This window comes from Callospermophilus lateralis, chromosome 6 (genome assembly GCF_048772815.1).
Source record: "Callospermophilus lateralis isolate mCalLat2 chromosome 6, mCalLat2.hap1, whole genome shotgun sequence".
In the NCBI taxonomy this organism is placed as follows: Eukaryota; Metazoa; Chordata; class Mammalia; order Rodentia; family Sciuridae; genus Callospermophilus; species Callospermophilus lateralis.
Window position 1 is genome coordinate 131,146,880 of NC_135310.1, and position 144,179 is coordinate 131,291,058.

The following is a 144,179-nucleotide window of genomic DNA, read 5'->3' on the forward strand; positions in this document are numbered from 1 at the left end:
ATTCTTAGTTTTAAAATATTATTGGATTTGTAGACTGAATGCTTGTTTTTGGCTAAAATTTGTATTTCAAAGACTTGTTTCCCAGGTTGTTTGTTGATTTGTGGAGATGAAGCCTTTGGACTTTAAATTTAATGAGGCCAGGAGAGTTTTTTCTCCATGATGACATTAGTGTGATTATAAGAAGATAAAGAGAATGACATTATCAGGATGGCAGGATAGAATGTTCTATCTTTCATACCCCAGTAAAAATACTGATTTTGGCAAGAATTCCCTGGAGGGAGGCCTAGAGTCTCACTGAGGTTTCAGCATCCTTTTGGAGTAAATAAGCTGAGAGCAGACACAGTGAAGAGAGTAAAAAAGTCGTTTTATTTTATCTGCATCTCCCTTCCTCCAAGGTGTCACAGCTCATGCCAAGAGAGGCTAGAAGACAGGCTAGACGAGAGGCTACAAGAGAGGCTACCTTGACTTGAGTTTTTCTTTCTTCCTTTTAAAAAACATGGTATAAAGTTAAAAAAAAAAAAAAAAGCTAGTGCCTGATTTCCCTAGCCCTAAGGATTCTGCCCAGGGTCTTATTTCTGCTTTGTGCTACCAGATCATATGAGGAACTGACCTGGATGAATCAGTCTATGGACAGTAGGATCAGGAAGGGGAGGAAGCACACAACTGGCCTGTTTTCAACAGCCTGCTGTCTGATTCTTAAACTCCAATGACAGATCCACCCACAAAACCAACAGGAAAATTCACCAGCACCATGAACCCCTCTCTAGACAGTGCTCAATGCATCTCTGATCAATTCAACTAATTTCCAAAGAATCAGCATTTGGTTTCATTTGGTTTCATCAATCATTTTTTACCATTTATCTGCTTTTGGAGTGCTGGGCCAACCTCTATAAATTAAAGCTGATAATGCTCTTACTAATCTATTTCTTTTTTACAGTTTTATTGATCACTGAACAGGTATTCATTGTAATCACCAATGCCATGTTACTGTAGAGCAATCTCACTTGTACCTTAAATTACCATTACAAAAAACAAAGGGGGAGATAGAACCCCCCAAAATTGTTTGAATCATACTCTCTTTGTTTTAGATTTCTTAAATTGTGATGTTGAATTTCATACTGCTATTGGGCCAACTACCACTGCAATGGGCCTGTCAGGCCATAGAATAAACAAGATCCAGGGATAATGTGACATAGAAGCCATGTCTGTGTCACTCAAAGGTGAAGTTTATCCTATCTGGGTATCTGAGCGTGCCGCACATTCATCACCATCAAGGAGGATCTGAAGCTTGAACCAGAGGCATTGATCCTGATCTCCACTAGGAACAAAAAGTTGAGATGATGAAGTGGAAGGTGAAGAAAACTCTGTAGACCCAGAATGCAAAACCACAAATGTGGGGACAACTGAAGAACTTGACACATCATGTTGAGCAGATAGTCAGACAGTCAGGAGGTTGTTTGACTGTCTCCAGCCATCATACTTGTGTTTATGCTGGCTTTATTTCATGGGGACTCTTATTAGACTTATTTCCCTGACCCACCTGCAGTACAGCCAAATGTGTGGACTGGAGAATTTATTCCAGTATTTAATAATGATTCACAAATGATGTTGAGATGTTGAGATGATTCTCAAATGATGTTGAGCTTGAACTGGAGGCATTGTTCAAAAACAACAACAAAAAAAAAAAAAAAAAAAAAAACAGGAAAACATGAACCAGTTAAGCCTGAAGATTCAAATTCCTATTTATGAAATAGATAAAGACAGCTTTCTTTCTCTAAGACTTTTAATTTTATTTTTTGTCCATTTTTTCCTTTTTAGTTATACAAGACATTAGAGCACTAGAGTGTATTTTGACATATTAATACAAACATGGTATACATCTTATTCTAATTAGGACCCCAGTTTTGTTGTTGTATATGAAATGGCAATTCACAGTGGTGAATTCATATGTGTATATAGGAAAGCTAAGTCAGATTCATTCCACTGTCTTTTCTATTCTTGTCCTTTCTCCTTTCCCTTTATTCTCCTTTGACTGATCTACTGAACTTCTATTCTTCCTCTCCCTCCTTGTTGTGTGTTAGCATCCACATTTAAGTGAGAACATTCACCCTTCAGCTTTGGGGGATTGGTTTATGTCACTTCTTTTCTAACCCAGTTCTAGTAGGTGCTGTTTTGTTCCCAGCTGAGTTGTCTGTTATTTGGCAACATTTTGTGAATATTCAACTTTGAAAACCTTTGCCTCTTACCCAACTGCTAGTGACCTGTATTTGCTCGTCTATTATTTCACTACATTTATATGTCACCAAAGGGCTTCACTAAAACTCACAGCCATAGAACAGTGTTTTATTGTCTCTTCAGTTTGTCATAATATTTTCTCTTTATCAATAGAATAGTGGCAGTTGCATCAGCTTAGTGATTATCGCTCACACCTTCTGTTCTAAAGACAAGATATAAAGTATTACTTTACTTTCTAGCTTCAGAGGTCTTTGTCCATAAATGGTTGACTCCATTGTTCTGGATCTGGGGTGAGGCAGAATATCATGGTGGAAGTGTGTAGAGGAGGAAAGAAGATCAAGATATAACAACAAGGAAGTAAAGAGAGCTCTATTAAATAATTTTTAAAGAGAATTAGAAGGTGATAAAATTCTAGAATGCAGAGAATGACAAGAGCATAAATATGAACAAAGAGAACAACCTCAGAAAACTGATGTAAACTTTTATAGAAGGATTCCAGACTGTTAAATACTGGTGAGGCCTGAGTGAAAGAAAAAAAATTTGCTTAAATAAGAAATTCAGGTTTAAAAATTCTTTAGATTCATATTTTTAATTTTTAGTCTTTTTGTCAAAAATCTTTTGGTGCAAAACTTATTTGTGCTATATTATCAGCTTGTGCCATTGTGATTTGTTTAGTAATTGAATATATTTTGGAGATAAATTCATCAAGACACCAACAATAAACACAAATCTATTCTTCCTATTCTATTCTTCTATTAGAGTGTAATTTCATTACAGCAAGTTTTTGAATGTTGATTCTCAATGTTTATTTGAAGCATCTAGATGAGTGATTGACACATAGTAGGGATTCTATAATATTTACTGATAAATCAATGAAATATTACTAAATGAAACATGAGTAAAAGATATATTAATGTATCTGAATGACAGAAGGGGATTATTGTTCAAGTCAATGAGGAACTTTAATATCATCAATATTAGGTTAGGTAAATAGTCAATACTGTGTGAGGCTACTGTGGGGAAAATAAAACCAAAGACAAGAGCCTTTTGTTTTCTTAAACATATTAGGAGGTGACTGTCTCTTCCATCTCTATGTAGGACTAAGATTTTTATATCTTAGTATAGTAGAATCACAAAATAACATTTTGAGATAAATGTAGATAAAAAATCAGATCTTGACATCAAAAATAATTTTCTTGACTTTCTCCTGTTAATCTAGGAAAATTTCTATGAAATTTTGGAGCCAAATTGAGCTTTCTAGGTGTCTTTCAGTCTCAAGTCAATTTTGCACAACAGATGTCACTTTTATGATTTCATTTTATTGGGATAAATATTTGAGAGGGAAGAATACCCACAAGGGAATTGCTATAGTGTCTCTTGGCAAGAAATTTCCACTGAGGTTCATTATCTGTTTGGAGAACAAAGTTTCACAGATTTATAAGCAGAGTGAGTCTCCTTCTTAACTATTATTTTATGTTTTAATTTATTTTTGTTATGTTTTAGGGAGTATTGGAGATTGAATCCAGAGCCACATACATGTTAGGCACTCAATAGCTGAGCTATATCCCCAAGCCCTCATAGAATTATTTTAGGGTAAAATAGGTTTGTGCATCTAAAAATATTTGGGATCATTCAAATAAGTATTGACTTATGATGTAAAATAAGGCTACTGAATATAGAGAAGATATTTAATTCTATCCCCAATTAATATTAAATTCTGATGAAAATAGCATTTTTTTTTCATAGAAGAAGGACACCAGTACAGAAGATCATTTGATTGAAAGTAAATGTTTTATGTGAGAGGAAATAATCTACTCAGCTGTTTTGATTTAATCTTTGCATAACTCCATGCATATTTTGACCTTTTAAATGCAAAGTTGCATGTGAGAAAGCATGGAAATAAGTTGACACATTTTAATACCAAAACCCAACGTTATAATTTAAAACACCGAGGCATGTTTTTAAAAATAGCATAGTAATACTATTTGCATTAGTGGGCATTACACTAATTAAAATAAGTGTGGGTTGGTTTAAAAATCTTGAAAGCATTAACATCAGATTCAAGTTAGGTGATCTGAGTAATAAAGGAAATGGAAGGGAAGAAAATTGTACATTGTTGATATTTAGAATGTACAATGAGTGAACTCTAATGTTAACTATGAACTTTAGTTAATAATATATTACTATTGGTTTATCAGTTTTAACAAATGTATCACATCAATGCAAGCAGTTAATAATGAGAGAAACTATGTACAGGAAAAGAGGGGCCTGTGGGAGCTCTCTATATTTACCACTCAATTTTTGAAGACTATAACTTCTAAGAAGAAGCCTATTAATTTTAAAAAGAAGAAAATTATAGACAGTATAAAAAATTTACCCATACACTGTCTATAATAAATACTTCAGATTAAAACAAAACATTGAAGCTAGAGCAAAATAAGGGAAAACAGGATAGGAGGGGTTGGAAAATAGATGGGAGATCAATGGAAGATAGGAAGGGGATTGAGGAGGAAGGAGGAAGGAAAGTCAAAGGGAGAACTAGTACAATGAAATTGACAAAATTATTCTATGTACTATGTGAGTATATCACAGTGAACCATAACAGTATGTATATCTATGAAGCAACAATTAAAAATATATATATGAATAGAAGAGAGACTAGTAGAGCAGAGGAAGGAGAACAGGGGGATTGAAGAGAGGAGAGAAAGCGGAAGTACTATGGAGAAATGGAACAAATTATATTCCATGCATTATAATTGTGAGAAAATGAAACCTACTCTTATGTATAACTACAATACACTAATAAAAATTTTAAAAACCTACTTTCTGATTGAAAGAATAAAAAATGAAAAATTGCTAAGAGCCATACCAAGTAGTAATGATGCATGGCACTTTTGGTTGAAAGGTGACACCAGCAAGCCATTGAGATGATATGATTATGTTAAGATCTGCATTCAAATGGATATTAGACCCTTGCTGTCCACCTCGGCCTGCTACAGGACTCCTGGAGAGTTCCCATTGGTTGGGGAAGTGCAGTAGGAGGAAATTCTGGAGGAGGGATTTCCTGATGGTGTGTGTGTCTGGGAGAACGCCGCGTGTGTGGGTCGGCATATTTCCCAGGAGCATACAGGGCATTGGCGGAAGTTTCAAAAATAAATTTTGTTCCTGTTTGAGTGGCTCGTGATTTTGTGCCCAGCCAGACTGCGGCAATTGGTGGCCCGTGCGGGGGATGCCTGAAACTTGGAGGTAAGCAAAATTGCTCGCCCGTGAGGGAAGGCGAGAGAATGGGTGACCATTTCAGAAAACAATGTGTTCTTGTTTTGATTTATTTTGTTTTTGTTTCAAGCTGCCTATCTCTAGAACTTTCTCAGGTAAACTGGGAAAAATGGTTGACTCAAGGTTTGAAGTTGTTCGGCCCTGAGAAAGAGAAAATTGATACAACAATTTTTTGTTCCATTTTTGTTTCATTCTGTTTTGGTTTTGTTTTATGTTATCTTATTGGGTTGTGTTACCTTTATAGTAGATTAGAAATTAGTAAAAAATAAACTGAAAGACTGTTAAGTAAATTGTCAGAGATCCAAACTATGGTAGAAAACATGTTAGGTCAAGCAAAAGAGAAGGTCTCTCGAGCTAGTCAGATAGAGAAAAATTTAAAGGAAGAAAGCTTAGAGGAAAAACAACCATCGGGGGGGGGGGGAGCTACAATAGGAGGCTGCTACTAACTCTGTTCTATCACCATAGGGTGTAATTCAACCAACAGCTCCATCTATAGAGACAGCTGAGTGGCCCTCAACTCCCCTAGTTGATAGACAGAATCCTGAGGCAGGACCTCAAAGATTAGCATGCCCTGTACTTGGGCAGGCAGGAGGGCAATGAATTCACTGTGCTTTAGATTTCAAAACAGTGAAGCAATCAAAGAAGGCTATAACAACCTATGGTCCACAAGCACCCTTCATTGTAACCATTGTCAAATCCACTACCAACCTGGACATGACGCCAGCAGATTGGGCTAACGTGTCGATCTGTGCTAAATGGAGGACAATATTTGTTATGGAAGGTTGCCAATGAGGAATTTTGCATGGAGACAGCTAGGCGAAATGCAGCAACCGGTTACCCTCAAAGAAATCTAGATATGTTGTTAGGAAAAGGACCTTATGAGGGTCAATGGCAACAAAAGAATATGATCCTGGCGTATATCCATAAATTGCTGTAGATGCGGTTAGGGCATGGAAAACATTACAGGGGCATGGAGATTTACAAGGACAATTATTAAAGGTAATACAAGGAATTAATGAACCTTATGCTGAATTTGTAGATAGGCTTATTCAAACATCTGCCAGAATTTTGGGGGATACAAACAAGCAATGCCATTTATAAAACAACGGGCTTATGACCAAGCAAACTGTTGCTGCAGAGAGGTCATTAGACCATGGAGACATGAAGATTTAAACACATATACTAAATTATGTAGAGACATTAATGAACAAGGGCAAGTCTTGGAAGCTGTAGTATATCAGGCTTTAGATGCCAGGCCAAAAACATGCTACAATTGTGAACAGACAGGACATTTTAAAAGGAGTTGCCCCATAGGAGGAGGGTTTAACAAAGCTAGGTATGAAAGGAATAGAATACCGGGTATTTGGCCATGATGCCATAGAGGGAGACATTTGGCTAATGAATGCCGTTCTCAAACCACCATAGAGGGTACTCCGTTATCAAAAAATGGACAAGGACCAAGTGTTTACCAATGATATCATGGAGACAGGCATCAGGATCCATTGCCAAAAAACGGACTGGGGGGCCCAATGCTCTGGAGTCCACAACCACAAATATACAGGGCAATGGAGGAAACCAGCAACACAATCAGGGTAGTGACCAGGACACATTATCCATTAAATCCCTCATTAGACAAACCAGAGGGAGCACAGGGTTGGACATCTGCACCTCCACCAGAGCAGTACTAACTCCAGAGATGGGAGTTCAAATCATTTCCACAGGAGTAAAAGGACCTCTTCCCCAAGGAACAGTAGGCTTATTATTGGGATGCAGTTCTTCTACACTAAAAGGACTTATGATAAGTCCTTGTGTAATTGATACTGATTATGAAGGTGAATTAAAAATTATAGCTAGTTCTCCAAGAGGTATATCAGTAATTTCACCAGGAGATAGAATATCACCGTTATTAATAATACCCAGCCTGCATGATAAATTTTCCAGTCATACTGTAGAAAGAGGTTCCAGGGGATTAGGCTCCACAGGTGTGGATTGAACTATGCTTTCTTTAAATTTAGATTCTCACCCAATGCTAAAACTAAATATTAAAGGACATGAATTTAATGGGCTACTGGACACAGGAGCTGACCTTAGCATCATATCTCCTCAAGAATAGCCAAAACATTGGCCATTACAACAAGCCATTCAAACACTTCGAGGCCTAGGAGTGGCAACTAATCCCCATAGAAGTGCAATGGTATTAGATTGGAAGGATCCTGAAGGATGTGAAGGAACTATACAGCCATATGTATTGGATCATCTTCCTTTAAATTTATGGGGATGAGATGTCCTAGATCAATTAGGTTTGTCATTATCAAATAACATCAATCCTAACGCACCCACTACTAGAGCTAGACAAGGCTTTAGGAAAGAAAAAAGATTAAGAGAAAAAGAACAAAGTATAACAGCACCAATTCAAATAGATCAAGGAATAAATAGACATGGATTGGGTTTTCAGAAAGTGCCACTGAGACAATAAAAATTACTTGTAAATCAGAAAGACCAGTATGTGTTCCTCACTGGCCCCTGACTAAAGAAAAGATACAAGCAGCCCATGGCCTGGTCAAACAACAATTAGCAGAAGGACATATACAACCTTCTGTATCTTCCCATAATACTCCCATTTTTGTCATCAAAAAGAAATCTGGTAAATGGAGATTATTGCAAGATTTAGGAGCCATTAATAATGAGATGGTTATTATAGGACCTGCTCAATCGGGGATTCCTCAATTGTCTGCTTTGTTAAAAGCCTGGTATGTTTTAGTTATAGATATTATTTTTTTTTCAATTCCAATTCATCCTGAGGATAGTCTACATTTTGCATTTACTATCCCTGCACTGAATCATGAAGGTCCTGATCAGAGATATGAATGGAAAGTACTCCCTCAAGGGATGGATAACAGCCCAACTATGTGTCAAATTTATGTCAACAAAGTAATCCAGCCACTTAGGAATCAAAATCCTGAACTACAAATATTTCACTATATGAATGATATATTATTGGCACATAAAGATAAAAACAGATTGCTAGAATGTTATGCCACACTTACAAATTTATCAAAAAATTATAATCTAGAGAAAGCAGTAGATAAAGTACAATTAAATCTTCCAATTATTTAGGAGTTGTATTATCCTCAACCATGGTTCATCCACCAAAAATTCAAATACGAATAGATCAACTCAAATCACTTAACGACTTTCAAAAGTTACTGGGAGACATGAATTGGATAAGGCCTTATCTAGGCATACCAACAGGTGAGTTGATACCTTTATTTGATATCCTAAAAGGTCCATCAGATCCAAATTCACCCCACATGTTAATGCCTGAAGCAAGAAAGGCATTAAAAATCATTGAAACATATATGGAAAATATGCATTTGGGTAGAATTGATACACATGTGCCTTTATTATTTATTGTACTACCAACAAAAAATATTCCTACAGGAGTACTTTGGCAAGAAGGTCCATTATTGTGGATACATTTCTTATTCTCTTAACACTATTCTTACTAGGTATCCTGAGGCTGTAGGAAAATTAATTCACAAAGGAATAAGAGCAGCAAAGGGAGTGTTTGGGATAAATTTTATCCCAATAAAATTTTATCCCAATAAAATTTATTACTCCATATACTATGGATCAAATTGATGAGTTAGCTAATAAGTTAAATACTTAGGCAATAATCATGTGTAAATGTAATGTTTCATTTGGTAATCACTTACCATCTAATCCTTTGTTCTCTTTTTGGTCTTTGCATCCTGTAGTTTTTTCAAAAATGAAAAAAAAAACCCTATCATGAATGCTCCAAATATATTCACTGATGGGTCAAATAATGGTACAACAGCAGTAGTTACTCCTGATCAAACTTTTACATTTTTAGTACCCAAACAATCAGCTCAAAAGGTAGAGCTTAATGCAGTATAACAAGATTTTGTGATGTTTAAAGATTCTGTATTTAATTTATTTTCTGATAGTCAGTATGTAGTTAATGCTATAGTATCCCTTGAAGATGCTGGTAGGATTTCCCCTTCCTCTACTGTTTTCATTTTGCTTTCCACTATACAAAGTCTAATCTGGGATGAAAAAATCCATTCTTTATAGGACATATCAGGGCACATACAGGATTGCCTGGAGCCCTTAGTTTGGGCAATGATTTAGCAGATAAATCTACACATGACATACATATTTTCTCCACAATAGAAGAAGCTATAAATTTTCATAAAAGGTTCTATGTCAATGCTAATACTTTACAAAAGTGCTTTAAAATAACTAAGAAACAAGCCAGACAATTAATAAAACAATGTCAAAATTGTGTGATCTTTTTACCACAAGTTAATGTTGGAGTCAATCCTAGAGGATTGATACCTAACCACATTTGGCAGATGGACGTCACACACTTGCCAGAATTTGGAAAATTAAAATATTTGCATGTTACAGTTGATACTTCTTCTGGATATTTGATGGGCTCCCTTCATGCCAGATAAAAAACTAAAGTTGTTATAGCTCATTGCTTACAAAATTTTGCCACTGTGGGCTTCCAAAACAGTTAAAAACAGATAATGCCCCTGGTTATACTTCTACCTCTTTTAAACAATTTTGCTCATCATTTGGCATTACTCATATAACAGGAATCCCATACAATCCTCAGGGACAGGGCATAGTTGAAAAAGCTCATCAAACTATTAAAATGTACTTATTAAAGCAAAAGAGGGAATTGGAAAGAGGTATATATCTCCCAAAGATAAACTTAAAATAACGCTTTTTACTCTAAACTTTTTAAATTTAGATTCATCAGGGCTTAGTGCTGTGGAAAGGCATATGTGTCAAAAAAATGTACATAAGCCTAAGGTACTTCAGAATGATATTCTAACAGGACAATGGAAAGGTCCTGACCCAGTGATTGTCTGGAGTCGGGGGTCTGTCTGTGTGTTTCCACAGAGAGAACAGCAGCCAATTTGGATTCCAGAGAGACTAACCATAGCAATTTCTACAGAACAAAAAGAAGATGATTTGACTCAAATCCATAACAGCTGATATCCAGAGCTCCAGCTTGGCTATTCTTACATCTGGGACAGTGATTAACCAGGATGCTTTTTTCAATATCTATTTTATTATTGCCTTTTCCCACATCATAAATTTCTATTTTATTTTTTGAGCTCATACAGACCTAGGTTAATGTTTTTCTGATCAGTTTTATTTTTTGACTGTGGAGTTTTTAAACATTGCAATGGAGATTTCACCTGTGTAAAGCTACAAGGCCTTTACTATTGTCTTATGTGTTGTATGTTTGTGTGCACACTTCTGTTTTGTGTTGTATGTCTGTATGTGCATATGTCCATATATCATATATGAGGAATGCTCATGAAAAAATATATCCGCATTTTTTTTTTTTACTATTCACATGATTTTAATGGTTTAATTTAAATTGGATAAACAGCTGTTGAGGATTGTTTAAATATGTGAACAAATAGAAGGTTAATAGATCTGTTTGTTTAATTTCACATTTCCTTTTCATTATATTTAATAATTGTGTTCAGGATAATGTAAATTGTTCAGAAAATTGTTTTCTTAGTACCTGTTGGAATGTTACATAATTTTGTTAGCATCATTGTCAGAATTCCTATCTTCATCCCAGTGCTGGTGAAGACAAAGATGAAACCAAACTACAGCTTCTTCGATAGTTATCACAACAAACTGTATAAACTGATGCATCAATGAATAATAACTCAACAAGTAATGCTCAATCAAGGAGTCGATTTACTTTGGGAGGAAATGGACATATTGATAGATTCCCTGCTTTGAACTACTTGCAGAACTTGCCTGGACTATGTATCACTGGTATGCATTGTGAACTATCTATTGGTACAGTGAATTGTGGTAGTGCTGGCGTATCTTTGCTGATGGTGTCACCGGTGATACAACTTTTCCAAAGGAGCCATCATTTGGATTGGTGTCGTGGCATTTCTGTATCCTCCTCCCTTCTGCTAGTGATGGTCTAAAATTTGAGGGCCAACAGAGGTGAGGCAAAGAACCTAACCCCCCCGCACACTGGCACCAAAGCCAAATTTGGGGGCCAACAGAGGTAAGGCTATGAACCTCATCCCCCCACACTGATGCATAGGCCTATCCACAAGTATAGCTATATGCTGGACCGGTAGTCAGTGACGGGTATGATCCAATTGCAGTGGTACCAACCTAAGACAGGAGGCAGATGCCTAGAGGTTAGCTCATCCGATGACCGGTAAGAACCATATGTTGAATTAGACAACCTAACAGGCACGGTCCCTAAGCCACATTGCTTGTTGCTTAATTAAACAGAAGGGGGTAGATACTAAGAGCCATAGCCAAGTAGTAATGAAGCATGGCATTTTTGGTTGAAAGGTGACGCCAGCAAGCCATTGAGATGATATGATTATGTTAAGATCTGCATTCAAATGGATATTAGACCCCTGCTATCCACCTCGGCCTGCTATGGGACTCCTGGAGAGTTCCCATTGCTTGGGGAAGTGTGGTAGGAGGGAATTCTAGAGGAGGGATTTCCTGTTGGTGTGTGTGTCCGGGAGAATCCCGCGTGTGTGGGTCGGCATATTTCCTGGAAGCATACAGGGCATTGGTGGGAGTTTCAAAAATAAAGTTTGTTCCTGTTTGAGTGGCTCATAATTTTGTGCCCAGCCAGACTGCGGCAAAAAATAATTAATCCACTCAAACTCTAACCAAGTGAGAGTGCTAATAAATATATTGATATCAGATAATATTAGAAAAAAGATAATAATTGCTACTATAAACAAAAAGGAACTAATAAGAATAAATTTGATAAATCCATCTAGAAAACATGACAACTATAAATATGTGTAAACTTAGGAATGGTTCTCCAAAATGAAACAAAAAATAAGAGAACCGATTAGATCATATGTAATTCAATAATAATGGTTTGACTTTAATAATGCACCTTCACAATAGACAGAATAATTAGAGCATCAGCAAGGAAATTAAAAAAAAATATGAACAGCAAAATAAACAAGATAGATCTAACAGACATTTAGGAAATGAAAACAGAAAAAAAAATCAATAAAAAAATCAGAAAATTATATTAGATAAAGAAGTATTTAAAACAAGCAAACAAACAAACTTCCCTTATTGATGTACATTTCACTGAAATGAAAAATGTGTGTGTAAATGGAACTATAATAATATATTCAAGATGGTTCCATGCTGCAGTCTGGCTGGGCACAATTCAGGAGCCACTTGTCAAAAAAAACAAACTTTATTTTTAGAACACTCATACCACACCGCACAGCTCTTCAGGAAAAACCTTCAGAGCCCAACTGCCACCACTGGCTTCCCACAAGCCTCTCCACCTCCCCACTCCTTCTGCTCTTGAGGCCAATTGGCTGGGACGCATGGGCGGAACCAAATAAAGTCCCCCAATGAGCAGCTCTGTGATCTGAAAGGGTGAGGAAACAGCCTAATGAGCATCACCGCAGAGGAGCCAATCAGCTGGCAGCTTGAAGATTCCTGGCAGCTGGAAATTTGCTGGCAGCTGGAAGTTTGCTGGGACCCCTTTGGCTGTGGCTCTCAACATCTCCCCCTTTCTGTTTAAACAACAAGCATGTGTCTTAGGGACTGTGCCTGCCTTAGGTTGTCCAATAGTACATATGGTCCTTACCTGTCATCGGATGAGCTGACCTCAAGGTGTCAGCCTCCTGTCTTAGGTTGGTACCATTGCAATTGGATCTTACCCGTCATTGATTACTGGTCCAGCATACAACCACACCTGTGGATAGGTCTTTGTACTAGTGTGTGGGGGGGTGAGGTTCTTTGCCTCACCTCTGTTGGCCCCCAAATTTTAGCTGAACGACCATGACAAGCAGAAGGGAGGAAGATACACCAAGCCAATTGACGGCTCCTTTTGGAAAAATTGTAGCACTGATGACACCATCAGCAAAAATACCCCAACACTACCACAAGTCTCTGCACCAACAGATAGTTCAAAATGCATACAAGTGAGTTTACAATGCATATAAGTGATACATAGTCCAGGCAAGTTCTGCAAGCAGTTCAGTGATGGCTCCTTTTGGAAAAACTGTAGCACCAATGACACCATCAGCAAAAATACCCCAATACTACCACAAGTTACTGCACCAACAGATAGTTCACAATGCACACAAGTGAGTTCACAATGCATACAAGTGATACATAGTCCAGGAAAGTTCTGCAAGCAGTTCAGTGATGGCTATTGCAGAAGCTGTAGATTGGTTTTATCTTTCTCTTCACAGGCACTGGGATGAAGATAGGAATTCTGGCAATAATGGTTAAAGAAAAAATTATGTAACATTCCAGAAGGCACTAAAAGAAAACAATTTTCTTAACAATTTACATTATCTTGAACAGAATTATTAAATATAATAAAAAGGAAAGGTGAAAGTAAACAAACAGATCTGTTAAACTCTTTTTTTGTTCACATATTAAAACAATCCTCAACAGATGTTTACCCAATTTAAATTAAACCATTTAAATCACATGAATTAAAAAAAAATATTTGGATCCATTTTTTCTTGAGTGCTCATCATATATGATATATGAATATACATACATACAAACATACAACATAAAACACAAGTGTGCACACATAATATAATGCATAAAACACATAACATAATAGTAAAGGCCTTATAACTTTTTACAGGTGAAATCCCCCTTGCAATGTTTAAAAAACTATAGTCAAAAAATAGAAATAATCAGCAAAACATTAACCTAGGTCTGTATGAGCTCAAAAAACAAAATAGAACTTCATGATGTGGGAAAGGGTAATAATAAAATTGATATTGAAAAAAGCATCCTGGTTCTGTCGCAGATGTAAGGATAGCCAAACTGGAGTTTTGGATATCAGCTGTTATGGATTTGAGCCAAATCATCTTCTTTTTGGTCTGTAGAAATCACTTTAGTTAATCTCTCTGGAATCCAAATCGGCTGCTGTTCTCCCTTTGGAAACAGACAATTACTGGATCAGGACCTTTCCATTGTCCTGTTAGAACATCCTTCCAAAGTACCTTGGGTTTATGTACATTTTTTGGACACATATGCCTTTCCGCAGCACTAAGTCCTGATGAATCCAAATTTTAAAAGTTTAGAGTAAAAAGGGTTATTTTAAGTTTATCTTAGGGGAATATATACCCCTTCCCAATTCCCTCTTTTTGCTTTAATAAGTACATTTTAATAGTTTGATGAGCTCTTTCAACTATGCCTTCTCCCTGTGGATTGTATGGGATTCCTGTTATATGAGTAATGCCAAATGATGAGCAAAATTTTTTAAAAGAGGTAGAAGTATAACCAGGGGCATTATCTGTTTTTAACTGTTTTGGAATGCCCACAGTGGCAAAATTTTGTAAGCAATGAGCTATAATATCTTTAGTTTTTCTCCGGCATGAAGGGAACCCATCAAAAATCCAGAAGAAGTATCAACTGTAACATGCAAATATTTTAATTTTCCAAATTCTGGCAAGTGTGTGACGTCCATCTGCCAAATGTGGTTAGGTATCAGTCCTCTAGAATTTACTCTAAGATTAACTTGTGGTAAAAAGATCACACAATTTTGACATTGTTTTATTATTTGTCTGGCTTGTTCCTTAGTTATTTTAAAGCACTTTTGTAAAGTATTAGCATTGACATGAAACTTTTTATGAAAATCTGTAGCTTCTTCCAGTGTAGAGAAAATATGTATGTCATGTGTAGTTTTATCTGCTAAATCATTGCCCAAACTAAGGGCTCCAGGCAATCCTGTATGTGCCCTGATATGTCCTATAAAGAACGGACTTTTTCTGTCCCAGATTAGACTTTGTATAGTGGAAAGCAAAGAGAAAATAGTAGAGGAAGGAGAAATTCTACCAGCATCTTCCAGGGATACTATAGCATTAACTATATGCTGACTATTGGAAAATAAATTAAATAACAGAATCTTTAAACGTCACAAAAGCTTGTAATATTGCATTAAGCTCTACCTTTTGAGCTGATTGTTTGGGTAATAAAAATGTAAAAGCTTGATCAGGTGTAACTATTGCTGCTGTAGCATTATTTGACCCAACAGTGAATATATTTGGAGCATTCATGATAGGTGTTTTTCTTGTCAGTTTTGGAAAAATTACAGGATGCAATGACCAAAAAGACAATAAAGGATTAGATGGTAAGTGGTTATCAAATGAAACATTAGATTTACACATGATTATTGCCCAAGTATTTAACTCATTAGCTAACTCATCAATTTGATCCATAGTACATGGAGTAATAATTTTATTGGGAGAAATTTCAAACACTCCCTTTGCTGCTTTTATTCCTTTGAGTATTAATTGTCCTACAGCCTCAGGATACCTAGTAAGAATAGTGTTAGGAGAATAAGATAAATGTATCCATAATAATGGACCTTCTTGCCAAAATACTCCTGTAGGAATATTTTTGTTGGTAGTACAATAAATAATAAAGGCAAACTTATATCAATTCTATCCAAATGCATATTTTCCATATATGTTTCAATGATTTTTAATGCCTTTCTTGCTTCAGGCATTAACATGCGGAGTGAGTTTAGATCTGATGGACCTTTTAGAATATTAAATAAAGATCCCAACTCTCCTGTTGGTATACCTACATAAGGCCTTATTCAATTCATGTCTCCCAGTAACTTTTGAAAGTCGTTAAGTGATTTGAGTTGATCTATTCGTATTTGAATTTTTGGTGGACGGACCATGGTTGAGGTTAATAGAACTCCTAAATAATTAATTGGAAAATTTAATTGTATTTTATCTATTGCTATTTCTAGATTATAATTTTTTCATAAATTTGTAAGTGTGGCATAACATTCTACCAATGTGTTTTTATCTTTATGTGCTAATAATACATCATCCATATAGTGAAATATTTGTAGTTCAGGATTTTGAGTTCTAAGTGGCTGTATTACTTTGTTAACATAAATTTGACACATAGTTGGGCTGTTATCCATCCCTTGAGGGAGTACTTTCCATTAATATCTCTGATAGGGACCTTCATGATTCAGTGCAGGGATAGTAAATGCAAAACGTGGACTATCCTCAGGATGAATTGGAATTGAAAAAAAAAACAATATTTAATATCTATAACTAAAACATACCAGGCTTTTGACAAAGCAGACAATTGAGGAATCCCTGATTGAGCAGGTCCCATAATAACCATCTCATTACTAATGGCTCTTAAATCTTGCAATAATCTCCATTTACCAGATTTCTTTTTGATGACAAAAATGGGAGTATTATGGGAAGATACAGAAGGTTGTATATGTCCTTCTGCTAATTGTTGTTTGACCAGGCCATGGGCTGCTTGTATCTTTTCTTTAGTCAGGGGCCAGTGAGGAACACATACTGGTCTTTCTGATTTACAAGTAATTTTTATTGTCTCAGTGACCCCTTCTGAAAACCCAATCCATGTCTACTTATTCCTTGATCTATTTGAATTGGTACTGCTATACCTTGTTTTTGTTCTTCTAATTTTTCTTTCCTAAAACCTTGTCTAGCCCTAATAGTGGGTGCATTCTGATTGATGTTATTTGTTAATGTTAGTCCTATTTGATCTAGGACATCTCGTCCCCATAAATTTACGGGAAGATGATCCAATACATATGGCTGTATAGTTCCTTCACATCCTTCAGGATCCTTCCAAACTAATACCATTGCACTTCTATGGTGATTAGTCGCCACTCCTAGGCCTTAAATTGTTTGACTGGCTTGTTGTAATGGCCAATGTTTTGGCCATTCTTGAGGACATATGATGCTAAGGTCTGCACCTGTATCCGGTAGCCCATTAAATTTGTGTCCTTGAATATTTAGTTTTAGCATGGGTCGAGAATCCAAGTTTTTAGAAAGCATAGCCCAATCTACACCTGTGACACCTAATCCCTTTGAAACTCTTTCTACTGTACGACTGGAAAATTTATCATGTAGGCTGGGTTTTATTATTAACTGTGATATTCTATCTCCAGGTGAAATTACTGATATACCCTTTGGAGAACTGGCTATAATTTTATTTCACCTTCATAATCAAGATCAATTACCCCAGGACTTAGAGTAGAAGAACTGCGTCCCAATAATAAGCCTACTGTTCCTTTGGGTAGAGTTCCTTTTACTCCTGTGAGAATGATTTGAACTCCCATCTCTGGAGTTAGTACTGCTCTGGAGGAGGCACATATGTCCAAACATGTGCTCCCTCTGGTTTGTTTGATGAGAGATCTAATGGACAATGTGTCCTGGGCACTACCCTGATGGGGTTCCTGGGTTCCTCCAGTGCTCCATATATTTGTGGTCTTGGGCCCCGGAGCATTGGGCCCCCCTGTCCATTTTTTGGCAATGGAGCCCGATGCATTTCTCCATAATTTCGTGGTTAAACACCTGGTCCTTGTTCGTTTTTTGATAATGGAGTACCCTCTATTGTGGTTTGAGAATGGCATTCATGAGCCCAATGTCTCCCTCTAAGGCATCATGGGAACATACCTGGTATTCTACTCCTTTGATACCTAGTTTTGTTAAACCCTCCTCCTATGGAGCAATTCCTTTTAAAATGTCCTGTTTGTTCACAGTTGTAGCATGTTCTTGGCCTGCCATCTAAAACCTGTTATACTGCAGCTGCCACGACTTGCCCTTGTTCATTAATGTCTCTACATAATTTAATATATGTGTTTAAATCTTCATGTTTCCATGGTCTAATGACTTCTCTGCACCAATGATTCGCTTGCTCATAAGCCAGTTGTTTTATTAATGGCATTGCTTGCTCTGTATTCCCCAAAACTCTGGTAGCAGTTTGAATAAGCTGTTTGAATAAAACTATCAACAAATTTTGTGTAAGGTTCATTATCTCCTTGTATTACCTTAGATAATTGACCTTGTAAACCTCCATGTCCTTGTAAAGTCTTCCATGTCCCAACTGCATCTACAGCAATTTGTGCATATACGCCAGGATCGTATGCAATTTGTTGCTGCTGATCCTCATAAGGTCCCTTTTCTAACAACATGTCTATATTTCTCTGAGGATAACCAGCTGCTGCATTTTGCCTAGCTGTCTCCTTGCAAAATTCCTCATTGGCAACCTTCCATAACAGGCATTGTCCTCCATTTAGCACAGCTTTACACATATTAGCCCTATCTGCTGGCGTCATGTTCAAGTTATTAATGGATTCAACCATGCTTACAGTGAAGTGTGCTTGAGCACCATAGTTTGTTACAGCCTCTTTTAGCTGCTTAACTGTTTTGAAATTTAAAGCATGTGGAATTTGCTGCCCTCCTGCCTCAAATACAGGGCATGATAATAATTGAGATCCTGTCTCAGGATCCCAACTATCAACTGTGGGGGTTAGGGGCCTCCCAGCATATGGAGGTGGTGTTGTTGTTTGGACACTTACGCCCTCTGGTGATAGAAAGGTGTTAGTAGCAGTCTCCTGTTGTAACTTTTCCCCTGATGACATTTTCTGCTCTAAACTTTCTTTTTCTGTCTGACTAGCTTGAGACACCTTCTCTTTTACTTGAATATTTCTACTATAATTATAATACAACCCAAAAAGATAACGCCAAACAAAACTGAAACAGAATGAAACAAAATTGGAACAACAGAAAATTATTATACCCTTTCTATCCTCCTGAAATGTCCATCCGTCCTTTCTCCCTATCTGTTCCTCAGATGTGAGCGGTTTTTCTTCCATCTTACACATCTCCAGGGACAGGCAACTTAAAGGAAAAGTGAAGCAAAACAAAATAAGAATCCCCCAATGAGCAGCTCTGTGGCCTGAAAGGGTCGGGAAACAGCCCAAAGAACATCACAACAGAGGAGCCTGCCACAGTCTGGCTGGGCACAAAATAACCAAGCCAATCCAAAACCTTGTAGATTCAAACAGCAACTCTTTATTCCCGAACTCTCACTGACACTGTACCCACACTTCCCAGGAGCACTCTCCCTCTACCAGAGTCCGCATGCCAATTCTCTCAGAACTCCACTGAGAACTCAATGGGAACTCCAAAGGAACAGGAGCCTGAGGGAGCAGGATATGCCCTAATCCCAGCAGGATCTGCCCTAATTCTGGAGCCGCTCTATTCCCAGCAGGATCCACCCCTAAATCCGGAGCCACCCTAATCCCTGAGAAGGATCACCTTTCAACCCAAAATGCCATGTGTCATTCCTATTTGGCTATGGCATTCAGCAATTCATAATTGTTATCCAATGTATTTGAATTTATTTTGGAAATATTGCACTTGTGACAATGTATGGTATTTAAAATCTTACTACCTACATATCTAATATTATGTAGTGTGTATGTGCATGTGTGTGCATGGGTATGTGTAGAGAGGGAATATAATTTAATTTTTCTTATAAAATATTAAATACATAGAATTGTTTCATTATTACTGCATTCCTTTTTCAAGGAAAATATATTTTATTTCTTCTCTATCCAATTTATTTTTATGTTCCTTCATTGTTATGACTAAAAAAGTGAATCTTATGAGATATCCTTGGTGAAATATTCAAGAAATTATAATTCAAATTCCTCGGGATTATTTATTCAAACAAGCTCATTTCCAATTGTATACTATCTTAAACTGGTGTATGTTGAAAACTGAATTAGTTTATTTTGAAATATCTAGCAAGAGAAGAAAATTGCTACCAAACTTAGTTCAGTAGGAAATTAATTGTTCATGAGAAGCATTTCCATAAAGAGTTCTGTCCCAAGGCACTTTTTTCCCTAACTCACCTGAGAGAAGGATACAAGGCTAGCCTGTGGCTAACAATGCCCAGGAGGGCCCAGGAATAGCATATATATATATATATATACCCTCCCACAATGCATGGTTGATTATTTTCTACTGATGCCTTCTTAACCTAGGTTATTTTCTCTGGATACAGTATCTTAGGTGAAAATATATCTTCTGAACCTAATTGTTATGTATTCTACAGTTTCTCCATCTTTTCCTGAAAGCTTAAAAAACATTAAAGTGTACTCTTTGAAGATTCTTTTTTTTTTTTTTTGAGAAGGATAGTTATCAAAATAAGGTGAGTAAAAAGATACTTGTATTTTAAAGGCCATGCATTTTAGGGATGTTTGGACTGTGTGTAGGTAGGCCATAGTGCCTAGTATACACACTAGAGGCAGAGTAAATTTTATTTCAGAGAGCCTTTTTAAAGTTTGGAAACACCTACTTCAGTGTCTCTGGGACCAACAAAAATTTTCTTTGTAAGTAATCTCTGCCTTAGTCTCTCTCTTAGATCAAACTTAAATCTCAATAAATAGATATTAAATGAATGAAGTATGAAGTCTTTAATCAGTTGTGTGAAATTTCTACATATATTGTCAGAATTTGATGGACTGTCTGTACATTTTATCCAAATGCCCCTGGTCTCAGATAACATGGTTTTAATTTTTTCTACTATCTATAGAGTTAAAAGTTAAATGCTGTGTGTTACATGAAGATGAATTGTGGATAAGATATGCTAGAAAAATCAATAAAAAATAGAAAAAAAAAAGATTTGCTAGAATGAAAATGTGAATAGAGATACAAAGACACAAACAGCCTGGCAACTTATTAATGTCATTTTAAACATTCATGGAGATACAGAGCCCTGGGTAATGAAATAAGGATAGAAAAATCACTGGAAGTAGAAGATCCAAGAGTCAAGGCATTTAATAGGTAAAAGTAGTGAAATATCATGAGAATAACATGAAAAACAAGAGAAATGTACACATAAAATTATAAAGTTTCAATATACTGTAAGAGTCAACAACATTGATCTCTAGGGAATTACCCAGAGAAATAAAAGGGCTCTTGGGTGATCACTGCTTACAAAGAAAATCACACTTAACAAAGTGAATAATATGGAAAAATGTTTTATACTACAAACTTAACAGTTGCCAAAAACATACTAGAGTAAATATTATTATTAGAATTTGATGAAATTAATTGTGAAATAAGTCACAGAGGATCAAACCTAAAATTACTCTTTTAAAAAAATTGATGGTGGGATCCATGGTATAAAATTATGAAATGTGAATATAATTGTTTTAAATAAGTAGATATTAGGCATCTCATACAGTTATTCATTGTGAGTAGAGTAGAATTTTTAGAATATTTATTTTGCAATCAAATCAATTAATACCATGCTCTTACATTATATCTCATCTACAACATAGAATTTCCCTTGAAAAAGAATTTAGAGCAAGATATGGTCCTAAATTTGCTGTGCTTATTTAAACCTTGAATAAATTCCAGATCAAAACATGCATGGAGGCACTCATTCAGATGACATCCTTAGTAAGGATTCTTTCTTTGGAATTTTGGTCCAATATTTTACTACCTCATTTAGACATTTATAACTTTTTGATCTTTAGATTAGCTCTAGTTATAAGTAGACCATGAAAATAAATAATTAACAATATCACAGAATATGGACATAAAATGCCCTAGGTCAATAGCGCTTGGGGAGTTATTAAATAACCTAATGTGTGGAAAAAGCTTATTGTTGTGTTTGGCTCACAGGGCTCATTAAGAGTTTGTTGAAATTTTAATTAATACATAAATTTTAAAATTATTACTGTAATTATTATTACATACATATAGATCACATATACTCAAAGGGTAATGTTAATATCTTAGCTTTGAGTGACTTTGTGTGGCACCCCTACAGGTGGCCTTGAAATTCAATGACATAGAGGACGTAAAAACTGTGCTTTGTAATTCTAAGAATATAATCTGGTACCATGAAACTACTAATGGGCTAGAATAATAACTCAGAAATTTGTCAATGGGATGTAATCTTAATCTCATATCTGGATATTCCTTATCCTACAATATATTATAGTTTTCATAAATATAAATACTTCACTAGTCAAAAAATGTTTACTTTTTCTTTCTAAAAAATAGTATTTCATTCAAGTTACAGATTTTGTTCTTTCAATGTGCCTTTTAGCAGAAAAATAAAGAAATACTTCATGAAAATTTGAATGTTTCTGAGTCTAAGTTGAAAAGTCTCCTGACAGAAGTTACTCAGAGTTGAAAACTGTACTTATGCATGTAAAATGTAGTTATATATGGCAAATGGATCACTGAAAACTATTCAAATTCTTATGTTAAACAAGGAAACAGGCTTACTTAATAAAGAAAAATTCCTACAAAACATAAATTAAGTAAAATTAAACATGAAATATTAAATGGCTAAATCCTAAACTAAATAGCTATGCAAAAAAACACATAAATGTGAAAACAAATTCCAAAGCATAAAGAAACATCTGTCATTATAGTTTAGCTTTTCAAATTTAAGAAGTAAGTGGATCACTGTTAACTGCACTAAAAAGAGAACATCAATGTTAAAAGTGTTTATAGTTTTGTCTCAATTTCAAACACCTAAGATAGATTTGTTTAAATCCAAAGTCTTCAAACACCCCACAGAGAAGACATGATTAATCAACTAGCTAGATGCAACTGGGATAAGACAATACTTTCTGTTCTTGTTGCTGTAGATCACACCCAGGGCCAAGCACATGCTAGGCAAGTGCTCTATCATTGAGCTACATCTCTAGCCCTGGACTACTGTATCATTTTTTTTTGGGGGGGGGTGAGGGAGAAGTACCAGGGATTGAATTTAGGGGCACTCAACCACTGAGTCACATCCCCAGCCCTACTTTGTATTTTATTTAGAGACAGTGTCTTTGTTTTGCTGAGGCTGGCTTTGAACTTGCAAACCTACTGCGTCAGCATCTGAGCTGCTGGGATTACAGGACTATGGCCCCGTGCCTGGCTTTACTATTATATCTTGATGATACTTGTACCTCCAGGAGTCTCTTCCTCATTTTTCTACTATTGCTACTGAATACTCTTATGATTATTTTCACTTCTGTAATGTCTTGCAGCAGTGATCCTTAAAATAACCAATCCAATCACTTGGTCTCAAGCATCATTTACTTTAAATATATATATATATATATATATATATATATATATATATATATATATATATATATAGTTGTCAATGGATCTTTATTTATATGTGGGGCTGAGAATTGAACCCTGTACCTCTCACATGCTAGGCAAGCACTCTACCACTGAGCCATAACCTCAGCCCCAGCATGATTTACTTTGTCAAATACCTGAAGATAGGAAGCAATGAACTTCTCATTAAGAAGCTATCTAGATGATTTTTAAGGCAGTATAAGTTTGAGAACCATTATTTCAGAGTTTCCAAAACTCAGTCACTCACCAGAAAAAAAAGGAGATAACTATTGTCAGTTATATAATACAGGAGAAGAAATTGTTCACAGTAACTACCAATAATTTTTGGTGTCGTAAAGGAAAATTAGATAACCTGGCATCAAGTTTTTTATTTCAAGTTACTGTATTCTGTCTTTTATGAGTACACAACCAATTGATCATCATGTCTGATCATTCCTCATCATGCTAACTTCCTTGGCACCTTCCCCACTCTAGGTGAAACACACTGAAGACAATGGCACTAATTAATCAAAGCCACCCTGAAGAGTTCATTCTACTAGGCTTTGCTGACCGTCCTTGGCTAGAGCTTCCTATATTCATTATTCTTCTGATAACATACCCCATGGCCATGATGGGAAACATTGCCATCATTCTGGTGTCCAAGTTAGACAACCGTCTCCACAGTCCCATGTATTTCTTCCTCACCAACCTCTCCTTTTTGGACATGTGTTACACCACAAGCATTGTGCCTCAGATGCTGTTTAACCTGGGAAGCCCTAAGAAGACCATCAGCTATATGGGGTGTGCAGTTCAGCTCTATTTCTTCCACATAATGGGGGGCACAGAATGTCTTCTCTTAGCTATCATGTCTTTTGATCGTTATGTGGCCATCTGCAGGCCTCTGCACTACACACTTATCATGAATCAGCGCATCTGTATCTTGTTAGTGTCCATTGTATGGCTGGGTGGAATCACTTATGCTGTCTCAGAGGCCACTGTAACACTACAATTGCCACTGTGTGGTGTCAATAAACTGGATCACTTGGTGTGTGAGATTCCAGTTCTGATAAAGACTGCTTGTGGTGAAAAGGAAGTTAATGAGCTCACACTTTCTGTAGTATGTATTTTTTTATTAGCTATTCCTCTGTGTCTAATTCTTGCCTCATATGCTAGTATTGGACTTGCTGTACTGAAGATGAAGTCTTCTGAAGGAAAGAAAAAAGCCTTTGGGACATGTTCTTCTCATCTCATTGTAGTTTTCTTATTTTACGGCCCAGGCATTAGTATGTACCTCCAGCCCCCTTCTTCCATCACAAGGGACCAGCCCAAGTTCATGGCCCTCTTCTATGGAGTGGTGACTCCTACAGCCAACCCCTTCATCTATACCCTGAGAAATAAGGATGTAAAGGGGGCATTAGGCAACTTGGTGAGGAGTATTTTGAGTTCCAAATAAAAATTTGAAATTATTTAGCAATTAGAGTTAGAATTATAAAGTTTTCTCTTATAATTCTTTCAAGACATGAAATCTCATGATATATATTCTTATAACCCGTCTTATTTCTTATGTTCCATGTAATAAAGTAGACAAGGATTACACTTGGCTCATCAGTATGGGAACTATTTCTGAAAAGAATTCTTTTTGGGTTGGTATATACTGAGATATTAACCTTCTTAAGTAGTAAAAATATTAATAATAGAAATTCTAATTACATTAGTTCAAGGAAATTACCATGAAAATCTTAGCAATCATTCATCAATGGGCTTCCTATCAGTGTCACTTGAGAAATATTATGTCATTGCTGCAGGTTGCTCCAGGTCTGAGTGTGCAGCCTGGCTGCACTGAATTTGGTGCAAAACACTCTATACTGTCAAAGATTCATGATTTAAAAAATTATATTAACTTCCATTCATGTAGATGTTTTTGTGTCTTAAAAAGTGTATTGTAATTTTTGTATAGGAAATATGTTTGCATGATTTTGTATTGTTAAATAATGTATCATTAAATAGTGAAATGAGTAAAATAAATGAAGAAAAAATGTGGATAAATCTCTCACCATTCTTTAGAAATATCATAAGTTAGAGTCTTTTGAATCAGAAAAAGAACAAAGAAAGTGATATAAGTAATAAAGTTTAACCTGGAAATACGTCTATGCATAAATTGGAAGAGCAAGAACTGTCTTCTAATGGTGTGAAAGAGTCACTATGAGAAAGTAATAAACTGTATTCTGCATTGGAAACCAAGTTTGTTACTTCAAAAAACAATATGAGTGTCTTTTTATTAATGTATATTTGGGGGCTTAAGGATGTTCAAAGCCTATGTAACTAAAAGTTGAAAATACTAAAACAGTAGTGCTCACACCAGAAATTTAAAATTTTATCATAAAACCAGTAATAAATTATGAGAATAATCAATTACTTGTACAATTATGTAGTATTGAATTCAAATATTAAGAATTCAACAATATCTGTAGTGAAGAATTAAACCCTCATGTGAAAATTAAGAGATTATTTGGGACTTTCTTCCAGGTGTTTTGATATGAGTAAGATCATGGTAAAAAAATTGAAAAATAAATCTCGTATTATTCCATACAGGAATAGATTGCATCCCAAAAACACTCTGAAAAATAACAGTATGTAGTGTTTATGCAGTTCTTAAAGCTAATTATCTTTGACATATTTTTTAAACTTCTAAGAAACCTTAAAAACTCACAGGTTTCTGAATAATTGCCAGAAAATATTATTTTATACACACACACACACACACAAACACACACACACACACAATTTAACAATATGATAGTTTTAACAAACAACATTTATTGGGTAAAGTATTCTTTGTCTAACTTATTATGTATTGAGGAATTTAGTTAATTTTTGGTCTGGAGCAAAACCCTGCAATATCTGTGCCCCAAACACAGCCACAGGGACTAGTTACAGTTTTTTCTGAGTGATTTCTTCAATTGTCTTCCTTCCTGGGATAGTTAATGTGTATATGAACTTTTAGACCGATAGAGACTATTCATTTCAGAAGCATGAGTGGCATCCAGACTCTGTGATAAATTAAGTCTACTAAAAACTGTATACACAATCTCAAGATAAAAGATATTGAGAAAGAGATGGGAAAGCATGCAGACATGTTTTATTTGTATTAAATGGTTTCATATTTCTATGGTTCACATGTTCTGCATATTCTAGCATAATAATCATGGTAGCTAACTTTTGAGAAATCAGTTGAAGGAAAGACACTTGCTATATTTGAAGCTGAAAATGTGCCCTAGCCTCTATGTAGAGCATTTGCAATCCTGATATTGTCTTCTTAATAAAGATTACCTAAAATTTTTCTCATTTTATCAAGCAAGAGTTTCCTGCAGAACAAATGGAAAACAGCCTAACAATTTAACCTTTGTTGTAAATACGCTAAGATTCATTTTTGAAAATCTTTATGGGAGAATTCAAGGTGGTTTGCTCCATACTATAGTGGTCTTCATGTCTGTGTAGCATAAGACCAGCAAGTCAAGAAGTATATCCTGCTCTGTTGAGGATATTTAATTACAGCTATTTAAAAATGCCTAATGTTTCCTTTTAGTTCACAGAGTGAATTAATCTCTAGGTTATCTCTTTGTGAAGGGAAAAAAAAACAACTAGTAACTATTATCAAAGTCTAAAGTGAGCAGATATCTTACTCCATGAACTCTTTCCTTGTGGAATCCACTTACAGTTACAATGCAGCACTAGGCCAGCACCCCAAAGTTGTTGTCACCTGCAATCCTCAAATCGTTCCAGTAGCACCAGTATTATCATTCCACCCCTTCAGAATGATAAACAGAAGGATTTGGTAGGAGCTTCTATAAGATATGGGACTTAATAGAGAAATTTTCTTTTTGTATATTCCAGAAAGTATAAATAAACACAGTGATCTTTATGTGTAATCATTCTGCTTTACAGGGGTTTGAAAAGACAAGCTGCAGAAGAATGCAAATAATGCAATTTTCTTCAAGTTTAAATACCTTCAAACTGTTATTTTATGTTATGTAGATATATATTAGTAATAAATACAATGTAGAGATATTAAAGAGAAAACAAAATTCACTATAATGATTACTGTAGTGAAAAGGAAATGTTATTGGGAAAAAGTAAACACGAGTTTTGTTGCATGATAATATTTCACTTTATTTACTAAGCTAAGCAGTGAGTGGGTTTATGTTAGTTAATATGTTAATTATTTAACAATAACATTATTGATATTATTAATTAAAAATAAATGTTAATATTAAGTATTTAATGATAGTTTTAAAAATGATGGCAAAATCAATCCACAGAATGTCCACTTCTGAGCAGAATAAACTTAAGCAAAATTTGAACTTTTTCCACTTGGGTTAATTTTTCATAGAGAACTCTCCATGTGTTATATGTGTGACTTGAGTGAGAGGTGATTAATCTTAAAAGTAGATACCAGAGGAGAGTGAATTTGTGGTACCTTGATTTACCTGTGTCTAATAATTGGTTGAAACATAATTCCCCAATTATTTACATGGTTTCTCATTTCCTGTTCAGACCTGGTCTTAGGTATGACATTTATATTTAATAATAGAATGTTGGGTTACATGGTTTTGGTGGAACTGATAACTCATTTCATTGCAGGCAGCTCAGATTTTTACTTAATGGCCAATGGTCAACCTTCTAGTCTGACTCTGGCCAATAACAACCTAGAAGTGCCTTTTAATTAGTGAATAGGTGTCAGTGTGAGCTGTGATTTTGCCATTAGAGATTGCCACAGGCTTTGAATAAAATTCTCCTTTTCCACAAATACTTCATGTGCCTTGGATCTTTTAAGGCACATGACCATGTTATTTGTTAATGAAATAAGGGTATTTCTAGGAGTAAAAAGAAATATGTTGAAAATAATAACCAAAATAAGATGCCCTATTCATATTAGAATCTTTTTCAACTTCTTCTTCCAAAACTGCTTCTCATCATAAAAAACTCCCTAACAATACTCCTACCTTTTCTTCATTTTCTTTACTTAAGACACCATTATTGTCTTTGACTCATCTCATTTACAGAGGACCAAGTTTAATAAAATTTCTTTGACCTCCTGATGAGTCTCTCATATGTTTTCTATCTTTTACATTTTTAGCAATCTTATCTTAGACAAGGGCCTCATTTAATTTCCAGTGTTTTCATAAACTAAACTACTTTTTATTATTCCAAATATAATAATAAGTTAAATGTCTCATATAATTTCAGAAATTAAAATCCTTTAAGTTCTCATTAACAAAGGAAATATACATTCTTATTTATCATTGCCTCTTACATTTTAAAACTTAGAATTGGTTCACTTTAGTTCTGCATAGCATTAGAACTTATTCTAAAATAATTATAAAAATATGGAATATAATTTGCTCTAATTCAATCCCCAGTACTTCACTTTCATTCCGTTCCTCCTTCCCACTACACTATTCCCTTCCCTTTACTCTAATTACTTAGAGGTGTTTTTTTAGTTTGTTTGTTTGTTTGGTTGGTTTTTTGTTTGTTTGTTTGTTTGTTTGTTTGTTTGTTTCAGTGTCTTGTGAATATACATGATGGTGAGATTCCAAATATATAAATAACTTAAAAAATTAACACCAAAATAATACAAGTAACCCAATTAATAAGTGGGCAAAAGAACTAAATAGACACTTCTCAAAAGAAGAAATACAAATGGCCACAAATATGTGGGAAAATGTTCAACATCTCTAGCAATCAGGGAAATGAAAATCAAAACTATATTGAGATTTCATCTCACTCCAGTAGAAATGGCAATTATCAAGAATATATATAGTTAGTATTGGCAAGGATGCGGAAGAAAAGATTCACTCATGCATTGTTGGTGGGACTGCAAATTCATGAAACTGTTCTAGAAAACAGTATGGAGACTCTGATAAGAACTAGGGATGGTATCAACACATGTTCCACTCTTTGGTGTATATTTAAAAGGTCTAAAATCAACATTCTATAGGAGTACAGCCACATCAATATTTACAGCAGCATAATTTGCAATAACCAATAGCCAAGCTATGGAACCAATTTAAGTACCTGTCAACAGAGGAATGGATAAAAAAAAATGTATCTCTCTCTCTCTCTCTCTCTCTCTCTCTCTCTCCACACACACACACACACACACACACACACACACACACACACATATATATATATATATATATATATATATATATGGAATATTACTCAATAATAAAGAAGAACAAAGATGGCATTCGCTGCTAAATATATGGTGCTGGAAGTTATCATGCTAAATGAAATAAACTAGACTCAGATGCAAAGTTCTAATGTTTTCTCTGATATGCAGAAGCTAATCAAAAATAAGGATGGAGAGAGAGAGGGGGGGGGCAGGCAGACAGGAAAACAGATGGATTTGTTTCCACCATCCCTATTAGAGTACTGTTCATTTCTTGCTTGTTGGTATTATTCTATGCAGATCTGAGGACGTCTATAGCACACAGCCTCTCTGGGTTTTGAAAGATCCTTTGTGTTCTTGGTTTGCTGAGTGTTAATAATAAAAAAGTTTTGCAATTTTGTCCAAAGCTTTTAATGCCTCTCTTGGGAGGATCTTATGACTTTCTTCCTTTATTCTGTTAACATAATGAGTTGCAATGACTGATTTTTAGACATTAAACTGTACTTCCTCATATAGAAAAGTACTCAACTTGATTTTGTTTCAGAACCTTTTGTTGCTCAATGTGATTTGTTAATGTTTGTTAAAAATGATTGAGTCTCAAATTATGTGTGTTTGTAAGAAGTATTTGTCTTTCTTTTGATGTCTCTAAATACTCTATGTGCCTATATGATGCTAGTTTCACTAAATGATTTAGGAAGTGCTCCCCTTCCCTATTTTCAGATAGTTTGTTTAGGTGTGGTACCATTTCTTCTTAAATGTATGAAAGAATTTACCAACATTGACATATGTATATGTAGTTCTCTTTATGGGAAATTTAAAAATAAATGTTTAATTATTTTCATTGGCATACAGAAATTTGGATTTTCTATTTCTTTTTAAGTCTATTTTAGGTATTGATATCTTCCAAGGAACTCATTAATTTCACCTGTTTTCCAATTTGTTCATAATATTCATAATATACCTTTATCAATTAGAACACTGCTATGATACAAACTGACCCCTACTTTGTTTGTATTTATCTCCTCTTTATTTATCAAACCAGGGAAATGTTTTTCAGTTTTAAGATATTTCCAATGAATGAAGTTATTTTTTTCATATACTGTTTTTAATTATTGTGTTTTGTGTTTCACATATTTTTGCTCATGTGTTTTTTGTCTATTTTTTCTCCTAACTTTGAGTTCAATTTGATCTTTATTTGTAGACTTATATGGTGAAAACTTAAATCAGTTCTTTATTTTACCACAAATATTTAAATTGTATACATTACAAATGTATACATTTGTCACTAAGTACTAATTCAGCTTCACCTCACACATTTTGACCTTTTTAGATTTTCATTTTGTTTTTTTAATAATCAATGTTTTACAATTTGCTTTGTGATTCCCTCATTGATTAAAGAGTACAGTAGGCATAAGAGTGGCTAAAAAAATGTGGAAATTATAGGGTTCTAGTGGAGATGATATCATTATGTAGATCTAAAAATATTTGATTGTTATAATCAGATCACTGCTATCTCCTCTATAAAGCTCATACAAGTTTTAAAAATATGGTTTCAGACCAGAGTTGATGCAAAAATCTAGAATCTACAATAAAGGCAAGTGTTTCACAAATGTAGGTAATTCTAGTCTCCTCAATTGGAGTCCCTATGGATCAATGAGTGATGTAGAATCAGTGGAGATGGGTATGTGGGAAAACCAACTTAGTAAAACTTCAGTTTCTTGTAATGGAAAAGCACCTTATTAACTGTCCCATTAAGGGAATCATTTATCTGTCACATCCTAAAAATGTCTTTATCATACTAAGTCTGATAACTTATATAGAAGAGAGTAAAAAACTTACCTTGATTAGGGCAAAATGTTTTGTTTTTGGATAGATATACGTACCCTTAATTGTATCTGTAACTGATATCTGTATCTGTAAACATTTACATTTAGTTCTTTTACTTTCTATTTCTGTTCCATTTTTATTTCTGTCTATCTCCATTAGCTATCCATCATTAATATTGTGATAGCATAGTAGAAACTCATGACAGAGAAATATAAATATTGAACATTTTTTTTCCTCCAGCAGGTGATTATGTAGAAGAAGTTCAAGTCACTACTTCTAGTGAATGTGTAAGAGATAGGATGAGACTAAAGGTTACAGGAATAATAAGGTTGATGAATACAAAGGCCTTACTGGGTTTAGTACCCAAATAGTTCAGCATCATTTATATCTAGAGTACCAAAATGGTAGCATTGCTAAATATATGGGTAAATGATGCCAGCTAGGGCAGTTCTCTACAGAGTACAACACATTTGTCATATATTGTGGGGACAAGTGCACGGAGTACTGCATACATGGCATATGTTAACAGCAAACCACTCCCCTGTGCTAGGCATGTGAGCGGCAAACCACTTACATTGTAGGCACAACCCTGGGCTTGAGGCCACGTGTTGCTGTCCCTATACTTGCTCTGTGGCCCACTCCTCGATTGCTCACTGCAAGTACAGTTGACCAGAAATTGTATTTGGTGGCTACCTGTAATCTGCTTAGGTAATGCCTGAGTATATATACATGGTAACTGCACAATAAAATTAGACCTGCTTCCTCCTTGGTCTCCAAGTGTCTCTGTAGCCATACTCTTCTCTACCCTGTTCTGTGGACCTCCTTGCTGGAGGAGAGAGAGTCCATACAATATATCTTGATATCTAGGAGGATACACGTTACCCTTTCCAATGCCATGAAAGTGTTGATGGTAAACATAGCTGAGTACCAGATAAAATCATACAATACTGAAGAGAGGGAGCCTGTGGTGAATCACATATCTAATAATGAAATCAATCACTCCATATGAAACATTGGCAGAGAAACCAGAAATCTAAGCTGGAAGCAAGTAAAATGTGAGTAAAATCACAAAAGTATTCATTTCTAGCAAAGGATATTCATAGAATTTGCCAGAATGAAGCTTTTTAAAGCTATTTTCCTGTTCTTTTACATTCCCTATAATCTTTCTTTAACTTTGGAAAGAAGATTTGTGTCTGTGAAGAGGACAAAATTAAAGACTCCAAATGGGGATAACCATGAGGATAGCAAAACTTCAACTTGAAGTTTCATCTTATGTTGTTAAATGATTGTGACATATGAGAAATTGGACTTGCCTTCCTTTCATTTTGTCAGTTATATAAAATATGCTTTCAAAATCTGAATATCTTCTAGGAAAATGAAAATCAATATTTTATATATATTCTTTTTATAATTGGAAAATTGGAATTTTTATTTTTTCATAAATATGAAACCCAAATGATACATCCTTATGGGTCATTAACATTCTGTATTTTATATGTAGAGAAAAGAATCAAGATCATGTTAATGTTCATTTTAAATAAATAATTTGATACCCTGATCTACTGGAACTAGTCCCAATGTGAACCAATAGGCAATACCTAGGCATAAGATGGAAATTTTTGATATAACCTTTCAGTTCACTCTGTTATTTTTAGCATTATATCTGACATTTATATTTACAAGATGAGAATGAACAGCTTGTAGCATTTTACTCATGTACCCTGTCCTATCAAAACCTCAGTAGTAACATTGTAGTTTACATCATTAGGTTGTGTTTTTACCCTTAGAATGTAAAATTTTTCTGAAAGCTTATGAGAATAAAAATAATGGGAAATGAAATCATATCAAGCAAAACTGTACAGCAATTTCTAGAAGTCAACACCTGTCATGACCTGCACAGTGGTTAATTCAGAAACCAGACAAGGGGTGATGGGGGATTATAAAAGACAAGCAGACTCACAAAACTGGGTAACTGATGCCAAGTGGGTAGCTCATCCCTGGTGAGCATTTCACTCTAGTAGAGGTATAATGACCAACAGCCAGCACGGTATGTTTATTATATAGGTTTTAACATCAAACAGATTTTGTGTGAGAAAATTTCTTCAAAGCACATAGAACCAAGGTTGGAGCCTAATGGCCTAATTATAATTATCAGCTTGCACCCATAATTTTATAACCCTGGGCAGCTGGTATCTGAACTTCAGGTCAAGAACTGAGAGTTCCATGGCTGGAAGGGAACCTCCTTTTGAACAGGGCATCACGAGAACAACTGGTCAATCTCAACCGGTGCCTTTGCCCCAAGAGTTCCCAGAAGAGGCATCACTTCTATCACCGGACAGTTCAAGGACCATAATTCAAATCACTGCTCTGATGAACACCAATTGAGCCTCCATCATTATACTTTGTATTTGTATATTCTCTGCTCTAATTCACATTCATCTCAAGCACTCATTTTACTAGAAGTCTGAAGGAATCAATTGATGTCATTTATTCAAATTGTATTTCTCCGATGTGCCTAATTTCTTACATTTTGTGACCTTAAATTTAAATAGTTTGTATTGGCTTCATATCTTTGAGGCTATGAACTGTGACAATTGCCAAAAGTCAGATTTGTTCAAAGTAACATATGCGGCCTTTGTCCCAGGGGCTTAAGCACTTAGACCTTTTTGCAAACCCAGGGACACCAATTGCCAGGTTTTGCTCTCCACTAAAACACTTAGGGATCATTCCAGGGGAGCTGGTCTGACTGGGCCACGTGAAATAACCACACAAGAGTCAGAAATACCTTTTTCTTTGGGGGTGCTGTGACAGCTCCTCTGACCTTAAGTTGGGGGGGGGGAGAGAGAGAGAGAGAGAGAGAGAGAGAGAGAGAGAGAGAGAGAGACCACAATTGCTGAATGCTGACACCTTTTATTGAGGAGAAGCTATTCAAATGAGGCAAGGAGTCAGGTTTCTGGGGGTAGAGTCTAGCTTCATGAGGTCTGCTGTCAGCAGGTTGACTGACATCTAGGTAGTCCATGTCCAAGGGTGCAGTAAGAGAAGGGGACACACAAAAGCTGTTTCCATGAAACATTCTATCCCAAACAGGGCAAAGGGTAATATTTCAAAGGAACAATTGAGCATAGCTCCACCCACGGGGATGTAGGAAAGCACATGCCTAAGCAGGAAAGCACCATCCCTGGAACCCAAGAAGGTTGGGGCAGTCTGGCATGGCTGATGCCACATGCCTCAATCACCCAGCCTGGGACTGACTCAGTCATGTGCAAGGTTGGTCTCCCACACACATATTTGCTTTTCTTTCTGTTTTTTGTTTTGTTGTTGTTGTTTTTTTGTTTTTGCATTTTTTATTTGTGCTGTTATAGTTAAAGCAACATCCTGGGGTTTCATAAATTGTCTTCCAATCCACTCATGTATAATCGAATCAAGCCTTTATGGAAGCACATTAATGGTGACTGACAAGAACATAAAGCTGTTTCCCTGATCAGCCCAGAACAATTGTAAGGGTTCCCCCTTTTAAGCCTGAAAACCACAAAGGGACATTTGGGTGTTTAGCCAATGCAAGCAAGCCAAGTTACAGAAGCAGGGGAGTGCAGTCAGGTGACCAGAAGTTTGCCAATCACAATTAGACCACTCACCCCAATTACAGAAACAGAACCCCATTACCCTAGTTACAGAAACAATGTCCCATTAGGTATTTCCATGTTCCTAAGGGTTTCTATGGCAAAAGGAAAAAAACAACTTGCCCCAATCATGATCTTTAGATTTGGCGTGGCTATTTTGCAAAGTTGAGTCATTAAATAAAATGGAGTCACTTTGGCTTGAGTACCACAGTTCATTTTAGATATACAGGACAGTAGAGTGTATTTTGACATATTACATGTACATAAAGTATAACTTATTCTAAATAGGATCCCATTCTTGTGGTTATACATGATGTGGAGTTTCACTGTTCATTCTTTTCCTATTCATATCCTTTTAATTTCTTCCCTTTGTGTAATTTCTCTGGCTAGTTTTTAGAATTAGGTTGAATAAAAGTGGAGAATGCTTCAATTTTTCTCCATTTACGATGATGTTGGCCTTTGGGTTTTTACAATGTTGAGTTATATTTCTACTATCCCTAGATTTTCTAGTGTTTTGAATATGAATGTATGCTGAATTATTTCAAATGCTTTTTCTGCATCTGTTAAGACAATCATGTAATTGTTGTCTTTAAGTCCACTGATGTGATGAATCATTTTTATTGATTTCTGTATGATGAACATACTTTCATTCTATCTTATATCTCAAGTGTATTGGCAAGGAAAAATGCAAACTGCAGCAATAATTAAAGCATGTTTTATAAAGATGTTTTGTCAACACTAAATAACTATATTGCACATAAAATTTTAACCTTTGCTGTCCTCCAATAGATTTACAAAGGTTAAAAAATTGTTTCTCAAGTCTAATGAGCACAGTATGAAGTATTTTAGAACTTGGTGCAATCTGCTATGACTCAGGTGGTTATATTTTATTTAGTTTTTAGTAACTGAGTGAATTTTACTAGCACTGACAGTTTCTAATACCACTATCATGGTAATAACAACTTATATACATTGAATGATTTTACCTTAGTTACTATGAAGAATGTTTACGTATTTCCATACCGTGTTTGAAAACATTTTATTTTATTTCATTTTGATTGGTATATATTAACTGTACATATTAATGGTGTTCAGTATGATATTTACACATATGCTTATATACATTCAGTGTACATTGATCAAATGTATCTTTCGATTACCTGTGCTGCTCTCCCTTCTCAACCTCTTCTAATTACTATTCTACATTTTGGAAAGGATCACATCTTCTTATTATATGTGGAACCTCAAAAATGTTGATGTATTTAGTTTTCACAACAACCCAGATAATTGAACTCAAAGACCATTTTATCTATTACTTCTACTCAACAGGAAAGAGGATACCAGAGCATCTTAAAATTACTTATTTATTTATCTAACAATGTTTGATATAAAACATCTGCTTCATAAGCTTGAGTTCCCTAGTGAAGATAACATAGAGCAGAACTATGCCCAGTCTGCCATGAACAGGAAACAAAAGTAAACAACTGAGCTTTGGTGATTTGCAATCCACTGAGAAGTGGGAGATTGTTTGTTACCACAAAATAACCTGATCTCTCTATCCTCACTATTGTAACCATCATGAGTACCTTTAGCTCCTCTTCACATTATTTTCATCATTTTTGAAGTGAAAATGATCTAAGCAAATGAGATAATTTAGATAAAACAGCAAAATATCTAGGATATAATGAGTTTAATAAATGTTGACTTGTTTTGTAAGATATTATTATTATTGCCAGGAACTAGACTAAATTCTGTAGATTAGTAAGAGCCTATCTCATGTAGTTTAGACTTTGATGGGAATCTCAGACATGTAAACAAATGCTTATAACAAGGGCAAGAATGACATAAGAAGATGAACAGGTGCTTCCACATCAGGAGATTTGAGCTGGTTATCCAGAAAGGATTTCTGAGGGGATGACATGTGAGCTGAGAACTAATGCATAAGGTTTTTCCAGGAAAACAGAAAGTATAAAGGCATCCCAGGTAGAAGAGCCTAAGTGTAAAAGAAAATACATTACCCCTTTGGGGAATTTCAAGTACTTCATAATCCCAAAAACTAGATCATGAGGGTCTAAGAATGTAAGCGTCAATGTTTCATCTTTATTCCATAAGTGATGGAGTCCTATTGAAGTGTTTTAAGTGGACACTATTTCATATGTGAGATCAAGAAGAAAGAAGGTTTGCCATATAAATACCCTCAGAACATTTTACCCATTTGTACACTGATAAAGTTTAAAATAATATGCCTCTTTATTTGAACAAAATGTATGCATACTACTTAATCCTAAAATGGATTGTCTAGTCTGACTTGGTGAACCTCCTTTTACCACATTTGTTGCTTAATTTTTTATGTCTTGCATAGGATTTCATTGAATTACCATTTGAAAATAAGTATGAATTCTGCAACACTATGATAGAAATGTATTTTATGGAAGAAATTAAAATAGCATTCACTAATTTTATAATGAGTGGTTGGAACTGTCTAATGACCTAAAGGTAGACATTCCTTAATGTTCAGAAGTATTTTTCTTAAATGTTAAGAACTAATAATACATTTTGATAAAGGTCAATGACTAACTTTGATAAATTTGAATGAAATAAATAAAACGTTAAGTCAATAAAAAAATTACTTATTTATAAATGTTATCTTATTGTAATGTGACATGACCTCTTTACCAAGATTTTCTTTGGTACAAATGCAATATGTTAGCTGACAATGTAATGATTTTTAAATGTTCATTAATGTATACATTTATGAAATCCTTTCTTATGAAAACAAAACAATTATAGGATGTAGTCTATTGATTATTGAGCCATGCAGTTTTTTATATTTTGACAACATATTCAGAAATGTAATGAATAATATATCTTAAGTATTACTTAGTTTTGTTTTAAAAAATGTTTTCTGAGTTTTGGTAGTAAACTTGTAATATTATGAATGGTCTTAAAAGAATATTTTCAACATATTTTCATGCTAAACTAGGCCAACCTTGGATTTTAGACATATCAGATACAGTAAAAAACTGCAGTTATTAAGGTAAAGATATACAGTTTGTATTATAAATTTTCATTATTTCATGACTTTTTCTATTCACAAATTAGTTTATTTGACAAATTATCCCTCAAATTTTTGTACTAAGCAGGATGAAGAGTTGGGTAAAAAAAAGTCAGGTAACTCAATACTACCTATCCTTTCAGTTATCACAGCTTGAAGCATATTTTCTCAGTGATGGTAAGACTATAGATTCATTAACATTTTAATACAATAGACTGATATCATGATGATGGCATTCCTGTAAAATTTTTCTAACCAGGATAACGTCCTTAAAGGCATTAATTGATATATTGGGATTTACCCTCTCAATGGCCCAATCAAGGAAATCAAGTAACTCTTTTGTTTTTAACAAGGCCCAGAAGACTCTGAGATAAGGGTCAATCCCCTGATATATTGATTACTCTAATGATTTTCTCTTTGTAGCTACAAATAATTTTAGTTGAATCAGGTCTCTTTCTTTTGGAGCAATGATAACCACAGTTGCTTTAATTTTGCTTCACAAACATGATATACTAGATTATAATTGAAATCAGGCATTTATGTTAGTGATTTTAGGGAGACCAACACCAAGGATCAGGTCATCTTCACATAAAGAGAGAGAAATAGGGAAGGTGGCATACAGGGAATGTGGACAGACACCAGAAGGACAGAAGTAAAAGGAGTCGTTTGAATACTTCTTAAGTACTAGGGAAGAGAATGAAGGGAGTAATATGATCAGAATCAATAGATGTTGGCAGTGTTAAAGGTATGAAAAAAGTGACCTGTTTTCCTCTGAAATGCTGGAAATGCTAACTTCCAATCCTAAAATAGAAAATTTATCCCCAGCATATAAAAGCAACCTTGGAGAAAGTCTATTTCTTTCCCCTTCAATAAGAAAATTAAATCATAAAGTTACACTTTTAATTTCCTTGTATCTTTTCCCCCATATTTTCCCCATATTTGTAAAAATATTATATATAGTACACACAACAGATAAAGATATCTCACAACTGCTACTTTGTTTTTATTAAATCTACTAAGTCATAGAAGCAACTGTGAAATGAATAAGAAAACTGAATCTTTACAAGACAAAGTAATAGTAATTTGTGGTTAATAATTCTCATGATGTAGTGTTTACTAGTATAAATGAGATTCAAAAAAGCTCTTGGAAGGTTATCATTATGTCTCATGTGGCAGTGACTTATTGAAAAGGAATCTTCATTATTTACTATTTGATTATTGCTATTTTTCTATTTAGCTATGGTTTTTAAGAAAGCTGTTTTAAAATGTGTTCACTGATCATCCTAAATGACTTCTGAGTTGGAGATAGTTAACCATTGTAAAACCTGGTTAATGATCATTTATATTACCAGTACCATTAAGAGTTACAAGGTTAGACTTAGTCTCAAAGTGTGGAGTCAGACAAAATGATCTTAATTTTCCTACTGAAATATAACCAAACTGCTACTCCTAAAATCTTTCACAAGGGTTTCATTTATAGAACACAAGCAGCAGAGAGATTCCCAAAAGAGAAAACCACAGGTGGATCTACTGTGACATCTTTATTTTCCTCATATAAGTTAGTATGTAGCATATGAAAGAAATGTATTGGTCACAAAAGGAGGAGAGGAAAAAGATATAAAAATGTTATAGGACACGAAAATTCAGAAGAGGGTATGTAAATTGTGGGTTAGGTATTGCCACAATAAATACAAAGAAAGTGGTAAACTTTTTGATAAAGGGTTGAAAAAGTATCATCCAAGAATCATAACTGTATAGTTATTAGTTGAAAAAAAATTTAATTTTGACTAAGTGTAACTATCAAATGACCAAATTCTTCAAATGGTTTCATTAAGAATTCATAGATCTTATCTAGACTAGAAACTTAGAAGTAAAAATATGCAGAAATCAGAACTTATGTTTAGAATTTAAATACTGTATCAGTTATCATCCTGATAAAGATGATAAGAAAAAGACATCATGTAGCTTCCTCAGGCTCCATGAGTCCAATTTCTCAGCCCTGCAATGCTCACACCTCAAACTTCAAGTGCTCTAACTACTCTCAACATGTTCCTCTCCCTGTCCTCCTCTGAAAAGTCTTCCTTTTTCTTTGCAGAGTCACTGAAGTTTGATTTTCTTGCTTTAAAAATTTCCCTTTTCATTCCATCATTGTTTCCTTATCTCATTCTTCCTCCCTTTCCCTCATTCCCCTTTCTTTCCAAATTTAAATGTATACATCCTTTAGGAATTATTTTTATTTTTTTATTGGTAGTTCAAAACATTACAGATCTCTTGACATATCATATTTCATACATTAGATTCAAGAATTATTGTAGTGCTCTTTTCTTGAATTTTGTAGCTTTTTATATCATTAATATCCATGAAGTTATGGGGATGTTTTTGTATGTCTTTCTGTTACTGTCACTGTTTTATTTTACAGTAGAAAAAAACATTCAGTTCAAATAAATCAGTTAATAAGCACATCTAATTTAATACAAATATCTTTCACCCTGCATAAACAACTTGAAATCACTGGTAAATTTGATATTCTTCCTCCTGTATTTTCATCTATATGAATGATTATTGGGATTGCAATTATTAAGGTTTCTGTCATCACATTAATGGAAATAACCCAAAAGTTCAGGGAAAAAAGTCACTCATATGATAACAAAAATGGATCTTTGTGGAAATTTTCTACCTTAGATACATTAAGCATTTCTTCAATTACCATTTTTTACCAAGTACTACTCACCCTTGAATTAATAAAAATGTGACATTTAGCCAGGCATAGTGGTGCACACCTGTAATCCCCACTATAATCTCAGTGACTCAGGATTCTGATGCAAGAAGATCATAAATTCAATAGCTTCAACTATTTAGTAAGGCCCTGAGGAAGTCAATGCGACCCTGTCTCTTAATATAGTACAAAAAAAAAAAAAAGGCTGGGGATGTGGTTCAGTGGTTAGTGGTTAGTGTCCCTGAATTCAATCCCTGGTCAAAAAACTGAAACAAAAAAAAAAACAAATAAAAAAATACCCTTTTCCCTTTATCCAGGTTGAGTATTAGTGATATTTTTCCCTGAAGAGCTTTGCTCTGAAATGTATCTATCTACCTCCTATGCTTTCTTTCTTTCTTCCTCTCTCCCTCTCTCCTTCCTTCCCTCCTTCCCTATCAATATCTTTCTGCTATCCATCCCTTTAAGGTGGATTTGAGTGTAGGTTGCAGATGCTGTGTTTCTTTCCCACTGGCTCTTTATTTTCTAAGAAAAAAAAATGACAGTATTTTGTATAATCCCTATACAATTACAAAAAGCAAACAACAAACACAGTAAGAATGGTATGATAATCTAATCGATATTGTATATACGGATTTCTCCTATTGCCTTGGAGAAATTAAATTTTGTTAACAACCAGTTATTTTCCAAGCACACATTGGATCACACATTGAGATATCATGCCTCATTGACCTCTTTTCACCTCAACAAGTTTCCTAGTCCTTGTTGACATCATTAAAGAGTATAAGCACCTTTATTTCTCAATTTACTTCATGTAATTTTTTTAATGAGCCTTTTGGGCATGGATATCATTGAAGCAACATCATGTGTGTTCAATATTTCTTTTGTTGTTCAGTCATTTACTGCAATAAATTTACTTAAGCTCAAATTGTCTTAAGATATGTCAGGATCTTATAATAGACTTCTGATTATTTTTCTCATATTTATATGATTTTTGGAGCATTTTCTTATCTTTTTGAGTTTATATGATTTTTGTTCCTAAGATAACCAAAAATGGTGGAAAAATTCAATGGTACTTCACAAAACTAACTTCATTCTACTGGGTTTTTTTAAGTGGCCTCCTCACCTGGAAGCATCTCTCTTTGTGGTTATATGGTTATTCTACTTGATAACACTGATAGGCAACCTCTTGTCATCATCATATCATACATTGACTCCCATCTTCACACTCCCGTGTACTTCTTCCTCTCAAACTTCTCCTTTCTGGATCTCTGCTGCACTACCAGCTCCATATCCCAATTGCTGGTCAATCTCTGGGGCCCACAGAAGACCATTTCTTATGCCAATTTTATGATTCAATTCTACTTTTACTTAGTAGTAGCAAGCACTGAGTGTGTCTTGTTGGTGGTGATGTCATATGACTGTAATGTAGCTGTGTGCTTGCATTACATTGTCCTCATGCACCCTCAATTTTGCCAATTGTTAGCTGTGGCTTGCTGGGTAAGTGGTTTTGTAAACTCAGCATTCAATTCCCTCTTTGCCTTGTAGTTACCATTGTGTGGAAATCATCAACTAGATCACTTCTTCTATGAAATTCCAGCATTCCTGAAATTATCATGTGTTGATACTCATGCCAATGAGCCAACCCTCATAGTCACAACATCTATTTTTGTTCTTGTACCTCTTATCCTTATTCTGACATCTTATGGTGACAGTGCTTGGACTGCACTGAAGATGCATGTTTTGGAGGAGACAGTACCAATTAATGACTGAATCTTAGTATTCTAAATGATTCTTAGGTAAAAAAAAAACATATCTGAAAGATTACTTTAATAAGGTACCAATAAATAATTTTGATTTTGAGTCTGTATGCATAATTAGTTTTGTTAATATGTACCTTTTGTATATTTTGTTTGTAAATTAATAAATAGGAAGATGTTAATTATTTTCTGCATCATATATTACATTTCATTTGCATAAGGATAATTTTTGAAATGAACATTTACTATTAAAAGGATTATATTTTAAAATTCATCATTTGCAGTAATTTGGTAATATATTTATTTGATAGAAGTATCAGAAAAGAATAATTAAATTTTTAAATAACTGACACTACATTTTTGTGTAGTGTATACCTTTGTACTTTCACATCTATCTCACTTGAAACAAAGATTTTTGACCCTGGGCTCCATGTAAGACAGAATAAGAGATATTAACTTCTAATTCTCAGAATGGGAGACTTTATCTGTAAGTAAGGTCTTCACTTCATTTATTTATTGATCCAATCATTTATTTATATTAGAATGTACTTAGGGATATTTGTGTTATAATTTGGGTTATAATTAAATGTGTGCTACTGATTTTGTTGCTCAAATTGTCCCAGCTTTGTCCTCTGGAGCTATTTCAGGTTGGCTGCTATGTCCCTAGGACATATCTTCATTTTGTTATTGTTGTTGTTGTTATTCTTTGTTAATTTTCGGTATCTTCTTAATTTCTGGTACTGCTTCTCTAGGCTTATTTTATATATTCTTTTCCCAGGCTCAGCATCAGGCATTTCTCCAAGGATCCTTTGTTGTTTAAACTGTATAATGATGTTTTGAACTGATAGCTGTGGAGGCAGAAGGGGAAGTTGGCAGAAGCAAGGGGTCCCTATCTCCTTAAACCACAGTAAGGAAGCAGCAAACAAAAGCAGAATTGAGAAGCAGGTGACAAAATATATGCTTTATGACTTCACATTACGTAGTCTGAGACCCAGAAAAACTGGAAGATAGGTTACCAGAGTAAAAAACAAAACTCAGTGCCCTAAGGGAAAACCCGTGGATGAGGTGGAAGAGGCATCAGAGAAAGAAAGTGAGCATGGTTGTGGACATTTTTTCCGCTCATCAAATTAAAAAATGTTAAAAAAAAACAGACAAAATATAAAACACAAATGTTTCTTACAATAGCACAGACTGCTGAAAACCAAATCATGAAAAGAAAGCTGAGAAGGGAGGCCCCTGCAACCATCTTGTGGAGTCTGCAGCCCATCAGTCACCCTCTTAAATCAGCATAGTAACTTCCCATGCAGGACAGTTGCAAATTAAACCAGAGTTAAGCCCCCTTTCCATGGCCCCTCTTAAGAATCTGCCAAGAAATAAATTCAAGAAGGACCATTACTAACACACATCTTGGAAACTCTCCACCCTCATTGCTAACAAGGAGAACATAGCAGGCCGGAGGGCCAAGCGAGGTATAGGTCTAACCCTGTGCAGCCTCTACAACCCAGGCAAGGGTGAAAACCTCTGTGCAGGCTTATTTGACCCAGAGGCTACAATGAAACAGCTTTAGTTCCAAAGGAAATTTGATTTACCAGACTCTGACCTCTCACACTGTGGAAAGCACCATGGGAAGCCTAGGGTGGCAGCACCATATGAGAGGGAAGCTGCCTGAATCCAGTGACAAGTAGACCTAGCAGGAAATTGCCAGAAGCTAAGAAGCAAAAAGGGCTGGATACCAGCCTAGGTGTACCACAGCCTGAACTACAATAGCAACCTATAAGTGACAGGGCATGTTTCCATACTTGCAGAACCTTGTGCCAGACTTTTTAAGCAGGCAGAATCAATGCCCATTATTCATAACCTGGAGCAGTGGAAACTAAAGTCCAGGTGAATTGCCAGAAATCCTTCAGTACAGCACTTCAGAGAGTGCAGACACCAAGAGGAAAACTACTGCATCACAGAACAACTTCAGAAAACCCACAACCAGTGTGCTGGCTTATACAGACAGCTACCAGAAACTTCACTACCACAAAAGGAATCTTAGCACAGGGAAATAGGTACACCAGTGACCCATAGCAAACACAGGAGCATATCAGAGCCTGTATCCTGAACTTCTGCCACATTATAATCAGCCAGTTCACAATACAGTACCCTCCAAGACTATAAACAACTCTGATGTCAATTTTAAAAATATAAATAATTTCTCAGCTTGACTAATAATTGTTAATCCAATAACAGCATTAATTGAAATCTATCTTCCTATCTTTATTTTCATGGCTCTAGTTTATACCAGCTTTTCTTAAACCCAACTCATTCTTTTGCACTGCCTGCTATTATTTCAAACAACACCAATTCATCTTTTCTGCCTTTCCACCTTGGTGTACTTTACCTGTTTATAGCTTTCTTTCTTTCCCTTGTTCCTCTCCCCAATTTGTACAAACTTTCTTCCTCCCTTCTTTTAGCACTCCTTAAGATTATAGTAAGTTTACGAAATTTAACCACTAATTTTGAAGTATTTCAGAACTTTATTATGTTTATACCTGAATTTGAGGAACTGAAAAAAAATTGCAATGAATTTTTATCCTTTCAAGGTTGAATAGCATGAGACTTGGCACAGAAGTTGTTGAAACCTTTTACCTCCTTTGGGACCGCAGCCATTATTGGATGTTGGCTAAAGTGCCCTCATGGGTTCTTCCAGAGCATTTCCGTATATGTGAACTGGCTGGACTGGCATGTGCAGACCTTTTTGACCTTAGCCCAGGCTAATGGTTTAATCTGAAATCTGCCTAGGCCCCTTAGTGATAGTGAGGTAACTGCCCCTTATTGGTTCTTGCTACTGTCTCTTCTTACCCTCTCTTATCACTATATAACTTTGTCCCTGACACAATAAAGTTGAGATTGCTGCACCTCTATGGTTGATTCAACTCCCCATTTGGTGTGATTCTTGGCCAGGCTGGGTGGCAGGCCAGGTCGCTACACTCATCATCTCGCTCAGCCCTGGAGACACGAGGTGGTCTAGTGTGCTTCACCACCTCTGTCGGAGGGCAGTTACGACAAGAAGTGATTATAGTTAATAGGGCTCAGCTGTATCTCTTAAAGTGGAGGTGATATTGGAATCAGTAGAGGTCACAGGTTGAATTAAGATATCATCATCTAGATATCTATGAAAATGGCATGGTATTGGCCTAAAAACAGATATGAATATCAATGGAAAAGAATAAAAGACACAAAGACAAACCCACATAAATACAGGTATCACATACTAAAGTCAACATAAAGTGACTTTTATGTTTTATGGTCTTCAACAAATGGTTCTGGGAAAACTGGAAGTCCATATGTAGGAGAATAAAATTGGACCCTTATCTCATCCTGTACAAAACTCACACTAGAAGTGGATAAAGGACCAAGGCATTGGACCAAAAACTCTGTGTGTGCCTACTACAAGAAAATGTAGGCTTAACTGTCCATCATGTCAGCTGAGGAACCAACTTCCTCAACAAGACTCTTAAAGCACAAAAACAAAAAATCAAGAACAAATGAATGGGATGGTATCAAACTATGAGCTCAGGAATTTTCTCCCTCAATCAGATTCTTAACATGTAAAAAGTAAAATTAAAAATAAATAAATAAATAAATAAATAAAGCCAGAAGTGCAATCTATAAATGGGCAAAGGAACTGAACAGGCAATTCACACAAGAAGAAATACAACTGGTCAACAAATATATGAAAAATGTTCAACGCCATTGCAATTAAAGAAATGCAAATTAAAACTACATTGAGATTCCATCTCACTCTATTCAGAATGGCAATTATAAAGAATACAAATAACAATAAATGTTAGTGAGAATGTAGGGGAAAGGGTACACTCATACATTGCTGGTAGGACTGCAAATTAGTGCAACCACTCTGGAAAGAAGTATGGAGATTCCTCAAAAAACTAGGAATGGAACCACCATTTGACCCAGCAGCCCAGTCGTTGGTATGCATCCAAAATATCTAAAATGAGCATATTACATTGACACAGTCATATCAGTGTTTATAACAGCTCAATTCACAAAGTCTAAGCTAAGGAGATAAACTAGGTGTCCCTCAACAGACAAATGGATATAGAAAATGTGGTATATATACACAATGAAGTATTAGTAATAAATAACTATGACTATAGCTATAAATAACTATGACTTTGTGGTATTTGCTGGTAAATAATGCTGGATGAATAAGCCAGTCCCCAAAAATCTAAGGTTGAATGTTTTCTTCAGTATGCATAACTAATGCCAAATAAACAGCCAGGGATTTTTTAAAAAGAATAGAAGTAAGACCGCAGGATTAAACAAAGAGAAATGAAGGGAAGGAGAAGGAATTGGATAGGGGAAGTCAGTGAAATGAATCTGACCTATCTTTCCTATATACATACATGAATGTACCACAGTGAATCGCACCATCATGGGCATTCACAAGACATTACTTTTTTAAGAAGTGTAAGTAAATAGCAGAAAGATTAATAAAATAAGGGGAAAGTAAGAGGGGGTAGAATGTGGGGACAGGAAAGAGAAATACTATGCACACAATTACTTGTCTGTAGTCTTAAATTTTCTGATTAAAACAACACTTTTTAAAATTATTTAGGTCAGTATAATTTATATTCCATTCCTTTCAGTTTAGTATGTCACACTTTAAATTTGTTATAAATATAAAATTAGAATAAATCCTATTTCATGTTCCTATATTATGCCAATACTATAATCTATTGTTATTTACAACTAAAAAGAACCAATAAAAACTGTGGCCAGGCAAAAAAAATCAAAAAGAAAAAAGAAAGAAAAAAATTGATGGTCAATTTTTATATGCATATTGTATGGAGTGACATTGATTCCTTGCTATTTCAGCAGACAGAGCTATATAATCTATTTATATGCACCAACTCATGTATACACATATGTATGTGATTATTTCTATTTCTCTGTGTGTGTGTGTGTGTGTGTGTGTGTGTGTAAACCTGAGGTCACACTATTATCTCTGACTCTAACTCTGTAAATCACAGATCACTTCAGCTGTCCTTTTTTGCTTATCTGTACTTTTCCTTATCAACAGTGAGAAACCTGTATCTTACTATCCATGATCCTCAACTTTTTTTTGTTTGGTTATAGTACTTGGGGGAAATAATTTCATATGTTTCCATATGTCTCATATTTTATCATGAGAAAAGAAAAGACAGTTTGCTAGAGTACAGTGTTTATTCACAATTACTTTTTTTCTGTAGTCTTAAATTTTCCTATTAAAACAACACTTTCTGGGCTGGGGATGTGGCTCAAGTGGTAGCTCCCAAACCAACAGCCAGTAGTTGTTCTTCAATTATGTATCATTTTAAAGCACAATACAAAAAAAATTATTTCCTGGATGAGACAAAGGAGTGTAATATTATAACTATTAAATATTTATCAACAATATTACCATCTTTTGGTTTTGTCTAACTAGGTATTTCTGGTAAATTGTTCATTAGAGAAGCCCCACTTATCAGCTCAGAGGAAAAGTGACCTAAGACAGAAAGCAATTCTCTCTCACAAAGCATAGTCAACTTGGTCAAGATCATTTGACTTTACCATAAGATAAGGAAATGTTTTAAGAAACCCAGGGACATAACAAAAAATATATGAGCCAGCTAGAAAATTTTCTCATTGACTAATCAGTGATTATTCCAGCATCAAATTTAGGATACAATACAAATCCAAAGTTTATATTAAGATATGATATAACATAGATAACTAGATAATAGATGATACAATACACACACACATAAACCTATGCACACATGAACACAAATAAACCTACACACACATATACACACAGGAAAAGGGGAAAAAATTTTTAAAAGTAAAATAATGAAAACTATGTTAGTATTCTATTGCTGCTTTCCCAAATTGCCAAAAAATTATTATTTAAACATAAAAGTTTATCATGTTGTATTTCTAGAGGAGACTAAATTAAGACTGCAGCACTGAATTCTTTCTGCCACCTTCAGGACAGAATCTATTTCCTCACTTTTCTGCTTCCAGAAGACACTTTGTTCTTGCCTCCTGGCCTCTGCCTCTATCTGTCAGCAACATAGTATCTCCCATTCTTTCTACATTCTCCATCTTCCCCTCATAAGAATCTAGGGCAGTGTTTCCATTTCAAGATCCTTTATTTAAACCCTTTGTAATGTAAGTCTATATGTAATTAAATGTTTCAGTGATCAGAATGTGAATATTTTGAGAAAGCAGAAGACATTTTTCATCTGACCACATCAAGAAATAAATATGGATATTATTTTATAAATTCCCATCTGGCAAGCACCACAGAAATCATTGTTTCCGGGAATGATTATAAAGAATGTTTGTTAATAGACTTGTGGCTGGAGGTTACCCCCCCCCCAAAAAAAAAAAACTCCACTTCATATCAACATATTTTGCCACATGATACTCATGAAATACCAAGGTAAACAAGTTAACTTTATAGTAAAAAAGTAGACACATTTTAAAGAAATTGAAGTTAGTATCACTAGTGGAATAAATTAATACCATATACCTCTAATAGAAGGCAGAGGAGGACACAATAGCATCTCTGTATATTCCCACACAAAATGAGTAACTTCAATGTTATGATGCATGAATAGCAAAGAAATTTATATACAAGGATATTATGTGAAATGATTGGCCGGTAATCTTCAAAACCTTTAAGATCATAATAAACAGAGAAATACCAAAGAATGTTCCAAATTAGAGACTGAGACAAATCTCTCATTTCTGATACTGGTTCAGGTATTTTCTGTAGCAAAATACTCTTGTGATCATCTGAAAAAAATGTGCTGTAATATAGAAAACATTCTTAAATGTATGTTAACATTTTATTGTCATATATAGAGAATGATTTATATGTTAATTTGTATGTTAATGTTATATTATTATACAGATAGCATGAAAAAATACTCTCTAAAATATTTACATTGATGAAATCTGGTTAAGGTCTATGGTAAAATTTTGTGCAATTTTCACAACTTTTCTATAAGCTGTTTGTGGGTATGGAATTACAATTTGTTCATGGTGATTTGTAATTCTCAGTGTATTATCTTTCAAATTACTTGATGTTGTCATAATACATGATGACTGTATCATCCCTAAAGCAAAATGGGACAGTAAAATTTCATGTCTCTGAATGTTCTCTTTCTGTTCTCTAAAACTTAGCCAAGATAAGGGAAAAATAAGAGCAAGCTTGACCACAAAGTTCAGATGTATATTATCTTAAAGAACAATGGGTTTCTCTTTTGCATATGGAGAATTAGGTCAACTTATTGTTATCTGTAAAAAGCTACTTTCTTCCAAGTATACCAGGTCATTTTCTCCTTGGTTTGATGGTCATACAAGCAAGCTAATGCTGATGAGGTCATTGCTTCTGTAGTCTAACATTAAAAAACTCTTTCTCAACAGGAACAGGCCTGGAACTGAGGGTACTGTGAAAAGAATATGGCCATCAAGGAACAAAATACTGTGAAGGAGAAGAGGCATTACTTGGCAAGCATCATAGGGAATGGAGGTGCTATCTGTTAGTATGTAACCTTGACTGGAACATTAACTCATGTCTTCCAAGCTTTCCCTAACAATCATATCACCCAAGCTGTCTCTGGCCATTTGCTGTGGCCTGCCTGCAACCTACCACATTGCCCTGGCACAATTGGGCTCTAGATGATACAATGATATAATGACCAGTTACTTTTTCATCTCTATGTTATAAAACACATTTAGAAATCATGAATACAAGGTCATGTAAGAGAAAAAACAGATATTATCTATAATTAAGTGGTGACACATTTGTGCCAATAATCCTGTCCTGCAGAGTAACAAAAAGACGTAATTGAGCATAAGAAATATATTGCACAGGACTATGCATTAGGTAAAGTGGAAAAATATTTGAAGAAATCTGTGTAGACTAGAGAAGAAATTTGTAGAGTAAAGGCACTGTGAGACTCCGTTCTTATCTAGGACAACAATGACTTCACTTTTGCTTCTTAAGTAAAGTTCTTTGTGGCACAGATTCTCATGTACTGTCCCAGTGGCAACTGATTAACTCTGGCTTAACATTTAGTGTTGGAAATGGGTGGCAGTGGTGGTGGGGGTTTCAGAGTTTCTAGTTTGTTGAGGTGTTATTGATCATAAGAAAGGATCACCAAGAAAACTAAAAATCCATTATTGTACCCTGATTGCATCAGTGAAAAGTGATTTAAGCTCAATCATGCCAACTATCCAATTTCCTTGAATTTTCTCATTTTCTAAGAAAGAAAATGGATAGCTATTACTATCACCTATGTTAAATTTTTGTAAGACTCTTGTAGCTGGTTTGAAATAAACAAAACAACAGAAACAATAATATTGGTCTTATTCTTTAAGGAAATTTTTGGCATATGATCTACATTGTCAGTGATCAGGACTTAGTTTCATATGTGCTATAATTAAAGCATCCAAAAGTTTAAAAAAAGTGTATTGAAAATAAAATGCAATTTTTTAAGCAGAAAAGGGAGAAAGAAGAACATTATGTTAAAAAAGTTGAAAATATAGATGGAATGATGTATAAAACTTGGGAAAAGAGGTCTTTCCATAACTGTTCCTGCCCCAACCCCAGTGCAATGTGGAACAATTTGAACATAGCTAAAGAAGACAAGTGAACATATAAAGCACATAAAGAAGAAGGGACACTTTAGAAAATAGTAGGATGGGCAGATTCCCAGCATCTGCATCACCTTTCCTCTACACCTTTGCCTCTTATTACAGAAAGATCCCCTGATACAGAAAATAAAGAGTGAAGTCAGCACCTGACTTTGCTGCAGACCTCAGCACTAGTGTCCTCCCCAGTGAAACCCAGCACCAGTCATCCTCTGTGGCACCATAGTCAAGCCTCTTGCTTAGGACTTCACCTTCAAACCAGCACAAGCAGGATTGTGCCTGTGGCTCCTATTTCCAGTGGGCCAAAAACCAGGCCATCATGGTAGGTGTCAATTCACATCTCACAATTCACTCTGTTATTATGTTTATCATGAAAAAGGCAAAAGAAAGTATCAGTGAGAGTGTGAAGAAATGGAAATAGTGTAAGTGCTGTTGGGAATGTAAATTAGAATGATAATTATGAAGAACTTTATCAATATTAGAAGAATTTTAAAAGCCTCTCAAAATTACAGCTCACATTTGACTCTCAGATAAGGTCCAAGCATTGACAAGCTGTTATTTATATCAAAATTTCATTTACTCATTATTCTACTCCAGTTAATATAACTTAAACTGAAAGAGTGATATATAGTAAATAATCTTAAATGGATTTTTTAATAATAATAAAATTTGCAAAATTGTCTGTTATTAAAATACATTTCTTTATTTGTAAAATATAAAGGTAACTTTCATAATGTTCTTTGTAGACATTAATACTCAAATTAGACCAAGATTAAAAAATAACTTTCCATGCAATGGCTTTTTTTTTAAGAGAGAGGGAGAGAGGGAGAGGGAGAGAGAGAGAGAGAGAGAGAGAGAGAGAGAGAGAGAGAGAGAGAGAGATTTTTTAATATTAATTTTTTAGTTATCAGCGGACACAACATCTTTGTATGTGGTGCTGAGGATCAAACCTGGGCCGCACGCATGCCAGGCAAGCGTGCTACCACTTGAGCCACAACCCCACCTCCGTGCAATGGCTTTTAATCTTAAAAATGTTCCAGTGTTTTCCAACAATTATTTGAAATATCCATTGGTGTCAAGTAAATTTCAGAGTCCAGTTCTGAATTGTCTCACATATTCTCTACAACCGGATATGCAGGTGTTCCGAGAATTTCCTCTACCTAGCTCTTCGTAGCCTGTGATGACTATTACTTGACCAGCTGTATGTCACAGTTTTCAAATGTATCCACCTCCAACTCAAGTCTTACTTCTTGAAAAAAAAAGAATGTTAAATGATCCATTTGTCTATATTACTTCAGATTCATCTTGTTACAACTTGTAAAATTTATTTTCTTATTATTAATAAAAAGATATAAAAGAATTTGGACATGATTTCTTCCTTATATTTACCATGCGTATTAGTCCATGTTCTGTTTCTATAAAAATATTCCTGAAGTTAGAGACTTATAAACAAAAAGAGGTTTATTTATTTTAAAGTTTTGAAGGCTCAAGAGCATGGCAATGTCAGAGATCAGTTTTGGTGAGGGCTTAATGATAGGGGCCATTGTGATAGTCCATTATATGAGAACGGGAAAGATAATGTGACATGACTAGCATAGAAATTTGGGGCCAGGCTTCCTTTTGTCTGACAACTTTCACAGGAATGGGCAATCAGAGGTCCATAAAAAGTACAGTAATCTCTTCCAACTTCAGAAACCATGATAATTTTGTAACCTTCCAGTGGGTGACAACTCTTCATCAGTACTCCACACTGCCATGCTAAGAATTGCATTCCAGTACATGAATCTATAGTGACACACTGAAATCATATTCAAGTCATAGCTATATGCAACAAAGAGTAGTAATGGAGAGAAACAGTTAATGTATTTTGATATGTGTATACCTAAACTAAATACACAAGACAAAGTATTCTGCCTAAAAAGCTAGAAATTAAAAGACATATTGTAAAGATGATTTCAATTGAGCACATTTACTTTGCATTAAAATTATGAACTGCTATTACATCAATAGTTACAAGAAATTTCTGAATCATTTTCAATTTAAAAAGACTTTGAATTCATTTGGATTGCAATATGGAAAAATCACTGTTGATATATGGTCTTGATTTACATGGCTGTGTTCTCCAGAATTGAATGCTATTTAGATAGATTATGTTTTATTAATGTATGTTAGGAAGAACTCTGTGGCCTGGTAAAAGTAGTTGTTCAATAAGTGTTGAGTGAGTAAAGTGGGTGAATGGATGGGTGGATGAAACATTGGTGAAGAGATGCACCATTATACTATGAATGTCAGAGTCATACAGGTTATTCTCACCCCATCAGTCTCTTAACTGCCCCTTTTACATCTTTGTTTCAGATGGTATAGATCAGTGGATTCAGGCTAGGTGTGACAACAGTATAAAACAGAGCAATGAACTTGCCTTGGTCTTGAGAATTTTCAGTTGATGGTTGAAGATATATGCACAAGACTGGAATGAAAAAGAGGGAGACCACCATAAGATGGGCTCCACATGTCCAGAAGACTTTCTGATGTCCAGTAGTTGACTGCATCCTCAGTACTGCCTGAGCAATGGCACCATAGGAGGTGAAAAGAGGATAAGAGGTACAATAACAAAAATAGAACTGGTGACCATGAGAGTCAACTCATTAGCACGAGTGTCAAAACAGGATAATTGCAGGAGTGCTGGTACTTCACAGAAGAAGTGATCCACTTGTCGATTTCCACAGAGGGGTACCCAGAGGATAAAGAAAGAATGAACTGCTGAGTTGGTAAAACCACATACCCAAGAAGCCACAGCAAGCAAGTGGCAGAATCCAGGGTGCACGAGAACAGTGTAATGCAAGGGTCTACACACAGCTGCATAACAGCCACAGTACATCACCACCAACAGGATACACTCTGTGGCTCCTAAAGCAAGGACAAAATAAAGTTGAACCATGCAACCAGTATAAGAAATGGTTTTCTCTGGGCCCCACAGGTTCACCAGCAGTTATGGGAGAGAGCTGGTCAAGTGTAGCAGAGATCCAGAAAAGAGAGATTTGAGAGGAAGAAGTACATGGGAGTATGAAGATGGGAATCCAGGTAAGACAAGACGATGATGAACATGTTGCCTATCAGTGTCATCAGGTAGAATATCAAGATCAACACAAAAAGAACTACTTCCAGGTGAGGCCAATTAGGAAAATCCAACAGAATGAAGTAGTCTTCAGAAGTACCATTGAATTTTTCCATCATCATTTGTTTTCTGTTACCTGCAAAAAACAGTCACATAAACACACACACACACACACACACACACACACACACACACACACACACACCATAAAGACATGGTTCAAGAACCAGAAGGATTCATGAAGAAGGTACTTAGAAGGTCTAAATTATTTCCTCACACACACACACACACACACACACACACACACACACATAAAACAAACTTGCTAATTACAAAGTAAAAAGTGGAAGGACATGGAGGACACCCTTATAACAACATGACACTTGTCAACATCACCAGTTTTAAGACAAGCTAACAATATCTGGCTTCTTATGTGATTCTCTGAACATGATGCAGTGTAATTTCAGAGATCTTACTACCCAAAAATACAGAGCTTATTTCTAATAATGAAGACACATAATCCAAACACAAACTGAAACTAAACATATAGTCTGTAAACTTTAAATTGTCAAGGTCAATGATGGCAATGAGAATGAGGAAGTGGTCCAAATTGAAAAAGACAAACAAGGAAGGATATCTCAATAGGTGGCCGTATACTTGAAAAAATAACTATTAACATTATTAACACAACTGGGGAAATCTGAATATGCACTAGAAATTAGATAATATTATCCCCTTAATTAATTTACTGAATTTAATATCCATACATAAATTATGTAAAATACTGCCCTTTTTTTTTAGATAATAACCAGTGAAGTATTTAGCAGTAAATACCACATCTTCCAAGTACTCCAATAGAGATTATATATCATAGACTGATAGGCAGATAAATGGATAGACAGATGATCAGTAGATAATAGAAAATAAGATAGAAAACTAAAGGTAAAACAAAATGTTCATATGAAAATGTAGTCTGGTTAAAAGAAAAATGTAGTGTTTTGTTCTATTTATGTCAGCTTGAAATATTACTGAATAAAGAGTTATATAAAGAAATAACAGTTTTTAAATTTCATATGTGATAACTTTTTAACTATTGACTTTTCATTTATTTTAGAGATATCTGAGTAATGGTAATTGAAGATTAGAATGCCTGATCTACTGAGGGAAGACAATTTTCATGGAACAAATCATTTTTATTAATAAGTGACTTTAGTTTTCAGCATTTTTAGTTTACTGCCACTTATCTGGTTATATCACTGAATTCCTATTCAGGTAATCATACATATGGATGAAATACATGATGAAGAATATCAAATTTGATGGTGATTTAAGTATGCTTACACAGAGTAAATTATATTTAGATTCAATTAGATACACTTATAGAACTTTGAAAAGAACCTTTCTTCTGATTCAATTACTTCCACTCAAAGCACTAAATGAAAATGCATTTTTGATTTGAGATAGCAGCAAAATGGCACATAGTCACGTCCACATCAACTCATGAGTGTTAAGCATTTACAAAAGCTAGAAATCTGGAAACAAGAGTGTTAGAATAACGAGACATATTAGCTCAGGCCTCTAAATCACAGTGATTCAGGAGGCTGAGGCAGGAGGATCACAAGTTCAAAGCCAGCTTCAGCAACTTAGTGAGGCCTTAAGCAACTCATCACGACCCTGTCTCTAAATAAAATATAAAAGGGGTGGGAGGTGGGTGGGATGGGGATGTGGCTCAGTGGCTAAGTGCCCTGGATTTGATCCCTAGTACCTCCTAATGCCAGAAAAAAAAGTGTTAGAATGATTCCTGAAGAATGTGTTACTCTAAAAAAAATTTAAAAAGAGAAAATTTTAGAAAGATAAAAATTCAGTGAAAAAAACCTAAAATCAAATAAAGGTAAGAGGAGCAAGACACTGAAGAGGAACGTGATGATAGCAGAGTTGGGAGTGTGTGAATCTCAAGCTGAGAAATATGAAGCACTGAGCCTGAGGAGGTTTTCTACATGAATGACTTTACTCTAGGACAAAAACTAAAACAATATTTAAATCTTCAGCATAGGCTTTAACTCTTACATATTTTTATTTCTCATTTAAAGAAGAATTGTTTATATTTAATAAAACTGGTAAATAGATTTTTTTTCATAATATGCTGCACCTAGTGAATCTTGGTTTTGCTAAAACTAAACTACATTTCACAAAGTTATGAATCTTTAAATTTTTTTTAGTTGTAAATGCATCTTTTACTTTATTTATTATTTATATGTGGTGCTAAGGATCAAACCCTGGACCTCACATGTGCCAGGCATATGCTCTACCACTATGCCACAACTCCAGCCCCACAAAGTTATGAATCTTAAGTGAATATTTTTAATCTGTCAGTTTTCAATTTTTTATCAGAAAGATTAGTACTGTTTTTTGCTATATAGTTACTGTGACAATTCATACTAACCCTGGATTTAAATATCCCTTTTGCTTCCTGAATCCTTCCCCTTCTCCAATTTTGCCACATGCTTCAGTTCTCCTCACATGGACATTTTTTTTTCTCTCACACTTCCCAAGTAACTATGACAGGAAAAGAAAGAAATCACAGTAGAGCCACTCCTGATTTCCTGGTTTGGGGTCTCATAGATGCTCATGTTTTAAAATTTCAACTCTTGTAAAAGATGTCAGGAGCACCTACTGGATTGAATATAAATAGTAAAATCAGGAACTATTTGTTACCAAAACTGCAAGACCAATTCAGACCTCATAGATCTTAATGATATTGTTAAGGTAAAGAATCACTAACCGGCTGTTATCCTAATCCTTTCACCCTTTCAGGATATCCAGTCATGCCATTTTAAAAATTACTTTTCTTAAAACCTATAGCTGAATAAAAAACAACACTAAAGAGTAAACCATGAAGATTCCTTCACTTGGAGGGCACTGCCAGTTGAGGAATGATAAAAATTTTCCAAGATATTTAAAAGAGATATTTTCCCAGGCCTTATACTTCCTGTGATGGAGTTGTAATTTTCTCCTTTTTTTCTACAGTTGTCTCCATGACCTAATGGATTAACAAGAACTAAGTGAGAGCTATGAGATAACTTTATAGCACATTAAAGAAAGAGATATGAAGTAAAACAGCTGCAAGTAGTGAAAAGGCACAAATTTCATGATTTCATTTTCTCCTTTAAAGAAAATATGAAATGAAGACCTTATCAAAAGTTAGCTTTGTGATCTGAGGATAAATTCTATGTATAGGGGTCAGCACTGTCAAAGGGAAAGTGGTTGCTTTTCCCAATCCCTTTATCATTGGCTGACATTTTAATCATGATCATATTATTCTTTCATAGTCTTATCTAGTACTTAAGTGATACCTGAGCAACACCTTTTAATTCCATCCTCCTTGAGTCTGTCCACATTTCCGGTATGTTGTGTTCACTATCTATCCCTCATCAAGTGAGAAGGGCCTGGTCACCAGGATTGTTCTTGAAATCAGCAACATAAATGAGTACTTAAACCTTAAATTCTAATCTGCTATACCAATTTAGTAAAGCAAAATCTTATAACAATTGAGATCATTACTGCTTCAGAAGAGAGGCCTGAGTCTACTAAACATATTTTTTTGTGTCCAGAAGGAGAAATTCATTAGAGCCATCAGTGTATCAGGGGATGGATACTTACCTTAGAGCAATAGGGGCCTTACAAACAAATAAGAAATGTGATGTGTTTTCCTCACTTGGGGCCATTGGGATTGTAAGTCCCACAGAGTCAATTAATGCTCTTGAAGGAAGTATACTTGCTAGGACCATTTCTCAGGGATGATTTTGGTGTGATTACTGCAATTTTTTATCCACCAGGGTATAATTATGATCACCAATCATGAACCTGTAATCCAAACATTACTAGAACAATGATTTAATCTGTGTTTTCCAGGAAGCAAATGCATTGTCTTGAATCACCAGAAATCTCTTTCCCACTTCCTCATCAGACTAAGGGCTACATTTGAAGGACAGCAATATAAATATCTTTTGTTGATATAACTCTAGATCCAAATGGCATTCTAATTATCATGAAAAATTTTAATGTTCTAAGAAATGAAGATGGAGGAAATGAGCTAGGCATTGATTATAGAAACTCCTCAGAACAGAGAAAGGAGGCAGTGAAGGAAAAACAGAGTTGAGAAGTAGGTGACAAAATAAATGCTCCAAGTCTTGATATGAAAAAGTCTGAGACCTGGAGAGACTTGAAGTTCAGTTATCAGAGTAGAAAATAAGCACAGAGGTTCTGTCAGAGTCCAGCTCCAACAGGGGGTCTCAGGAGATGAACGAATGGTGAAGAGTCGGCTAAAGGGGGTGGAGAAACAACACAGAAACCAAAGTGAAGGTGCTGAATCCCAATGTTTACTTGTGAAGTTAATCATATATACTTTTTATTTTGGCAGATTCACAGTATTTTGTGGTTACAAAACAGGAATCATTATTCAAATAAACAAAATATTACTAGCTACAATTAGATAAGAAGAATGTATCTTGGCTTATGCATAAGCAAGCATTTTTACTTTCAGTTCTTGTTTTGCTTTGAGTGATTTCTTCTTAGTTTGCTTTTAATAATAGTTAGAAATGTCCCAGACTATTGTCCTGTACCTTGACTATTCTTTCTTGACTTACTGACTAGAATTGGCACCACTTATGGCAAGTGGTTAACTTGAAAAGAGAGGCTACTAATTTTAATCAAACAAGAGTAAGAGCACAACCATTGTGCACAGGAACAAGAACAAGTTGCCCAGTACTAAGCGCTAATCTGTCTTCTTAACATTAATTCTTCTTCTCTAGATTTTAATTTAATTACTCAAAAACTTCCTTGACTGTTTTTCCTATAAGAGGTTTTTCATTAAACATTAGCAATTTATGTTCCACAGCTGAATCATTACATTTAGAGCAAATAGATTTATTCTTTAGAAGTAGTTGCATTAATTGGGAAAGTCATGTTTTTTCCTTCATAGTTAATGGTCATATGAAAAGTCACAACTATACTTATTAAAGGAATACAAAAACAAACCAGGCCATTCCTAGAAACATACTGTGCTCCTCCAGAGAATGGACACCTTGCACCATCCACCTCAGTAGGGCCTTTCCATTGCCTGAGTCAGGGGAGGGGAGCAGCAAGGTTCCTTACCCCAAATTTGAAACAGAATGGAGGATGAAGGAAGTGACAACAGAGAAAAAAAGGCAGGGAAAATCTCCTAAGTTCACCCACTTAAAAACATTTGAAAAGGCAGACAAAAATTTAAAGTGTGGCAAGAACAACAGTGTCAGTAACAGAAATCCCTTACATTGGGACTGCTTAAGAATCTGGCCTGAATCTGTTTGTGACAATCATTCATAACAACTAGAGAATTGGCTCATGTGTCCCAGAATCTCTGGAGAGAGTGACAGCCAAAGAATGATGGACATCTGCTAAATGTCCAGACTCTAATGAAATACAAACAAAAATTCAATAAGAATTCTTTTAAAGTTGGCATGGTTTACTATAAATAACTCTAAAGTCAACTTTGATTATAAAAGTAACTCTTTTTTAATATAAGTGACAGCTCTTACCTCAGTAGTCAATATTGTACTTTCAACCAATGTACATGTATTTCATCTAATAGTTTATAACATTAATTGGAATCAATCTTTCTATGTTTACTTTCCTAGAACTAGTTTATACTAACTCCTCTTGCCACTATTCATCCTCTAGCACTATCTGCTATTGCCTCAAATAGCCACCATCCATGTCTCCTATCTTATTGTGAATTATTTTTTTTTATTCTTTCTCTTTCTTTCTCTCTCTCTCACTCCTTTTTGCACAGTCCTTCTTCTCCCCCCCCACTTTAGCCCTCATTTAATGTTCTAGCTGGTTCACTGAATTTAACAACTAAATTTTGATGTATTCCAGACCTTTACTACCAGCTTATACTTGTATTTGAGAAATTGTGGAGAACATTACCAAGCTTTTTGATACTCATAGGGTTGAATAGTATGAGGCTTGGCTCTGAAATGATTATAGCAAATAGGGTTCAGTGGCATCTCTTAAAGGGATACTGATATTGGAATCAGCAGAGGTAACACACTGAGTTAAAGTATTGATATCTGGATATTCACCCAACCCAGGGATCTTAAGAGAAAGAAGCTCACAAAGTAGACCTTGCTTAAAATAAAATGTGATATGTATCCCATTATATCAGTAGACATACAAACAATTTGAAAAAGAGTGGAAAAAATAGCCATCCCCTAAAATGCTTCCATAGCCAACCACATTAACATCAAAGTGGAAAGAACACGGGAGAAAAAATTAAGAAAGTGCATATTTAAAATGTACTTTGAGCTAAAAGAAAATGAAAGGAGTACAATTAGAAAGAAAATACAGGAAGTAAAAATATTCATAATAAAAAAGGGAGAGAAATTCTATTAAAGATCCAAACAGAAATCCTGGAAATTAAAAACTGAATAAACCAAACTAAAAATCCAGCTGGACCCAGTGGATCATGCCTCTAATCCCAGTGGCTTAGAAGTCTGAGGCAGGAGTATTGCAAGTTCAAAGCCACCCTGTACAACACAGTGAGGCCCTAGGTAACTAGCAAGAACCTCTTTTAAAATAAAAAGTTAAAAATGCCTGAGGATATTGCTCAGTGGTTAAACACTGCTGAGTTCAAATCCTAATTACTAAAAAAAATCCAGTGGAAATCATCTCCAATATTTTAGATTACTTTAAACATAGATTTTTCAAGGCCTCAAAGAAAAAGTACATATCCTGAAAAGTTGGATATAAAGAAAATATGCTAAGAGATCATCATCATCATCATACTCTTAGAAGTATATGGGAACATTGACACAAAATATGAAAATCTTTGAGAGAATACGAATGTAGTTCTAAGAGAAAAGTTTATATCATTGAATTCATATACCAAAGTAATAGAAAGATACCAAACAAATAATCTCATATTATATTTCAAGGCTCTAGAAAATAAAGTTGACCATAAAGAAAAATACCAGAAACTTCAAAAATTCTGAGATTATATCAAGAAGAAAAATTTAAGAATCACTGGTCTAGATGAAGGCTCTGAAGTAAAAGATAAGGGGATGCACAATTTTTTCAATGAAATATCAGTAAAGTTACCAAACCTTAAGAATGAGATAAAAATCTAAATACTAGAAGTATATGGGCCTCCAAATAATCATAATAGATTCACTCTGAGACACATTATAATGAAAATGTTTAACATACAGGATAAGGATAGTTTTTATAAAATCTTAATAGCTGCAATGAAAAAAATATCTGGTCACATTTAGAGGTAAACCATTCCAGATCTTAACTGATTTCTCCACAGACCCTAAAAGCCCAAAGGGCTTGGTATACACCAAGCTTTGAAAGGAAATGGATGCCAACAAAGAATACTATAGTCAGCAACATTAAGCTGCAGAATTTTATATGAAATTAAAACCTTCCATAATGACCATAAGCTAAAATAATTCATAACCAGAAACCTGTACTACAAGTCATACCCAATAAAATATTTTATGAAGAAAAAATAAAGAAATAAAAATAAAAAACAGAGAGTAAATACACTAAAAGAATAGATAATTAATACAGAATCAAGTCCAATTTAAACATTAAAAATAAATCAAAATGGCAGAAAATAAAAATCATCTCTCAATAATAACATTGAATATAAAAGGTCTAAACTCTTCAATCAAAAGCCATAGTTGGCAGATTGGATTACAAAACAAGACCCAGCTATATGCTGTCTGCAGGAGACTTACCTCGTAGGCAAACTGAAAGTGAACAAATGGGAAAAAACAAAGCATGCAAATGGTACTCTTAACCAAGCAGAGATAGCTATTCTTATTTCAGATAAATTTTACCTTGAGCCAAAAATAATCAGAAAAGACAAAGAATGTCAATTCATACTACTTAAGGGAATCATAAATCAACAAGATATAATAACCTTAAATATTTATGCCCCAAATAAAAGAGCACCTATGCATATCAATCGAATCCTTCTTAATATTAAGAATCCAATAGACCACAAAAATAATACTGGATGGCTTTAACACATTTCTCTTACCACTGGATAGATCACTGAGATACAAACTAACTAAAGATTCCACAAAACAAAAAAATACAATCAAAAATATTCATCTAAAACACTTCACGTGGAGGATACTTCACAGGCAAACCATAACAAATGGATAATAGAAGAAATCAGGGGAGAAATAATCTTAGAAGTATGTAGGAATAGTGATTCAAAATATGAAGATCTTTGGGACAATATGAATTCAGTTCCAAGAAAAAAGCTTATACCATTGAATTTATATACCAAAAGAATAGAAAGCTACCAAAAAAATAATCTCATATTATATCTCAAGGCTCTAAAAAAGCTGAAAAAAATACACACCAAAATCAGTAGAATACAGAAAATAGTATAAATCAGAGACAAATATCAATGAAATTGAAATGTAAAAAAACTATAAAATATCAACAAAATGAAGAGTTGGTTTTTTGAGAGGATAAAAAAATTAATAAACTGTTGGCTAAACTCACAAAATAAAGAGAAAAAACCTCAAATTAATAAAATCTAAAATGAAAAGGGAAAATATCACCATAGACAATACTAAAATCCAGTGGATCATCTGAAACTATTTTGGAAATTTATATTCCAATAAGCTAGAAAAGCTTGAAAATATTGACAAATTCCTAGAGACTTATGTCCTACTTAAATGGAAACACAGGATATAGAAAACTTAAACAGATGAATATCAAGTAATAAAATTGAAGCAGTTACCAAAAGCTTTCTAACAAAGACAAGCATAGAACTGGATGGATTATCAGCTGGATTCTACCAGACCTTAAAAGAAGAAACAATTCAAATTATTCTATGAAATAGAAAAGGAGGGACCTCTGTGAAGTTCATTATACAAAGCTGGTAGCACCTTGATAGTGAAAACAAAGACTCATAAACAAAGAAAACATCAGACCAACATTCTTGATAAACATATGCATAAATTATATGTATCGTTAATGAACTTTTATTTTATTTATTTATGTGTAGTGGTGAGAATCAAACCCAGTGCCTCAAACATACTAGGCAAGCACTCTACCACTAAGCTACAACCCCAGCCTTGCATAATTTTTTTTAAATAAAATATTGACAAACTACACACAAAACACATTTAAAAGACAGTATACCATGATCAAGTGAGTTTCATCCACTTGATGAAGGTAGGTTCAACATACAGAAATCAATAAATGTAATTCACCACATAAATATAGTCAAGATCAACAATCACATAATTATCTAAATAGATGCAGAGGAAGCACTTGACAAATATGGACACATTTATGTTTAAAACACTAGAAAAACTTGAGGTAAAAGGAACTTAACATTGTGAAGGCTATATATGACAAACCCAAGGCCAACATTTTTACTGAATGAAGAAAAACTGAAAGCATTTCCTCTAAATACAGGAAGAAGATAAGGATGCCAATTTTCACCACTTCTTTCAACATAGTTCTTGAAACTCTAGCCAGAATAATCAGGCAAGGAAAAAAATTAAGATGATACAAATAGGAATGAGATTGAGCTATCTGTTTGTTGATGACATGATCAGGTAATTGGAAGATCCAAAAATACACCAGAAGACTTCTGGAGCTCAGAAATGAGTTGTGCAAAGTAGCATGATACAAAATCAACAGCAATAAATCAATCACTTACCTAAACTCCAATAACAAATCTGGCAAAAATAAAGGCCATTCACAATATCCTCAAAATAATATATGAGAATCAATGAACAAAAGAGATAAGAGATGTTTACAATGAAAACTATAAAAAACTAAAGAAAAAAATTCGAGAAGAACTTACAAGATGGAAAGACCTTCCATGTTCTTAGATAGGCAGGAAGAAGGACACCTGGCAAGGAACTGCTAGCCTCCCCATAATAAAATAAAATAAAATAAAACAAAATAAAGTAAAAGGGGTTGAGGATGTAGCTCAGTGGTACAGAATCTCTGGGTTAAAACTCCAGAACTCCCCATTAAATAAATAAATAAATAAATTCTCAATGAATTGAACAGGGAATAGTGGAGTGAAGGGAGGTTAGAGGGTGAAGGGTGGTAATGGCGGGGAATAAATTGGAATGGGTTTTGTTTCATGCTTTTGTGAATATATCTGGATGGATCATGGTGTGGTTTATAGATAAATAAAAAAATGAATCTCTAAAATTTACTTGTGATAATCACACTTAAAAATTTTAAAACATAAAATTAGTTACAATTTATGAAAATAAATTAGTGGACTTCACGGGTACTTGTTGAATAAATATTTTGAGAATCCAAGGTGATAATCACTAAAAAAAAACCTTTCTAAACAAAGGAAAGGTCTTTGAGACTTTTCTGGCATAATTTATTGAATAGTCTAAATCTTAAAAAATATTTGAAAGGAAAAATTTCAATCTATTACAAAAAAATAGATAAGTAAATAAACAGCAACCCATATTTATTCTAAAAACAACATATCATTGGAATCTGTTGTGGTTCTTAAAATCACTGGATATGTTGCACATTTAGTTTGTAAAAATATAAATAACTTTAAGAATTGGCAAATTTCAGACTGATCGCCAGATGCAATCTTATTTTTCTAGAAACACACACACACATAGAGACACACACACATACACACACACACCCCTATACATTCCCTGATATTAAATAATATCTTTAATCATTTTTATCAGTTAAGACATTCATTATGTAACTTAGTCTTACATACAGAGTAATATAGAAATTTTTACTTTTGGGAGAAGAAACCAGAAAGATTTGTGTCAAAAGCACTGTGATAGAAATTGATTTCAGTCTTCTAAGTTCTTTCTAAAATTATCCTCTATTCTGGGTTGGTAATGATTTCCAGTCTACCCAATGTATCAGTGGTTTTCTTATCTATGGATTCAACCAACCAGGGTCAAAATTTGGGAAAAAAATGTTTTTACTGAGCACATACAGACATTTTGTTCTTGTCATCTTTCCCATACAATACAGTCTAAGAAGTACTTACACTGCACTAGATACTAAAGAGATGGTTTTTAAAACCCAGGAAAATGTACATAGTTTCTCTACAAATATTAGATCACGTCATATAGGGGACAGTAGTACCCTGGAGTGTAACATCTGTTGTGGTCCTAGACCCAATCCCTAGTGGATATCAAGGCACATGTACACCATTTTTAGGCCTGGAAAGACTAATTATTTTCAAAAGTGTATGTAACATCTAGATTCTGTGAAAAATTGGGATTTCCTAAATTTTTATATAAAAATTCAAGGACAAAACAATGCTGAAAGTAGTGAAGTATAAAAGCCATAACAAAGTTTATTTCTGCTAGAATTCTTGATATTCCCTGAGTGTATATTCTCAGTATATTCTCATAGAGAGGTTAGTTCAGTTAATTTTTTTTAAATCTCCATTCAAGGGAATGTATATATTAAATTTGAAGGTAAGGATGTGCTCTACCTTACATGTAAAGAGTGAGCATCCTGAAATTACCCTTTTAAAGAAAGTGATCTAAATTTTATTTTTCCTTGCAAGAAATTCTTTCCTGAAGAACAAACTGGGGCAAGCCATGTATTTTAAAATCCTGGCTGTAAAGACAATAAAGATGTCTATGATTAAATCTTTAAGAAGCAATTCAAGATAATTTAGTAATGATTTTGTTGCACACTGAAGATATCCTCAGATCTGCACAGCATAATAAATAAAGTAAGGAATGCATGCTGCTCTTAGGAGGATGGTTAAAATAAATGTGTGTCAGGGTTCCAGTTCAACAAGTACTTTTGTAACTAATATAAGTCCATTGTCTTTTCAAACTGAGAAATTCAGAATTACAATAATTTGGAGAGTACCATAAGCCAGTGGGGAACTAGTTAGGATGGAAAAGAGTTATATATTTGGGAGTGAGGAGACCTATGCACGACTGTGTTGGAAGAGAGGACATTAGTTAAAAACATGAAAAAGCAATGCTGTAAAAAGAATACCAACAAATATTCAAGAATATTATTCTGGGACAAAAAAAATGGGCTGCCTAAATACTTATTCAGAGCACATAGAATGATAAGAATTAAAGATATTTGGGTCTGGAAAAATGTAAACAGAGAATCAGGCTTCATGTCCCAGATCCTTTGCAGTTCGGAATCAAAAGAATTAGAGAACACTTACTCAGTGAAGTACGTGACTGAGGGTATTATTGACATTCAATATTGAATAGTCAGGAACTCTGGTTACTTGGATGAGTGAAGGGATTTAATCAATTCTGAATTTACATCTAATGCCAATACCAGTGCAGGTTGGTGGTGAGATGGGGTTACACAAAGTGGGAGAAAGAAAAACATACCTGACAAAATTATTATAGAAACAGTGTCAGAGAGAAAAATCAATCTGAAGTTAGCTGAACCAGGACATGCATAGTGGGCAGCTGCATTTAGATGTTTCCTGTATTTCTCAATTTATAAGCAGAAACTATGGCAGACAGCACCATGTTGAGGCCCCCTAATCTTGGCCTCTAAGACTGCATTTTAAGGAAACATAATCCCCTACATCTTAATCTCCCCGATATATGACAATAAATAGTATCATGGAGAAATGACCTGGTTTCAAGCTGACTGAATGATTTATACAGTTAGAGTGCTATGCTCCTAAAGCCAGTGAAACTCACTGTCTAACAGAAGGAAAAGAGCATGGTCCCCTGCACTGCTCAAATGTACAGTGTTTCTCCCCCGGCCCCACCCCGCACACTGAAGATTCCAAGGTATACACAAAGTATCCTGTTCATATCTGAGGAGGGTTCAGATTGCTGGACAGGATGCACAGTTGCCAGGTCCTCTGCAATATGACAATACCTACAGGTTTTCAGGTGAGTCATGGAATCTTTGGAGCCACCTAGTTCTGCACAGGAAAAGGCAATCCATGGTGCTTCTCCCCATGAACCAAGAAAACAAACAAACAAAAAAAAAAAACTGACTGATGCCATGTAAGGATCCGGCTACAAAGATGGGAATAGCACAAAGTATCCAGGTGGCCTGCTGGCTTAAAGGCAAACATCCAACTACCCAAATCAGCCCAGGTTTGTGCTTGGAATAAAGAGGAGGATGGTGTGGGGACTGGTTGTATAGACTACAATAATAGAGCTCCACATAACCTTAAAGAATATATATATATATATATATATATATATATATATATATATATATATATATATACACATACACACACACACACACACACACACACACACACATATATATATATATATATATATATATATATATAGAGAGAGAGAGAGAGAGAGAGAGAGAATACAAACATATATACACACACATGCATACATCCCTCCTCCCAAAGCAGTACAAAATACTGAGTACACTACCTCCAGGCCAGAAAAAGCCTAAAAGTACCTGAAAAAGGTTATCTACATATTAAAGACCTCAATATAGAGAACTTTTAGCCCTTTTCTTATGTGTTTTATATTTTACCTGTATTGTTTCCTATGTTGTATTATTTGGCTTCCTGTCACTTCTTTTTATTTTATACTTTTAAATAAAATAAGAATACTTAAGAATTTTTCTTAAATTCAATATGAAATATTAATTGGCCTGAACACATATTTTTATTATATATGCACATATCAAAGCACCACATTTTACACTAGAAATAAAACAATATTTGGCTATTATACTTTAATTTTTATTAAAGGGGAGAATTTAGATGGTGAGCAATCAGGAGGATACATGAGATAATACAAACCATAAGATTTAAAAAGAGCAAAAATGATAAAAAATGATGTGTTTAAATTTTTAGGTGTTTATGGTTATATGATGTTTCCCTCCATGGGGGTCTCAATTATTGATTAAATTATTTTGGACTTTATGTATGCAATTATTGGTTGTGTATTTCTTGGGTAACTGTTTTAACACAGAGGAACATGGGCTATAATACCATTCATTTATATCTGGGGTTAAAGTGTCACAGATTCAGAAAAAGACAAAGCAGAATGTAATACAACCACACACAGGAAATTGAGGGGACAGTTTAAGATGTGCTTCCATTTTGATATTTAGGAGACAACCCCTAAATCAATAATAGTTAAACCTTAACAGCCTCTAAAACTAAAGCTGACATTGATTTCAGATAGAATCTAGCCATTGTCAAGATGTTACTTTATATCAAATTGTCATTTACTTATGTTTCTACTCCAGTTAATATGGCATCTGAAAAGAGGACATTTATTTTAAGTTAGATACACTATAGTTTAAGTTAGAAATGGTTGATAATAATATATATTTCAAGCATTTCTTTTATTAAAATACATTTCTTTATTTGGAAAATACAAAGGTAACTTTCATATTGTGCTTCTTAGACACAAATATTCAAATTAGATCAAGCTTAAAAAAATAAACTTTCTATTCAATGGCTTTATCTTCAAATTTTCACGCAATTCTTTGAAATATCCATTGGCTTCAAGTAAATTCCTGAGTCCAGTTCTCCAACTGTTTCACATATTTTGTATAACACCTTAGAATAGGCAGGTGCTTCAAGAAATTCCTTTGCCTACTTCAACCTAGTCTGTAGTGACCATTAATTGACCAGTTATATATCAGAGTACCTAAATTGTATCCAACTATCACTCAAGTCCAACATCTTGCAAAAAAAAAAAGAATACTAGGTAATTCATTTGGCTATATTACCTTATATTCATATTGTTACAACTCATGAAGCTTATTATCTTATTATTCATAAAAAACATGAAAGAATCTGGACCAAATATCCTCAAAATAGTTACATTTTTTATTATTTAATTTCTTATTGCTTATTCAAAATGTCTGAGGTTGGTGACTTATAAACAAAAAGAAACTTATTTTAAAGTTTTGGAGGCTCACAATGCATAGATCAGTTTATATGAGGCCTCATTGATAGGTGGCTTTGCAATAGCCCAGCACATGAGATGGGGAAATATTACATGACAAGACAGAAAGGCATAGAAATTTGGGGTGGGGGCAAGTTTCATTTTTTCTAACAATTTTCATGGGAGTGGGTAATCAGAGTTCTGTTAAGAAGTATGGTAATCCCTTCCAAAGGCAGAAAACATGATGATCTCATAACCCTCCCATAGTTGCCACTCCTTACAAGTAACATCACCAGTCAACACTGCTATGCTAAGAAAACCACATATCCAGCACATGAGTCTATAGTGACACATTGAAATCATATTCAAATCATAGCTATATGCAACAAAGAACAGTAATGGAGAGAAATAATTAAGGTATTTTGCTATGTGTATACCTAAACTAAATACAAAAGACAAAGTATTCTCCCAAAAAAGCAAGAAATTAAAAGACATATTGTAAAGATGATTTCAATTGAGCACATTGACTTTGCATTAAAATTATGAACTGCTATTACATCAATAGTTACAAGAAATTCTGAAACATTTTCTATTTAAAAAGACCTTGAATTCATTTGGATTGCAATATGGAAAAAATCACTATGGATATTTGATCTTGATTTTACATGGCTGGGTTCTTCAGAATTGAATGCTATTTATGTAGATTATGTTTTATTCACGTACATTTAGAATAACTCTGTGACCTGGTAAGAGTAAGTGTTGAGTGACTAAGGTGGATGAATGGATGGATGAACCATTGATCAAGTGATTCACCATTACACTATGAATGTCAGAGTCATACAAGTTATTCTCGCCCCATTAGTCTCTTAACTGCCCCTCTTACATCTTTGTTTTGGAGGGTATAGAGGATTGAGGCTAGGTGTGACAATGGTATAAAAGAGAGCAATGAACTTGCCTCAGTCTTGAGAATTTTCTGTTGGTGGCTGGAGATACATGCACATGACTGGAATGAAAAAGAGGGAAACCACCATAAGATGGGCTCCACATGTCCTGAAGACTTTCTGAAGTACAGTATTTGACTGCATCCTCAGTACTGCCCGAGCAATGACACCATAGGATGTCAGAATGAGGACGAGAGGTCTGATAACAACAATAGAGGTTGTGACCATGATGGTCATCTCATTAGCATGAGTATCAAAACAGGATAATTGCAGAAGTGCTGATACTTCAGAGAAGAAGTGATCAACTTGTAGAAGTCCACATAGAGGTACCCAGAGGATAAAGAGAGAATGAACTGCTGAGTTTGTAAAACCACATACCCAAGAAGCCACAGCAAGCAAGTGGCAGAGTCGAGGGTGCATGAGGACAGTGTAATGCAAGGGTTTACACATAGTCACATAACGGTCATAGGACATCACCACCAACAAGATGCACTCTGTTGTTCCCAATGCAAGGACGAAGTAAAGTTGAACCATGCAACCAGCATAAGAAATGGTCTTCTCTGGGCCCCAGAGGTTCACCAGCAGTTGTGGAATAGAGATGGTAGTGTAGCAGAGATCCAGAAAAGAGAGATTTGAGAGAAAGAAATACATAGAAGTATGGAGATGGGAATCCAGGTAAGATAAGATGATAATGAACATGTTGCCTGTCAATGTCATCAGGTAGAATATCAAGATCAGCACAAAGAAAACTACTTCCAGGTGAGGCCAATTAGAAAATCCCAATAGAATGAAGTAGTCTTCAGAGGTACCACTGAATTTTTCCATCATCATTTGTTTTATGTTACCTTAGGAAAATAATTTCATAAACACACACACACACACACACACACACACACACACACACATCATAAAACTTGATTCACAAACTGTAAGGATACATGAAGAAGTAACAAAAGTATTTTGAATGTCCAACCACTGTTTACTACTAGTATCATTTTCCCATATCCCTTTTCAAAGGACATGTGAATGTTCAATAAATATATGAAAATATGTTTAATATCTCTAGCAATTAGATAAATGCAAATTAAAACTATACTGAGATTTCATCTCATTCTAGTTAGAAAGATATGAACCACTGAACCTGAAGACTTTTTTCTCTAGGACAATGATCTACATAGTATTTAAATTGTCAACATAAGCTTTATCTCCTACAAACTTTTAATTCCTCAGTTTAGAAAAGAATTATTTATATTTAATGAAATTAATAAATATACTTTTTCATTTAATTTACTGTACATAGTGAATCTTATGTTCCTTTAAAAATAGTCTATATTTCATACGTATTTATGAATCTTAGGTGAGTCTTTTTCATCTGTTAGTCTTCAGTTTTTTATCAGAACAATAAGTAGTGGTTTTTGTTATATAGTTGCTGTAATAATACACAGCAGCCCAGCATTAAATATCTCTTTTTCTCTCTGAAACCTCCTCTCTTTCCAACTTATCACACAATTCAGTTGTCCTCCAATGGACAATTTTTTTTCTCTCATACTTACCAGTTTGCTATGGCAGGGAAAAAAATCACTTTAGAGCCACTTGTGATTTCTTGGTTTGGAGGGTCTCTTATTTTCTCATATTTTGTAAATGCAACTCCTGTAAAAGATGTCAAGAAGAGATAATGGATTGATTGGAAACAAGAAAATGTGGAAAAATTAGTTTGTTACTCAAACTACAAGACCCTAATAATTTTTTAACATTGGTAATGTAAAGAGTTAATAACTTGTTACCCTCATTCTTACTAAAAAGTCTGTAACCATCCAGAATAACCAGTCATGACATTTTAAAAAGAACGTTTAAAAAATCTATAACTGAATCAAAACCAATAATGCTCCAATAGTAAATCATGAAGATTCCTTAACTTGGGGGTCACTGCCAGTTGAGGGGTAATAAAAATTTTCAAGAGGTTTAAAATTTTATTTTTCCTTAGAATGAGAAGTAGGGTCCCAAGTGTTATGCTTTCCCTGATGTAGATGTAATTATCTGTCTTCTGTAGTTGTCCCCATGACTTAATGTATTAACCAGAACTAAGTGGGAGCTCTGAGATAACTTTATAGCATGCTAAAGATGATTCATGCTATAAAGATAGATAAAAAGGGGTACGAAGGGAGGGACAAAAATTAGCAGCTTCAAGTAGTGAAAAGGCACAGATTGCATGATTCCTTTTTCTTCTTAGTAAAAAGTGGGGAATAAAGACCTTATCAAAATTAATTTTGTGATCTGAGGATATGATCAATGTATGGGCATCAGCATTATAGAAGGAAAAGTGGTTGCTTTTCCTCATCCTTTTTGCCACTGGCTAACATTTGTTGATTCTAATCATATTATTCTTTTGTACTCTTACCTAGTGCTTAAATGATACCTAAGCAATTCCTTTTAATTCCATCCTTCCTGCATCTGTTCATATTCCCTGCGTGTCATCTTCTCTACTTATCCCTCACCATGTATGGATGACCTGGTCACTGGTGTTGGTCTCCTTGAAATCACCAGCTTAAATGTCTGTCTACAACTTAAGTTCTCATCCACTATACCAACTTAGTAAAACTGAATATTAAAGCAACTGTGATTACCATTACAACAGAAGACAGACCTAAGTGTACTAAACATATTTGTATCCAGAAGGAGAAACTCATTAGAGCTATCAGTGTATCAGGGGATGGAACCTTACCTTAGAGCAATAGGGACCTTACAAACAAATGAGGATTGTGATGTTCTCCTCAATTGAGGCCACTGGGATTCTAAGTCCCAAATTGTCAATTAATGCCTTTCAAGGAATTGCACTTGCTAGGCCCATTTCTCGAAAAGCTTTCAGTGAAATATTGCAATTTCATACCCACCAGGGTATAGTCATTATCACCAGTCCAAACATTAGTCAGAATTATAATTTAATGTGTTTTCCAGAAAGTGAATGCATTGCCCTGAATTACTTGAAATTTCTTTCCCGCTTCCTCATCAGGCTAAGGGCTACATTTGAGGAACAGTAATATAAGTTCTTTTGTGGATAGATCCAAGTGGTATTCAAATTATGTATCATTAAAATATGACTGTACTAAAACTTAGTTGTATAATCACACTCTAAAACATAAAACTTTTATTATAAAATTAATCAAAATTTATGAGAGGAAATTTGTTGATTTTTATACCTACTTGTTGAATAAATATTTTGAGTTCAAGGTGATAAGTGGTAAAAATAAACTTCTAAGTTAGTCCCATAGTTTACCTATTATGAATTGTGCTTCTATAAACATTAATGTGGCTGAGTCCCTGTAGTATGCTGTTTCAAAGTCCTTTGGGTATAGACCAAGGAGAGGGATAGCTGGGTCAAATGGTGGTTCCATTCCCAGTTTCCTATGAAATCTCCATACTGCTTTCCATATTAGCTGCACCAATTTGCAGTCCCACCAGCAATGTATGAGTGTACCTTTTTCCCCACATACTTGCCCACACTTATTGTTGTTTGTCTTCATAATAGCTGCCATTATGACTGAAATGAGATGATATCTTAGAGTAGTTTTGATTTGCATTTCTCTAATTGCTAGAGATGATGAATAATTTTTATATATTTGTTGATTGATTGTATATCCTCTACTGAAAAGTGTCTGTTCAGGTCCTTGACCCATTTATTGATTGGGTTATTTGGTTTTTTGGTGCTTAGCTTTTTGAGTTCTTTATATACCCTAGAGATTCATGCTCTATCTGATGTGTGAGGGGTTAAAATTTGCTTCCAAGATGTAGGTTCTCTATTCATCTCACAGATTGTATCTTTTGCTGAGAAAAAAACTTTTTAGTTTGAATCCAAACCCACTTATTGATTCTTGGTTTCAATTCTTGCACTATAGAAGTCTTACTAATGAATTTGGGGCTTAATACCACATGTTGAAGATTAGGGCCTGCTTTTTTTTCTGTTAGATATAGTCTCTTGTTTAATTCCTAGGTCTTTGATCCACTTTGAGTTGAATTTTGTGCATGGAGAAAGACAGGGGTTTAATTTTATTTTGTGCATATAGATTTCCAGTTTTCCCAGCACCATTTGATGAAGAGACTATCTTTTCTCTAATGCATGAATGGATAAAAAATGTGGCATATATACACAATGGAATATTACTCAGCAATAAAAGAGAATAAAGACATGGCATTTGCAGGTAAATCGATGCAGTTGGAGAAGATAATGCTAAATGAATTTAGCCAATCTCCCCAAAAAACAAATGGCGAATGTTTTCTCTGATATAAGGTGACTGACTCATAGTGGAGTGGGGAGGTGGAGCATGGGAGGAATAAAGGAACTCTAGATAGGGCAGGGGGATGGAAGGGGAAGGGATGAGGCAGGGGGTTAGAAAGGGTAGTAAAATGTGATAGACATCATTATCCAAAGTACATGTATGAAGACATGAATTTGTGTGAACATACTTTATATACAACCAGAGATATGAAGAATTGTGCTCTATATGTGTACTAAGAATTGTAATGCATTCCAGTGTAATCTATGCTTTAAAAATCAATTAAATTTTTTTTCTATTATGAGAAAAAATATATTCTGTTTCCAGAACCTTAAAAAAAACAAAAAAAGAAACTTCTAAAACAAACAAGTGGTCATTTAGTCTTTTCTGATATTTTAGTTAAGGGTCAAGATCTTAAACAAATAATTGCAAAGAAAATCTCTTGTTCTCCCCATGCCTAAACATTGTCTGCAACCCAGTTCATTCTGAAAAAGAGCACAGTATTTGATTCCATCACAAATATTTTGTAAATTTAATTTGTAAAAATATTAAAAATTCTCAAATTTCTGATTGAATGCCATATGAGATCAAGCATACATACTCAAACACAAAAATTCCTGATATTAAGTAATAGCTTTGATAACTTTTATTAAGTTGTTCATTGTGTAACTTATCTCAAATGCAAAGAAAGGTAGAATTTTTTTTAATTTCAAGAGGAAAAAAAACTAGCTAGCAATATTTGTTTCAAAAGCACTATGATAGAAACTGGGTCCAGTTTTCTGAAATCCATAGCAAAGTTTATTTGTACTAGAATTCTTGATATTTCCCTAGTATGTATGTTCAGTATATTCTCACAGGGAGGTTAGTTTAGTTAATTTGTTTTAAATCTCCATTGAGGGAATGCATGTATTAAATTTGAAGTTAAAGATGTGTTTTATCTTAAATGTAAACCATGAGCAATCCTGAAATTACCTTTTCAGAGAAAGTGATTTAAACTTTCATTTTCCCATGCAAAAAAATCCTTTCCTGAAGAATGAAAAGAGGAGACCCATGCATTTAAAACCTGGTTGTAAAGACAGAAAATATGCATATGGTGAAATTCTTAAGAGACAATTCAAAATAGTTTAGTAATGATTTGTTGCACACCAGGGATGTTCTCAGATCTGCATAGCAAAATAAACAAGACAAAGAATGCATGCTGCTCTAAGGGGGTGATTAAAATAAATGTCCAGGTTCTAATTCAATAAATACTTTTGGTTAAATACTAACAATATATAATGCATAATCAAAAGCTTATTTTGTGGGGTTAGGGCTGTGGCTCAACAGTAGTGCACTTGCCTGGCATGTGTGAGGCACATAGTTTTATTCTCAGCACTGTATGTAAATAAATAAAATAAAGGTCTATCAACAACCAAAAAATTAATTAATTAATTTTTGTAAAAAAGCTTGTTTTGCCGTAGTTAATTTTCTGGTCATTTTATATACTAAGGGAATAAATATCAACACCCCTGATGCTGTAGGAGGTCTCATAATTGCAATACCCTCATTTCATGAGTGAGTGGATTGAGAGAAGCTATGACAGTGACTGAGCTGGAGGATTCGCATCCAGGTATGGAGTCTGAATTCCTGCTCCTCACCACTCCATTCAACTATGTGTACAAAACTGTATCCAGTGTCTTAAAAATCCATGGAAATGTCGTGTTCAAGGTGGGAGAGATGTTGCTCTAAAGTTCTTTACCACAGAGAGACTGTCCCTGAGAAAGAGCTGTGGTGGCCAAAGTCACCCAGCTTTGCAGGTTAAGAAAGGATTTGAATTTGGAAGTGAACCTCTCACATATATTTCACCATCCTTGTAGGGACACATTCTCAATTAATCCCCAGGTTGGCTGTGAAAACAAATATCTCACCTATCACTGGAAGAATAATCATTATTTCTTTTCTTTATTTATTTTTTTGGGAGTGTGTACTAGGGATTTAACCCAGGGGCATTTAAACACTGATCCACATCCCCAGCCCACCACCCTTTTTAGAAATTTTTGAGACAGGGTCTTGATAAGTTGCTTGGGGACTTACTAAATTGCTGAAGCTGGCTTTGAACTATTGATCCTCCTGCCTTAGTCTCTGGAGGCACTGTGATTACAGGTGGGTTCTACCATGCCTGTCCTCATTATTTCAAGTGTACTTAACACCTACATAATAATTTTTATGACATTGTTTCAACCAGTCCCTACCTAGAACAATCAATTGTTAGGTTTAAAAGCTTTAATAAATTCAGGTTAAAAAACAAAAAAAAAAAATTTGTAGCTAATATAAGTCCATGTGAAATTCAGAATAACAATTCTTTGGAGAGGACTATAAGCCAGTGGGGCACAAATTAGGGTCAACAAGAGTTATATATTTGGTAGTGAAAAGACCTATGCTCAACTGTGTTGAAAGAGAGGACACTGGATATAAACATGGGAAACAAACGCCATAAAAAGAATATTAACAATATTCCAAAATATGCTTCTTGAACAGAATAAGAAAAACTAACTAAATACTCTAAAAAAAGAAAAGAAAAAAGAAGAGAAAGAAAGAAAGAAAGAAAGAAAGACAAAAACAAAAAAGAAGATGCAGATGGAGAAGGAGAGGAATTAAAGACATTTGGATCTTGTAAAATGTCAAAAAACAGTCTTCATGTCCCAGCTCTTCTGCAATTCAAAATCCAAAGCACTGGAGAACAGTTACTCAGTGAAGTGAGTGATTGAGGACATTACTGAGGTTCAATATTGCATAGTCACAAACTCTTGTTACTGAATTTATATCTAATGCTAACGCCAAGCAGATTTGGTGGTGGGATTGGGTTACAGGAAATCAGAGAAAGAGAGACACAAGTGACAAAATTATTATAGAAACATATACATGCTTCTGATTATTGAGAAAGTAACCAAAAATATATATTGGAGAAACATAAATAAATATTTCTCCTTTGAAAACATTTAAGAAATGGTGGTGGGAAAATTGGATATCCTTGTGTAAATCAATGAGGCTAGATTACCATCTTTCACCCTAATAAAAGTAAACTCAAAATGTATCAAAGAGGGCTGGGGATGTGGCTCAAGCGGTAGCGCACTCGCCTGGTGTGCGTGCGGCCCGGGTTCAATCCTCAGCACCACATACAAACAAAGATGTTGTGTCTGCCAAGAACTAAAAAATAAATATTAAAAATTCTCTCTCTCTCTCTCTCTCTCTCTCTCTCTCTCTCTCTCTCTCTCTCCCCCCCCCTCTCACTCTCTCTTTAAAAAAAAAATGTATCAAAGACCTAACTATAATATTTAGGAGAAACATTTCAAGTTACAGGCAATGGCAAAGAGTTCCCTCTATAAGACCCCTATGTCCCAAGAAGAAGGGAAAAAAAAATCAATTCATGGGGTGGCATCATATTAAAACACTTCCGCATAGCAAAGGAAACAGTGTGAAGAATTAGAAAAGATCTTTTCAACTATTCCTCCAACACAGAAATAATGTTCAGAATATATAAAAATTAACAACTCAACATTAAAACTAAATAAATACCCAAACAATCATTGGGCAAATAAATCAAACACAGAAATTTCAAAAGAAGTACTGTCACAGGAAAGCAGGGAGCTAAAACTTTAAACCTCAGTTCTTGTGATCCATAAAAAGAAAATTTAAAGTCAAACACCAAACGTTATGCAAAAGAACTTTTTTTCTTTTTTTTTATTTTTTTCATCTTTCATACATTTGATTTAAGTGACTTATGCATTTCCATTTTTACCCCAAATACAAATTGCAGAATCACATCAGTTACACATTCACAATGTTTACATAATGCCATATTAGTGACTGTTGTATTCTGCTGTCTTTCCTATCTCCTACTACCCCCCCTCCCCTCCCCTCCCATCTTCCCTCTCTACCTCATCTGTTATTGTTCCGTTCTCTCCCTTCCCCCCCTTTCCCCTCACAACCTCATATATGTGATTTCGTATAACGATGAGGGTTTCCTTTAGTTTCCATGCAATTTCTCTTCTCTCTCCCTTTCCCTCCCATCACTCGTCTCAGTTTAATGTTAATCTTTTCCTCATGCTCTTTCCCCCTGTTCAGCTCTTAGTTGCTCTCCTTAAATCAAAGAAGACATTTGGCATTTGTTTTTTAAGGATTGGCTAGCTTCACTTAGCACAATCTGCTCTAATGCCATCCATTTCCCTGCAAATTCCATGATTTTGTCATTTTTTAGTGCTGCATAATACTCCATTGTGTATAGATGCCACATCTTTTTTATCCATTCATCTATTGAAGGGCATATAGGTTTGTTCCACAGTCTAGCTATTGTGAATTGTGCTGCTATGATCATTGATGTGGCAGTATCCCTATAGTATGCTCTTTTAAGGTCCTCAGGGAATAGTCCGAGGAGGGCGATAGCTGGGTCAAATGGTGGTTCCATTCCCAGCTTTCCCAGGAATCTCCATACTGCTTTCCATATTGGCCACACCAATTTGCAGTCCCACCAGCAATGTACAAGGGTACCATTTTCCCCACATACTCACCAGCACTTATTGCTGTTTGACTTCCTAATGGCTGCCAATCTTACTGGAGTGAGATGGTATCTTAGGGTGGTTTCGATTTGCATTTCTCTGACTGCCAGAGATGGAGAGCATTTTTTCATGTACTTATTAATTGATTGTATGTCCTCTTCTGAGAAGTGTCTGTTCAGGTCCTTGGCCCATTTGTTGATTAAGTTATTTGTTATCTTATTGTTTAATTTTTTGAGTTCTTTGTATATTCTGGAAATTAGGGCTCTATCTGAAGTGTGAGGAGTAAAGATTTGTTCCCAGGATGTAGGCTCCCTATTTACTTCTCTTATTGTTTCTCTTGCTGAGAAAAAACTTTTTAGTTTAAGTAAGTCCCATTTGTTTATTCTTGTTATTAACTCTTGAACTATGGGCGTCCTATTAAGGAATTTGGAGCCTGACCCCACAATATGTAGATCGGAGTCAACTTTTTCTTCTATTAGGTGCAGGGTCTCTGATTTGATATCAAGCTTCTTGATCCATTTTGCGTTAACATTTGTGCATGACAAGAGAAAGGGATTCAGTTTCATTTTGTTGCATATGGATTTCCAATTTTCCCAGCACCATTTGTTGAAGATGCTATCCTTCCTCCATTGCATGTTTTTAACCCCTTTATCAAATATAAGAAAGTTTTAATTTTGTGGAATGGTTTCTGTGTCCTCTATTCTGTACCATTGATCCACCTGTCTGTTTTGGTACCAGTACCATGCTCTTTTTGTTATTATTGCTTTGTAGTACAGTTTGAACTCTGGTATCGCTATACCTCCAGATTCACACTTCCTGCTTAGAATTGTTTTTGCTATTCTGGGTCTTTTGTTATTCCATATGCATTTCATGATTGCTTTATCTATTTCTACAAGAAATGCTGTTGGGATTAAGATTGGCATCTCATTAAACCTGTAGAGAACATTGGGTAATATCGCCATTTTGATAATGTTAGTTCTGCCTATCCATGAACAGGGTACATTTTTCCATCTTCTAAGATCTTCTTCTATCTCTCTCTTTAGGGTTCTGTAGTTTTCATTGTATAAATCTTTCACCTCTTTTGTTAGGTTGATTCCCAAATATTTTATTTTTTTTTGAGGATATTGTGAATGGAATGGTTTTCTTCATTTCCATTTCAGAAGTTTTGTTGCTGATATACAGGAATGCCTTTGATTTATGCGTGTTGATTTTATATCCTGCCACTTTGCTGAATTCATTTTTTAAATCTAGCAGTTTCTTTGTAGACCCTTTTGGGTCTGTTAAGTATATTATCATGTCATCCGCAAATAGCGATAATTTAAGTTCTTCTTTTCCTATTTTTATGCCTTTAATTTCTTTTGTCTGTATAATTGCTCTGGCTAGTATTTCAAGAACTAAATTGAATAGAAGTGGTGAGAGAGGGCATCCCTGTCTAGTTCCAGATTTTAGAGGGAATGCCTTCAGTTTTTCTCCATTTAGAATGATGTTAGCCTGAGGCTTAGCATATATAGCTTTTACAATGTTGAGGTAAGTTCCTGTTATCCCTAGTTTTTCTAGTGTTTTGAACATAAAGGGATGCTTTGTCAAATGCTTTTTCTGCATCTATCAAGATGATCATATGGTTCTTATCTTTAAGTCTATTGATGTGGTGAATAACATTTATTGATTTCTGTATATTGAACCAGCCTTGCATCCCAGGGATGAATCCTACTTGATCATGGTGCACAATTTTTTTGATATGCTTTTGCATTCGATTCGCCAGGATTTTATTGAGAATTTTTGCATCTAAGTTCATTAGAGATGTTGGTCTGTAGTTTTCTTTCTTTGAAGAGTCTTTGTCTGGTTTCGGGATCAGGGTGATGTTGGCCTCATAGAATGAATTTGGAAGAGCTCCTTCTTTTTCTATTTCTTGAAATAGCTTGAAAAGTATTGGTATTAATTCTTCTTTGAAGGTTTTGTAAAACTCCACTGTATACCCATCCGGTCCCGGGCTTTCCTTAGTTGGTAGTCTTTTGATGGCCTCTTCAATTTCTTCTTTTGTTATTGGTCTGTTTAAATTGTGTGTGTCTTCCTGACTCAATCTGGAAAGGTCATATGACTTAAGAAATTTATCGATATCTTCACTATCTTCTATTTTATTGGAATATAGGGTTTCAAAATACTTTCTAATTATCTTCTGTATTTCTGTAGTGTCTGTTGTGATATTGCCTTTTTCATCCCATATGTTAGTAATTTGAGTTCTCTCTCTTCTTCTCTTCGTTAGCATGGCTAAGGGTCTGTCGATCTTATTTATTTTTTCAAAGAACCAACTTTTAGTTTTATCAATTTTTTCAATGGTTTTTTTTTGTTTCAATTTTGTTGATTTCCACTCTGATTTTAATTATTCCTTGTCTTCTACTACATTTGCTGTTGTTTTGCTCTTCCTTTTCTAGGGTTTTAAGATGTAGTGTGAGTTCATTTATTTGTTGGTTTTTTTCTTTTTTTTTTTTGAGGAATGAACTCCAGGAAATAAATTTCCCTCTTAAAACTGCTTTTATTTTGTCCCATAGATTCCGGTATGTTGTGTCTGTATTGTTGTTCATCTCTAAGAATTTTTTGATTTCCTCCTTTATATCTTCTGTAACCCATTGGTCATTCAGTAACATATTGTTCATTTTCCAGGTGATGCAGAATTTTTCCTTCCTTCTTTTATCATTGATTTCCAGTTTCATTCCATTATGGTCAGATATGGTGCATGGTATTATCTCCACACCTTTATATTTACTGAGAGTTGCCCTATGGCATAATATATGGTCTATCTTTGAGTAGGATCCATGTGCTGCTGAGAAGAATGTGTATCCACTTGATGATGGTTGATATATACTATATGTCGGTTAAGTCTAGGTTATTGATTGCGTTATTGAGTTTCATAGTTTCTTTGTTCAGCTTTTGTCTAGAGGATCTATCCAATGGCGAGATCGGTGTGTTGAAGTCCCCCATAATTATTGTGTTGTGGTCTATTTGACTCTTGAACTTGAGGAGAGTTTGTTTTATGAACGTTGCTGCACGATTTTTTGGTGCATACAAATTGATAATTATTATGTCTTGATGGTGGATGGTTCCTTTTAACAGTATATAGTGTCCTTCTTTATCCCTTTTGACTGCCTTAGGTTTGAAGTTGATTTTATTTGATATGAGTATGGCCACTTCTGCTTGCTTCCAAGGGCCATGTGAGTGGTATGATTTTTCCCAACCTTTCACATTCAGCCTGTGTACGTCTTTTCCTATCATATGAGTCTCCTGAAGGCAGCATATTGTTGGATTTGTTTTTTTAATCCAGGTTACTAGCCTATGTCTCTTGATTGGTGAATTTAAGCCATTAACATTTAAGGTTACAATTGAAATATGGTTTGTACTTCCAGTCATGTTTATTTATTTATTTATTTTAGTTTGGCTAGTTTTCCCTCTTTGGTTATTTTTCTCCCCCTTTACTGAGATACCTCCCACTGTTAGTTTTGGGCGCTATTTTTCAATTCCTCTTCTTGTAGTATTTTGCTCAAAATGCTTTGCAGTGCTGGTTTTCTGGCTGCAAATTCTTTTAACTTTTGTTGATCCTGAAATATTTAAATTTCATTGTCAAATCTGAAGCTTAGTTTTGCTGAATAGAGTATTCTTCGTTGGAATCCATTATTTTTCAGAGTTTGAAATATGTTGTTCCAGGATCTTCTCGCTTTCAAAGTCTGTGATGAAAAATCAGTTGTTAACCTAATTAGTTTACCCCTGAATGTAATCTGCCTCCTTTCTCTCGTAGCTTTTAATATTCTCTCCTTGTCCTGTATGTTAGCTATCTTCATAATTATGTGTCTTGGAGTTGGTCTATTATGGTTTTGAATGTTTGGGGTCCTGTAGGCTTCCAGGATTTGGCAATCCATTCCATCTTTCATCTCTGGGAAGTTTTCTAGGATTATTTTATTTAATAAGTTATCCATTCCTTTGGATAACTTTTTTAAGCATCTTTTCTGTGTTGACTATATTCTTTTCAGGTTGATAAACTTTGTCTTCATTATCTGATGTTCTGACTTCTACTTGATCTATTCTATTTGTAATATTCTCGTTAGCGCTTTTAATCTGGTTTATGGTTTCTTGCATTTCTAGGATTACTGTTTGCTTTTTTAAAAAAAATCTCTGTCTGCTGGTAAAGCTCGTTCTTTGCAGATTGAATTTGTGTGTTTAGTTCCTTTTCAAAATATACTTTCAATGCTTGGACTTGCTGTCTCATGTCTTCTCTAATATTCCGTTCCATCTGAGTTAGGTATGCCTTGATTTCTTTCCCTGTCCATGTTTCTGATTCTTCTAGGTCCTCCTGTATATTTAAGTTGTCCTGCTTTGTTTGTAATCCTTTTTTTTTTCCCTTGTTTTTTTATGTTGTTCACGTTGCTTTCCAGCTCTGACAGCTTTGTAACTGCTTTCTCCTATACATTTCTTTTGGCTTTGTATATCTCTGTTGTCTCTCCTTTGTGGTGGGAGATTATGCCTAGAAATGTTGGGCTTTGTTGTACTTGAAAGCTGATTCATTCATTTCATAAAAGGCTTCTAGGTTCTGTATGCATATAGTGATTTGTTGTTTGTTCTTAGGACTATATGTTTAAGTTAGGTGTTATAGTGGTACGATTGTTAGTATGTCTTGGCTACTTTAGAAGATTGCTCCACTGAAGTTGGATACTACCCGGCAATTGGATCAGGGTGTTGGTAATAGCTAGGTATTTGGAAGTCTTATAGACAGCCTCGAGACATTCACCTATTTGCATTTAGACAATTACACGAAATGGAAGATGTAACGCTTGGGATGAAAGTTGGGGGGTAGGGGAATGAAGGTGCTCTTAAAAAGAAAGGATAGAGAGATAGATAGATTAGAGGAGAATGAAAAGAACAATAAAACTTGAAATGGGAAAGAAAGAGAGAAGGAAAGGGGGATAAGGAACAGAGAGAGAAGAACAAGAAAAAAATAACAACAACAGCAACAACAACAACAAATTAAAGTCTTAGAGATCCACTTTCTTCTCTTCCAGTAGGTGGAGCTGTGCCCTCCGAGCAGAGCTTCTGCTCGCTACCTGCTGATAGCAATCCCTGTAGGGCGTCTCCTGGGATTCCCTCAGACTTGTCAGTCCAGAGCCGTTTCACTTCTCTGGCCCTTACCCCCCTTCCTCCTGTCAGCCAGCCAGCCAGGTCCTGTTCCCTAGAAGTGATTCCCCAGAGATCTAGTTATACTTTCAGCCCCACCACGTGTCCCTTTTAAGCCCCAGTGCTGTGGTAAACTGGCAGCTAAGACCATGGGAGTCACCACTGGTGATATGGGGGGCTGGGGGTTGGGGATCCCCTCTGCTTCCCTACAGACACGACCCCTGAGAGGTCAATGAAGTTTCCTGGCTGCTTGTATCAGAATGGGGAGTGAGTCACACACCTGCTAAAGTGGATTCTGCTGGGAACGAATTCCGCCAGCCGAACTCCGATGACATCACCTCTCTGCTATGGCGGGCCACAGGCTCCTTGCTGGAGTGTCCGAAGGGAGGGGTGGGACTGGTCTGTTCCGGTTGGCCTCAGCTCCTGGCTCACTACTTCATGAAGTCTTGGCTAAAGACTTCTTCCTGCCAAGCTGCGTCTCGGAGGCTAGCGGAGGGACCAGCAGCTGCGCCCAAGGCGCGCAGACTGCGGCTGGTGGATCTGGACCTCCGCATCTTGTGACAGGGTTTTGCTCATCTGGGTCACACTGACGCTTCAAAAAATCCTAGTAGCTCCTGGCCAGTCTCTCTTCAGTGGAATTTTGCTAGGAGATTCTCCTTTGGTAGAATCCAATCGTTATCTATGCGACTTTATGACCCCATCACTGGGGGTGTATTGAAAGCGCTGCCTATCTGCCCGCTGCCATGTTGGATCAGCAATTTAAAACCTTCCAACAAAGAAAAGTCCAGGACCAGATGGATTCTTATCTGGGGGAATTCTACCAAACCTTTAAAGAAGATTTAAAACTAGTCTTTCTAAAAAATCATACCATGAAATTGAAAGGAAGGGAACATACCCAAATATATTCTATGAAGCCAGTATAACACTAACACAAAAACCAAAGATACACTGAGAAAATAATACTGTCCTCTAATATCTCTGATGAATATAGATACAAAAATCCTTCATATAATACTAGCAACCCACATTCAAACTTACATCAGGAATATAGTACTCCATGATCACACAGGCTTTGTTCCAGAGAGCAAGGTTGGATCAACATGCAAAAATTAATAAAAATAATTCAACACACATGTATAATCAAGGAAATAATATGCTCATCTTGATAGATGCAGAAAATTCTTTTGAAAAATCTAGCACCCATTCATTTTAAAAACACTGGATAAACTAGGGGCAAAATATATTTACCTAAGCATGTAAAAGGATATATGTGACAAACCCAGGGCATTATCATACTGAACAGAGAAAAACTCTTAATGATTTCCTTTAAAGAACAATACAAAGAACTCCACTCTTACCACTCCTAATCAGTATAACCTTTGAAACTCCGTCTAGAGTGCTCAGACAAGAGAAAGAAATTAAAGGAATACAAATAGAAAAAGAAGTCAAATTATTTGTTTGCTGATGATATGATCCTATATGTAGACTCCCCCGCCCCACCAAAAAAAAAAACTTCACTAGAAGACTTTTAGTGCTGATAAATAAATTCAGCAAGTTACCCAGATACAAATAAACATTCATAAGTCAAATTCTTTTATATACTTTAATAGTAATTCTGCTGAGAAAGAAATCAGGGAAAGTATCCCATTCACAATAGCTACTAAACTAAAATACTTGGAAAATAATGTTACCAGGGAGATAAAAGACTGCTAAAATGAAAACTACAAATAACCAAAGACAGAAATTGAAAAGGACCTTAGAAGATGAAAAGACCTTCCATGTTCTTGGGTACACAGAATTAATATTATGAAAATGGTCATATTATGAAAAATATCATACATATTTCATGTAATACCCTTCAAAATCCCAGTCATATTCTTCACAGAACTAGAAAAATAAGTACTAAAATTTATTTGGAAGAACACAAAACTAAAATAACCAAAGCCATTTTGAGAAAGAAAAGTGAAGTTGGACACAAAGCTATAGTAACAAAAACAGTATGTTATTGTCATAAAAGCAGACATGAAGACCAATGGAATAGAAGAAAAGACAGAAACAAATGCATATAGTTACAGTCATGTGAGCCTTGAAAATATCCCCAAAATATGTGTTGGAGAAAAGATAGGCTTTTCCACAAATGTTATTGGGGAAACTGGATATGCATAAAAACCTGCACAAAAGTCAAATCAAAGTGAGTCAAACACAGAAACCTTGCGACTGCTAGAAGAAAAATAAGGGCCAACATTTCAACATATTGGCAAAGGCACTGACTTCCTGAACAAGACCCCTAAAGTACAAGAATATAATAAAGTACAAGAATAAAATCAAGAATCCATAGGTGGGATGTCATCAAATTAGAAAGCTACTACACATCAAAGAAAACAAATAAGAAAGAACCAAGAATTGAAGAAAATCTTTGCCAGCTACTCCTCTGACAGGGGATTATTATCCAGAATATATAAAAAAAAAGAAAGAAGAAAATAAATAAAGAATCTAATTAAGAACAAATGGGCAAAAGAACTAAAGAGACATTTCTTAAAGCAAAAATTACAAATGACTATTAAATACATGAAAAAAATGTTCAACATATGTAACAATCAGGGAAATGCAAATCAAAATTACATTGAGATCTCATCTTACTCCAGTTGTAATGGCAATTATCAAAAATACAAATATATATTTTAAGCATTGGGGAAGATATGGGGGGAAAGTACACTCATACATTATTGGTGAGAGAACAAATTATTGCAACCATGCTGGGAAAGAGAATAGAGATTTCTCAAAAAACTAGAAATGAAGCCAAAGGGCAACTCAATTATCCCACCCCCACTCCAGTATTTATCCAAAAGAATTAAAATCAGCATACTATAGAGATTCAGTTACATCAATGTTTCCAGTGGCACAACTCACAATAGCTGAGATATGGAATCAGACCAGGTGCCCATCAGTAAATGGATGGATTAAGAAAATGTGATATGGGGTTGGGGATGTGGCTCAAGCAGTAGCGTGCTCACCTGGCATGCGTGCGGCCTGGGTTTGATCCTCAGTACCACATACAAACAGAGATGTTGTGTCTGCCGAAAACTAAAAAATAAATATTAAAAAATTCTCTCTCTCTCTCTCTCTCTCTCTCTCTCTCTCTCTCTCTCTCCCTCCCTCCCTCCCTCCCTCCTCTCTCTCTCTTTAAAAAAAAGAAAATGTGATATATACACCAATATGATATATATATATATATATATATATATATATATATATATCAATATGTATTTATATATGTATATGAGTTCTACTCAGCCATAAAGATGAATGAAATTATGGTGTTTGTCAGCAGTTAATGGAGAATATAATACTAAGTGAAATAAGCCAGACTCAAAAAAAAAAATCAAAGGTTAAATGTTTTCTCTTATATGTGGAGGCTACATCAAAGTCCTTGGAGGTGAAACATGAGGATTGGATATCATAAAGATATAGGGAAGATCAGTGGACTAAAACAAGGAGATTGAAGGTGAGAGAGAAGGAGAGGGAATTTAGAATGAATTTGACAAAATTACAGTATGCGCATGTATTAATATACCACTGTAAATTGTGCCTTTATGTGAATATACAAAGTATCAATTAAAAATAAATAAATAGATAAGTGGAAGATAGACCAGTAGAGTAGATGAAGAGGAATTGGGGGAGGGAGAAGCAGAGGGAAAGGGGGATAACCAGGAACTGAAATGGAGTAAATTATATTCCATGCATGTATAACTTTGCTAAAATGAACCTGTTATGTATAACATAATAAAGCACTAATAAGAGAAAAAAGACAAGAAGAATACTCTATGTCTACATTGAAGCAAATTTTACTCATGTGCTATTTCACTGTATATACTCTTTATTATTGCTGGGGATCCCTTTAAATACACAATTACTGTATATTAATTTTATGGGTAGTAGTTTAAGAACAAAGGAACATACATTCCTGCTATTGTTCATGTCAAGCAGGAAATAATGGTAGAGTCACATAAACAATAAAAGAGCCACTGAACAGAATCAGTGTAATTACAAGCCACATAGGAAACTGAGGGGAATTGTCAGGTATCGTTTTATTGCATAATGTAGGAAATAGTATTTGAATTAATTACTGTTAAATTTTAATCACCTTAAATATTATAGCTAATAACTGAGTTACAAAAAAATCAAGGATTGCCAAGATGCTACTTTATTTTTAATTCTTCTTTATTCAATCATCCATTCTAATTTATATGACTAACAATTAAAAGGCTGACATTCATACTTCAGTTATTTTAGAAGGAGGTGAATGATAATATAAACAAAAATATTTCTTATATAAAACACATTTCATTACTGGTAAAAAATACAAGTGGGCTTTTATAATATCATTTACATATATTCAAAATAGACCAAGCTTAAGGAGAAAACTTTTTCATAAAACAGAATTAATGACAAATTGTTAATCACAATTAAACTTAATAATTAAAACCTTAGTTTTAATTTTCCACTTTAAAGAATAATTATGAATATAAGAATTGTAAACATATTAAATGGATTTTTTCATTTAAAATATTGGACTTCATTTAAAATATTCCCAAGTCTGTTGTTACTCCTTCATGGCCACTGCTTCCTAATAAGCTATACACAAATAAAGAAATCACAGTAGTGGGGCTGGGACTGTGGCTAGTGGTAAAGCACTTGACTAGCATGTATGAGGCACTGGGTTCGATTCTCAGCACCACATACAAATAAATAAATATTATAAAAAAATTTATCAACAATTAATAAAAAATATTAAAAAGGAATAGAAATCATGTGGAGCCACTTGTGTTTTCCTCTCCTAGAGTTCATGTTTTTATAAATGAAACTCTGATAAAAGACATCAGGAGTAGAGAATTGGTTCAATTCCAACAGGAAAGTGAGAACTATTCAGCTTTACCCCAAGGCTTTAAGACTGATTCAGACCTTATAATCCATAATGAGTTGATCATACAGATGAATCACTAACCAGTTGTTACATTAATTCTTTCTATAACTCAGTAAATATCTAGGATAGTTAGTCAGAACATTAAAAATAAGGCTTTGAAAATACTATAGCTGAATCAAAAGATAGCAATAGTCAAATACCATATCATGAATATTTCTTCGCTTAAAGGTCATTGTTATTTCAGATATGATAATAATTTTCCTAGAGATTTTTTTCTGAAATTTCCTCAAAAGAGGAAACACTATATCATAAAACGTGTGGACCCAAATTTTGTAGTTAATTCCCCTCATAAAGATGTAATTTTCTTCCTCTTATATAGTTGCCTCCATACCTTTGTTCATTAAATAAATCAAAGTGGCATGTATCTTTGTCTATTATTGAATGGACTTTCTTTAGCATTCTTATAAGAGAGTTTAGAAAGAAATATGAAACAAAGGACAAAAAAAAAAATACACAAGGAAGAAAGGGTAGTAAGTCCGATTTAATTTTCTTTTAGTTTGAAGGGAAGAAATAAAGAAATTACCAAAACTTACTTTAATGGCCTGGGTATAAGTTCTCCACTAGGTTTGGAAGTCAGCATTTTAGAGGTAAACTTGGTCATTTTTCTCATCCCTTTATTATTGACCAACATTGGTGGATCCTGATCATTTTACTTCTCTCATACTTTTACCTAGTATTTAAGGAGTACTTGAACAATTTGTTTCACTTCCATACTCCCTGTTTTTACCCATATTCCCTGCATGTTGTCTTTCCTACTATCCCTCAACACATGTGGATGATCTGATTGCTGATGCTGGTCTCCTTGAAGTCACCAGCATAAGTGGGTGCCTGTACAGATTTTCACCTAGTATTTCAAGTTAGAAAGGCAAGAGTTCTAAAATAACTGTGATTATTATTGCTACAGAACAGAAAACCATGAGTATAATAAAAATATGTAAATGTTATCAAAAGGAGAAACTCATTAGAATAAGGATGGACCTTTATTCTAAGAGCAAACGGAGTCTTTGTAGAAATAAAAGACAATGTGACTTGATTTTCATGGGCCATTGGGATGATAAATCCTAAAGTGTCAATTAAGGTCCTTGCAGGAATTTTCCTGGTTAGAAAATTTTCCCAGGAAATCATTTTGCATGATGCCACACTGTATTCTAAGATGATAATAAATGTATACTCTGACCATAACAGGCGAAAAATCCTTTGAGGTACACTCACCAGAAAGAGAATGTATTGTGTTGAGTAAGCTCATTTTTTTTACCCAATCTTCTTCCTCTATGAAATAAAATGTGAGTTATAATTTCTGAAGTAATATAATTAAAACTAACTGATTTATCTTTACCTGATTAATTTTGAGTTCTTTGGGTCTACTTGACATGTCTAAAATCCAAGTCCAGGTACAGCACTACAAATGTGTTGGAAAAAAAAATCTTTAAAAAATCATTTATACCATTAAACAGGGTGTCACTGCCAAAACTCAAAAAATGAATAAAGCTATTTCATATTTCCAAAATATTTGTATAAACAAATTTTCTTGGATGTTGTCAAAATATATAAAGATTTATTAATTGTATTTATTAGTCCATATCAATAATTGTCTCATTAGTTTAAGAAAATGATGCCATGAGTATATAATTGCATGAATATTTTAAAATTATTACATTGTTTAAGTTAATAGCTCCAATTTTGCCAAAGAAAATATTGGTATGAAAATCATATCACATTATATGATTGCATTTACAATTAATTTTAATTGATATGCTATTTTTCTTCATATTTAATGGAAGAAATGGAAAATGGTTTTGGTGAAAAAGTCTTGGTTTTTGTGAATTTTAGTTTGCACACATGAGAATAACATGTGATATTTTCCTAAATGCAGAGTAGTGGTTGGGAAGGGTAGGAGAGTAAGTGGATAAAGAGAGTTTACATTTTTAATTAGTGAAAATTATATGCATGTGTTACAGCATCACAATGAATCACATGAATATTTACAATGAATACATGTTGAAAAAAATAAAATAAAATAGAGCATTTTATTTTATTTTATTTTTAAATTGATTATTTTTTTATTCTTAATTAATTTTTATTCTTGATTGTTCAAAACATTACATAGTTCTTGATATATCATATTTCACACTTTGATTCAAGTGGGATATGAACTCCCATTTTTACCCCGTATACAGATTGCAGAATCACATCAGTTGCACATCCATTGATTTATATATTGCCATAAAAATAGAGTATTTTAAAATTGATTATAAAAAATATGTATGCACTGTTCAAAGTGCCTAAGGTATAATCATTCAAAACATGTTACTTGGTCATTATAAAAATTTTAAGAGGAACAGATACATTATTTCTTCTTTATTTAAATAAGAAATATTAAAAATATACACCATTGTTCCCACTATTCAAAACATCAGCCTAAGTTTTTTGTCATATTTCTTTCCATAATGTTTTGCATACAAAATGTCACAGAAAAATGTCATGTTATCTTCAGCTATCACTTTCTGACCTGATATCTAAGTCAGAGAGACCACTATCATGATCTTGCTATGCATCATTCTAGTTCACTTTAACATATGTTATAACTGAAAGATGCAAAAATTTAATTATTAATATGACTAACTAATTATGTATTCATATCATTAAGTCCTTTTATTTTATTTAGGTTACATTTAACCACATACCAGAAACTGCAAATACTAGCAGAACTCATTCAGTTATTTAAGTCTGAGAGTAGTCTAAAACACTTGGGTCATAGCATAATGTACTCATCTCCAACATTCTTTATGTTGTGCTCACTAGTCTTGGAAATTGTTATTCTTTGCCGCTCTATTGGATGTCAGATAATGTTAAAGTTTTTATGTGCATCATTATAAACTTGTTGAGAAAACATGGGCTTATAACATGATTTACTTATAGTAAGATATTTCTAAAGCAGTAGACATACATTATTTTTCACCAACATACTTGGAGAGTATGATACATTATAAGTATGTGACTTTCAAGGACTCTGACTTTTGGTAAATTTCATAATCAACATTCAGTCTCAAGATATAAAACCAGTGCAATATATTTTAAGTGTAAGATAAAAAAGAGTAGGTAGAAAATCACTTTTAAAGAAACAAAGAATGAATGGCATAAATTGATCTCTGTAGGTGTAGAGAGCCATCTGTGGGCTTTGTGTGGACTACACTAGCATCTCGGCCAGTGAGAGGAGAATCTGGTGTCTGGGAACTTCCAGTGGAAATTTCCTCTGGCCAAGACCACCCAAACACATTGTGAGCCCTATTTAGCTCTGCCTGGTCCAAACACAGCACTGGAGGTTGGGTGACCTGCCAAGATGCCAATCAACATGCTGACTGCAAGACATCATGAATAAGACTGTATCCCTGAAACCTTATCCCTGCCTTTGATGTAAATCTTAAATAAGCCTCAGGAGCTCTTTTCTAATTAGTTCAGCCCCAGCTTCTATGTGGGCTGGACCTATTAGGCACTCTGCTTCATAACTATAATTCTGACTCTGTCTTTTATTCTTCACTAATTATTTCTGACTTATTTTCTCCAGTGGCTTATACCCTCCTGGGCAGGAAAAAGGACCCCCTGGCGAGGTGTTAGCAGCTTCCCCATATATAGGCTTCTAATAAATTGAGTGTTTTGTCTATGAATTAGAGTAAATGAGAAGCTATTTATGGATGGAGGCTCAGTTGGAGTTGAATTCTAGATATTGGTGTTTATTTGTTGCTTGACATGTTTTCCTTTACCCATTCCTTCCCTTTTCATTAGCTTTCAGAAAAACTGCACACAACATGAGTGAGAACTCACACCAGTGATGTAAAATACAAGGTTACCACTGAGGTTGTGGCAGGACAGGGGAGAGCATTACTGAAATGCTGGAAGAACTGTTCATTCTCATGTTTTCAAGATAAATGTTAGACATACTACTAAAAAGAAAAGAGAAAATTGGAAGGATATATAAAAATGAATCCCATCTTCTGCCTTCTAAGTTATTGCCTGAAGTAATGTTATGGGTTCACATACAGACTAGATTCAATAAGGTCAGGTTTACAATAACTATATATTCAATGTACCATTACCATTAAAGTTTCTATCATATTTTCTTTATCCATTTATCTGTCAATGGCACTTAGACTGATTTCATAATTAGGTTTTGAGAATTATGCTATAATAAACATGGTTATGCTGGTGTCTCTATATTATGTTCATTACAAAAGTGAAGATGGAGAATTTTTCATTTTCTTCCCCTGGTAAGTATTTATATTTTTTTAAAAATATTTTTTTAGTTGTTGGTGGACACAGTACCTTTTTATTTTATTTATGTGGTGTTGAGGATCAAACCCAGGGCCTCACAAATGTGAGACAAGTGCTCTACCACTGAGCCGCAGCCCCAGGCCCAGGTATTCATATTTTGAAGGACATTTTGTATACCTTATCAAATGAAATAAAGACATAAAATATTAGTAATTATTAATAACCAAAACAATCCCCCAAAAGTTATTCATTTGCAGTGTCATAATTGTTTAATGTCTCTTTGTTCAGCCTTCTTATCAAATGTACTTTTCTCCCCATGATCTTTGTAATTTGGAGTTGTTATTAATTGTGTCCTTTTCACAGAGGTATATTTTCTCAAAAGATAAAACAAAACTATGGCAAACAGAATAGAACACTAACATCTTTGCAAAGTTGCATTCTGGCAGGTTGCTCTGACTGTGCCTGTCTAGATCTGATTCTCATTGTGATTTCCCTTTCATTATATTTGCTCTCTCTCCAGACAAAGATGAACATTTTCTTTACTATCAGCTTAGATTTCCAGATTTTCGTACCACTTTTTTTTTTTCTTTTCAGGCTGACATCATGTTTTCATTACTAAGTAACTGCTTCCAATGTTATACTGTCTTACTTGCGGAAGAGAAGATCATAACTGATCTCTATCTAGATTTGCCAGCAACACTTCCCTAGCACTGGGAAGTGTCAAATGTATCCTCCTAGCTGTCAAGATACATGGCAAATGTGCTGCAATCTGCAAACCCTGCCTTGGCTGGCATCACATGCCCACATATTTGGCAATGCTTTCATGTCTGGAGGAAAGACAAACTTCAATATTTGTATTTCCCTTCCATGAGTTTTTTCTATGCTACCACAAGATAGATAATAAGCAGATAGAAAAATAGACATAATTGTAAACCATAACTATAGCTCTCTCTCTTTAAAAAAACTTTATTGACAAAACTAGGGTAACTACTTTTTTACATGTAATTCATATTCTGTGTTAGTGTTCTCATGAATAAATACATGGAAGATCAAGGATGTAAAGGTGTCTATGAAGACAAATATTAAGTGGTAAATGCCTTTTTTTTTTGTTATCCGTCTTTTAGCCTATGCACTATATATGCTGCTAGATTTGGCATTATAAAGATAAGCTCTTGGGACCAGCAGATGAAGAAGTGCTTAATGAGTTGAGTAATGTGATGTTTATTTATTAAAGGATAGTGAAGTATTCCTAAGTTGATTGTTACCCATACTTATCTCCAGTAATTCTGCATCACTCATGGATGAAAAGGAGATTCTAGTTTGGTTGACTGGGATGACCTCCCTTGTGAAGGACTAATTTTTCCCGTGGATACTAGATTTTTGTTTCTGCTCTGCTTCAAGCCATCTTTTTTACATTTATGTGAATTGTATAGAAAACTAGAAAGGAGATAGTAGTGATGTGATTGTAATAATCAACTATTTCTAGATCTATGTGAAGTTTTCAGCTCAGTTGGAACTTTATTCTTCCACCTCTGTTTTTTATTATATTTTCATGTATGGTAGCACCCACTGTGCTCTCTTTCATCAATGAGGAAATTGCAAAGGAAATTAGAAAAGTTTCAAATACTAGCCAACCAAAATGAAAATGCCAATTATCCAAATCTGTAAGATGTAGCTAAATTAGTGCTGACAGGAAAATTTGTGGGTTTAAATATTTGGAAAAACCTGGAAATGTCTAATACAAATGATTTCAGTTTGTTCCCTAAGAGGCTAGAAATGAAGATAAATTAAAGCCTCAGGAGTAGAAATAAAGAATATATATAAAAGCAGAAAATTTGAAACAAAGGACAAAATAATGAAAAACAGTATATGAATCCAAAATATTTTCCCTTGGAAAAATGAGTAAAATTGAAAATATTTAGCTCAAAGCAGGAAGAAATGAAAATTAACAAATAGAAATAAGAAAAATAGTTGCTATATTTCCTACAATTATTAAAGAGATAATAAAAGTATATTATGAAAATCAAATTTGACAACTTAGATGAAAACAACCAATTATTTGAAAGATATGAATGACCAAAATAGATATGAAAAGAAATAAAAATATAAAATTATGCACTAATAAAAAATAATGGAATACTTAATTTAAAATGTTCCTAATTGACTACACATTATTTTTTTTTCTCACTTAAGAATAAATAATATCAATCCTAAAGTGATTATGTATACATAAACGATAGAGAACATTTCCTGAATCTTGCAATGATACTTGCATTAGATTGGTACACAGACTATTAAAAGGGACCCCCAAGAAAATAAAAATGCTGCTTGGTAGCATCTACAATTGTACACTCAAATTCTTTTTAAATTTTATTTTATTTGTATTGGTTCTTGTTAGTTATACATAACATTAGGATTCATTTTGAAATAATTGTAGTAACATGGAATACAATTTGCTCTAATTCAATTCCCAATACTTCCTTTTTCCTACATTCCACCCTCCCCAAGTTCCCTTACCTCCACTCTACTGATCTTTCTGCTATTTATTTATGGTTTTTATTTTTCATCAGTGCTTTGTGGCTATACATGTTGGTGAGATTCACTGTGGTAAATTTGTATATGAACATAGTTAAGTTAGGTAAGATTCATTTTGCTGTTATTTCCTTATTCTGTCCCACCTACACTCCCCTCAATTCTTTTCCTGTACTTCACTGATCTTTTTTTTTTTGTATTTTTATGAAATCCCCCATTCCTTTTCTTTGCTGTTCTTTTCTTTTCTTTTTTTCTTCTTCTTTTCTTTTCTTTACACATTATAAAGAAGAGTGAAATGATGGCATTTAGTGGTAAGTGGATACAACTGAACACTATCATGTAAGTGAAATAAGCCACACCTAGAAAGTCAAATGTGGAATGTGTGCTCTGGTATGTGGAAACTATTCCAAACTACGTGAAAAAAATACACACACACACACACACACACACACACACACATATATATATATACATATATAACATAATGTATATACATGTATGTATATACATGTATGTATATACATACTTATTCATACATATTAATAAATTCTTGACAAAATATTAACAAGTAAATACGACAAAAATTTAAAAATACTATATCATCATGGAATTAAGTTTCCCCCCATGAAATAATGTTTTAATGTGTGGAAATGAGTCAGTGAAATTTACTATGTTAAAAGGGGGGGGGCATAAGATGCTTTCATGACAGGCATGAAAACATTGGACAAAATTGTACTGCCTTTCAAGATAAACACTCCCAGTAGACCAAGAATACAGTCAATATTGTAATACCTGAAAAAGAACATATCTTTTTAAAATGCCAAATTCATATTAATTATTAAAAGACTGAACACTTTCTCCTAAAATGGAGAGTAAGACAAGGATTTCTACTTCCAGTTCTTCCATTAAGAATTATCCTGGTTATCCCCATCAGTACAATAAAGCAGAAAAAGTACTTAAAATTATAATGGCTGTAGAGATGCAAATAAAAATCTGTTTATGGATTTCATGATTATGTTCACATGGTAATGAGTACTCTATTGGGAATTGAAATTGAGGACATTTGGATTACATTCTGGCAAAGAACTTATCTATATTTTGTTTATACCCTGAGATTTTGTGTCAGAGTTGAGTTTAAAGGTGATGGAATAATTAGCCTTGCAGAGAAAATTTCAAGGCTGCAAGCATTTAGGCAGTGGAGTGGGGATTTCTTGGTTGCTTCAACCAAATTTAGAGTGAGAAACTGAAGCCAGAAACAGAGCAGAAATATTTTTAAAGCTTTCAGTTTGGCCATAAAAGAAACCACTTTACAATTGGGACAAAGCAGGGTATGGTTGCTTAAGATAATGATGATCCTGGAAAGACACCAAATATTTTGCTCTGGAAAAATAGGAAAGATATCTTCAGGGCATTTCAAGAATTGTAGAGCCTATCAATTTCAGGATTGAGGGTGTAAAAGTTTAAATCTGTTTAAAAATTTTTGCTTTGAGAAGAGGGCCATGTGGTGCTTGTTTTGCAGACACAAAGAATATAAGAGATGTGGGGTCATGGAGGCTTCAACTTAAATTTCAAAAGAATGCCTGGGAAGCCAGACAACTAGGCAATGTATGGCAGGATCAGAATCCCTGCAGGCAGCCTCTGACAGGATGATACATAAAGCTGTGAGAGTGAAACTGAAAATCTTGAAAAGTTATCTGCATTCTCAAGTTCATTGCAGTATAACAACAACCCAGGTGTCTGGCAATGATGTGGAGAAAAACATTGCACATGTGGATGTACATTACAGTGAGACACTAGTAGCCTTCAAAAAGAAGAAAATTCTGCCTTTTTCAATAGCATAGATGAACATGGAAGGTCACTCTGCAAAATGGGATAATCTTTTAAAAAATAAGGTAAAAATTTCCTACCACATATGAAGGCTTAATATACCACAGTATTATTATCAAAAGCTTATAAAATAGAATGGAAATAACAAATTTTGTTTAGATGCCTTTATCAAACATTCTTTTCTTATATAACTTTACTTATAAGCAGAATTTTTTTCATTCTAGAAATGTAAAACTCTTGTAATCATCACCAAAGATTTCTGTGTACTGATTACTATTATCCTTCAACCCAAAATAGTAATCACCCATGCTTTTTTTTTTCTTTCTGGCAATTATGTTTCTCTACTGTCTCTATCTTTGTCTGTCCACATAATATTAGTTATAAACACAGTATTATTTTTTTCAAATTACATATATTATCTTAAACTACATTATTTTGTAAACCAAAATCAAATTACATAATTTGGCCTATGAACATTCTGAGATCAGATTATTCCCTTTCAATTTAAGGAGTCCATTACCATGTCAATTTTTCTATCAATTCTAGCATACAGAATACATGTACTATAGAGCTTTTGATCATTTGAATGTTCTTGCTCATCAATATATTTCTCTAAGACTTACTGAAAGGACTGTCACCTGATCCCTTATTGGGTGAGTAGGTGACATATAATAAAATTAGAATTATTATCTCATTAAGTCTTTTTATTTATTTATTTTTTTTAAATTAATTTTTATTGTAGGTTGTTCAAAACATTACATAGTTCTTGATATATCATATTTCACACTTTGATTCAAGTGGGATATGAGCTCCCATTTTTACCCCATATACAGATTGCAGAATCACATCAGTTGCACAACCATTGATTTACATATTGCCATTCTGGTGTCTGTTGTATTCTGCTGCCTTTCCTATCCTCTACTATCCCCCCTCCCCCCTCCCCTCCCCTCCCCTCTTCTCTCTCTACCCCCTCTACTGTAATTCATTTCTCCCCCTTATATTTTTTCTCCTTTTCCCTCACTTCCTCTTGTATGTAATTTTGTATACCCCTGAGGGTCTCCTTCCATTTACATGCAATTTCCCTTCTCTCTCCCTTTCCCTCCTCATTAAGTCTTTAAACTCCATCCTCAATTATATTCTGACATTTCTGATTCACTTAGTGTAGGCCACAACTGAGTCCAGGTTCAGGCAACCTAATAAGCAAATTTTAAGTATCAGTTGAGTTTTCTGAGAAATCTCTGACTTGCCAGAGAGAAAATCAATTCACCCAACATTACATTCCTTCTTCCCTGGTTCAGCATTCTCATTGCCCATTTCCATGCAAACTCTTCAGATTAGCAAATTGTTCAGTTCTTTTGGGTGTATATGGTACACATTCCAATCATTTTTTTCTAGTGTTATTTTCTTGTCCCCATCTTACAAAGCTCTCTGTTGTTCTATTTTCCAGGAGGAGGAGCTCTTTCCCATTTTGGAGAATGGAAACTGCTCAGGTTCATGAATCATGAATAAAAGTCAATTATATATTTAAGTAAATTTATTTTTTTCTGATGTGACATATATACATTGAGATAAAGAGTGGAGTTAACCAAGGGAAGAACAAATATCATCCATCATATGCATAATGTGTAAAACTACATACTTATATAAATGCTAGTTGTTACCGTTAGTGAAAGAACAAAAGTACATGCCATGGGAAAGACTTGTCAAAGAGAAACCTTTTTGTTTGTACCTCCTATTCAATGTATTTGATTTTGGTTTACAAAATAATGTAGTTTAAGATAATCTATGTAATTTGAAAAAAATTTAATACTGTCTGTGTTTTAATGTTAGGTGGACAAAAATAGAGACAGTGGAGAGTCAGAGAGGTAGATCATCATCTAATATTTTTCTTATACAAGCACTAAATATGAATTTTCTTTTTAAAATAAAGTTTCCTGGGGCTGGGGATGTGGCTCAAGCGGTAGCGCGCTCGTCTGGCATGCGTGCAGCCCGGGTTCAATCCTCAGCACCACTTACAAACAAAGAAGTGTCTGCTGATAACTAAAAAATAAATATTAAAAAATTTTTCTCTCTCACTTTAAAAAAAAGTTTCCTTTTAAAAAATATCACTTGAGTTTTCCTTTTTGGAAAAGTCGTTTTTTTTTCTTTTTCTTTCAAACTTATTTGTGCCTCTTTATTTTTATGACTGGAGATTATTAGATCTAGACAAACAGTTCTAACTAATAATTAGTGAAACCAGAGAATTCAAGGTATTCTTATATAAATTCTTCAGAATCATTCATTCAAACTAGTTCCACCATAATCAGATTTATTTATGATCACATTGTTAGTTGTATTCTATTTAAAATTAGCTTTCATTGTTGGGAAATGGAATGACTTCTTTTTAAATAAATCTAACAACAGAGATTGACTCCCAACTAATTGGTAACTAACTGTACACAAGAAATATTTCCATAGAGAACTCTCTTCTGAGAAACTTGCTCTGCTAACTCACTTGGGAGAAGGATAAATGAATGGCTGATATGGTAACAATGCCCAGGAGACCTCAAGAATAGCATACAAACAGCACTCCTACAATGCATGCTTGATATTTCCTATTATTGCTTTCCTAATCTAGGCTTTTTCTGTCTGGTATTCATATCATCTAAAAAAATCTAACTTCTGAACCTAATTATTAATACTTATCTGTGTACTATGGTTTCTCCATCCTTCCCTGATAGCTTGAAAAATTCAAGTGTATTTCTTCATACTTTCTTTTTATTGATATATAGTTATAAAAATAAGGTTAGTAAAATATTTCATGTATTTAAAGGCCATGAGTTTTAGATAAGATTGGATTGTGTGTATATAGAATATAGTGCCTAAAATAAATAAAAGAAGAGTGCATTTCACTTCAAAGAAACTTCTAAATTTGGAAATGCCTGCCTAGAGGAACAATTAGAATTCTCTCTGTGATTAATCTCTTTCTTAGTCTCTCACTTAGATCAAACCTAAAGGCAATTAAATTTCAATAAACACTATACTTCAGAGATATTAAATAGTTGAATAAAGTATGAACACTTCTATCAGTCAAGTAAAAGATTTACATATATGGTCACAATTTAATGGTTTGACTTGTTTATTTCATTTTTATGTTATATTTTTTGGATAATATCACTTTTATTTCTTCTCATGAACTTTTACTATTTGTAAAGGTGTAAGTTCTATGATTATAAATAAAATACTACCACCAGACACAGTGGCCCACACCTGTAATTCCAGTGGCTGGAGCGGGGCTTCTGAGGCAGGAGGATCGCAAGTTCAAAGTTCATAACCTACTTGAATCTAATGTATAAAATATGATATGTCAAGAGTTTGTAATGTTTTGAACAACCAATAAAAAAAGCCATCCTCAGCAAAAGCAAGGTACTAAGCAACTCAGTGAGACCCTGTCTCTGAAAAAAAATACAAAATAGGGCTAGGGATGCGGCTCAGTGGTCAAATACCCCTGAGTTCAATCCCTGATACCTCCCAAAATAAATAAATAAATACATAAAATACTGCATGTCAGGAAAATGAAATATGAATAAGATATACTAGAAAGAAAAAATGTGAGTGCATGTACAAAAAAAAAAAAACAGGATTATAATCTGGCAACTTTTCAATGAGACTTTGAAATTAGGATAGAAAAATCACTGGAAGAGAGGATCTAAAAGCCAGCAGTTCAAGAGGGAAAAGTAATAAAATATAATGAGGTCAACAGGGAAAAACATAAAAAATGAAAGGATAAGGATTACAAAGATTAAACATAAATTTAAGTTGATGAGATGTTTGAAAGCATAGGGTGCTTCTTGAGAATGCACAGTGTAGATAGTCTGCCTACACACACTTGAGACAACTCCTAGAGAAAGATGAAACGTTTCTCAAGTGACACAGATAGAAAGCCCATTGATAAGTGGTTACCATGCTATTTTTCTGATGATAAGCCTGAACTGATATAATTACATATAATTTATATTAACATTCTAATACTGAATTTAAGTAATTTACAAAGCTGCAGTACATGGCTCTTGCATAAAAACCTACATGGGGACCAATGAAATACAATAGAAGATACAGAGACAAACACACAGATACAGTCAATTCATCCTTTTGTTTATGTGTGTAAATTTTGTTTTAGTTGTAGATGGGCAGAATGCCTTTTTTTTTTATTTGTTTATTTTTATGTTGTGCTGAGGATCGAACCCAGTGCCTCACTCATGCTAGGCAATCGCTGTGTCACCTAGCTACAGCCCCAGCTCCAGTCATTTCATCTTTGACAAAGGCACCAAAAACATACACTGGGAAAGGGACAACTTGCTAAATAAATGGGGCTGGGAAAACTGGATATTCATATGTAGAAGAATGAAAAAAGATTCTTTTCTCTCATCCTGTAAAAAGTCAACACAAAGTGAATCAAAGACCTGGGAAATTTTGAAATAGATAGCAAAAAAAAGGGGGGGGAGGATTCCAAAAAAATTGAAACAAATCAAATTTGGAGGTATCATCTCTAAATTGGAAACAACTTCCTCCTACTGAGAGTGAAAGCAGAAGAGCTGCAACACCTTATCCTGAGAGGCGCCAAAGTGGCAGATAGCAGAGACTACTGCGGCCTTCCCCACTAATTAAATTGGCATATATATACATTTACATTTACTGCCTTTTGTCTCACTTCCTTGTCATTGTCTCTTCTTTAAAATTTTTGCTCACCTTCAGTTTTTTTTTGTTGTTGTTGTTTGCTTGTTTGTTTTGTTGTTGTTGTTTGTTCTGTTTTTATTTTACTGGGGATTGAACCCATGGCTGCTTTATCACTGATCCATAGCCCAACTCTTTTTATATTTTATTTTGAGACAGGGCCTCTCTAAGTTGGTTAGGGCCTAAGTTGCTGAGGTTGGGTTTGAACTTGTGATTATCCTGCATCAGTCTCCCGAGTCACTAGGATTAGAGTTGTGTGCTACCACACTCAGCACCTTCATAGATTTTGAAGATGGAATTTTTCAAGCAATTAAGTTTCTTATATCTTACTTTCAAAGCTAGCTTTGAATAAAGCCTATCTTACTATTAATTTGACCTGAGTATTTCAAAAGCAGTGAGCATTGAAGCCTAGCCTCTTCCTCCTTGGCAGTACTAGAGTCACTCAGTAACAATACAGGAACAGGCAATGACTTCATCAATAGTGTTACAATGTCTGTGATCTGCTGGGAAACTGAAGCAACACAGAAGTCCCCCTTCATTTCATTTCTTGCAATTAAGTCAGAAAGATTTCAGCCATGTTGTTCAAAGTAACAACATGAGCTTTTCTAGAAAACCGGAAAAGTGGAAACAAAGGCATCCTCAAAAGAGGATCCTTTCAGAGAGGAGAGGGATGGCATGATTTTTCACCAGTTTTATTGGGGGTCGAAGGGAAATTTTTGAAGAGTCATACTCAGGTCTGCCTCTTGACTTGACTGACAACAGATGGCATCAGACTTTCAAGTCTCTGCTGTCATGACAACTCTACGTCACTTTGGCCTAAGCTAATCAGTTCTAATTTAAATAAATTTTTACAGATATTATTGTTAGGTGAAATTATGCCTATCTCCCAGAGTTCTGGGATCTGGTCTGTGAAGGGTCACAAAAGTCATCCCCCTTCAGTGTAACCTGTGTTTTTCTTATTAAAAATTTGAGGCTTCCATTTCTCCCGCAGATAACAGGTAGTTTGCTGAGGAATATAACATATTCTGTGAACATCAGCCAAAAAGTACTGCAGGTAAATTCCTTTTTAAAAATAAAATCACATAGGAGTAGCACAGTGGGCCCATTTAATAGAATGATTTCTTTAACCTCATATTCCAATCACTAATGTATATTCCCTATCAATAGGACCCTTAAAGCTCAGAAAATAAGTTTGAGGATTTATAAATGGAATGGGATCAACTTAAAATGTTTCTGCACAGCAAAGGAAACAATTTAGCATTTGAAGAGAAAACCTACTGAATGAAAAAAAAAAACCTTTCAGCGATTCTCCCAACAAAGGATTACTATCTAGACTATAAGACATCCAAAAACCAAGTAAACAATCAATAAATAGGCAAATGAACTAAACAGACATTTTTCAAAATAAATACAAATGGCCAAGAAATATATGAAAAAAATTTCAACATCTTTTAGCAATCAGGAAAATGATAATCAAAACTACACTGCAATTTTATCTCACTCAGGTAACAGGAAGGAATTCCATTTAAATGTGTGAAAAAATCAGTATGAAAAAAATACTAATTTGTGTTCTAAACAGTAATGCAGTTTGATAACATCAGCAAATAATATGAATATTTTTGTATTGATGTATATTGTGAATGGAAAAGTGTTCAAATCTGTATAATTGGAAAATGGAAGTGCTAAAACAGTTCTAGGATTCAAACCTGAAGATTAATTTTTTTTCCATAAAACTTATTATTATAGTTTGTGAGAACAAATTAATGTATTTTACATTTATGTGCTGTTGAATGAATATGATGAGAATTCAACATGATGTGTAATAAAGAAATAAACAATTATATAAAAAAAAGATCACTCAAACTTTTCTGTCACGTCTTCTGGTATGATAAATACCTAAGCAAATAATTGAAAAGAAAGTGTCATGTTATTTCATGCAAGAATCAGTTTCAGTCAGGTATGGTACATATACTTAATAATCTCAGGGACTCAGGAGGCCAAGGTAGGAGGATAACGAGTTTGAAGCCAGCCTAGGAAATTTAGAGGGACCCTTTCTCAAAATAAATAAAATACTGGGGATATAGCCGGTGATAAAGTGTCCCCAGGCTCAATCCCAAGTAGTATCCCCACAAGATATGTAAAAAATAAATATTCTGAAAGTAACAGATCATCTAATTCAGCTGATGCTGATCCAGATTTTGAGATTAATGGTGTTTAACATATTTAGTTTGAAAAAAAATCTAAGTTACTTTAAAAATTGGCAGATATCTAACTGAGAAAATATTTTCAAATTTTACACAAACACGTACACATAAATTAAAAATTAAAATTTTAACGTCAAATAATAGTTTTGAGCATATTAACTACTTAATGTATTCATTGTTTAACTTGTTCTTATGTGTAGAAAACAATGTATTTTTAGTTCTAAAGCAAAACTCTGAGATACGTATGTCTTTAATTTAGCTACAGAGACTAGTTATACTTGTTGTGAGTGACTTCTTCAGTTATCCTTCTTCATGGGCTTGTTAATGTGCATATGAACTTTTAAGGACCATAGAACTCTTTCCAGAAATATAAGTAATGTCTGAACTCTGTGAAAAATGAGGACTAGTAAGAATTCTACACAAAACCTAAATAAAGATTCAGATAAGGATAAAGAATATTGGGAGAAGTGAAGGGAAAATATGTTTTATTTGTACTAGACTGCTTCAGAATTTCATGGGTATGTGTGTTCAGTGTATTCTAGCATAAATCTGCCATGTGACCAGCACTGGCTTCATGAAAGAAGGTTTGATTCATGAGTAAATGATAGGGAGTTTTAAATTAAAGAGACAAGACTCTTATTACCTTAATACCAGCTCCCAGAGGGCTTCTCCTAGCTCCCGCCTCCAGCCACCTAATGCAGTGGCGAGGTTTACAGAAGAGACTAGCGACTAGCGAGAGAGGGAGAATATGCCAAGGAGTGGGCTTTTATTGGGAAAGAAAAATTCCAGGGAAAATCCCATCCAATGAAAGTTGTTAAGGGGGGCAGCATCCCAAGGTCAGGGGCGACGATTGGGTCTTCGGGACAGTGGCCAGACATGCCTCTGCATGGACAAGCCCTCAACCTGGAGAAGGGTGGGGAAAACTCTAACATAGCTGTATCTAAGCGCCTCTCACCCAGCCAGGGAGGTTACTCAAATCACGTGCAAGGATGGCCTCCCACACATAAAGAATACATAAACTTTTTTAAGTTCTGTTGAAGAAAAGGCACTTATTATATTTGAACCTGAAAATATGCTTTACTTTTTATTTAGATACACAAGGTAATAGAATGTATTTTGATATATTATACATACATGGAATATGACCTATTCTAATTACAATCCCATTCTTGTGGTTGTACATAATGTTGAGATTCACAGGTGGTGTATTCATATATGAACATAGGAAAGTTATGTCCAATTCATTCTACTGTCTTCCTACCCACCCTTCCCTTTATTCCCCTTTTCTAATCCACTGAATTTTAAACAATATTGAGTTTGCCTTATCATGGAATATGATCAAATACTTTTCTCATTTTCCTGAGAAAATCTTCCTGAAGAACAAATGGCAAAACGTTTTAATGTTAGTTGTGAAGATACTATGATGCATTTATGAATAACTTAGGGAGAATTTCAGAAGGATTGATAGTGGTTTGCTTCAAACTTTAGAGTCCTCGGGTCTGCATAGCATATCACCTGCAAGATAAGAAGTAAATCCTGTTGCAATGGGGATATTTCAATGCATGTATTTAAAAATTTCCAATGTTTCATCTTAGTTCTCATAGTGTGATAATCTCTAGGGTTATATCTTTGTGGAGAGAAAGAGAAAATTAGTAACAGTATTGAGGAAGCTAAGTTTATTGTGCAAGTCAGATGTTTTAATCCATGAACTCTTTCTTTGTAGACACTACTCAGAGTTACAATGCAGTACTAGACCAACACTCAATCTTGTTTTCATCTTCAGTCTTCAAACCTTTTCAATATAACCAATATGATCATTTCACCCTTTCAGAATGGAAGCACATGACATATTTGGTAGGAGCCTCTGTAAGAAAGAGGATTTAAAGGAGCATTTTGTTGTGGCACATAATAACATTATTATTATTATTATTATTATTATTATTATTATTAGTTGTACATGGATATAATATATTTATTTTTTATTTATTTAATATGGTGCTGAGAATTGAACCCAATGTCTCACATGTGCTAGGCAAGTGCTCTACCACTGGACCACAACCCCAACCCCCAGAAATTATTAATAAAAATGGTGATATTTATCATTATTCTATTATCTATCATATCATATAATTACATTTAACAGGGGCATAAAAAGACAAACCACTTAACATAATGCCTTTTATTTTAAGTTTAAATACTTTTAAAAGATTATTTTATGTCATGTAGACATGCATTAATAAATATCAAATATAAAGATTTTAAAGATGCAAAATTCATCATAGCAGTCACCTTGGGGAAAGGGAGATGCCATAGTCAGAAGTGAACATGGTTATTTTACTGTATTGATAATATCATTCTTATTTCCTAAGCTGGATAGATGGTAGGTTTTTATTTTATTCCACTTAATAAAAATATTTGAATATCAAGTATTAAATAATAGATTTTCAAAAAGGAACATAGTGGCGAAATCAAACCTCAGATTCAGTAACAGCCCACTTCTGTGCAGACTCAACTTTAGCAAAATTTGGACTTTTTCTTCCTGTGCTAAGTTGTCACAGAAAACTTCCTATGAGTTATATATGTGGCTTTAATGAGTGGTGATTAATACTGAAAGTAGATACACAGCATCCTGAGTTACTAGCACATATTATTTACTTGTGTCTAATGAACAAGTAGGAACATCACACTACAATGTGTCATATGTTACCTTATGTTCTTCTTACTCTTATCTTATGTATGACATTTATATTTAATAACATAATGTTGCATTACATGCCCTACTTTATGATTTGGCTGATCAGATAACAGTCATTTCACAATAGGCAGCTCATATTGTGGCCATTAGTGGCCTATGGTTAGGTTTCCAGTTTGACCAGAGGTTGATAGAAAGATAGACGATCCTTTTCAAGTAGAGAATGGATGTTAGTATTAGCTGTAATTCTACCCCGAATGATTGCCAGAGGCTTCATATAACTTTCAATTTTTTTTCCCCACTTTTACTTTGTGTGTCTTGGATCTTTAAGGAATAATCTGGGTGACCATATAAATTAACAACTAAACTAGGACATATTTAAAAGTAAAAAGAAATATTAATGAAAATTATGAGTCATTCATTTACAAATGAAAGTACTTTTAAATTTCTTTGATATTTCCAAAATGAGAAATACAACAATGTTTTTTATATTCATTCTTTATAAGTCAGATACTCTTTGATGAAAATATATTCTCCCTTTTAACAATTGAAGTCCATTTTTTTTCTATGGATAATTAGTGGAATATTCCTTGGAATGATTCTTCAGGTTGTATGGTGTTCTTCAGTTGTATGGTGTTCTTTTATAACTGTGCTTCCAAACTGCTTGTCATGTTATTAAACTCTTGATAAAAATCTCTACCTTTTGTTCAGTATTCTTTACTTTAGAAACACCTTTATATTTGACTCATCTCTTCCCTAGAGGACCCAAAGTTAACAAAACTTCCATATCAAACTCCAGTATCAATCTCTTACTCTTTTCCTATCTTTTAAATCTTTATCATTCTTATCCTGAGAACTTCATTTTCAACTGCACATAGGAATTCCATAACCTTAATTAACTAATTTCCAATGATTTTATACTTCCAAACTATATTATACTGTTCTAAATACAATCATAAGATAGAAAGCTTATATAATTTCAGATTTTAAAATCTTTTAAACTTATATGACTTCTAGAGATGCACATTCTGTAATATTACTAATACTTTTGGTCCTCAGTTATGGTCCAATATATTCCCCCTTGAAATCTTACATAAAAGCCCTGCAATCATCAGCTTGAAACACTTTGAATGCATAATCTTTTTCAACATATTTGAAATCAGCTTCTTATAAGGCAGAAAAATATGGATTTCTTTATAAATTAAAGATATTTAAATTCCAGGTTGGAAATACAATAGAATCTCACAGGCCAATAAACCAAATGTTTTGTGTCTTTATCTACTGAATATGAAGAAGACCTGCCTTGAAAGTTCCTCAAATAATAAGATTGGAAATAAAAGGTGTTTTAAACATTCACTAACTCATGGCAGATTTTGAATACTTGTGAGTTTTCTTTTTGATTGTGGCTTTTCCCTCAACCAGGGCTATATTCATCTATATCCCTACAAAGCATTACAACTTTTTTATTCTTTTCCTGGTAAATGTCTGTAATTCCTCATTTCTGAGTATTTGATTGGACTTTTTTCTGTTACAGAAGCATATTCTCAATATGTTTTATTAAGGCGGCATTATTAAATATTGAAATTAAAAAGTGTATACAGAAAAGGTTAGAAAGTTTAAAAAGTATTAGTTAAATGTTTAGAAGTATTTCAGTCCATACTGTGGTTGGTAGGAGAGTTGATGTACAATGTGATGTTTGAGAAAGAACAGTTATGGGAAGCAGATTTAGAGATCCTTTCATACAAAGGATTCAATTCCCTTCTGTGTGAAATATTAGTAGCTATTTAGGTTAGTTCCCTCTCTGTATGTAAAACAATTAGATTTCAGTCTGTTTCAAGATACCAAGACATCAAGATCAATAGGGAAAAACTGATATATCCAGAAGGGGTACAAACATTGCTGAATGATGTCTACTTTAATAAAAAAGGAGATTTTTAAACTTTAGTTTTATGTAGAATAAATTCTTAAATAACGAATTGGAATCTTTGAAAATTAGTTTTATTTTGTATTTATTTGTACTAAATATGTGGGTTTTTTCCCCACAGGTAGACATTTGGGTATTAAGTTAAAAAAAACTGTTTCTATAACAACATAATAAAATAAAATATTTCTCCTAAAAAATTAGCACAGTAGTTCTGTCTACTGTCTGTGCTAAAATTAAAATCTGACATGGATTTCCTCACTTCACCATTATTTATCCCTTTTCTACTTCCCTGTTATGCACCATTGGCATCTGGGGCTCCTATAATGTGTTGTAGTTCTGAGTATATCAGTTTGTAAACACAATGGACTTCAGTTAGTCATAAAGAGATATGTTTTACTTTATATTTTTTGTTTGTTCTAACAAATTATACATAAGAGTAGAATGCATTTATGCACTTTGATATATAATACATAAATGGGGTATAATTTCTCATTTTTCTTATTGTACATGATATAGAATCACATTGGTAATGTAGTCATATATGTATATAAGGAAATAATGTCTGTTTCATTCTACTATCCTTCTTATCCTCAAACCCCCTTCCCTTCCTTAACTCCCCTCTACCTAACTAAGTAACTCTATTCTTCCCTAGTGCCCATCCCACACACATTATTATGAACTAGCATCTGCATATCAGAGAATACATTTGGCATTTGCTATTTTGATATTAGCTTATTTCGCTTGGCATGATATTGTCTAACTCCATCCCTATACCAGCAAATGCCATAATTTTATTTTTCTTGACTTATATCTCATTGAATATATATATATATATATATATATATATATATATATATCTCACATTTTCTTTATCCATTAGCCTATTGAAGAGCACCTAGGTTGGTTCCATAATTTAGCTATTATGAATTGAGCTGCATTAATATTTATGTGGCTGTGTCACTGTGGTATAAACCAAGGAGTGAGATAGCTGGGTCAAATGGAGGTTCCATACCAAGTTTCCTGAGGAATCTCTCTTCTGATTTTCATAGTGGTCACATCAATTTGCAGTCCCAATAGCTTTGTATGAGTGTACCTTTTTCCCCACATCCCCACCAATATTTATCATTGCCTGTGTTCTTAATGATTGCCATTCTTACTGAAGTGAGATGAAATTTAGTGGTTTTTATTTGCATTTCTCTAATTGCTAAAGATATTGAACATGTGTGTCTGGTAAAGGAAGTCATTCCTAAGTTGACATGGTGGAGATTTGGTCCTACTGTTTCTTCTATTAGGTGCAGGCTCTCTATTCTAGTGCCTAAGTCTTTGATCCACTTTGAATTGATTTTTGTGTCCCATGAGAGATGGAGGTTTAATTTCAGTTTACTGCATATGGATTTCCAGTTTTCCCAGCATGATTTGTTGAATAGGCTAAATTTTCTTCAATGTATATTTTAGGCACCTTTGTCTAGTATGAGATAACATGTTTTTTATTTTGTACCATCAATCTACTTGTCTATTTTGGTGCCAATACTATGCCATTTTTGTTTCTATTACTCTGTAGTATAGTTTAAGGTCTGGTATTATGATGTTTCCTGCTTCACTCTTCTTGCTAAAAATTTATTTTACTATTGTGGATCTCTTATTTTTTCAAATTTGAATTTTGTGATTGATTTTTCTTCTTCTATGAAGAATGTCATTGGGATTTTAATAGGCATAACATTAAATTCGTATACTGCTTTTGGTGGTATGGCCATTTTGACAATATTAATTCTGCCTATCCAGAAGCATGGGAGGTTTTTCCATCTTCTATGGTCTTCTTCAGTAGTGCACCATGATCAAGTGGGGTTCATCTCAGAGATGCAATATTGGATCAAAATGTGAAAATCAATAAACATAATTCATCACATCAATGTACTTAAAAACAAGAATCATATGATTATATCAATAGCTGCAGAAAATCATTGACAAAATATACCACCCATTTATGTTCAAAGCACTAGAAAAACTAGGGATAGTAGAAACATAACTCAACATCATAAAACCTATATATGCTAAACTCAAGGCCAGCATAATTCTAAACAAAGAAAAATTGAAAGCATTCCTTTAAAAACGGGAACAAAAATATCCTATTTCATCATTACTATTCAACATCATCCTTGAAACTCTAGCCAGAGTAATTAGAAGAAAAAAAAATAAAGGAATACAAATAGGTAAAGAAGTATCACTATTTGCTGATAACTTGATTCTATATATAGAAGATCCCAAAAGTTCCAACAGGAAACTTTTAAAACTAAATGAATTCAGCAAAGTAATAGGATATAAAATTAACACCCATAAATCAAACGCATTCCTACACTTCAGCAATGAATCCACTGAAAGAGAAATTAGAAAAAGTACCCTATTCACAATAGCCTCAAAAAAAAAAAAAAAACCAAACAACAACACTTCAGAATCAATCTAACAAAAGAAGTGAAAGACCTCTATAATAAAGGTATTTTTAATTTAGAAAACTGACATGTAGTTGTTTTCACCATTCCGATTAGAGCAACGTGCACTTCTAGCTTGCTGATATGCTTGCTAATCAGATCTGAGGGCCTCTATAGAACTCAAGTTTCTCTGGGTTTTGGAACAGTTTTACTATTCTTGATTTGCAGAGTATTAATAGTAATAGGGTATGAAATTTTGTCCATAGCTTTTTATGCTTTTCTTGGGAGAATGTTATGACCTTTATTCTATTAACATGATAAATTTCACTGACTGATTTTTTCCTACATTAAAACAACACTGCCTCATAAGGGAAATACTCAATTTGATCATTATATATAGCCTTTTAAAATACTTTACTGGATTTGATTTGCTGATATTGTGTTAAGAATGGTTGAGTCTATAATTATGGGTGTTAGTAACAAGTATTTTTCTCTTGATGTCTTGTGATAGTTTATGCACCAAACTGATGCTTGTTCCATCAAGCTTTCTCCTTTTCTATTTTCAGATAATTTTTTAAGGATGGGTATTATTTTTTTCTTAAATGTGTGAAATAATTCACCAATTTATACTTTGAGGCATGTAATTCTCTTTGTGGGCATATTTTAAATAATAAGATAATTATTATAATTGGCTATAGATTCATTTGGATTTTCTATTTCTTTTTGAGTTTAGTTATTTATGTCTTTCAAAAAAATTCATCGAACACTCCTGTTTTTAAATTTATTATTCATGATATCTGTGAAATCTTTTTTATTATTTTTTTAAAAATGTGTAGTATGCAAACTGATTCCTCTTTTACTCCTGATTTTATTACTTATCTCACTTTTATTAATCAAGCTAGGTAGAGGTTTGTCAGTTTCCCAATCTTTCTGAGGGACCAAGTATTTTTTTCATATATATTTTTTAAGTTATTTCATTTTGTGTTTCAGATTTTTCTGCTCTTATATTTTTATTTTCTTTCTTCTCCTAATTTTGACTTTAACTTGATCTTCATCTTTAGTTTTTATGGTAGAAAATTAAATCTAATGGATTTGACATTTCTTCATTTGATCATAAATATTTAAAGCTATAAACTTCTCACCAGGCACAAATTCAGCTGCATCTCACAGAGTTTGACACTTTACATATTAGTTTTATGCTTCTAATATTGAATTTTTTAAATCTGCTTTGTGAATTACTCATAGACTAAAGAGAAAATGATGGGCACTATCTCAAAATAGTGATAAAAACAAGATGTCAAAATAATAGGATTCTAGTTGATTTGATATCTTCACATATATTTTAAAATGTTTGATTTGATAATGGCTAAAAATTGGTTTTCAAGTGAGAAACCAGCCTCTACCTCAGAGCAAAGCCTGTCAAAGGAAGTGTGCGTGACCCTTCTCCTTGGAAAGACCTACAGAGCACTCCTAGGCACATACCCACCCTGCTGAGTTATTTATCTACAAATAACAGTAGACATCTGAGGCACCAGGTGTCCCTGACTCTGTCAGGCTAGATGAGGACCCATAGCAACCCCCTAGCAACCACCAATCAGCATGAGACAGGGAAAATACCTGAGATGCCAGATGACCCTCCCAGTAGTTTATGGTGGTTGATAATATGTTGGGAAACCATGCAGTTCAGCATGTACTCCCCTCGTGGCTTAAACCAATCAGTTCAAATGAATTCCCCTCTTGTACTAACCAATCACCCTTACCCAACTCGTTCCCACCAGTGAATGTGCTAATCATGTTTTAGAGTTGTTTTATGATTTTCCCACGGTGTATGATGATTTGCTAAGAGATGCTATGATGTAAGTGAAGTCCCTGCCTTCCCCAAAGAGTGTATAAAACTACTACAAACCCTGGGCTTAGGGCCTCTCAGCATTACCAGTTGCTCTGTGCTCGCAGAAGACTTAGCTAGCTCACAATAAACACCTCTTTGCTGCTTACATCAATCTTGGTCTCTGGTGTTCTTTTGGGGATCCCAAATTCAAGCATAACGCAAGTTTAGCAAGAACATCATGGAGGATAATGGATGTTGCTACTATCTGCTATTACCCAGAATGACAGACATCTTCCAGATTTTGATAACTGAGTGAATTCTGCTGGTTCTCATAGATTCTAGTGTAACTGGTTAAATTTCTTTCCAATAAAATGGAGAAATATAAGCATATAAATAGATAACTCTTTAATCATATTAATATTTAATTTGAGCATTTCTTATTTAAAAAATACATATTAAAATAAACAGAAATGATGCATATCAAGGTCATGAGAGTGATTCTCTCAGGATAATGTATTTAACCAAAGAGAGGTACTTGAAGGACTTTGTGACATTTTGTGTTCTAAAATGCTGGAGAAAACATGATAATAGTTACAGTTGAAGATTTTGAATCATTGGAACTTAGATGTTTGTTTTAATATTTTAGTATCTAAAAGAATATCAAAGAAATGAGGTAGAACTTTTAAATATATCAGTTATAATTAAAATTCATTATAATGCTAATAGCAGCTTATATGCATTAAATGATTTTGTCTTATTTATTATGAAGAAAGTTTTCACATTTTCCTAGCTTTTAAAAATATTAAATTTTATTTATTTTTTTATTGATCTGTGTTAACTGTACATGTTAATGGGGTACAAAGTGATATTTTCACACATTCATATTTGTGTATAGTATGCACTGATAAAATATATTCTCCTTTTACCCACCTATCTTCCCACTCTTCTCAACCTCTGGTAATCAGGAAAACAACACACATTCTTTCTCATATTTGAAAGCTAAAAAATATTGACATATTGAGGTATTACTGTAATCCAGACTACTAAAGTTAAAGACCATTTTTATTACTTTTTTTAAATAAAAAATAACATACCAGAACATTTTCTTAGAATAAAAATTTTTTAAATGTAGCTTTTTTGTATTGTGTTATAACAATTAAAATTTTTACTATTTTATAAATTTATCAACTGGGGTGTAGGTTTGCTCTATTGTAGAGCATTTGCCTACCATGCAAAAAGACCTATGCACAACAAAATAATGATAATACATTTATAAACTCCTGGATTCCTATTTTCTATGTCAACCAAAGGATTAACAATCAATGATTTTTTCAGTTGTTTATATATTTTGACAAGTTATCCAGAAAAAAAAAATATATATATATAGTTAAAATGCTTTAAAATGTGTTGTAGTTTTCTAGAAACTCGTTCGTGGTAGTAACATTCTGAAAAAGTGTGAATTGGTTCAAGGACAAGTTTCAATGTTTTTGCAGGGCTGAGCCCTTGGATTTTAGGCATACTAGGTAGAAACAAATAAAGAAGTCAGATTAGCTATTCTATTCCTTAGTATATTTGCAAATGTTTTAAAATCAGCATACTATAGTGATACTATATATATATATATATATATATATATATATATATATATATATGCACAATTCATAATAGCTAAGCTGTGGAGCCAACCTTGGTGTCCTTCAACAGATGAATGGATAAAGAAAATGTGATATATATGCACAATGGAGTATTAGCCATAAAGAAAAATGACTTTATGACATTTGACAGTATATGAATGGATCTGGAGACTATCATTCTAAGTGAAATAAACCACTCCCCAAAGACCAAAGGTCAAATGGTTTCTCTGATGTGTGGAAACTAATTCACAATAAGGGGGCAGAGAGTGAAAGAATAAAAGTTCAGTGAAGTAGATAAAGGAAGGGAGGAGGGAAGGAATAAAAAAAAACAGTGGAATGAATATGAAGTAACATTTCTATGGGGATATATGAATCTCACCATTGTGTAGGTCAATAAAAGAAATTAATTAAATTAAATAAATATGAGTAAATGGTAGAAAGATCCATAGAGTATAAGGAAGGGAACAGAAAGTAGGGCAAGGGGAGGGAAGAGAAGGTACTGTCAACTGAATTAGAATAGGATATGTTTAATGCTTTTATATCAAAATGGATTCTATGTCATGTATAACTAAAAAGAACCAATTTTTTCCAAAAGGTAAAAAAAAGCAAATTATTCAGGCAAAGACACATCGTTTGTTTTACTATTTAATCCCTTCTTTAATCCCCCAATTAGATTACTTGACAAATTATTTCTCAAATTTTAGTCTTAAGCAGAATGAAGATCTGTGGAAAAAAATTTAAGTAATTCAAGACAAACAGTTCCTTTTCTGGACAACACAGATCAATGAATTTTTCCTCAGTGATGATCAAACTATGGATTCATTATGATCATATTAATCCTCTCATGTTTATGGCTTTTTTTGTTAGTTTCTAACCAGGACAAGTCCTTGAAAGTCTTTAATATACACACTGGGATTTACCATCCCAATGGTCCAGTCAAAGAAACCAAGTCACAGTCTTTGTACCCATAGGGTCTAAGATGAGGGTCAATCCCCTGACACACTGATTGCCCTAATGAATTTCTCTTTAGACTAAAAATATTTTTGTAGGAAACAGAATTTACTTTTCTATATCAATGATAATCAGATTTAGCAAAGCAGAGTTAATTGGTAAAACAGAGATACTTTTGCTGACTTGATTTAGTAGAATATAACCTAACATGTAGACATAAATTTATGCTGGTGATTGTAAGAAGACCAAGACCAGGGATGAGGTCATCCACATATAAGCAAGGATAGATAAGGGATATGATATACAGGGAATATGGGCAGACACAGAAAGGACAGAAGTAAAAAGAATTATTCAAGTAAAACGTAAGCACTAGGTAAGAATATGAAAGAAGAAAAAGATTAGAATAAAAAAATGTTGGCCAATAATAAACAGATGGGGAAAACTGACCAATTCTCCTTGTACAGTGGTGACTTTCAAACCTAGAGTGGAAAATCTATCCTTAGCTTGTAAAAAGCAACTTTGGAGAAGAACTTTGTTTTCTTCCCCTACAATAAGAAAAAACTAAACCATAAAATTCCTACCTTTACTTCTTTGTGTCTGGCATATGCATATATTTACCATCTCTAATCCCTTTTCTATCTCTCTTTGTAAGAATACTGATGGTTTGTAGAATAAATCAAGATTGCATATCAGTCACTTTGTTTTAGTTAATGTACTAAGTCATGGAGGTAACTGTATAAGAAAGGGGAAAATTACATCTTTATGAGGGGCAAATAACTACGACATGTGAGTCCTTCTTCTATATATCATTTTCACTTCTAAGGAAATTTAAAACAATGTCTTGGAAAATTTCCATCATCTCTCAAATAGTGTGATATTGTAAAGAAATAGTCATAATTTCTATTTTACTATTCCTGTTTTTTGATTCAGCTATAGCTTTAAAGAAAATTTAAAAATATATACTGGCTGATTATCTCACAGGCTTTCTGAGTTGTAGAAACTAGTCTGCTTTGTGTAACAGCTGATAAATAATTATCTAATTCACCAATACCAAAAAGTTACAAATCCATCATAAAGCCTTGGGACCAAACTGATACTAATTTTCCTGATGGAAACCAACCAATCTTTTACAAGACTTGAATTTGTAAAACATGAGCCAATAAGAGAACTCCAAAGAAGGAGAGTACAGGTGCTGTATTGTGACTTCTTTCTTTTCCTCTTGTAGCTTATTAGAAAATATGAAAGAATGTGTTGACCATGAAAGCAATGGAAGAGGAGAAGGATTTGGCAAAGTTGGAGGAGACTAAAAATTCAGAGGAAAAGTGGAAATTTAAATGGTCAATTGTGCATTGTCCCAGTAAGTATATGTTAAATAGAAGTGTTAATGTTTCTGAAGAAAGATCAAAATACTGCAGGAGGAAAAGAATAGCCTAAGAATCATATCTATATAGTTTTTTTAAACAAAATTTCTCACTAACAGCAATATATTAAATGACCAAATTGGTTTAATATTTTCATTATATTGCATAATAAATTTAAAATAATTCATTATTCTGTAGACTAGAGAATTAAAAGTAAAAACATGTAGTTATTAGAACTTATGGTTAGAATTTCAATATTTTATCAATTATTAACCTAGAGAAAAGGACATCACATGGAAACCTGCCTCAGGCCCTGTGGTTCAGATTTCTCAGCCCTGTGATGTGCACACTTCCAACTCTAGGTGTTATTGTGAGGTTCCTCTCCATTGTCTGCCCCTCAGATATTTAATATTTCAGTGCTGAGTCACTGAATGTTTTTAAAATTTAATTTTATTTGTTCTTTTTAGTTATACATAACAGTAGAGCCAATTTGATATACAAGCATGGAATATATCTTATTCTAATTCAGACCCCAGTACCTGTCCTTCCCTTTTCACTGAATTTTGATCTTCTTTTCCTTAAAAATTTCTCCTTCAAATTTAGCTTCACTAATTCTTTAAGATAACTTTAATATTCTTTTCTTGATATTTCCACATTTTTTACATTAATAGTACTCCTAAATTAATGTGGATGTGCCTATGTGTCTTTGTTAGTATATTTATTTATGTTTTATTTTCCAAGTTAAAAACAAGCTTTGAGTTCAATAAACCAAATCAGACAATAAAATTATTTCTATAAGATTATCTAATTGATGGGGCTTGGGTCTCAGTGGTAGAGCACTCGCCTAGCACGCGCAAGGTGCTGGGTTCAATCCTCAGTAACACATAAAAATAAATGAATAAAATAAAGGTATTGTGTCCAACTACAACTAAAAAAATTTAAAAAAGAATATCTAATTTAGTCTAAATATCCTTCACCCTATATAAACAATTCAGACTCACTACAGAAGTAGATATTCTTCTTTCTCTCTTCTCACCCATATGTATGATTATTGGAATTGCATTTATTATGGTATCTATCATCACATAAATGGAAGTAAACAAAAAATGTTGAAAAGAAAACTGAAGTCATATGGTAACAAAGATTGTTGGTTTTCATAAAATTGTCTTCCTTAGGTAAATTAGAAATTTCCTTCAATACCATTTCTTACAAATTACCATCCCCTGTAGGATGAGTGAGAAGAACATGACAATTATGATGTTACTTTTTTTATATAAGAAAGCAAATATATGCATGGAATATAAAATTATTTTGTAATTTATTTTGGTAAATAAAATTTACCTCAAATTTTATTATGATAAAACTTCAAGTTTACAAAATAATTAAAAAAAGTAGCGCAAAGAACTATCATGCCCCTACTGTCTATCATGTATCTATCCATTTATTGATACTCTTTCTATCCTCCATTGCTTCTTTGGATAATTTGAGATTTAATTGGTGATACTATTTTCATAATCACTATCTTTTTTGGTATTTATATTCTAAGAACAAGAACAGTAGTTTACATCTCTATACTTAGGAAAAAAAATAGCAAATTTAAAAGGGAGATGATATTGTTAAACATATAGTTTGCATTTAGATTTCTTCATTTATTTCACTAATTTTGTTAATAGCAATTATTTTCAAGTACAGGATCACAAATTTAGATACTTTAATTCATCAGTCTCCTTTATCATGGTCCACTCCCTCAATCTTCATTGCCTTAATTGATTTTGACATTTTGAGTATTACAAGTAAGCTATTTTGTTTCACTTTGAGTTGTGCCAATTTCCTTCATTATTCATATTAGGCTATGTATTCTTGGTGGGAACATAATTGAAGTGATATTGTGTCCATTTGAGAGTATCACATCAGCAGCCACATAATGTTGATTTGTCTCAACACTGTTGATGTTGACTTTTATCACATGGTTATGGAGGTGTCCACCATGTTCTGCAATGGCAAAATTCATTGTCTTTCACTTTGTAATTATCAAGTAATTGGTAGAGAGATGTTTTGGGTTATGTAAATAACATGCTTCTCATCAAATTATTATTTACCAATTTTGTATCCACTTGTGTATTCCTAAAAGGATCACACTTTTGTATTTATTAATTTAGATTCTAGCTCAGTGTACATCATTGTTGTATTTTGCTATATTTATATAAGTATGAACTTGAGAATTTTTATGTTGTTAACTGCAATATTCTCTTAATATTTTAATTGTCCTAGAATCTCACAGTGGCAGGCTTTTAAAAATTTATCACATTTCCATATTGTTTTTTGAGCTTATGTAATTCTTTTTCCCCTTTCAGGTAACAGAAAGCAAAAATGATGGAAAAACTCAATGCTAGTACTGAAGGTTACTTCATTCTACTGGGTTTTTCTAAATGACCTCAGCTGGAAGTAATTCTCTGTGAAGTTCCAGCACTCCTGAAATTGTCTTGTGTTGATACTCATACTAATGAGCTGACTCTCATGTTCACAAGCTCTATTTTTGCTCTCATACCTCTCTTCCTCATTCTAACATCTTATGGTGCCATTGCTCAGGCTGCACTGAAGATGCAGTCAATTACCAGGCTTCAGAAAGTCTTTGGTACATGTGGATCCCATCTTATGGTAGTTTCTCTGTTTTTTATTCCAGCCCTTTTCATATATCTCCAACCATCAACAGAAAATTCTCAAGAGCAAGGGAAGTTCATTGCCCTGTTTTATACTGTTGTCACTCCTAACCTCAACCCTCTCATCTACACCCTCAGAAACAAAGATGTGAGAGGGGCAGTTAGGAGACTAATGGAGAGAGAATAAAACGTGTGTGCGGCATTAACGGTGTAATGGTGCATATAACTTTTTACCAGTGGTTCATAGGTCCATCCATCCATCCATGCATTACCTTTGTACTCACTATACCTGAAATAATGACCAAATAATCTTACAAGTTCACAGAATTCTTACTAACAGGTATAAGTAAAATGAAGCCTACCTAAATAACATTCTCTTGTAGAGAACAGAGCCATGTAAATTAAGACCAATGCAGTGATAATTTCCTGCATCACAATTCTAATGAATCCAAAGTCTTTCCTTATCTGAGAGTGAGGTGTGAGATTTGTCATAAATATTAATAAAATAGTAGTTTTTAATTCCTGTGGAAAGATGACATTACATTTTAAAATTTCTATAATGTGTCTTTTAAATTTCTTTCCTCTAGGCAGAACTATATATATTTGGGTAAACACACACACAGACACACACACACACACACACACACACACACACGTTATTTTAAAGACAAAGTGAAATACTTGAATTTCTATTATTTGTTGAACATTTTTTTTCATATGCCTTTCCATGTCATAAGAAAATAAATTTATGAATTGTAGCAAACGCACGTGTAATTATGTAGCAGAAGTAATCATCTTATATAATTGTTTGCATGGCAGTTAGAAGTATATCATATAGAAAGTGGATATAACAGATTTTCTATTAAATGACCTGTCCATACTAGCCATCATGGCTGAATATATTTGATAAATATATGGGTGAAGCACCTGTGTTGCCTAAAAAGCTATATAAAGAATATGCGAGGAAATTAGAAATATAGAATACAAAAATGGCTTGAAGCTAATGAGTTTTTGAAATCATTACTTTAAAATATATTGGAAAACCATTTCTGATAAAGGTTGTTTAATGGAAAATGTTTTTTGTTTGTTTTCAATCTTGATCTAATCTTAGCATTTGTGGTTAATAAGTACATTAGGAAGGTCAATGTATTTATTTTCCAAATAAATAGATTTTTTATGGAATAATTTTTTTGTACTATTATCAACCAGCTTTATCTGAAATAAGTGAAGTACATAATCACCCACATAACTGTCAATCATATCAATAAGAATGGAATACTAACTGAAATAAAATAATCTAAAGTGACCACTTAGCAATGCTTGAATTTTGTCTGTATGTTGATGGTTAGATACAAACTTTGAAGGCTTTATAAAGACTTTGCTGCAAGTATTTCAGAAACTTTATCTTACATTGTAAAATAAAACTACACCCAAAACTTCCAGTCTGTTTCCTGTGTGGCTTGCAATTACATTGACTCTGTTCATTCTGTCCTTTTACTGTCTGTGATGCTTTTATCACCCTGACAAGAATAATAGTATAGATTAAGTTCCTTTGTCTTTAAACCTAAAACCTATGAAATAAAGAAGCATAAATTGTATAAATAAAAAAAACTTTTGTAATAATAAGGTCTACATACAGTGAAAATGCATATGAATACAGACTATTTGGAAATATATGAAATATGAAATATTTGTACAATTTTGCATTGTGGAAATCTTATGGTTCAGGATAACATGTGGCATTCTCATTGTCCACAATCTAAATTTTCTCCTTCAGCTTTTTAAAGGTATAAATTAAGAAAAATTGCTGTGTATATTTTTACAATGTGATGTTTTGATGTATTCAAATATTATTAAGTTATTTATTTAGATCAATTAACATACACATCACACCAAGTAGGTTAATATTTTTGTGTATGGTGAGAATGTTTAAGATCTACTCTCCTGCCTGGCACAGTAGCACATTCCTGTAATCCAAGTGGCTCTGGATACTGAGGTAGGAGAATCACAAGTTCAAAGCCAGCCTCAGCAATTTACTGTGTCCTGAAGCAACTTAACAAGCCTGTCTCAAAATAAAATTTAAAAAACAATTAAAGGGCTAGGAATATGACTCAGTTCTCCTGGCTTTAATTCCTGTACAAAAAAGAAGGAGGAGAGGAGGAGGAGGAGGAAGAAGAGGAGGAGAAGGAGGAGGAGAAGGGAAAAAGAAATGAAAGAAGAAAATCTACACTCTTAGAAATTTTCAAGTATAGAATACAGTACCATCCATCTATTCCTCCTATGCTCCCCCTCCCTACCCTACTATGAGTTAGCCTCCTTATATCAAAGAAAATATTTGGCATTTGTTTTGGGGGGATTGGCTAACTTCACTTAGCATTATAGATGAAGTCTAGATAGGGAAGAGGAGTGGGAGGGAAAGAGAGGGGGCAGGGTTTTAGCAAGGACAGTGGAATATGATAGACATCATTATCCAAAGTACATGTATGAAGACACAAATTGAGTGTCAAAATACTTTATATACAGAGATATGAAAAATTGGGGTATATATGTGTAATAAGAATTATAATTCATTCTGCTGTCATTTATTTTATTTTAGTTTACAAAATCAATTTTAAAAAGAATACAGTAGCATTAATTCTAGACATCTTATTATGTAATACATCTCAATAGGTCTCCTGTCTGAAACTTTGTATCTTTTGAAAAAAGTTTCATTTTCTCTTTCCCTATTTTCCTCTGACTCTCCAGACCCTTTGACAACCAGTATTTTATTGTCTGCACTTTTGTAAGTTAAAATAATTTAGATTCATATATGTATTAATAAAGAATATTGTCATTATCTGCATGGTCTATTTTACTCACTGAAACTGTAGTGTTCTACAGTTCACCCATGTTGTTGTAGGTATCAGGATTTCCTTCTTTAAAAAATGTGTGTGTGTGTGTGTGTGTGTGTGTGTGTGTGTGAGCAATCATATGTGATTGCAGAATAATGTAGTAGATTTATTTTTAAATTTTTGAGGAAGTTTCATGGTGTTTTCCATGTTGGCTCTAATAATTGTATTCCCTACCCTAGTGTATAATGTTCTCTTTTCTCCACATCCATGCCAAAACTTTCTTTTTGTCTTTTTTCATAACAGATACTATATTGGGTATGAGGTAATAACTGATGGGTGTAGGCCTGGACTCTGCATGCACTGGAAACTGGGGATACAAGGAATAGTCTGGGGCCTAAACCCAGCCTTGTGTTGGAGCAGGGCTGGAATCTATTTCTTTAGGGAGTCATTTGGAGCTTGGAGCCTGGGTCTGTGTATGATGAACTAGAAGGCAGGGTCTTTGAAGAATCAGCTGAGTCTTAGGACCACCAGGACAGGCCTTATTCTGGGTTTATCTTGAGGACAGATGGGTACTGTGATGCCCAACAAAATCAAGTGCTCACCTCATTCTCCATCTCCCATTCTTTTAACTTGATTTAAACATTACACAATGGGTACATGTGTCAAAACCCGGGCCACACACATGCCAGGCGAGCGCGCTACCATTTGAGCCACATCCCCAGCCCCCCTCTTGTTTTTTGAGGCCTGCGTAGATAAACCAGTCAAAATTTGAATTGGCTTACCTCTATATGTCACCTGTCATTTTTCTCTTATGAAATTTAAAATTCTATCATTTTTCTGTATATTTATTATTTTCATTATAATGTGAATTGGAGAAGGTATTTTTTGATCTTGTCTATTGAGGCTTTAAGTAACTCTTGTATTGGGATTTCTGTCTTTTTCCTAAGATCTGGAAAACTTTCTGATATTATTTCATTTAAAAAATTGTTATTTCTTTAGTTTGTATTTTATATTTTTCTTCTACCCCAATGATTCTTAAATTTGGTCTATGATGTTATCCCAGATTTTAAAAACATTCTGCTCATGGTTTCTCAACATGTTTTCTTTATTTTTTGGTTTATTTTCAAGATTGTACAGTTTGTCCTTAAGGCCTGAGAATCTATTTTCAAAGTGGTCTAATCTATTGTGATGCTTTCCATTGAATTTTTATTTTGATTTATCAAGTATTTAATTCACAGGATTTCTATTTGGTTCTTTTTCAGAGTCCTTATCTCTTTATTTAAATTATATTTTGTTTTTGTTTCCTATATTTTCTAAGTTCATTTCTTCTCATTGAACTATGAAATTTCTGAATTCTTTCTCTGATGTTTTCTCTCTTTTTTAAAAAATTAAGGCATTTTCTTTTTTTAAAAGAGAGAGAGAGAGAGAGAGATTTTCAATATTTATTTTTCAGTTTTTGGTGGACACAACATCTTTGTATGTGGTGCTAAGGATCGAACTCGGACCGCACACATGCCAGGCGAGCGCACTACCACTTGAGCCACATCCCCAGCCCTGATGTTTTCTCTTTTATGGAGTCAATGGGATTGATTGTTGAAGTGTTATGTACTGTTTAGGTTAAAATTTTCCCCTTGCTATTTTGTAGTGCATGAATAAATAATGGGACTAATATTGCTTCTTCTTTTCTTTTTAGAGATGTACACTTATACATAGTAGTTGAGTTCATCTCAACAAACTCATATCTATGCATAAAAATCAATTTTAGTTCATTATTTCCCCTTTCTCATTCCCCTTTTCCCTCTTGTCTTCCCTTTCCTCTTCTATTTTCCTTCCTCTACTATCCTTGACTTCCTTTTGCTCATCTATTAATTTGACTGGTTCTTTGTGTTATCCTATCCTTCTCTTACCCTAGCTTCTGCTTATGAGAGAAATAACTTGACCTTTCTTATTTTATAAGGACTATTTAGTGAGCTATTTAATGTGCTTCTCTTCATTAAGGACCCCAGGCTGGAAGAATACTCTGGTATTGATATTTTCACTCGATGTGTGATCTCTTCTATTCCCAATATCATCACCACTTTGAGAGAGAATATAAAGCTTCATTTACTACAATCACTTCAGAACAAAGCCACATACAAATCAACCTTAGGAAACTCCAAACATGTTCATAGTGTTCTTCATAGTCCTGCTAATTCACATTTGAACTTGTAGTAATGTTCTGAAATAGGGTGAAAATTAGTTATTAAAGATAATAAAACTGCTATAATATTATATAGTGATTAAAAAGAGGTGAAAAGAAAAATTTGGAAAAAAAGAAAGAAAATAAAAGGTGGGGAAAATAGCAAAGCAATTTAAAAGTTGTAAAAAGATGTAAGGGGGATCATTTGAAGCAATAGTAGGTCTTGTAAGAGGGGGAAAATGGATGAAAGAAGAACATGTAAATCTGAGCTAGGGAAACAAAGATAAAATGATTCCTGTTAATATTGCAAAACATTAGAAGGTATACTAGACTAGAAGACAGAGACAAACACACATATATAGTTATTGTATATTTGACAATGGTGCAAAAAACACAGAGTGGAGAAAAGACACCCTCTTCAACAAATGGTGCTGGAAAACTAGAAATCCATATGTAGCGAAATGAAATTTAACCCCTATCTCTCAACCTGCACAAAACTCAGCTCAAAATAGATCAAAGACCTAGGAATTGGACCAGAAACCCCGAACCTACTAGAAAAAAATGTAGGCCCAGCACTCCAACATATTGGCTCAGGGCTTAACTTTCCTAGCAAGACATCTAAAGCACAAGAAGCAAAATAAAAAAATAATAAGTAGGAAGGCATGAAATTAGAAACTTTCTTCACAGGAAAGGAAACATTCAAGAACATGAAGACAGAGATTTCAGAATGGGAGAAAATCTTTGCCACCTGCACCTCAGAGAGGGTGTTAATATCAGGAATAGACAAAACACTCAAAAAACTCAACAACCAAAAAACAAATAACCCAATCAATAAATGGACAAAAGAACTAAACAGACACTTCTCTAAAGAAGAAATACAAATGGTCAACATATATATGAAAATTATTCAATATCTCTAGCGATTAGAGAAATGGAAATTAAAAATACACTGAGATCTCACCTCACTCTAATCAGAAAGTAACAATAAATTTTGGCAAGGATGTGAGGGAAAAGGTATACTCATATATTCTTGGTGGGATTGCAAATTAATGCAACCATTCTAGAAAGCAGTATGGAGATTATGCAAAATAACAAAAATGGAACCATCATTTGACTTAATTATACCACTCTTCAGTTTATGCCCAAAGGACTTAAAGTCAGCATACTACAGTGACAAAGCCATATTAATGTTTATAGAAGCACAATTCACAATAGCAAAGATTTGGAGCCAACCTAGGTGCCCTTCAAAAGATGAATGAATAAAGAAAATGTGATACATATACACAATGGAGTATATGTATCATAATACATACACAGCCATAAAGAATAATGCCATTTTCTGGTAAATGTATGGATCTCGTCACTATCATGCTAAGTGAAATAAGCCAATCCCCACTCCACAAAAAAATCTTCGAAAACAAATGTGAGATGTTTTCTCTGATATGTGAAAGCTAACCCACAATAAAGGAGGAAGAATAAATGACAGAATATAAAAGTTCAGTGGACTAGAAAAAGGGAAATGAAAGGAAGGGAGGGGGGATTGGAAAAGGAAAGTCAGTGAAATGAATCTGACATAACTTTTCTATTACACATATGAATATACTACAGTGAATATACCCATCATGTACCTCTATAATAAAATAATTTAAAAAACATAACTAGGGTTAAATAGTGGAAATATCAGTAAATGGAAGGGAACTGGTGTTGTGGGGAGGGAAGTGGAAGGAGAGGTACTTGGGCCTGAATTAGAACAAAATACATTCCATGCTTTTATAATTCTGTCAAAATGGATTTTACTGTCATGTACAACTGAAAAGAATCAATAAAATTTTTAAAAAAAGAAGAAGAAATTCAATAAAATGGGTTGAGGGAACAATGTCAAATAATAGTGTAACAACTATCAAATCAAAATGATATATATATATATATATATATATATATATATATATATATATACACATACATATACATATATCCATGTGTGTGTGTATGTGTGTGTGTATGTGTGTGTATATATATATATATTTGGTGCAAATCATACCAAGATGAAGAATATTCTTATTGAGTTTTCTTTGTTCAAATTTTATCAGGATTTGGAAGCATTTGAAGTTTTCTGCCAGTGTTCCACTTTGGACCACCCCTGAGGTACTGAGGAAGAGAAGTTTGTTGTTATGGACTTCTCATCAGCCAATTCCATTTATTAGCCCAGAGGTCAGAGATTGGATGCTGAAAGGGTGCTATGCTGTGTCTGCTGGTTGTTTCAATTGCACACAGGAGCATAGGATACAAGGCTCAAGATCATGATTCTGAATGTAGTGGGTCACTGTGCACCCACTGCCCTCCACAGGGCTCTCTTCAAAGTAGCATAGAGCCTGGTGGCTGTCTTTAAGCACAGGACCTATTTTTGTGGGTCTTCTGTGGGTGGTCTGTGGTGCAAAAGCACCACCCCCTTGCCCAGCTGATATAGCATAAAATTGGAAGAATAGCAGTGACTCAAGTGCTAAATAAACTTCTAGACTAGCAGACTCCACAGGAGAAGATCTGAGGTTCCACTTTGGAGGTGGAACCTCAGATCCCTGAAACTAGAAAAGAGATAGTCCATCTGATTTCAAATTCCCATTGTCCAAGGCTGTGAACCTGGAGTGTCATTTTTTTCCACTATCTATGGCAGAGACAGCCATTCTGCCTATGTCCAAGCTTCCACTAGCTGCAGCTGTGGGTAATATGTCCCTCTACTGCCAGGATAGAGACAGCTCTCTGTCAGATTTATTTCACTGACTTTCCATGCCTGGGCTCTTACTTCCCATGCTGTGAATTGTGGCATCACCTCCATCTCTGCTTACATTCCCACAGAGACTGTGTAGAGCAGTGGATTAAGCCTGAACTTCCTGGGAGTGATCATCTTTGGGGTCAGCTCCACATTTCTACTTGTCTGAGGAGGTGGTGGGGGGCGGTGGTTCTGCTTTTATTTACAGCTTTTGTTAAGAAGTGTCTGTGCTTTTCTTCTCCCTACTTTTCTTTTTGTTGTCCCTCCCCATTTCTCCCTCATCCATTTTTGGGGTTAAAAAAAATATTTTTATTTTCTTCTCCAGTAACCAAAATTCAAGTCTCTGCAGGTCTCAAACTGTCAAGTATTGGGTCTTAGAGCACTGATTCTGTCACCCATTTCCCTGGTTAGCTGTTTCTTCACCACCTCTTTACTATTGTGTGGAAGGGTTAGGAGTCACTGCCTAGTTCTGCTCTGACATCTTCTCTGAGGGTTTTGATCAGGCCAAATGGACAGCAAAACAGGCACAAGTTTTGGGGTTACTAGACACATTGAAACCTACTGAGCTTACCATCCATGTTATTCCAGAGGTTTTGGGATGAGGCTTATGGCAGAAGATTAAAAGAATTCTATTGGACATTTGTCACAGTTATAGAATGGAGAAGAATAAGGTTATAGCTCATATAAAGTACGTGCACCACTTATGCTATACTTTCTATGGAGCCCATCAACAGAGAAGCACCATTCAAGATTGTACAACTAATGAAAACAAGATGATTGAAAAAAAATCCCCAGCAGAGGAAATTGCCATTTGACTACATCACACATTAAAGCATGGAGGTAAAAGACTATGTAGACAGGGTGACACAAGGGACTGACCATAAAAATGCCTGATGAAATGCATTCCAGAACTGTTTTGCCTGTTGTCAGCACTACTGAAACTGGAGTTTTGAAATGGTACCTGACTCACTGCTTCTGTGGGAAGGTAGGGGTCTGTATAAGCTACAGGCCTCATCAGCTGAGAGGTGTTGAAGCTCTTAATGGGCATTCCCATTCTCAGCTGAGAAGGTTGCAGAAGAATGCAGCAGCTCACTGTCAAGTTCTTCTTTCAGAGTTCTTGTCTCATAAATTTGAAGAATGAAATCCATAAACCAGAATGAATGAGTGTAAGTGTGAGATATATTGAAGAGTAAAAATAGGAACTGCAGTCTTGAAGTGCAAGAGGGTACCTCAGATCTTCTCCTGTGGAGTCTGCTAGTCTAGAAGTTTATTTAGCACTTGAGTCACTGCTATTCTTCCAAATTTATGCTAATTAGGGTTTGGAAAGCTATTGGTTAGCCCCAATCTCATTCAGGTCTGCCTTACTTCCATTTTCTTTTTTTAAATTGCTTTTATTTTTAAAATACATGACAGCAGAATGTATCACAATTCTTTTTACACATATAGAACACAATTTTTCATAACTCTATTTGTATATAAAGCATGTTTACACCAATTCATGTCTTCATATATGTATTTTGGATAATTATGTCCATCACATTCCATCATCATTGTTAACCCCCTGTCCTCTCCCTTTCCCTCCCACCCCTCTGCCCTATCTAGAGTTCGTCTATTCCTCCCATGTTCCCTCTCCCTACCCCACTATGAGTCAGTCACCTTATATCAGAGAAAACATTCACCATTTGTTTTTTGGGAATTGGCTAACTTCACTTAGCATTATCTTCTCCAACTGCATCCATTTACTTGCAAATGCTATGATTTTATTCTCTTTTATTTCTGAGTAATATTCCATTGTGTATATATGCCATAGTTTTTAATCCATTCATCTACTGAAGGGCATCTCGGCTGGTTCCACAGTTTAGATATTGTGAATTGTGCTGCTATAAATATTGATGTAGCTGTGTCCCTGTACTATAATCATTTTAAGTTCTTTGGGTATAGACCAAGGAGAGGGATACCTGGATCTTCATACTTCCAAGGAATCTTTATACTGCTTTCCATATTGGCTGCACCAATTTCCAGTCCCACCAGCAATGGATGAGTGTGCCTTTCCCCCCACATCCTCACCAACACTTTTTATTGTTTATTTTTATAACAGCTGCCATTCTGACTGGAGTGAGATGAAATCTTGGAGTAGTTTTGATTTGCATTTCTCTAATTGCTAGCGATGGTGAACATTTTTTCATATATTTGTTGATTGATTGAATATCCTTCTGAGAAGTGTGTGTTCAGGTCCTTGGCCGATTTATTGATTGGAATTTTGTGTGTGTGTGTGTGTGTTTAGCTTTTGAGTTCTTTATATACTCTAGAGATTAGTGCTTTATCTGATGTGTGAGGGGTAAAAATTTGCTCCCAGGATTTAGGCTCTCTATTCACCTCACAGATTATTTTTTTGCTGAGAAGAAACTTTTTAGTTTGAGTCCATCCCATTTATTGATTCTTGGTTTTAAGTCTTGTGCTATAGGAGTCTTATTAAGCAAATTGGGGCCTAATCCCACATGATGATGATCAGGGCCTACCTTTTCTTCTATTAGACACAGAATCTCTGGTGTAATTCATAGGTCCTTGATTCAGTTTGGGTTAAATTTTGTACATAGTAAGTGATATGGGTTTAATTTCATTTTGTTGCATATGGATTTCCAGTTTTCCCAGCACCATTTGTTGAAGTGGCTATCTTTTATCTAGTGCATGTTTTTGGCACCTTTGTCTGATATAAGATAATTATAATTTTGTGGGTTAGTTTCTGTGCCCTCTATTCTGTACCATTGGTCTACCAGTCTGTTTTGGTGCTAATACCATGCTTTTCTTATTACTATTGCTCTGTAGCATAGTTTAAGGTTTTGAATAGTGGCTTACTTCCATTTACTTATGGTAGGTCAGAAAACTAAAGATTGAAGTAACTGAATTATGAATGCTCTGTAGGGCATCTGGACCTGAGGACTGCATGGTAGGCATGCAGCAGGCTTAGCCTGGCTTTATGCTGGCCCCACCATACCTCAGCCTGTGCCACCATGGAAATCTCTGCATAGTAGCCTGTGCCTGTTGCCTGTGCTTTAACCTACCCAGGCCACTACTCTGGGTCTCTAATCTCCCCTGCTACTTCTAACAGGGACCAGTAGGCTGGCTGCAAAGCTTGGTGGCTGGGAGCCATGTTGCTACCCATCAATAACAGATGCAACCTGAAGGTCTATCAAATGAGTTGAGGTCCCTCTTCAGCAATGAGACAGACTACCATCAGACATACAGATTTTATCAGTTTGTGGCAATTATATATTCCACAAGTGTCTTATTCTTTCTATGTCCTGAAATACAAAGAGATAGATTGGTATGGTACACTTACCCATCTAAGTGTTTGGGCTACTTTATTAAAACAAAATTGTTCAGTAGTCTATGCTTAATGGAGTTGATTTAGCATTATTAGTGTTGACTAAACATTTGTCATACTCTCCATAGGTTATCAATAAGTATCCTAACTCTGGACTGGGAAATGGATGTTACATATTATGACAACCAGACTGACTGTTGTATCTGCTCAGAACTCCCTGTGATTGCAACACAGGGAACTCTTTGGGTAGTCTGACTCACTAATGAGATGGAGTGGACTTGAATAAAATAGAACTGGACTAAAATACATTATATCCTCTATTGTATCTCAATCTCTACCTCTAAGAAGTGTTTGAATTATAAAATGTCCAACATCCCCCACTGAGTTCTAAATTCTTTCTTTGAAATGGGAAAGCAGTATGCTTTTTCCAAGGCTGGACAGAAACATTTCCCAACACTTGTTACCCAACAAATCCTTTTCTTACAGTTTACTGAATCAAGGCTTAAAATAATGCATACTGAAAACCAGTATCACAAACATTTTTTTTGTCCAATTCAATGAATGTTTTTATTGATAAGCCCTTATAACAAAATGAATGAAATTTCATGCAAGGAAAAATAAATACATAAATTGCTTATCAAAAATGATGTAACTAGGGACTGGGGATATAGCTCAGTTAGTAGAGTGCTTGCCCCATGTGCACAAGGCACTGGGTTCAATCCCCAGCACCATAAAAAAAAAAGATAGAATTACTATAAGATTCAGCAATCACAACAAAGGACATATGTGCAAAGCAAATTAAATTAGCATAATGAATTTCTGTATGCATTCCCACATTCATTATAGCATTATTCACCATAGTTAAAATATGGAATCAACCTAAATGTCCATCTATGAATGATTGGATAGAGAAAAGGCTACGTATACACCAAAATGGAACACTATTCAGCCATAAAAGAGAAAAATAAATTGCATCATTTATAATAACATGAATGGGAGTGAAGGTCATGATGTTAAGTGCAATGTTAGGTATAGAAAGAGAAATGCATGTGTACACAACACACACATACATGCAAACTTAAAAATAATGACATACAGAAGGAAAACTATTTCGTTGAATAGAATGCCAATGATATAAGCTTTCTATGTTTTCTATAGCAAATTATCTAAAATTTAATCTTAAAGTATAAATATAATGTTTTTTTGAATCAGGGATTGAAACTATGTCCACATCCCTTTTTATTTTTTATTTTGAGACAGGGTCTTGCTAAGTTGCTGAGGCTGGCCTTGAACTTGCAATCCTCCTGCCTCAGCCTCCCAATTTGCTAGGATTGCAGGAAGTGCCATTGTGCCCAACAAAAAAAATTGTCTTATATTTATAGAGATCAGAAGCCTAAATTAAGTTACAATGCTACATTTCTTCTTCCATTATCAGGAGAAAATCTATCTTCTCATTTTTCTGTTTCCAGAAGATATCTCACTCCTGTCTTATAGCCTCTCCCTCTATTTTTAAAGTCACCAGCCTAGTATCTTGTGTCTTTAATATACTCCAGCTTCCTCTCATGATGATTCTACTGATTATAATACCTCAATCAGAAAATTCAGAGTAGTATTCTTATCCCAAGTATCTCAATTTAATCACATTTGTAAAAACCTTTGACCATGTAATCAGTGTTCTAGAGATCAGAAGGCATTTTCACCTTACCACAACAAATAATAAATGTAGAAGGAATAATAAAATTATATATATTTCCATTTGGAAAACACCACAGTAAAAATTATCACTGAGAAGGATTATAAAGGATTCCTAAAAATAGACTAGTGACTGGAAATTAGTCCAAAATAGAATTCCATCTCATCTCAATGTATTTTGCCTCATGATACCCATGAGATACCAAGGCAGACAAGATAAATTTATAGCACAGAAGCCTAGCAGACACCATGTTAATGAGAGAATTGGAGTTAGTATCACCAGTGGAATAAATGAATACCATATACCTATAATGGAATGCAGAGGAGGACACAATAGCACCTATGACGTATTCCCACCAAAAATTAGTAACTTCAACCTTATCATACATGAAGACCAAAGAAATCTAAAGAGAAGCATATTATATAAAACAACTGGCCTGTAATTGTCTACTTTATTAAGTTCATTAAAAGCAGAGCCATACTGAGGAATGCACCTCTACTCCTAAAAAATGTTGATTTTATTATTGGTTCTTTATTAAAGTTGCTGGTGACACAAATTCATGTGTGAAATGGAAATCTATATTTTATGGTTAGGGTTGACAGTAGTAGGATGTCAGAGCACTTGTTTTGCTTTGGGTGTTGTTTATAAGAATGGGTCATCAGAACAAAAAAAGCCATAATCACACCCTGATTTTGTCATTGACAAGTTGTTGAAATTTTGTAAAGCCACATACTATTTAGAATGTGAGAAAACTTACATCTAAGCTGTAATAAAATTTGCAAAAGCTTCATGTAACCAGTATGAAATTATAAAACAATAGAAAAAATAATATTGAGGCTAATATTTAATAAATGGATGGCATTTGCAGGTAAATGGATGGGACTGGAGAATATCTTGCTAAGAAAAGCAAGCTAACTCGAAAAACCCAAAGGCCAAATGTTCTCTATGATAACTGGATGCTGATGCATGTTGGGGGCAGGGAGCATGGGAAGAATGGAGGAACTTTGACTGGGCAAAGGAGACGGAGGGAAGAGGATGAGGTATGGAGGCAGGAAAAATGGTGGAATGAGATAAACATTATTACCCTCAGTACATGAATGACTGCACATATGGAGGGACTCTACATTATGTACAACCAGAGAAATGAAAGTTTGCTCCACTTGTGTACACATGCATTTCTCTTTCTATACCTAACATTGCACTTAACATCATGACCTTCACTCCCATTCATGTTATTATAAATGATGCAATTTATTATGTCATATACAACTAATTAGAATTTAATAAAAACGAAAATAAAGTATTGGGAGAAAGAAAAAAATTAAACAACTAGTTTTGGAAGCTGTTCTTCATTTTAGTTTACATATTAAAAAACTTATGCGAATAAGGCTAAGATTGAACATCACGTGTGCTATGATTAAAGATCCCAAAGGAAGATACATGTGTAAACATTCAAAATAACATTTATATGTTTTTCACCCTAGGTGAAGCAAAACATCAGGGCTAAAGGGCAGGGCAAAAAAAAAAAAAAAAAAAAGAAAGAAAGAAAGAAAAGAAAAAGAAAGAAAGAAAGGCTATTTAGCTCTTGGAAGTCAGAAGTCATGAAAAAATGAGAGTGTGTGTGAAAGAAAAAAAATTATTAGCCCTCTGGCACACCCTCAGTAACAAATTTCCTCCACTTAATCCTGACTTGCCTAAAAATACCACTCAGTTATCCTTTTGAATTATTGATCCATCGAATGGATTAACTAATGGCTCAAGCTATGGCTTTCATAATGTAATCATTTCATTTCCTGCATTAACCAGGAGGTTTTAGAGAACCCCTTATATCTAAAACATAGCACCTTTTATTCATGTCCTTACAGACATTTGTCTTTTGTCTTATTCATTATGGAGATTCTAATGAGGTAAAGAGTGAGGAGTGATATGACATCTACCAGGCTGGGTCCAGTCCCTGGTACACAGGAAACAGGGACCATGGGCAAAAGCCTGGATGCTGGACCTGCTTGGGCTGGTCTGGAGTCTGGGACTTTATCAAGAAGCCTGACTATGGGGCCACAGAGGCTGCCTGGTGCTAGGTTTCACTGGAGAGAGGCCAGGCTTAGCAAGTCAGGTGCTGACTTTACTCTCCATGCCTTGTGTCAGGGTATCTCTGTGATGTGAGGCAGAGGTGTGGAGCGAAGGTGATACAGATGCTGGGAAATTGTCTTCTTACTCTCTTCTAATGTGCCTTTTCTTCTTCACAAATTACTCCCTCTGGCATTCTTAATATTAATATTAAGGTCTATAAACAAGTCAGAATGGCACCTGTTATTTTGCCAGAGAAATGTTAGAGTCTGTAAACAAGCCTGCATGGTGCCTGGCAGAATACCAAAGGGAGTGGTTTGTGAAGTAACAAAAGCGAGACATTAAGTGTGGAGATTCCTTATTGGTTGACTGCTGTATCTATTTTATGCTAATTAGATAAGCTATATAAAATGTATAAATACCACTCCTATCCTACAATACTCCTGCTGTATCAACGTACACAAGTTATTCATCACCCCCCAGTTATTTTGCTGCAGCCGGACTGCAACAAAAGAACTCGGAACAACTACAACCAGTTTCATAGCTGTGCTTCAGACACTAACCTTTCCGGGTTTTGCTGCAAAACTGTAAATGCTTAATCTCCCAGCATATACAACTAAGATAAGAATATCTTAATAAATGTGGTCAAAACTATTATTTACCATGATAGGATTTTAATTTTTAAATTGTGTGTGTTTGTGTGAAATTTTCAAAAATTATGTCAGAAACCTTCCAGTTTTTAAATGTAGATTTTTTTTCCATACTAAATTATTAAAGCCCATTGATCTCAAAAATTGGGTAAGGGCTGGGGTTATGGCTCCATCATAGAGCACTTGCCTGGCATGTGTGAGGCACTGGGTTAGATCCTCAGCACCGCATAAAGATAGATAAAAATAAAAATAAAGGTATTGTGTTCATTTACAACTAAAAATTTTAAAAAACATAAGTGGGTCAGCACCATATGATACATTATTTTTCATAATGTACATAGATTACAATAAATTCTTATATGGAATAACATGGACTTTCCTTTCATTCATTGATGAATATGTTGATCAAAAGGAAGATGTATCAGAAAAGTCCAAATGAAGTTGGGCATGGTGATTGATGTCAGTAATACCAACTATTTGGAGGCTGACTGAGGAGAACAACAAGTTTAAGGCTAGCATCATAAATTTAGGGATAGAAAATAGAGAGTTGAGAGTTTTCAGTGGCTGAGTGTCCCTGGATTCAATTTCCATTATAGCAAAAAAGGAAAAAAGAAAAAAGAAAGAAAGAAAAAAGAAATGTTCAAATTATTTTTTCTTGCAAGTATTTATTTTCATTACAACACATTACATGGAATTTACAAAATACCGATTAAAAAAATACCTATTTAATCCAAGTATATTTGTTCTCATGAGTTGTAACAAATTTTATGATGAAATTTTAAGTTTTAAGTATGAGTTGCACACTTATGTTATCACATTTTCAACTTTTAGTGATGCAGATTTTCAATATCCACACATCCAAAATATATATAATAAAAATACTCATATTATTCAAGTAACCAAGTTGCTTTCCAATCCAGAAGACAAATTATAACTTTTTCATACATTATAAGAGTTTCTTTGGTGTTCTAATTTATGTAAAAGTGCTTCTAATTGCAGTTCATTAGTAATATCACTTCCCTTGTTCTTTCAATGTTTCAGAAGACTTATTTTTATGATATTCAAAAGGAATGTGAATAAACTTATCCATATATTTCTTCAATTGTTCTATTCATTTTAATATTTAGTAATAAATTCTTTAATTAATCATAAAAAATTACTACTCACATATTTGTTAAGTCAAACCATGGATTTTTAAAATAAAAGATCTACATGAAATGAAGTTAATGAAATTTAAGAATCATGATTCTTTCTGTCCAAATGCCCATCAATATATGAATGAATCAATAAAATGTGATATATATGCATAATGGAGTTTGATTAGGCCAAAAAGTATAAAATACAGACATTGGCTGGTAAGTAGTTGGAAATGGAGAACATCATGCTAAGTGAAATAAGACAGATTCAGAAAATTAAGGCTTGAATATATTTTCTCATTATGTTGAAGCTAGAAAAAAATACAGGAAAGAATTAGCAGGGGTGTTAGCAGAGATTGGAGTGGGGATCAGATATCATAGGGAAGATCAGTGGTACACAGAAGGTAGAGAAAGAGGAAGGACAGAATGAATTTAACAAAATCATGTTATATGCATACAAAAATGTACCAAAGGAAATTTCATCTTTACGTATATGTGGAAATAATCCATCAAAATAAATAAATAAATAGATAGATAAAATCTCACAGTAGAGGAAGGACAATAGGGAGTAGGAGAATGGGAGACAAAAGTGGGAGAATGGTAATTAAAATCAATTTCTTGCCTGATGACTTTATCAAAATGAACCCAACTACTATGTATAACTGTAGTATTAAATTTTTTTAAAAAATCATTATTTTTATGAGAGCAGAATGCTACATACAAAATGAAGTACAGGCAGGCTGCACGTAGAGACCTTAGATGGCTCATAGAGAATGATGAAATGTTTCTCAAGTGGCACTGATAGGAAGCCCATTGATGAATGGTTGTCAAGAAATTGTTATTGTGATTTGCTTGAACTAATGTAATTATAATTTATACTATTAACATATCTTAATATTTAACAAAGTTACTTTTTCATTATGTAACAACCCAAACAGAATTATGTTAGTAATTTTTCAAAAAGAGAGCACCCACACGTTAGCCAGGTGTAATACTTGCCTACCTGATTAAGGAGTATATGAATTAAGATATATTTTAATAGAAGAACATACAACACAAGCATACAACACAAGGTTCATGACAGGAACGAGTAATAAAAAAACTTTTATAAACCTACTCAAATTGCTAAAAAGTTACATTTTCTGCCTACAATTTTTTTGTTTGGAACTGAAAATGTTCCTCACCAGATTGCCTAATGCCCCCTTTACATCCTTATTCCTCAGGGTGTAGATGAAGGGGTTGGCTGTAGGAGTCACCACTCCATAGAAGAGGGCCATGAACTTGGGCTGGTCCCTTTTAATGGAAGAAGGGGGCTAAAGGTACATACTAATAGCTGGGCCATAAAATAATAAAACCACAATGAGATGAGAGGAACATGTCCCAAGGGCCCTTTTCCTTCCCGCAGAAGATTTAATGTTAAGTACAGCATGTCCAATGCTAGCATAGGAGGCAAGAATTACGCATAGAGGAACAGCTACTATAAAAATGCATGCCACAGAGAGTGCAAGCTCATTAGCTTCCTTTTCACCACAGGCAGTCTTTATAAGAACTGGAATCTCACACACCAAGTGATCCAGTTTGTTGATGCCATACAGTGGCAACTGGAGTGTTACAGTGCTGTCTGAGATAGCATAAGTAATTCCACTCAGCCATACAATGGACATTAACTGGATACAGACACGCTGATTCATTATGAGGGTGTAGTGCAGAGGTCTGCATATGGCCACATAGCGATCAAAAGACATGAGAGCCAAGAGAAGATATTCTGCGGCTCCCACAATGTGGAAGAAATAAAGCTGAAGAACACACCCCACATAGCTGATGGTCTTCTTAGAGTTTCCCAGGTTAAAGAGCATCTAAGGCACAATGTTTGTGGTGTAGCATATGTCCAAAAAGGAGAGGTTGGTGAGGAAGAAATACATGGGACTGTGGAGATTGGGATCTAACTTGGACACCAGAATGATGGCAATGTTTCCCATCAGAGTCATGGGGTATGTTATCAGAAGAATAATGAATAGAGGAAGCTCTAGCCAAGGTAGCTCATTAAAGCCTAGTAGAATGAATTCTTCAGGTTGACTTTCAGTAATGAGTGCCATTATCTTCAATTTGTTTCACCTGTAATATTGAAATTCAAACACTTTCAACAAATAGATCATAAGAGTTAAAAGACAAAACATTCTTACAAGTTGGCCATATAATTATAGAAGTTAGGATGTAGTAAATCCTTGCAGGGTAATATGCAAAACCTTGACACTAGCTGACCAAATTTCAGTTCACAGCATTACAAATAAAGGCAGTTGCTTTGAGTAAATAAACTAAATATTGTGAAACCAAATTTTTTCCTCTGTATAAGAAAGCTGTCAATAATTATCTCCTTGAGTTATGGTGAGGATTCAATAAAAATTAGAGGTGACAGTGTTGAGGATATTCCAAAATAGTGGTTTTCAAACATTTTCTGACATAAAAATTAGCTGTGGAGGCAGTTAAAATGAAGCTTCTGGTTTCTACCTCCAGGTGTCCATAGAATAGATATAGCATGGAGACCTGGAATCACATGATTCACTTTAAGAAGAGTAGAAATATCAAGGTAGCAATAGTAACAGAAGAAGAAGGAGAAAATCTGGAGCAATGAGAATAATCATCAAAAAAGGCCCACCCATAGCCTACTAGCTAAGTGAATATTCTTACTATCTCCACATGGAGTGAGGACACTGTATTTCAACAAATCTCTTTTAAATTATGTGAAACTGAGAAAGAAATTGAAACACTTTCAACATTAATTTCCTGCACATACATCCACTGGGTCAATGTTCAATAATCACATTGGTTTCCCCATGTATGAGAATTTTGTGCTTGTTTGTACCTTTTTTTTTGCATAACTGTTTACTTCATATTCTAATCATTTAAAGTTTAGTCTTTTGCTTTAGTTAATTGATTTATCTACATCACAGTTTTTCATTTATCAAGTAATTTTATCATCTTAATGAAAGAATTTTGCCATTTACCAGTGACTCACAGATAATAGATAACTACAAATACTTTTTCAAATTTTATACGAGAAAACTGCTGTCAGGAGAAAACTCAATACCCTGATTCATGCCAGAGACTTATTCAAATCCACAAGGGGACACTTAGGACTGAAATGGACTAAATCTCCTGACTGTATTTATGTCAAAATGAACCCAACTTCTATGTACAAATATAATGCACAAATAAAAGCAAAAAAAAAGTAGCCTTCAAAAAATGAAGTATGAATAAGATACATTAAAAAGAAAAGATAAGTGGTGATAAAAAGAGGATATCAAAGGGATTGCAGTGTGGCAGTTTATTAAAATGATTTTAAACATTTATGCTTAAATTCATCCCTATGTAGTGAAATAGTAGTGAATTAGTTATGGAAAATTATTGAAAGTAGAAGTTACAAAAGTAATGGAATCCAAGACCTAAAATTAATGAAATATGTATGAGAATTATGTGAAAAAGTTGAAGGACAGACTTATAAACCTTAAGTATACTTCAGAACAATTTCTATCTTTCTCACCATACTACTTTATTTTTAGCTAGTTAATTTAGATTTCAATATGCCAAACAATTGAAAAGTAAATAAATCTTTACTAGAAATGTAAATTAACTTGTGGATTTGAATAAGGCTCTGGCATGAATCAGAATATTGACTTTTCTCCTGTCAGCAAAATAAAATAAAGGTACATTGACAAACTAAAAAAAACAAATTAAAAATGTGATATTTTCAATGAGAAGCATTCAAGTGATATTCTTCAAAATGCTACAAAATATTAAATGGTTTTATAAGAACAGGATGAAAATAATTCTTTCTTGTGTCTATATATTCTGTAATTGTTTCCCCATAATACTTGTCACACATGTAGATAGCATTAAGATGTTTCCAAAATGCTGAATAAGAGCAACAAATGGACATGTTTCCTTTTGACAACTGTCTCTATGGTATAATCTCTCTCTTTTCTCTAAAGGTGACCTCTAATATCATATGACTATGTATTTACATATATTATACATGTAATGGATATTTTTTATTTTCCATCCTCTTCCTGAATCTACTCTATATCCCAATATATTTGTCTTGTCAGAAGAAAAAATTACCAGAAAATTTGTGTTTTAGAACTTTCACTTATTTGGAAGTTTCTCCTTGTACTTATTTATTTTTCAATTTACAGAGAAAATTTTATGTATTTGTCATGTACACTATGATGGTTTGAACTACATGCGCATTTTACCTTGGCTAAATCTAGTTCAGTAATATATGGTGTTTTATATATATGTGTGTGTGTGTGTGTGTGTGTGTGTGTGTGTGTGTGTATATTTGGTAACCATACACAGTCTTTGCAAATTCCAAGTGTAAGTACAAAAGTGACTGAGACGGGTACAGACCTCACAAATTCAGCAAAGCCTTTATTCAGCAGCAGAGTCAGGCATTTCTACCCTTTCTGGGTAGAAAATGCCCCCAATTACAGAAGAGGTCTGTGTTTATATAAGTTACACACTGAGAGATAACCAGTGAAGATATTAACAGAACATATCAGTTTGGGCATTCAAGAAACAAGCATGCATTATTATAAGCTTTATGCATTGGATTATATGATGAAGATTTGTAAGGTAACAAGTGAGAAATATTCCCAAAGCTTATTTTTTAAAAAATTTAATTTAACTTTAAAATTAACACATACAATTATATAATACATATGTAGTATCAAGTGATATTTTGGTGTATGTGTATATTTTAAATCTCAAATAAGAATAAACATGTCTATCTCTTTAAAAATTTACCATTTCATTTTAGGAAAAACATTTAAATACTTCCTACTAGCTCTTTTGAAATATGCAATACATTACAATCTGTAGCCATCTTATCATGCAATGTAAGACCAGAAATTATAACCCTTAACTGCAACTCACTAATTTTTAAATAAACTATCATGCTTTTCTTCCCCTTACACTCTCTAGCTTTCTGTAATCACTGTTCTACTCCCAGTTTATATGAGATTCCACATACAAGGAAGATCTCATGTTACTAGTCTACTTGTATCAGGTTTATGTAATTGATCATATTGACCTCCAATTTCATCCATATTTGTGAAAATGGAAAGATTTTAACTATTTATCTTACCTGAATAATATTCCATTCTGTCTACTTACAACAATTCTTTATTAACTCATCAGTTGATGAACACTTAAGATTTTTCTATTTCTAGGCTACTATGAATTGGAGTGCAGAAATCTTTAGTACCCAAAATTCACTTGGATATACACACAGAAATTTGATTTCTGGTTTATATGGTAATTCCATGTTTTATTTTTTGAGGAAACTCCACACTATTTTGCATAATTGCTATAATAGTTTGCATTTCCTCCACAGTTGTAGGAGGAATCCTTTTTCTCCACATGTTCTCAGATACGTTTATCTTTTGTCATTTTGATAATAGTTGTTCTAATTGGAGTGAGGTAATATCTTATTGTGATGGTGAGTGCTTCCTCATGTAGCTGTTGGCCATTTGTATGTGTTCTGTACAAAATATCTATTTAGGTCTGTTGCCCATATTTTAATTGAATTTTTTATTACTACTGAGTTGTTGAGTTTTTACATATTTTAGATATAATCCCTTATCAGATATATACTTTGCAGTTTTTTCCCATTTCTGTAGGCTGTGTCTTCACTCTTTTTTTTTCCTTTGTCATACGGAAGCTTTTCTGCTTGATATAATCCTATTTTATATTTTTGCTTTTGTTTACTGGGCTTTTTGGATCTTATCCTAAAAATATGTGTAAATTCCAATGTCCAAAAATATTTCTTCTATACATTCTTCTTATAATTTGAGAGTCACAAGTCTTATATTTATTTCTTTAATTCACTTTAGTAAATTACTTACTACATGTGGTGAGAGATAGGGGTTGAGTTTCATTATTCTTTCTATGGATACCCAGTTTTCTCAGCACCATTTATTGAAGAGCACTCTTTCTCCAAAGTATTTTTTTAGCACATTTGTCAAAGATCAGTGGCTTATAGATGTGTGGATTCCTTCTAGATACTCTGTTATTTTCCATTGTTATGTCTCTGTTTTTATGCTTTTGACTTACTTTATCTTTAATAGATTTGGGGTCTGGTAGAATAGTGCCTCTTGCTTCATTATGTTTCTCAGAAATGTTTGTCAATTTTGTGTATTTTAGGTTCTGTACAAAGCATAGAATATTTTTTTCAGTCATTGACATCAAACACCAGGCCACATACATGAGAGAGGCAAACACTCTACCATTGAACTATATCTCCAAACCTTTAGGAATTTTTAAATTTTTTTTTAGTTGATAGACTTTTTTTTATATGCAGTGCTAAGAATAGTACCTTACACATGCCAGGCATGTGTGATACCCCTGAGCCTCAGCCCCAGCCTTCAGGATTTTTTTTAATTCTGTAAAGAATGGCATTGGTATTTTGTTAGGGATAACATTAAATTTGTGGATCCTTTTAAATAGTATGGATATTTTACCAATGTTGATTCTCTTTAGGGGTTATAATTATTATGTAGTAGGGTCATTGAAGTTATTAATAACCTGAGACATATATCAGAAATAAACTTTAAAAAAGTTGCATGAATTTACTCATATATTTAAATTTTTACTAACTCAGAAATTGATTCAAGGGATGTGATAGTCAGCTTTTCATTTCTGTGACAAAACTACTTGCTACAACTTAGAAGAAAGTTTGGATGAGGAAAAGTTTATCTTGACTCCTGGCTTCAGAGGTTTTACTCCATGGTTGGTGTCCATATTGCTTATGCCTGAGGTAAGGCAAACCATAATGGCAGAAGGGCATGGAAGAAGAAAACTGTTCATCTCTTGGCATCAGGGAAGCAGGGAGAGGGAAAAGACAAAGTCATAAAGAAAATAAATCTATTCTGAGCATGCATTTACTGACATATGTCCTTCATCTAGGTCCTACCTCCAGTTAGTCCATACAGCTATCAATGAATTAATTCATTGATGAATTTAAGTACCTCATGATTCAATCATTTCCAAATAACCCATCTCTAAACAAAGCTACATTAGGAGTACATGAAACTTTGGAGGACATTTTTGATCCAAATCACTACATTCTGCCTCTTTCCTCAAAAGTCTCATGCCTGCTATCTCCTGAGACACAAGGCAGATTCTTGAGCGAGAGCCTCTGTAAGTGTTGAAAACAACTTATATGCTTCCAACATACAATAGCACAGAATAAACACTCTCATTCCACTAAA

At 34.2% G+C, this 144,179-nt stretch overlaps 2 protein-coding genes and 3 pseudogenes across 2 annotated transcripts; 2 read left to right on the forward strand and 3 right to left on the reverse strand.

The window, feature by feature from the left end:
• The first annotated feature begins 24,003 nt into the window (after positions 1 to 24,003).
• Positions 24,004 to 24,942, forward strand: LOC143400854 (olfactory receptor 2B11-like). The gene has a single exon (XM_076857828.1). The coding sequence runs from the start codon at positions 24,004 to 24,006 to the stop codon at positions 24,940 to 24,942; it is 939 nt and encodes a 312-aa protein (XP_076713943.1).
• Positions 24,943 to 41,948: 17,006 nt separating this feature from the next.
• On the forward strand, positions 41,949 to 120,450 carry LOC143402140 (olfactory receptor 2J3-like; annotated as a pseudogene).
• Positions 53,640 to 54,564, reverse strand: LOC143401696 (olfactory receptor 2J3-like; annotated as a pseudogene).
• Positions 70,308 to 71,120, reverse strand: LOC143400855 (olfactory receptor 2J3-like). Its single transcript, XM_076857829.1, has one exon. The coding sequence runs from the start codon at positions 71,118 to 71,120 to the stop codon at positions 70,308 to 70,310; it is 813 nt and encodes a 270-aa protein (XP_076713944.1).
• Positions 120,451 to 138,044: 17,594 nt separating the features above from the next.
• On the reverse strand, positions 138,045 to 139,007 carry LOC143402141 (olfactory receptor 2B6-like; annotated as a pseudogene).
• Between the last annotated feature and the right edge of the window lie 5,172 nt (positions 139,008 to 144,179).

Coding starts and splice junctions, on each gene's coding strand:
- LOC143400854 (XM_076857828.1), top strand. CDS start 24,004: ATGGCACTAATTAATCAAAGCCACCCTGAAGAGTTCATTCTACTAGGC.
- LOC143400855 (XM_076857829.1), bottom strand. CDS start 71,120: ATGATGGAAAAATTCAGTGGTACCTCTGAAGACTACTTCATTCTATTG.